The sequence below is a fragment of the Pagrus major genome, chromosome 6 (assembly GCF_040436345.1).
Source record: "Pagrus major chromosome 6, Pma_NU_1.0".
Lineage (NCBI taxonomy): Eukaryota > Metazoa > Chordata > Actinopteri > Spariformes > Sparidae > Pagrus > Pagrus major.
Window position 1 is genome coordinate 32375470 of NC_133220.1, and position 144179 is coordinate 32519648.

Sequence of the window (144179 nt, forward strand, 5' to 3'; positions counted from 1 at the left end):
TAGCACTGTAAACTCAATTCAAGTGACACCTGTCCTGTAATGCCTGTGGTTAGCATGAGACTGTCAGAGTCCATGAAAACAGCTGTCTCACTTAACTTGTCACTGCTAGCTAGCTAGCTGTAATGGACAAGAGAGGACGGGCCTTCAGTTTTAGCTTTGATGAGTCAGAGGCATTACTCATGTCAGTAGCAATTTAAAGCTAATAGGCTAACATACTGTAAGCATTAGTATCTCCAACAGACTAACTTCAGTGTTAGCTGCTCCAACGGGCTAACATCAATGCTAGTTTCTCCAACAGGCGAACGTCGATGATAGCTTTTCCAACAGGCTAATGTTGATGTTAGCTTCTCATATCGATGTTAGCTCCTCCAGCAGACTAACATCAGTGTCAGTTTCTCCAATAGTCTGTAGACTTTCAATCATAATATATCAGTGTTCATGTTGTTTCCCCGCTTCATTGTCATTGCCATGTAGACCTTACAACAGAGGTGATGCTATTCTTTTTTTTTTGTAAATTTAGGACAGGGTCTGTGCCATTCTAACTTAGCGAATACTTTTTTCCTCAAATGCAGTTAGGAAACATGTTTATATTAGGGAAAAGAAATCTTAAACTCATCTTAAACTGAGATAAGAAAGGATTTACAGTGTTTGTCACAGCCAATGAAGTAAATGTTTTAGTTCAGGGATTTGCTCATTGTGCCTAATAGTTTTAAATCACACCATCAATTCAATTATCTGTAAGAAGCTGCGTCTCAAATAGCATCCAGTAAATTAACAATCAAGCCCTCCTCTTCCTCGCCCTCCCACGTCTCACTGTTGAGTTGAGCTGTGCTGTATATGCTGTAGCTGTGTGTCTATCACTTCCCTCAGTAGCTTGGTGGGTTGACCTCAGCCTCGCCTGTTCTTTTATACCTCTGTGTTTGCTTCTTTGAGTGTTAATTGATTGTCGTGTTGAGGACCTCCTATCTGTGTACCCCGATGTCTGCTGTTTTTTTATTTTAACTTTTATTTTTTTGCTGCTTTTCGAGATACAGCCTACCACAGCACCCAGAAAATATCCATCTTAACATCGTACAGGTTTTCTAACCTTAACTGTTGACCGCAGAATGACTGTTAGGATCTTTCAGGAATCGTCATTTTCTTGTTGACATTCTGCGGTTTTTTCTTGAATTTCCTGAAGCTGCACTTAAATTAGTTTCAGATGTGAAGACTGAAAATGAAACTATATTACATTTTTGCAGTGACACATCAACTGTCCTTATATTAGAGTTAAGGTAAAGTTCCATCTAGATGGGCTAATGTTGTCTTCTTATCGCATCTTTTTATTTTCCTGTTCCACAGAGACGCAAATCAATTCCCAAGCCACATCTCACATGGGCGCAAAAGCTGCCATTCATTGGTAGGATGTACTTGTAAACCCATTCTCTGACAGTGGAGACAGAAATGGAGAAAAAAGGTCAATTAATGTTTATGAACTGCTCACAGTGACAGAAATATACAAAAGTCTTGAGTGACCGAGTCGTGACTGAACCACTGGTCGACTTGATGAGGACCCTGACACCAAAATCATCCACGAGTCCTCAGTTTGTTATCAGCTGTGGTGCTCAATACTTACAATCAGCTAGCTCGGCGGTATTAGCCCCCAGGTTAGCACTTAGCATAAGCCTCAACTATGTTCTTTGATAGTAAGGCTGCGTTCACTGACGTTGGAGTTGTGATTGCTTTAGAGATAGGCTGAAAGGTATGGTATGTTTAATAGGAATAGGAAATCCTGAGTTCTTAAAGCTAAGCTCTATGCTAGTTATGCTACTGCTTAGCATTCAACGACTTCAGCAGCTGTACGTTCAAGAATTGATTTTGAGTAAGTTAAATAATGCTAAGTAAATACATGCAAAGTATTTTTAAATGGCTAGCTTTAGTAGCTTAATTTGTAGTCTCATGTAATGAGTACAGTTTATACAAATTGTAAGACAAAAAAGTGTTAAAGTGCTGCAGGACTGACATGTTTTTGTAGGCTAACCCTGAAGTTAGCATCACCCTGGTGCCCTCGACACAGAGCCTACGGGATGTTTGAATTGGATTTTGGATTATTGAAGAAAATAAGATCTGTGGCAAACACAAGTTTATGACACTTAGACGTTTTATTTAAAAAGATAATCTTCACAGAGGAACGACACTTAATGATTTTTAAAGTGTAAATGCAACTGCCAGAAGTAAAACGCTAAAGTCATGACCACTAGGCTTCTTACTACACTACACTATACACACTTAAGGTAAGAATACTTGCAACTTGCAATAGTTTGCAACTAAAGTCGGACTGTAAAGACGGACTAATGAGTGTTCACCATAATGATGTTTAATGTCCCAGTAAAACTCATTTTACTCATTTACTCATTCATCCACTTGTTAGCAGCCGTCTTTCAAAGACACATCAACCCTTTAAAATTCACAAGTCAATCACTTATGCATTTTATGCTGAAAAACCTCTTAAAGCTGTTAACCACAGACCTTATTTCAGGCATTTAACTCAAAACCCATTGACTTCAAGAGAAGAGAACCAGTATTGCAAAAATGCTAACTTATGTTCAGGTGTAAGGTCTCGTTCCTGTGGCGCTCTGAGTCGTAAACTAGCCTGCATACCTTTCTCCATCTCAAGTATAGATGATGCTGGGGTTTATGACACTGTATGCATCTCAAAATATCTGCCCAGCTGATGGACATGTGGTTGCATCGGATAATACAGCGCCAGAAATAAACCTGTTACATCCTCCTCAGTATGGTAAGCTAATAGCATGTTGCTGTTAGCCTGTAGGAATCTGCGGCTAACGCTTCTAAGCAGCACATGGATAGTTTTGGTGTCTTTGTCCTCAACACTCAACGACTACTAAAATACAAAGTGTAGCTAACAACACTGGGGTCAATCCACCTGTAGCTAACTGTCAGGTTGACAAATCAAAATGGCGGGAAAAGACTCATTTCAGACCTCGGGGTGGGGGGGGTTGGGGCTTCTATACAATCATGGTCAGGGCTGTGTAGAGATAACATGCTGGCTTTCGTGCACACAGATGGATATCAGAGGAAAATGTTTATCTTATTTTAGTGGAGACACGCTGAGGAGTCACCTGTCGTTACCCCTGCTGATGTAAATATAGAAAGAGACTTTATTTTGTTTATAAGAGCCTGTGTAATTTAAAGGTGTACGTTTCTCTATGTTTTCAGAGTTTTGTGTTGTTGTTCTTTTTGTTTTTCTTGAAAGACAATAAATTGGTTGTGTTAATTGTGTTTGTTTTATTATTTATTTAGTAAGTGTGCGTGTGTGAATCTCTCCCCGCAGGCCCTGGCAGGTTCAGTATAATTACTGCTCCATGAGTCACTTCTCCCAGAGGTCGTTCCCAGGGTTACTCACCACCTCAGCTCTTTACCTGTTCTATCAGCATATTCTTCCATGTTTTCCCTTATATACATTTTTGCCTTATATATCTCAGCCGGTAAAATAAAAGAACAAGAAAAAATACCCATTGCAAGTTAGCATGTCATTCACACTGATTAATCACACTGGAAACGTCTTCAACATGTAATAATTTCCCTTCACTCATCACAGGGGACTTTAAAAATAAGATATTTAAGTTGTCAAGCACAGCTGTAACTTGCAACACTAATTAGAGCTGCGCTCCATTCAGATGGTCCAGTTCCAGGTGCCTAGTAATGTGCATGACAGCTGTCGTTAGCGTTATGAGTCGTACTTGTGACAAATTCGCCTGTCAGCCTTGAACAAGTTGAGGGAGCTTAAAAAATTGTTCAAGGGAAGCTTTCTCTTGAGTCATAGCTGTTGTAGAAAATGAAACAAAAACGAACGAAGTTATCAAAACTTCTATAGTCTACATTTGGTTTAGCTCAACTCAGGCCTAGCCCACACGTACACAGGTATTGTGTAAACAGGGTCCAGACGAGTGTTTTAGCACCGTTTCAGAAATAATCTCCGTCCATATAACACACCTGCAAATGCATATTCCATGGTCATAGAGTGGTGTAGTAATGAGTCCTTGAACCCAGAAATTGATAGTATTTTTGCACTTCCGGTTCCTCTGTCTCAAAGTCAACGAGTTGTTTGAATGGGTTTTTGGTTTAATGTCTGAAATAAGGTCTGTGGTTACCACACCATTTACAAGGCTTATTTTGGGCTATAATCCAAAATCTAATTCAAAAATCCCACTGGCTTTGGTCGAGGGAACCAGCGGTTAACATCCGGGTTAGCAAACAAAAATGTCATCTCTACAGAACTCTGTTCACGTACAATGTGCGTGCGTGTGCCGCTGTAAACAGGAAGCAGATTGTATACGATGGCCGTTTGCTTAGTCACGGAACATACTATGAACGAGGCAGGCACGCGTGACGGCTCTTCACAGGGCAACAATAAAATGAAGTGAACTAACAGGGATAATGTGAGTGTGGCTTAATCTGATTTGATCGTCATTATCTTGACACTAATGTCATCAATTCTGATTCAAATGCTGCTAAAATTCTGATTGGCACACTGAAAAAGGTGAATCCTTCACACCAGGAAGGAAAAGATGTGTGTGTGTGATCCCATCGTTGATAGTGAGACAGTTTGTTGATAGCTCTGAACTTGTCACTATAAAACCTTATGCATCAATTCAACTTACTTTATTTCACTTGGATAAAACATCACATAAATTAAAAGCTAACAATAAACCAACTGAAACAGACACTATCAAATAGTAGTAAGTGCCTTTCAGTTTAGTTACATTTCAGGGTAACACTGAAGACTCATGACAGCAGTGTTTCTGGCTGCAGGGATCTGAACATACAGTCAATACTGGCCATCTGCAGACGTCTGTCAGTCTCTCAGGGTCTGTCCTGTAGTGACATCTGCAGCTCTGCTGATCACTCCTTGGATGTAGTGCTCAGGAAGTGATCTAGCATCAATGCCACCATCATCTGTGAGACGAAGGTTTCTGCTTCACTCTTGTACTTTTAGCCACATGTAGCACGGTTCGAGGGATGGCAATGCCGGTCTGCCAGTTGTTCATCCCTTTGGTCCAGAGTGAAATATGTGTTCATGGTCCCCAGAGGACAAACCCATATTGAATTCGATGAGACCTTAACTCTTTGCAATGATCAATGTTTTGACTTTTATCTTGAAATAGTATGTGATACTGACATATCTCAGAATATACAGCAGACAGACGTGGTTCCCAGATGTATCCAACTGACTTTGGCGACTCCTTTATTTTTTTTATTATTTTTTTTGCCACCATGATGCTAAATGAAGTGTCTTGACAATTACTGGATGGATTGCCATTACACTTGGTACAACAACTCAGGATAATGACCTTGGTGATCCTTGAACATATCATCTAGCATCTTAATCAGGTCCAGTTTTTCCTTTTTCAGTACATTACTTCATGACCACATACCTGCATTCATGGTAAATATTATACCTGCTTAACATCAGCATGTTAGCATTCTCATTGTGACAATGTTAGCATGCTGATGTTAGGGCACAGCACTGCTTTGAGCTAAATACTAAGCACAGGCTCACAGAGCATCTCTGAGTCAGTCTGTCAGTTCATGGGGTATTGTTCTTATGTTTTTGATTTTTTTTTTGCCGACTTGAATGCAGGGAATCAGGTGCTTTATGCCACATCTCACCCCTGGATGAAAACACATTTCTCCCTCTTTGAAATTATTGGTTGTTTGAAATTTAATGGCAGCTTCCTCAGTTTGGACTGGAGAAGAGACATAAAAAGCTCCATGCTGAGGATGTTAGGTGTTATCACCATGATCTGTTTCAGTGTGTGGTTTGTGTGTGTGTGTTGGCAGGATGTCCCACATCCTTCCTCCTGTCAGGGCCGAGGCACCTGGTCAGCTGGCACGCAGTTTCACAGATTTTCAAAGCTTTTGAGAGCAGACAAATCAAAAGCACACAGACATTTGTAATATTTTATACATTTTAATGGAAATATTTACTGACGACTGTTAAATAATTCTTCTTGCCACTCCTACAGAGGTGTGAAGGATCACTGTACAGTAAGCTTTTTCACAGTATTTCTTACAGTATTTACATCCTCCATCTCCGCTGGCCAACGCAGCATCTCCTTTAGCAGTGGATGAGTACATTTACAAAGTCACATCTGCAAGCCAATTGCTGGCTCCTTTTACACAGCGCTCATAGCATTTACAAAAAGTAAATATCAGCGTACAAAGAAAAAAAAAACAGTTATCTGTACAGTGTTTCTTAAAATTAAGTTAGTACATTCACACACAAAAATAGTTATTGTCAAATGAACTGCAATGCAAACCCTCTGAAGCGAACCATTTTGGTATGATTAGAAAACAACAAAAGAAAAGGTGTGAACTATAATGTTAAATTCACTCAATAAATAAACCCTGTTTGAAATGTAGAGACAGTGAAGTATTTGACAACCAGCATGAAACAGGAAATTCAGACGGCCTGTCTGGGATACTAGTCGTGGCCACAGAAACAAATCAAATGTATGTATTGGTCGTCAAACAGGGAACATGTTCAATAACTTTATTGAATCTCCACAACAACTTCTTGTTTGGCTTATTTTCACCTTACCCAGTGTGGAATGTAATGAGAAAGTTACCAACAGTATCATCTTTGATCTGTACACTCACAACAAGTCCATTGTCAGTTCAGTCAACAGTGAAAAAACCTTTGGCTAATTTGAGCTAACTTTTTGGTAAACAAAATAAGTTAAAACTAAGACGTTTAGAAAGAGATGTGTTGACAAAGTGATCCTAACAGATCCAACTGAGCAAACTCCATCTGCTGAAGAACACATGATGCAGCTGAAAGCTCCTGAAAAAGCTAGTAAGTGAACCTGAGATGAAATCTCTCCCCAATCCGTAGCATAGTTTAAGTTCTTGTCCAATGCTAGTTTTGGTTTGGTTCACCTTCTCACCTTGCTGCAGTAATGTAGATGTGTACTCCAGGGTGTGTCAGTACACTGTGAAGATGATGGAGTTGAAAACACCGCTTTTCAGCATGGTATTCAGTTACTCTTTAGAGGTGCAATGCAATAAGAATTTTAGTTGACGACATTCAAATAATTCAAATGGTCAACAGAATGTGAATAAATAACAGTTTTAAAGACATGGCGTTGCAGAGATATCTACTGAAGTTAGCATGCTAACCAGCTAACCCTGGCCCGTCACCCTAGCGGTGTTGACGCCAACACTCCCAGTCTGGACTGTCTGTCATATTTAGCGTTACAGTGGGTTCCAAGCTTAGGTGTTGATTTTTGATGGTGGGGTCCACATTTGATCGTGGACTATGCCTTTAATAAACTGTACAGTTGAGTGTCAGACTTGTTTTCAGGAGGATGTTTTTCCCTGAGACACAGCAGGGATAACTTTACTTCAGTGGTGCATAAAGCATGATGAAGCCTTTGCTCTACACACTGGACTGGAGTGACACCGAGATGATTTTGGTGATTTCTGATGCCATACAACCGGTGGGTAAGGTGACCAACAGACCAAACGACTGATAAAACATGAGCACGCTCCTGAGTGGGTGCAGAGTTTTTAGTGTTTTCAGTTAAAGCCTACATTTATCTCTAGACTTCAACATCAGTGATTGCTGGAGTGTTAGATTTAATCTCAGAAGAAACTAAATAAACCTGACTATGACTTTATCTTTAAAAATCAAACTGTGTCTCTGCTGTAGATGAGGTCAACTCGGGCTCAGTGTCCTCTAACGAGTGAATGGAGACATTAATTCAGTGCTCATTGAGTGCAAATGCCCTTTTTATCCAGGCTGAATTCCTACCAGGGCATTAGGATTGTGCGTTCAAGCAGCAAGCTCACTAATTTGGTCTTTGTCTGCAAATCTACTAAGCAGATTACTCCACCATTAGTTGCCTAAAGTAAGGGCGTCTTGATTATTCATTAATTAAAATGCACTACTGACATGGCTGATTCAAGCTTTTTCAAGACCATGTCATCGTTGAGTTTCTGCTCCTAGATATGTGCCATCTTATGAGTACTCTTCCATTAAGTTGCTTTTGAACTCAATTAGCCTCACACAGCCCCTGAGTTAAAATAAAAATTCAGAAGGCTCTGATCATCACTGCTAAGAACCACTCACACATTTCTAATATAAATGTGATCCCTCTGAGAGCACTTGTGTCATTCCTCGGGTTAACTGTCTTCACTGGAAACCATTAATATCAGTCAGTCAGTCTCTGTCCGATGTGCTGCTCACTTGGTAAATTATTAAGCCCGTCAGTTACATGAGACCTGCAGTGGAGGACAAAGGTCAGAGCTCAGTGTCTCCCCCTGCTGGGCCTATGAGGGGCTAATTATCCTGAAGTTTGTGCAGGACAGAGGACATATCTCTTCTCTGGAGCCAAGTTTAAATAAACAGCTTCAGAATATATCATCTGAAGCTCAGTGAATCCTGTTCATCATGTGAAGGTGTCAAAGTATCTGCAGGGTTCTTAAAGCCAAATACAGAAGTATGTAAGACTGTATTAAAGTGTTTGCTGAGTTTAATTTAAGGCCAATGAATCAAAGTAAGAAAGCTGCCAATGTTTGACTAAATCTAAGTTGGTGAAGAAGGTTCTTACACTACGAATGTCCAGAACGAGAGAAAAGGACCATGGGAAATGAATGAATGAAGAGTCATTAAGAACAGCTGTCTTATTAAATGGGCAATCTGCTGATTTGACACATTAAGATCAGTTTACTGGTCATGGTTTATACAGCTCAACAACTATTTTTTATAATTACTTAATCATTGGAGTGTTGTTCAAGCAAAATTTACAAAATGATGAAAATGACATCACTTGAGTCATTTCAGCTTATCCTTAGAGCCTCAAGGCTGTTGAGTTGCATTGTGGTAAGTGTAGGAACGTTCTTTTTTAAAATGTGTCTCTCACAAGTCCCCCATTTATGGAAATGCAATACCAAACTGCTGGGGTCAAAGACAGACAACACACGTAGGTACCAAACAACTGACCCACGATGCAACTCAACCAAAACAGTTTGTTGGAAGTTCAGGTGTGTTATGCTAGTAGCGGCTAATACAGATGTGAGGAGCACCAGAGCACCTCACTTCACACCTCCAGATTGTTTTCATTTAAAAAAAAAACTTGTCTTCTTCAGCCCCAACTGATGCTGACTCAAGTGACATCACTTGAGGCCATATATTGTGCCATCGCCCCCTCTGGAGTCACTAAGTCACTAACTTTTTCCACATATGCAGCAGTACTTCTCAACACTTGTAAACAGACCTTGATGTGTGAAATTGCTGGAATTCCCCATTAAGAGTAAGTTAACATTCACAGATACTGTGCGTGCCTGTGGGTTTCCTTCTAGAACTGACTGTGTCAAACGCCATCTTTTTCCATCTAAGTGCGAGCTGATCTCATGACAGCAACACAGCCCCAGATAACCCATTCCTGCCTCTTTTCACAGCTACACTTGATTTGACCCCACCCATAACTTATGCAATGTCTGCTGATGTAACAGAATTTTTGCTCCAAATCTAGGATGTGAATGGGTATGGATTACAGTGTGGGGCTGAGAGCAGTCTCTGGTGTTAGGATGGCTTGTGGAACAGGTGCTACCGCCTCAGTTTGAAACAAAACTGGGGTGGGAGGAGATCAAAGTTGGTAATGTGAGGAGGGAGCAGACACAGGAGGGCATTAAAGAGGGGAGGGGGGGGTGACCTGGGTTGTGATTTTCCGAGAGGTCTGGAGAGTTTAAATGGAAAGTCTAACGGAGCGATTCGCTGTAACCATAAAAGTCAAAAAGGTGGAAAAGGTTTGAGGACAGAAATGCACACAGAGTTTAAAGTGACATTTACTGAGGTCCCCTCTATTCTCCCCTCCTCCTTTAGCATCACTTCCCAATTCCACACAAAGCAACACGTTTCACCTGAGATGTTAAATAATCCACAAATTTCTTCACATAAATAAATTAATGCACATTTAGCTACTTTCTATCACTGATTGCTATAACACAATAGTGATTAAACCTACAGCCAGTCCATGAAAAGCTTTTCCATTTGCTCTTCCACACACTCAGTGTCTGGTAGGTCCTTCCAGGGGAAAAGTCCACTAGCACACAGAAAAGTGTATTTTACTTTCTAGCAGCAGCAGCAGCAGCAGCAGTTTTCTTGGAATAACTAGAAGAGAAACTGACAGAAGCTCAAACTGCAACAGAAAAAAGATCAGAGGGAAGAGAGGAGACACAGTACCGCCCAGTGTTTGCTGCACAGGTGATCTCTGGGAAGTGCAGAGCAGAAATACCGCATCTACGAGCATTTAGCACCAAAGATGGGGATAAAAGAGGAAGAGCGCACGGATTAAAGTTTAAGTGTTAAAATATCTGCAGACAGAAGGAGGAATGGTCTCACCGTGCACACCACATGCAAAATCTGAGGAACCCAGGTGAAATGCCTCTGTAGTCAGTTTCTAACTATAATGAGGCTATGGCATTGAGGCATTGATACAGCGCAGAGAACTGGACAAACTATCTGACAAACCTTCCTCAGCAGTCTTGTCCCTCTTTTGACCTTCATCACTAGTGTTGTGGAACATTTCAGCTCCGGTGTGACAACAAAGCAGGTTTTAACTCACGATATCTACTTTAAACTCTGTGACTGCTGTGCTTACTACGCCTTGTTCAGCTGCCCTAAGAGGGAAAGCAAGACGTTGGGTTTCAAGATAAATTAAGAACACACGCAAGCACACTTTCGCATACATACACACAGAACTCGTGGAAGTTTTAGAATTCTTGAGCTAGAGTTGTGACAGGCGTGGAGCTAGGCTGGAGGAATGAAAGAGTAATTGCGCTTGTTGCAGAAAAGGATGTCATGTAGACCAAGCACTGGTCCATCGACAGCTGACTCACAGAGAAGAGCTCCCACCCTACAGGAAGTCCCAGCATTAAACCTGCCCCCACTTCCTCCGGTCTTCTCTCTGCATTCTGTCTTCCTTTCTCCGCTCATTCTGGGACCTGCAGGGCCATCACTGCAGGTTTGGTCTTGAAGTACTGGTTGAAACGCAGCACAGCGTACCTGCAAGACAAAAGAGTAAAAAGGTGGTGATGGCACAGAAGGAGGAACTTACTTTTTGTGTAAGGGGACATATAGTAAACTGTATGGCAGGGTGCATTGTCCTGCTGGAGGGGGCCACTGCCATCAGGGAGTGCAGTGGCCATGAGGGGATGTACTCGATCCACAACAGTGTTTGGATTGGTGGTGTGTGTCAAGTGACATAGATGTCAGGACCCAAGGATTCTCAGCAGAACATGGCATTTTAAGGAGATGATCAATGTTGTGTCTGATCGGTGTATATATTGATATTTTAAAATCTTCTCAAAAGCACTTCATTAATGATAGGACCGGGCGACAAAATAGATATTTGTGACCAAATACCTCCATATCGATATTCAATATCGATTCAATATAATGTTGTAGGGTTGACTATTGGTACTTTCCCCAAATATTAAAGCAATATTATGTAACTATTTTACCTCAAAATAAAAGCTTCAAAAATCATTTTGATGGTACAGTGTATATTGATAGGGTAAATGTAGGGTATGTTTGTCTCAGCCACTCCACCTTGTTTTGCTTGTTTCTGCACTATGCAACTTTGGTGAGTCGGTAAATGAGCCGACTGACCAACACACACTACAGCACTTTACAAAACTTTCAGCCACCTCTGATCAGATGAAGAAAATAAGTCTGTCCACAGTCTGCTTCATTTCAACAGGCCTGTTTCTGTACAGTGTGTTGGATCATGATGAAGTTCACTGGTACTAGTGTTACAGCAAAGAAGGCTGTTCTCCACTGCTGGACACTGAACTTCAGTTACAGCGCAGTGGAGCACCTCTTCACTACAGACGAACGTCTGTTTTACAGAACATTAAAACAGTGATGTTGGTCAGTTAATGACATTTTATATACATTCTCATACAGATAGAAGGTGCAGTTATTTTACATAAAACAACTCTATACTCACACTGTCCTCTGTATTTTCCTGTTCGGTCAGACAGTCACACTCATTAAGGCCAGTTAGCTTGACTGCCAGTTATGTTGCATAGTGCATTTACGTGGAGTGCGAGTCTAATTAGCAGACAGAATCTTTTTACAGTCAAACATGCAAAGTAGGGAGATATTCACTATAGCACTGCCTTCCTGTGAGTGAGGCAGGAGAGATTAGGTTGCCATCCATTAACCTCCTTAGGTCTACTTCCTCCATGTGCAACACTATGGGAGCCAAACCTGGTGTCCGTGTGTGTCACAGGTGTGTGGGCAGGAAGTGTCAAGTGGTATGGATGTTCACAAAAGAAACGAAAGACATGCTGGGTTTTGGGTTTTTGGTTTCAGTCTTTCATAATGTTCCGTTTAACCCACGCTGACAGATTGTCTTGACACACACGCATGGTCTGAGTGGTCACTTATGCAATACATACCCAGGGGGTCACCACACACTGCTCTGAACCTTTCACACACTCACATAGCAACTTACCCGAGGAAGTCAAAGTCGATAGAGGAGTATTTGGCCTGGATGAGTGCCCAGAAACCCCAAAAGAAGTGAGAAGCCTTAAGAGAAACAAATAAGATATCAGATTAAAGTAATATGAGACAATGTGGGTGTGAGTGTGTGATTGTCTGCGTGTGTGTGTGTGTGTGTGTGCCAACAAATCCCTCCTCACCAGTGCAAACTTGTTGACCTGTACATAGAGTGTCTCCAGCTCTCGCGGGCTGACCTCCCCTGTTTTCTTGGTGAAGAGCTTGTATGCCTGCAGGTACACTCTGAGCCAGTCCATCTGCATCTCCCGACTGGGGTACAGCCCGTAGTCCAGCTCAGCCATTCCTGATACCACACACATGGACACATGGTTGTATAATGAGCCATACTGTACGATACAGGATGAACATTAACTCCAAAATACAAATCACACTGTGGTTCAACAAACCTGCAAACTCATTGAAGTGGTTGCCGATGTCAAAGGCCTGGTAGTTGTAGCTGGAGTATTCATAGTCTATGAAGCGAACATGACCTGACAGACAACAAGAGAACACAATGAGAATATAACATGTATCTTAGCAGAGTGCAGCTCTTGCTGCCTGTTACAGTGTTTGCATCTTGAGATTTTGGAATGCTCTGGGAAATTGTGTTTCTATTTTCTATTTTTTTTCTATTTTCTGACATTTTATGCACCAATGATTAGGTAACAAATAAATTAATAGTTGCAGCCACGGTCTAAAAATATGTAATACACCACATCACATATATCTGTCAATATAAAGCATTCAGCAATCAGGTGACTAAGATCAGCCACTGGACGGTCAAAGTGTGTGAGACTGGTCATTCAGACAGAGGATGACAACCAAACTGACCATGTATGTCAAAGGTACTGACCCTCTTTGCTGTTGTGGATGATGTTCTTGCAGAGCAGGTCGTTGTGGCAGAGAACCACAGGGGAGCCCAGTGTGGAGAGATGCTCCTTCATCCACACCATCTCCTGCTCCAACACCGCCTTGCTGGGAACCTCCTGCTGGATTCTGGACAGAGACACAGAGAGAGAGAGACATAAGGAAAGTTCTGACTGTAGTGACAACTATGCTTACTTGTACTAATTGTTATTGGCCAAAACAAAGAGCTTTTCCTTGTTTTTGTATCATCACAAAATGGGACCATATGTGCAGGGAAAACAACTGAGAGCAACATGCACAGACAGCACACAGGCTCTGTGGAGCTGGCGCCTGCCGGCTCCTGGGAGCAAAGTTACACAGAAACAAGCTCTCAGTGGAAACTCGTGGTGCTGCAGTCCCTATGGCTACGCCACTCTGTCTCTTCTGAAATGAGATCTGATTCTGAACATTTGGGAGTTATTTAATCACTGTGTGTACATACTATGCTTAAAAACTCATGCATCACCTGCAGCTGAAATTATTTTAACGTCTTCCCTTTTCAATCTCTGTGAATATGACGCAGGCCTTTTCAACATCGTGCATCCAACCTGTGTTCAGCCACACATGACATACGCAGACTGCTTCAGAGTGTCCGTCTCATAGTGGTATTCTTTGCTTGTGGGGAAAGGGTTAAGTCGTAAGTTAGCGTCTCAGCCAAGCAGACTGGTGTGCTGAGCAGACCCCTGTGACAACCGTAATGGGCTTATGGGTGCTTAATCCACAGTCAGCCTGATAGCGAGCTGGGAGGGAGGGAGGGAGGCACACACACACACACACACACCCTCTCCTTGGAGGTTTCTACCTGGTTTGCTGCCTCTCTCTCCTGCGGCCTGAGTCCCGACTGTTCCTTCCCTGCCTTGTGTATAGCACACATATCCCACTGCTCATCTAGAGGAAGTGGCCTGTATTCTTCGTCATCTCTACTGAAATTATCTGTATATGTTAACATCTGACCTTCTATATCGTGTGCTTGAGACCTAAGAGCAACAAGTGTCTGCTGTCCAGGACCAGGACACTCCAGCTGTCTGCGTAACCAAGGAAGAGAGTAAAGTAACCTGATACACTGAGCTGAGCAAACATCTGCTGGCCGTCTACATGCCTCAGACTCCCTAATCCAGTTGGCTATTATTGTTACAGTTATATAAGCCACATGCTGGACTTAATCTAACAGCCATCAGAACAGAGATATCAGCTGGGACTGAGCAGCTGGCCTGGTTATGAAACCTTTGTCATCCCTGCAGGTCCAGTGTCAAGATGCAAACCGAGCCATCTTCAGTCTGACCCCTTGGTTGTTCCTTCCTCTTTCCCAGAGATGAAAATGCAATTCTGTTAATAGTGTAAATGCATTTCTCAACGTAAAATTTTCCAGCTGGATGTGTGTGTAGGCCCAGGAGTCAAGAGTTGTCTGGACAAGCTCTCAGTCACAATCGCTCTGGTTTTACAGTATCTTTATCTGCCATAATGAACATTTTTTCAACAAGGCATTCGTATGCCTGTAATCTCTGAAATGAGTGTTAAATCTTATGCTTAGCCATACAGGAATAATTTTGTTGTAACTAATATTCATATCACGTTTGAACACCTTTCTAAATAACAAACTTGTGGGTCCACAGCCATGCTAGCAGCTCTTTTAGGGTGAATGTAGACATCTTCATAATAAATTCCAACTAATGCTGGTCAGGTAATATTCACCATGTTCATGATGTAAAGGGGTGTCCACATGGAGCTGGTTAAATTTAATAACTTTCTGTTTCAGCCATCAGTCCAGACTTACACTGTTCTTTGCCTTTCAAAAATGGTGTGTATGAATCGTAAAATGCTGGCTTGGTGTTTACGGGTAAGCAAGTTGCCCAGTGATGTCAAGGGCTGTGTGCCACTAAATATCATTATTTTAAATGTTGTTAAATGTAGCTAAATACACATTAAATTTTCCAACCAAAATAAGGTTAAAGTGATTCCAGTATGTTTTAATTAATTTCATTTTTTTTTTGTTTCAAGTTACAAATATGTTGATGATTATTGGGATAACTTTGTGAATTGCAATTATGTTGGACAGGATGATCAGATAATCATAACATGAAATTTTAATGTTATTGCATGCCCAGTGGCAGGAAAGATAAGAAGACAATTTTCATCTCTAACTTCCTTCGTGATCACTCAGTTGTTTTCTGACTGAAAACAGGGCAAAAAGGAAAGACATTTATTTTAATTTTTTTATTCAAACCAAAATATTTGACAAACTTAAATGTTGACTTGATGATGCTCATCTGGGACCATGAAAGTTTGTGAAAAATTGAATGGCAATCTGGCAAAAAGTTGTAGAGACATTTCAGTGGTGGACAGACTGACTGACAGTCAGAGACTAAAAATGTTTTATCACTAAAGAGTATAGTATAGTAAGACTCCAATGTAAGCTTTATAATATCATGTGACAGATACCTATGCTACTTAGAATATTAAACGGGGTCAATTGTTGCTTCCTGGTGCATAAACGTTTGATAAAACTACTTCATTAAGTGCTCTCAGATGATATCAGGCTCAGGGAAATTGCCCCTGTTCATAACTAATGTTACAGGCAAATCAGGCAGTTTCAAGAGCTATTTGCATCAATATTGCTGCACGTGTGCTGAGCCATGAGTCAGGGAACCAGCTAAAAACTACTGAGAAGGTAGATCTCACCTGATGTTGGATGCTTGGTCGGTGAACTCTGTGGCTACAAGGGAAAAGTATTTCCGCATCTTGATCCAGAGGTTAGGTTTGGGGATGCAGCCATTGTGTGCATGGATGGCATGGATACGAGCCATCTCCCCGGCTATCAGTCTATGAAACACACACAAAAAGATAAAGTTAACATCGTGACTAGATTTCAACATGAAGCACATTTCTAACTTTACTGTATTCATCTCCTGCTATGACAGAATCCAACGGTCCAATGCCCTGCTACAGGATTAACATACTTAGAACAATAGGAGGACAAGTGTCTATTGCAGAGTTCCTAGAAAAGGCCCATTGAAAACATCCGAAGATATCGTGTGACCCCACTGAGGTGATGTAGACAAATAGTGTTTAAAAGCCACTTAGGACAATGTGCATTACCTGATTATTAAGTATAATCACTGACTGGTTTGAGCAAAGACTTTGGAATTGGCCATTGTTCCATTGTTGAGGCAGTATGGATTGTCCGCCAGCTATCATTTGCATGTGACTCAAATGTGCCTGCTTCATTTGCCTTTGCGTGTGTCATCGAGGGTTTTCTGCATTGTTACTAGTTGTGTATGCTGTGTAGGGTAAGGGACCCACCAATTATAAAATTCTGAAACAGAAACCGATACCAATGTTTAAAATAACTATTTGGACAACAGCTGATGCCAATACAAATGTGTTTTTGTTGTTGTTGTTAAGCTGGGTCCATTTTTATTTACACCCCTTTTGTGGTAGAGAAACAAAGGAATCTTCACTGTAAAAAAAATAACAAGATGCTTTTAAAGTCATTCAGGCTTTCATTTGAAAGAACACAAATGCAATCATTAACATCTATGAAACAACCTTTAAAAGTTATCCTTCTTTCATATGAAAAAGATTATTAAAACAAATAGCTTCAAAAGCCTTTAAAGACCTACTCACAGATAATAATTTTAAGTAGGATTCCACAAGTCAGTAGCTCATGAATGTGCCAGCGTTAAATGGATGTGACACATCAGATAAAGATTGGCCACTGGCATCACTCAATGTCATCTCATCAGCCAATAGGCTCAACGAGGCAAATATCGACTGATACTGATATTTGACCAATATATCAGTCCATCTCTAGTACACACAACCGCTCAAACGTTTGGGGTCACTTAAAAAAATTTATATTTTCCATGAAAACATGCATTTTAAAGGGGCTCAATGTAACAATTACTAGGGATTTGTTTATGTTGTTTAATGCTGCTGGACTGGGGATTTCTTTGTGAAAGACTTGGAGCAGATTTTCATCGACAATCCCAAGGATGTTAATTTATGCAGCACGTTCTCAACTGCCTCGTCTCAGTGCCTCTCTCCACTCTACTAACAGAGCAACAGCAGCTAACATTAGTTTAGAAATGGACTCTGCTAACATAAACTAAGGACCAGCCTCCAGCACAACACAGACAACACAGAGCCCCATCAATTCATCAAATGAGTTGTCAAACGAAAGAAAAAAAAAATAGTCAAGACACTGATAAGGTCGGAAATAATGATTTTTACTTAAATTTATTTTTTGACTTTGCTTTTTCTTTCATTCGTTGTATGAGATCTTTAGTTTTTTGGCAATTTCTCACATAGAAGAGCCTTATTTATTAATCTATTTGTTTCAGAACAAGAGCACACTGATGAGTTTCAATAGAAAAAGGTTTTATTTTCTGACCATTTGAGACTAAAAAATGAACCCACAAATGCTGATGTGCCACATAATTAACTTTAATCAGCACAAATGGAAAGGAAATTTTAAAGTGACCCAAAACTTTTGAGCAGTAGGTTACATAGAACAAACCTGAGAATATTATGAGCACAATACAATGCTACTTCAAACATCTCTGAATTAAGTCAGTAAGGATTCCTAGAGGTCCCATGACTCTACCATGCCCTGACCTGAGTAAGGATGGATCCCTGACATCCTGCGTTCCAAGAGCGTCCCCCTGCATGAATTCATAGCAGATGCCATTCTGAAAGGTGCAGTAGAGGCGAGGAGCGCAACCATTAGCATGTAGCACCTAGAGTAGAGACACAATAATACAAAACATAAGAATTAAACAGAAGAAACTATTCTATAGCACTTATTGATTTATTGGGATATGACTGAAAAATTCATTTGCTTTTGACACACACCTGAAAGCTTTTGAGCTCATTGTCCCTGTCCACAATCAGCTCTGTCTTGTTCCCGTATACTCGGACCAGGACCACATCCTCTGGACTGTCGTCCACATAGCAGCCCACTAATTTGTTGGTGGTTCCATCGGTGAAGAGCTGGAAGAGAAGAAATGATATAACCTCTCACGGAGATACAGATAAATACCTCCAACCTGCTGACTCTAGAGCATCTACTGTTCCAAAACAAAATCTCAAATTTCAGTCTTCTCTAGTGATTTTATGAGGCTTTCAGCTGTCCTCAGGTCAGGATCAACAGTGCAGGCACCATGCAGCTCTGACCTACACATCATAAATGCATCACAGATCATCTTCCCCAACTGAATCACAGTCACATATGCATTCACATGTATACCATGCAACAGCAGAAATGTGTCTGCCTGTAGAGATTTGGCAGTACTGGTTCCCAGGGTGCTATCAGGGCTGGAATTTTGCATGATCTTGGGAACCTTGCTGCCTCACAAGGTCACATGATGTGGCCAGCAGGGCAAAAGATATGAAACAGGACTGCTTACCACATTGGGTAAATTATGATAGTTTTAATTAGAAACTTTGAAGATGTAAGCGTTGGGGTTAATTCGTGCTTATGGGTCACATTATGATGGCAGTCTGAAACAGGATATCCGTCCCCTTTTTTCTTTGAGGAAGTTTATGTTAGTTAAAAAATAAAGCACATCAAAAAAACACATCAAAACAAAAAGAAAGTCTGTTCAAAGTGTCTAATGCTGGTCTTTCAACTAGGGATGTCAATGTCAATACTTTTGAATGGTTTTGTATATTAATTTGCATACAGGCACAAATCACTTGTACTTGCCGCTTCAAAACAGCTGTTTGTACCAGGAGCTCTTGCATCAGACCTGATGACTCTTCTGCAGGGTGGTGATGGTGTTGCATCAGTACGTCAAACTCTTCTAAAGTAAAGAGTAAGCAAAAAAGTCTTCCGTGTCTGAGGCTAGGCCTTTAATATCTGAGTGACATCACTCCACTGGAAACCAGTGGGCCAGTCCATCCCACTGCAGTGAACACAATAACAACATACACACTGCCTGCATCTCCCCCGGCCCAGACGCTCACTCATACATATCTGGCATTCCACACGTGGCTGGCCACAAAGATGGGCGTGCAGGCATCCCTGTTATGACGGTACATACACAAGCATACACGCCTTTGCTACCACATGACTGATCCCTTCTACCCACCACACAATACACCGCTAAGACCGGCGATCAATACATCGACAGACAGCGATAAGCTTGGACCCAGACAGAGGTAAACATTCAGCCATATACTGCCTGACGTTTCATTTTTTTTCCACGAATGTGAGTCCACGTTCTGTGGTGTGACTGAATGGCCTCTGGGGCAGTCCTTCTTATGCAAAGCCATCTCCAGCCTGAGTAAGATGTAAGAGGACACTGTTGCTCTGTTGCTGTTGGCTCGCTCTGCTGTTTGCAGGAACTCAGCGTGTGTGTGGGATGTTTGGAAGTGGACAGTGTGTATTTACAGTAAAAGTCTTCCTGTCCAGGTGGCAGGGCTAATCAGGTGTTTCTGTCAACAGTGTTGCCCTGCTGCTCTTTGCCACATTTAGTGCTTCCCGCTCTCATCAAAACAATGGCCCTGCTGTTGAGAACATCCTCCCCGACTTGACAGAATAACATTTTTTTAGACATTAATCTCAACCTCTTCATTCTCCCATTTTCGGCTGTGACCTGGTTCATATGTACACTTGCCAGTCGTACGGCTGTGCCACTCCATATGAGTCCAATGGAACAAAAGGCCTGTTTTGGTAGTGGTCAATGAGAAAAGCTCAGCTGGTCTGGACTGTAGTGATTGAGGTAAACACTGTCATGGTCTCGGCTACAGGTGTGTGAACAAATAGGGTATTAGATTCAGAGAGATTAACCAGCAGGAAGCAAACACATGGCTGTCAAAGCTAGAGTAGGAGCATTAAATGGTGTTATGGTGCCCACTTTCAGAGCTACTCCACATAATCTGACCTCGCCATGACACATCAGCCACCTGATCCTTTTACAATTAATCAATTATGCATTTTCTCTCAAGGCAGGTCTCTAAAAAGGATCGCTCAACAACACACTCGTGTGTGTTAAGTTGTGGTGAAAACATACTGCACATAGACTGTATGTATACTAGGCATGGATACAATAATGGATTCATTAATAATCATTAATAATAAACTCTGTTTGGGATTACCAAATTACCTTATCTGTTTCCTGAAAAAAGTGCATTCATACAGGTTGGTGGACTGTGAGAACAGCTGGGACAATGATGGAATAAGTTTAGGACTTTTTACCAGCTGTGACAACATCGGCTGGTTTTCACCTTCTGTGTGTGTGTGTGTGTGTGTGTGTGTGTGTGTGTGTGTGTGTGTGTGTGAGTATGGGTGATCATGGCAAAATGTGGTCCTGGAGACACCTTTAGGGGCGGGGACTACGACAGAGTCAGTCTTGAGTATTTTGCCAGGTGTCTGTCAGATGTTTAAGACAGTGCTATAACGTCCTATCCACGCAAGATACTGTCATAAAACTTTACAGGTGTTTAGCTGATATAAAAATGAAGGCCACGTTCGACGATGGGTGCGACCGACCCATGAGTATTGAGTACACAAGTAACAATGTAGAAATGACTACCAAGCAGTCATGGTTTGGAACATAAACATGTTGACGGGCTGGTGTGATTCCCATTGCAATGTGCTCACAATATTGCCGAAGCCGAACCAAACATGAACTTAACTATGTTCCACTATTAAGCATTACATCAGACTAGACCCTTCACATCTGTCAAACAAAAGCCTTGTTCTGTTGGGTTTTTTCACTTTAGAAACATTCATTTGGAGAACTGACAGAATGACTCAAAGAGCCAAATAAAGCTATGGGTGCTCCAATAGATCAGCCATTATTGGCTAATATCCTAAATAGTTTGATTGGTGGTCTCTATAAAAGGCATTATACCCATTTTTTTTTTAAATAGGAAAAGATACTATCTCTAGAGTGCTGTGTCAATTTACTGTTAATGCAAACCGAACATTTCATCCAGCTGTAGCTTCACTTTCAAAGCATTTAACTGGTAAAACACAGAACTTTTATTTTGAAGTAGGCTAGTCAGAGGAAATGTGTTCAGCTAGCACCACCATTGTTCATCAAAAATGCGTCTACAGAGCAAAACAACGGTTATTTTTGGCATTTGTTGACAGCAGATCAATTTGAAATACATCAGGGAGCGGTTTTATACAGTCTGTGGCAGTCATGGAACAAGAGGGTAGGAGTGTGAATCTTTGGCAATCTCATGATTCAATTGTGATTCAATTCAGAATGTTTTTTTCGACTCAAAACGATTATCGATTTTATATCGAGAATCAAATGAATAAAAAAGGGGGCACAATTTTCAGTCTTTTGTTCCAGTATACTGTGTGCCAAACCATTCACTGATGTCTTTAATCTGCTGAAATACAATATGAAACACAATGACTGTATGTGGCTAACAAAATAAGAGGTCCGGCAGTGAGAGCAGCCTCACTGCTGCACTGTTAGCTCTAGGGGGTTCATCTCACAAAGGTTATTATTCAGTTATTAAATAAAAGTACTGCTTGCAACACAGGGACCAATCTGCTCCAGCCCCATCTTTTTTATTTTATTTTATTTTTTTACAAAGTTTGCCTTTGATAACCATCAATAAAAATGATGATGTGATTTTCCTTTACCCCCCATTGAAAGAGCAAGAATGCCAGAGGGAGACAGAGATGGAGGGAGGGAGAGAAGGAAAAATAGAGTGCACAGCAAAAACACTGCCCTACACCTGTTGAGTGTATTCTCTTTATGTCTGTGACATATTCTACAGATAGAGACATTAAAACTGGAGTGAAACACTGGAATGATGTCGATATGACTGTCTACAGGTCGTTTTCAGGTCTATTTTTGCCGAGAACCGTGAGTGTGCCACAATATAAAGGAGGCAGGACTCCAAATCTCTATATGATGCGACACTGCTGCCTCCATCGACACATGCGTGAGAAGCACTTCATTGCAAAATTTAACCATCACAGTGTGAAACAAAGTTTTTCTACTGCGTTACTTTTTACAGTAGTAATTGCCTAAATCCCAATGTAGAGTTGCAGTGAAAAGACAAGGCCGACGCGTGCTGTGCTTTACTTCCAAGTGTAACGTTTGTCATCACAGAAGTAAATCATCATCATCATCATCAAGGGAGTTCAGCAATATCTGCAGCCTTCCCTTTGACACACAGCTCTGCTCTCATCAGAGCGGCTCCAGTCGCTCTCGGCCGGTCAGGCACAGTGGCCTACAGTGTTGAGGCCATTACTTGTGATGTGTAACCAATCAGGTAGTGCTGTGGGTGGGACATTGAGTGAGGCTACAGAATGGTGGCCATGGATGTATTATAAGAGCTTAACATATAATACTTGAATATTAATAAATGAATAAATAATAAAAATAATAATACTTATAAAACATCTATGGTTGAGACTCCAGCCAGAGAGACAGCTACATCAGAGCCAGAGTAGTGTACTTTTAAATATCTTCTTTTTCTCTTTGCTAATCTGGGACTCAGTACTGTGATGTGATCTGAACCATGACTTTTGTGATCCATGGCATCCCGACACTTCATAGATTTAAAGTGGCTCTTTCATATTAGATAAACGGACTAAAATATTTAACAGGAGTGCTGAGGGCTACAAACCTGGATTAATATACTGCCGTAGAAAGAATATTGTATATTATTGAATCTTACTTTTTACATTTTTAATCATACTCTTTTCTTTCTAAAAGGCTGTATTTAAAACCTTTTTATTTATCTGTTTAAACACTTTAAAGTAATTTGTATCCAATTTTATGTAACAATTAGTCAATTATGTCTTTCTTTTGTAAAATATTCTCATGTTTAAGCCCCTCAAAAGGTAAAAATTAGCTTCTTTTCATTATCTAATCATTATATTAAATATCTCTGGGGTGTGGCCTTTTGGACAACAGACGGTTGAACGCTTGTAATCCAGGAAATTGTAAAGTGCATTTATAAATGTTCTCTAATGTGAAAGAGGCCAAATGATTAGTCCAGAGAATAATAAGCAGATAAATCATTCATATAATTGTTAGTTGCAGCCACAATTTTATGCAAAGTACACTGAGTTACCATTTTTCATGCATAATAACATAGAAATTAAGTTTATCAGGGTATTATCATGGTTATTATCATCCGCAGTGAAATTTTGAACGTCAATAGCCACAATCACATACAGATTAGACTATGAACTCCATCTGATTAGAGCTGCACCAGTTACATTAAATTAATTGCCAACCGTTCTGATAACTGATTATTCGATTTGGGTCATTTTTTAAAGAAAAAGAAAGTAAAAATGATCTGATTCCAGCCCTATGACAGTAAAGTGAGTATCTTTGGGTTGTGGAGAAAACAAGACAAAAACGGATGTCATCTTAGGCTTTGGAAACCATATTATGACTTTTTAATAGATCAAACAATTAATTGATTAATCAAGAAAATAACTGACAGATTAATTGACAATGAAACTAAACGTTGGTTGCAGCCCTACATCTGATACAATTTCAACATGGATATAAGGGTGTAACTACACACTGTGTCACAGTATCTTACTATTTGAACAGTGCCAGCTCAGACTGGTAGTGATCTCTTTGAAACTGTGTTGCGAGACTCATTCTGCAGTTTATCTTTGAACCCCAAGCAACAAAACAGTTGAATGACCCTTTGAGGCATTTTTCAGTGACAACAAGCAAACATCCTGGAGATGTGACCTAACAAGAAAGTTCTGTTTCCATTGTTTTCCTCTAAAAACCTGTCCTTCTGCTCCTGGCACTGAGAAGTCATGACTAATACAACTCGACATAGTCTCAATTTTTAGACCAAGTTAAAAGGTTTTAAACTTTGGCAGACACACCTTCATTTGTAGACACAGATCTGTGTGTGTATTTGACCCGTAGGTTTGTCTTTTCTTTGTGTCTTTCCATTGACCTATTTGTAATAATGTCATCTCTGTATATTATTTTGCCACTAGCCACATTTATTATGGAAATTAGGGTTTTTTGTGGACAACAGTCATTTAGAGAAATTTTGCCAATCCAACTTAGGCCATTTGCTCTTAATCTAAATGGGAACATTCTCATGTAGGCATTTTTGTAGTCACTAATTTGCCATAGATGAATTAAAATGTTTTTATTCAAGCATGTATTATTTGCATTACGTACTGTACTAAGGTGTATAAAAAAGCAAGTCTGAAAAACTGAACAGTATAGCTGTATGTCCATTTTTTGTTGAAAACACTGAATGCACTGAAGTTTATACTTGACATTGTTTTACATGATCACCACACCCCTACCATCTATTAGTACATGCATCAGCAGTGGAAGTAAAAACCAAGTGTTATCCTGGAAATGTCTCTCAGCATCAGTGCCGTCCTCTACAGCTAATGTTTCTGCTCCCATTCACCATCAGTCACACAGGATTTAAAACATCTGACAAGGGAGCAAACAGATATTTTAAGACTGAACATCAGGTCAAAACCATAACCATAAGGTGTGTTTGCTTCCTTGAGCAAGCTCTTAATTACCATCATACAACTGGCCATCACGTCACTGACTAAATGACTTCCCTCTCATGCTGTATTTGGCTACGTGTTGTGTACTTTGAACAGCTGTGCGTCACTTCAATATTATCCTTCTAGCTTTTTAATTTAACTTACTTGCTGACGTTCGTTTGCTAGCTTAACTTTAGTTAGAGTTTGGGAGCGTCTTGCTAGCTTCGTGAACGTTATTATTTCCATACAAAGACTACAACAGAGTAGCAAACATAAGACGTCTTCATTCATCAGTTATGAAGAGAATGGAGCCAGCTGTGTTGTCATTTGCTAAAAGAAAATTTGACTTAGCCGGTAGATAATGTTTCCTCGGCCCTCATCCTAGCTGGCTGGTAGTGCTTGGTGATGCTGCAGAGCTGCCTATCGTAGCCTAGCCTAGCATACTCTGGACAGCTAGCTTAGCGGCTAACGTTACCTTCGTCTTGACATGGCTCGTGTCCCACGCCGGTCTCAGCTCTTTGATGAGCTTCATCGCGCCCTCCGTCACGTTGTGTTCGTCCACGAAAATGGGTATTTTTCTAATTACCGGCGACCCGACGGGCACATGTATCTGCGTCTCCATCCTACAGCCGTGTATCTGTAACGCTAATCTCCGAGCCCTTCACAGATATTTCTGGAAAATGCAGCATACAAGGTGTTGCTTGGTTTGTAAGCAGATAAACGTTGACGTGTTCTGGTGAATGACTGAAGTTTTGCCTGAGAGAGTTATCTTGCCTGGCTTGCTGTAGCAGTGGTGATGGGCTGAAAGCAGTGAAGATGTACGGTCAAACTACCGGGTGCTGATGCTCGTCGCCGGTTTTCTTGGGAGCAGTCAGCCAACGGTACCATTTCCTCGTACTTGGCTCCGCCCGCCCGGGATCATCCGATTGTACCGCCGGTTGAGACGCACCACAAACGAGCACGCCCATTTAAACCGAGTGTGTCCGAGTGGAGGCCGAGGTGAGCCGGGTGAGGAGACGCGCGACAAGCTGCCGGCTGAGCGAGACTCAAACATCTCTTTTAACAAGCACGGCTGATTAAGAGGTCGCCTATATCGTCAGTATGCCAGGTTGTATTTCATGTAGACAGACTAAACTCCGATTTACTGGACACATTTGACTTCTTTTCCGTTTCTTAGAGGGTTTTTTTCTATTTAACTGCAGTCTAAAGTTACTGTACATGTTAACTGCGAGGACAGGGCCAATAGTATGAAACCTGCACCTGATGAAATAAGAAGTTGTCTTTCGGTCGTAATGTGTTTTAAGAAAATAATAATTCAAAGTTAATGTACTGCTATTAATATACAGTGCCCATAAAAAAAGTGTTCACCCCCGTGGATGTTTTCCCCTTTTATTGCTTTTATAAATGGAATCATGGTCAATATACAAAAAATATACAAACGACACTGTTTCTACAAAGTAATGTCAATTAATTAGAAATATATAATGTAAAATTAGTGATTGCATAAGCATTCACCCCCTTCAAGTCAGTATTTAGTAGATGCACCTTTGGCTGCAACCACAGCACTGAACTCACTGAGTCTGTGTGGATAGGTCTCAGTCAGGCCTGCACATCTGGACACTGCAATTTTACTTCATTCTTCTTTGCAGAACTGCTCAAGCTCTGTCAGGCTGCACAGGGATTGGGCGTGAACAGCCCTTTTTCAAGGTCTGGAATTGGACTGAGGTCTGGGCTTTGACTCAGCCACTCCAGAACATTCACCTTGTTGTCTTTAAACCATTTCTGTGTAGCTTTCACTGTACGCTCCGGGGTCATTGTCTTGCTGGAAAATAAATCTTCTCCCAAGTCGTACTTCTCTTGCAGACTGAATCAGGTTGTCCTCCAGGATTTCCCTATATTTTGCTGCATTCATTTTACCCTCTACCTTTACAAGCCTTCCAGAGCCTGCTGCTGAGAAGCATCCCCACAGCATGACGCTGCCACCACCATGCTTCACGGTGGGGATGGTGTGTTTGTGGTGATGTGCAGTGTTTGGTGTCTGCCGAACACAGCGTCTAGTCTGATGGCCAAAAAGGTGAATGAAGGTGAAGAAAGGAATGCATAATTTGCTAATTTACTAAACAGCAGAAAACAAAATGACCACCAGTCAGTTTCTGTATCTTTTATCTTTATTTTAATTTCAAAGGAAAACTAGCAGATGTAGTGCTTCATGCAACATTAATAAGGGTTTGGGGTTAAATTTGGCTATCAGTAATAATTAATGATTATCAGAGATAATTATTAATTATGATAAATAATAAGATCCAATTTATATTAGATCACCTCGGCGCACCACCCTTAAAGAAGGGAAAAGATAACCAATTCACCAAATCAGTCTCAGGAAAAGGTACTAAACTGTCAGTTTGTAACTCTGATTAATAATTAATTTAAAAACTACAACCAATATTACCATAACAGCTAGTAATGGTCGAAGGATTTCAGACCCCCTGACAGAGTAGAGGTTGGCAACATTCACTCTTGTACAATATTAAATAGACAGCATGAAGGTTTAAAAATATTTTAATTGATTAATCAAGAAAATAACTGACAGATTAATCGACAATGAAACTAAACGTTGGTTGCAGCCCTACATCTGATACAATTTCAACATGGATATAAGGGTGTAACTACACACTGTGTCACAGTATCTTACTATTTGAACAGTGCCAGCTCAGACTGGTAGTGATCTTTTTTGAAACTGTGTTGCGAGACTCATTCTGCAGTTTATCTTTGAACCCCAAGCAACAAAACAGTTGAATGACCCTGGAGATGTGACCTAACAAGAAAGTTCTGTTTCCATTGTTTTCCTCTAAAAACCTGTCGTTCTGCAAACTTTGGCAGACACACCTTCATTTGTAGACACAGATCTCTGTGTGTTGTATTAGTGTCATCCACTAGCCACATTTATTATGGAAATTAGGGTTTTTTTTGTGGACAACAGTCATTTAGAGCATTTTTGCCAATCTTATATAGGCCATTTGCCAGAAAGGAATAGCATAATAAATGCAAATTTACTACACAGCAGAAAACATTGGCTATGTCTGGGATTGGTTCCATTGGCAAAATGACCACCAGTCAAGTTTCTGTATCTTTTAACTTTATTTTAATGTCAAAGGACAACTAGCAGATGTAGTGCTTCATGCATTTTTTCATGTATTTTATTTAACACAAAGATAAAAACACACAATTTAATTAACATGTACTATATACAGGTGTGTGTGTGGCACAGATATTACAGATATTACTCTAATAATTATAATTTTTCACATCTTTTACAAAAAATATCACATTGAAAAAATAGTTAGGCCCATTATAAGCTCTGTGAATGTAATATAATGCATGTCATGCTTTAAATCAAAAAGTCTTGAACTAATGATTTGAATCAAGTTTAGAAGTGACAGCAGTGTCCTATAAATAAGATTAGATAAGATGTGATAAGATCACATGTATGCATTCCCATGGGAATGAATGGTGTTACAGCAGCACGAGAAAGAGCAGGCTAAATTACACAAGATCAAAACAGAAACATACAGCAATGGAAACAAAACATTATGTGGGTTACACAATAAAGATACATTGAATCAAAGCTATAACATATGAACAGGAAATGATGCATTCAGTACAACTAATTTTAGATTAAATTGAAATAAGAAAGTATGTGTACATCAATGTGCTTTATGTGGATTGATGTAATATATGCACACCAGGAGGACCTGACTTTAAACACTTTATCAAAAGAGAAAGTAGAGATTTATGATTGTTTAAATATTTAATATTGCAGCTGGTCTAAATGTTTGGTCTCACTACTGTTGTGTAACGTCTGCATGGAAATATTTACCAGCACAGAAGAAGTACAGCCAGCAGATACATGCAATGATTACAAACTACAAGACCATCTCTATAGCAGTACCAACTCTCAGCCAAATGGTGGCAGTATAGTAATAAAAATGTGCCGAGTGATGCAAACAGAGGGACATGAATTTCAGTGAATTCTAGGAGTACATGAGGTAATACTGACTCTATCACTGTCTCCTCTTAAAAGATGTTGTTGTCAGAGTCTCACACTCCTTCACATCTTATAAGGACACACTTAGACTGACGATCCATGTTTATTACAGGTTACATCTCAGGTGCTCCTCTGTGGACTCTTTGGTTGTCGGTGATGATGGTCTCATATATGATTATAACTTCAAATGAGTTTATAAGGGCTGAACATAAATCAACCCTGTTAAGTAAAGCCTATGGGTCCAACACAGCTCTGAACATACTGTACACTGTGTCATATTGTGATCTTGGGATTATGGAGGGCCAAATATTTAATGCTCAAGTTGTCAGAATCTTACTTAGTGCACAGCAAGAGCTTTTACTGTGCTGTGGATCTAACTTCTTCTGGCGTCCATGCTCTGACTCTGCTGTCTGTCACTGAAGAGTCAAACAGCCAGTGAACGTTTGATCAATGAGACAAACAACCAGCCGGACGTCCGGCCGCCAAGTTTGTTGCCTACAGTATACTGCTAGAGGCAACCACTTCATGTCACTGGTGTGTGTATGTGTGCGTGTGTACGTGTTAAACCAGAAAGCATAAACAAGTCTACAGGAAGTTTGGGGGATTTTCATTTTGTGGTGTTTACTGCTTTGGGAGCAGAGTTGGGGCTACAAAGCTGAAAAATCTGTTTAATCGTCCAATGCTAAACATATTACAACTGCACTCAAATACCTTCCTTGGCTCCCAGTGTGCTTCATGGTTAGGGCCTCCCTGTACATTTCCAACCTGCTCTCTGACAATCCAGTCAGACCTCTGGTGGTGGTAACTGGACCTACATTAAGATCCAGCTCCAGGATTCATCATTCCATTTTCATGGTTGTTTTTTCATGAAACTCTTCTCATTGAATTGACACATTAATTGGGTACATTTGATATATGGAATTCTACCCTACATGTTCCTTGCTGTTTGCATTGTAATATAAAGGCTATAAAGTTAACTTGTAGTAAAATGTGCTATATAAATACAATTGACCTGTCTGCCTCTGTACCCTTGATTCCCAAAGTGTGGGCCGCCATGAAGGTGCTGCAGGAGGGCAGTGAGAGTTTCTAATTGTTTAATTTGTCATTAAGTTTGAAATGACCATAAAATAAATAATATTTGCATTTAAAAAAGTAATCAGAACTGATTAAACAAGAGGTTTAAATTACATGCTATCTTCATTTATCTGACCTATTTTTACCAGGTGGGGATGTTAAACTCTGTTTCCACTGGGTGGCATTGCAGGAAACACAATTGTAACAGGAGGGCAATATTATCTGACTGGGGAACAGACATTGGATCATATCCTACATTGCGTCAATGACAGGGAATTGTAACTACATGTGTTTGCATGTGTTGAAAGTTAAGTTTACAAATCGTTACACGTATCGGGATGGATAATTAATTTACACTGCATTGCCTAAGCCTTCTGTTCACATAAAGTTGTTCTGTTTGATCAGAGGTGTAATTGAAAGTTTGGGTGGGCCCCAGAAGATTTCCAATAACACATAGGGCTTCATCTTTCTTAAGTTCGGGAATGGCTACTCTATACAATGTAATAAAATCTGATGTCTTATTTTAATGAGAGGATTTTTATGACATACAGTAGGAAAAATTAGATAATCTTATAATAACAATACTATTATCAGCAATGGCCATTGGTTTATACGTTTGTTGTATTCTATTATTGTTTCATGATGTCAGACAGTCATGAATTTGATGTCAAGTTTTAGCAGAGAGAATAAGGTCAGCTATCAGTACTTCATAATTGCTGGTTGCTCACTATTTAGGCCAAGATCATAGTGTATATAAAATTGTCATAGTTGTAATACATTCTGAACATTTTCGAGCACATTATAATAACTATAAAAATGCATTATAATGTGATTGTAAGTTACTGGAAGTGGCCATTGGGGACTTTAAGTAAAGTAATGAAATCGTTGTGTTGTGGGCGGATGTAATACATTACAAGCTGGTTATAATTCACTGTGTGTGATCATTGTTTGCTTAAATGTAGAGAACAGCACACAAAATGCTGTTTATAATGCATTATAGACATTGGTGTGTTAAAAAGTTATGAATATTGTTATACAGATTTATGAATATTCATGAGTCATAAAAACTATGACAATACAGCACTATAGGTGCATTACACCACATAAGTATGCTCATAATCCATTATAATCCATTATAGACATCATCAAAGACCCATTTAAAACTAGAAAGTAATTGTACGTATGTGATGTGTGTTTGTGTCAGTGTGTGTGTGAGACGAGGGAGCAGTGCATTGTGGGTGTCAGGGATTACAACAAAGGAACAGCAAGAATTACATCATTTTGTATGTGTGGGAGCATCTTAACTTTGCACATGTTTACAAATGACTAATGACTACTTTTAGTTTTACAGGCCACAGTGGGATGTGTTGGTGTGTGTACTCACACCCAGACAGTGTGTTTGATTGGAGCAGCTCAGAGCCGAGCTCGACCTGTAGCCACACGCCTCATCTGCTCTCTTGATCCAGACTCTTCACTGGCTCTCAGGAATGCATAAAAGGTGTGCGTAGTGTGGGTGTGGATGTGTCAGTGAGTAGGTGGCTCAGTGTGAATGCGCGTGCGTGCGTCTCGGCCATGAACTTGTCCACAGGTGGGACAGCTCAAAGGTAGACCGGTGCTCCTTCGATATCTCAGGAATGAGGAAATGTTTACATTGTCACGCTGTGGAGTGCTGTTTACAATCTGACATGCACACACACACACACACACAGAGAGAGAGAGAGAGACAGAGAGAGAGAGAGAGAGAGAGAGAGAGATCATAAATCACATCTCCACTGAAAGAGTGAACCCTGGGCCTGCTTCTTGTCTAACTTAATTACTCATGTCGGGGCTCATGTTGACACGCTCACACTCATCTATCACAGATTGCATGATTAGAATGAATTGGGGTGTTTGCGAAGCGAGACCGTTCCATGTGAGGAGTGTTTACTTTCACACACAACTACATAACATTTACACAAACCCACAGAGGAAATGGATTGGTTTGAAAGTTGACAGATGTCCTTTGAGTGCCTGAACAATGTGCACAGTTTATGATCTACAACAAAATAAGTTAATGGAAGGTCATTGAAGGACGTCATCAGACCATCTGGACAGTTTAGAGGTCCCTAGAATGAGGGCTCTTATAAACTCTAACGTTTGACTGCTGTGATGTCCTTGTGATTGTTCTCATTGTCACCTTTTACCACTGTTTAAAGTGCCAGTTGTCAAACTAAGGCTACATGTGATACCGTCGCAGGCCCTTCAATGTTAAAAACATTGTAAATAATGACTGATTTTCACTTTCACTTTGATTAAAATTATTATAAACTGAAAACAATTGAACAAACCTTCCAATTCTCTCTTTTAATGTACAAATCCTGCTGCTACAGGTTGACACACAGCCCTGCCATAAGTTAGCTAACGATTGGTAACTAGCTATTTACTCATAACCAACATAGGGATAACGTAGCCTCTTTTTGTAGGCTTTTCCTCGACAAAAAGCCCATGGCATTTTTCAACTAGATTTTAGATTATTACTGACAATAAGCTGATACTTAGATGGTTTGTTCAACAAGATAATCTTCACAAATGAACACAACTTTCTAATGTCTAACGCTTTTGTTAACCACCAACCTTATTTCAGCTCATTAAACCGATTCAAAGAACCTATTGACTTCAAGATGAGGGAACCAGAACCAAAAAATGCTAACTACTTTCAGGTTTTTAGGACTCATTGCTGGGGCACTCTTGGGGTTATGTTTCCAGCCACCAAACAAATGTAAACCAGATATTTACTTTCCTATTGGCTCTGTTTCAGTGTCCATAAAGTCTTGAAAAATGCTTGGGTCTTTAGCTTGCTGTAGGTCCTCACTAGCTAGTGAAGTCTTCTTTCAGCCATTTGGTGCTGGATTGGTACTGAAGTGTTGTGGGTTTAGCAGAGGTTCTTTTTTGCTAAAAGCATCTGCCTGCCGCAGCTGATGACAGGGTTGATAAGAATTGTTTGACTCCACCAACAGTAGGCTAGTAGGCTACATGTGCCATATCCAAAACTAGTTAGCGAGCTTAAGGAGGGAAAAGGTCAGTGGCAGTGAGTTTCTCACTGTGAGAGACCATTTTCACTTTATATGAAGTCATTTGTTTCAGTGAAAATATAAACAATGTGAATTGTTGGATAATTCACCCATTTTTCATCATATTTTATATCTTTTTACAGTATTTCTCTCTTACAGGACAAGCAAAAGATTGCAATCCTGTGTGGCTGTTTGTTTCTTCAAACAAAGATTAAAAGCTGCTTTACTGTCAGGCTCTTTTTCAATCACAGTGGGTCAGAAACCCACACAGCTTAAAACCTGTAGTGTAAAATTGTTGTTTCCTCCAAACTTGTTATGTTGTAAACTCCTCTGCCTCCGGTGTTTCTTTTGTCATCACAGCCTTTCCCCTTCTCTGCACTATTTCCTTAAATCTTCCCCTTCACTTTCTCTTTTCATCCAAAACCGCTCCCCCCGTGTTAGCTGCCTTGAAGCCTCCATGACATTTCAGAGTTTTTGTCAGAGATTTAGGTCAGTGATTGTCCCACTCCAGATACTTTAGATAGCCACACCTGAGCACACAAAGTAGTGACATCACTAAAGCACTCAAAGCTGACAAAGGATTGTTTGTTCTATCACAACATAAAGCTGGATTAAGCTCTGAAAAATGGCTGCTGACTTCCCTGTACAAAGTACAAAGTAACTTCTGAAATACAGTAAATACAGTGAAGACAAAGGTCATCATTGTTCAAAGACTATACTCTGGAATTAATCTTTCAAACCCAGTGGTAAACTCCATGACACAAGATGTAGAACAACTGAGGAAGTTTACAGTAATTAAGTGTCATTTTGCATGTCAAGGTAGCACTACTTAAAGGGTCTATAAGCAATATTTTTATATTAACAACGGATCGCATGACTACTTGTACGTGAAAGGGCTCGCTTATAGTGATGAATCCCCAAAAACATATCAACCGACTCTGTAATACTACACTCAGCTCAATTCTACAGAGCATATTAGCGACTTTCAGCTAATTGCTGTGTTTTTTCAGCCTGCAACTTTACTGTCTTGGTTCACTTCACCACTCTCATCAGTAGACAGGCAAAGCTAGTGACAAGCTGGTGCATAGTGGACCATCAGCAGCTTAAGAGCCTGTTATGTCCCTCAGGAGATGGAGATGAAACAGCTAAAGGAAAGTGAATATTGGACTTATATTTGTCCTGTGGACAGAAAGATTAATTGGAATGTCAGGGCCTTTGAACTGGGCCCTTCATGTGAGGAGAGCCACACAGGTACTACAATGGGTCATAGTGGATTTGGGGAGGGGCCCATAGTGAATGCCCAATGATCAGGGTCCCCAATTTTGTGCTACGCCCCTGGCTAGTCTTGCTCTGTATCTGCTTGATGTTTAAACTGTTTAACAAACTTGTTATTACTCCAGTAGATTTATCTGATGAATATTATTTTCCCTTTCTTTCTTTCTTTTTTTTCTTTCGTTCTTTCTTTCTTTCTTTCTTTCTTTCTTTCTTTCTTTCTTTCTTTCGTTCTTTCTTTCTTTCTTTCTTTCTTTCTTTCTTTCTTTCTTTCTTTCTATAACTAATCTGAAAGTATTAAAACATTCCACAAATTAGAATTAGGAAGTTTATCACATGCCTACATTTTTTGGTGACTTGGTGCAACCCTCATTCTGTCCTTGACATGTGGCTCAGTCCTGACACACGCACGCTGCCACAGGAAATGGTCACGGATCAATAAAGAAGTGAGTGAACAACCAAAAGCTGGAGAATAGGTGAACATGTGTGACCTCATGTTTAGAGACCTTCACATCCCTGCAGGGTTTGACCGGGACGGGCCCTCGGTGAACTGACACAGCATATCGGTCAGTGTCACCACTTCAAAGAAGCGCTGCATGTGTGAGTGTGTGTGCGTGTTGTCTTTTTGTTGACCCTCAGAGGAGCATATGGCAGCCAACACAAAGCCTCAACCCATCGCCTATCAATACTGATACTGCCTCTCTCCTCCTCTCAAAGGTGAACAACAGGACACTCGGGCATGAGCAGACACACACACACACACACACACACACACACACACACACACACACACACACACACACACACACACACACAGCTCCAGACCCTCCACCCCTTTTTATTTACAGCCCCCTCTTCTTCCTACCCATCCTTTCATTTTCAGATCAGGTCCTTTCACTCAGAGCAGGCAGCAGCTGGAGGAGACAGCAGGACTGAGGGCACTAGTGCCGAGCCACACATTAACTACTAGTTACCCCACACAAACAGACACAAACACACACATACTACATATATAGGAAGAAGAGATAAAGTGAGCATTTACCTTCACCAAAACACCTATTATGTGATTTATGTAAGCCTGTGCTCCTTTTGGATGCATCTTGATGAAGAAACAAAAGCTTTAATTCTGAGGAAATAGCAGGCAGGACGGGAGGGTCTCTGAAACTGCTACTGGAATGATCTTTATGAAAAGCCTGAAGTGATGAGTGATCTGCACAACCTATATTTTTGGTGTTTGCGGCTGCAGGGTATGGATGTGTGGCTGCAGGTTTCACTGTCCCTCTGACAGCTGACACCTATCTAACAGCATCAGAGTTTGTACTTACTCCCTGTGGGTGGGCAATGTATGTGTGTGCAGGTTTTTAGTGCATTCTGTGGTAAAATGATAAAATCTTGTCTTTGAAATTACCCCCACTTACCACAATAATGACCTGAAAACGCATTGAAATGTTGTTTTCTTTGATACATTTCCAGGAAACTTCCGACTGGTTTCTGCTTAACTTCTGCTGATCGTGTCATTTTAATTTTCTGCTACTTCCTGTCCTATTTCCCCTCAGCAGGCCGTTTGATTGAAGTGAGTTGTTGCAGCTTAATTTCCAACCAGGTCAGTACATTAAAGTACAAATGTATTCATTTTCACCCATTGAAATAATTTCAGCTGATCAGCACAACTTTGGAACAATTTGAATTTTTTTTCTTTCCTTTTAACAACTCACTTCAGTTTAGTTGCCTGATGAGAGGAAGTTAACCAGAAATTACTCGGAAATTATTATATTATATTATTATTATATAATTGGCATGATCAGCAACTATTTGGAAATTTCCTGGAAAGGTATTTAAGAAATTACCAGCTATGTATTAACTGCTTTTTTGGAAATAGCAGCACATTGTGATTAGGGGTAATTTTCAATACATTTTGATGGAATTATTGTGATAATTTGTGAATAATGTCAAAGGAATGTATAACATGTTACTTGATAATTACCTCCTAATTACCATGAAATTTGCAGACCTGTAAAATGAAGTGAAGTTTTTTTTAAATCTATAAACATTTACATAAAAATGAAGTTGAATGCTTGTGTTTGCTGTGATGGACACACACTATGTGGTATACAGTTAATTTATTTACCCGTACATTGATGTTTTGAATAAAAAATAATGCGTGAGTGTATTTGCAGAGTAAACCTTGACCTTGACCGTGATCTCACAGATCTTTCCTTGGAAGAAGCCTGGAAGGAAAAACATAGTTTCCATGAGAATCCAGACGACCTGAACTGATTGCCATCACAAGCTCTGCCTGCCTCCACATGTCCAACCACAGGTGATTGGTGTCTTTTTCTGTCCTCAGGACAATGTGTATGTGTTTTAAAAGAAATATATTTGCTTTACAATATTTATAGCCTTAAGTAGCACTGACTGAAACAGTACACTCACACACCTTTCCAAAGGTAAAAGCCCAACATGAGTCACCGCCAGCGCTGCAGTTCAGCCATATTCAGATCAGTGCTGGAAACCAAAATAAAGACTAAACAATACCAGTTTTCTTCTGTGAGCTCAAGGTGGCTTAGATGACTCATCTGCTAGCCGCTGGCCCGCTGCTGTACATTAGTGTGTGGTATGCAAAGGTAAAAAAGCTTACCACCAAAAATGTCTGTAAAACTATTTGTTTTCCAGATTTTGGGTATTTACAAAAGTATGTACACAAGTTTTGCACACCCAAATCTGTCAGGAAGCTTTTATTGGTTTCCATGTTCAGCAGTGGAGTAAAATGGACATTCCAGCTCCGCCTTCTTCAGCATACAACTAGAGACAATGGGATTAAAAAGAGCTCTTCTAAAATATATGAGTGTGCACATCCTTTTTGTGCTTTGATGGACTTAAGACTATAGTTCAAATCTGGTACAGCTCTCTTTTTGTCTTTGGTTAAATGTCATGTTTGGACATTAAGTGTTAAAATACTTTTTTTTTTTTTTTTTAAATATCTCAAATTCCCAGAGACAAAGAGAACATCTGTGTGGGTAACAATCCAAAACCCAAAGATACTGAGTTAGTGCATAGTCACGTTAAACCAGCAAATCGCCACAGTGGAGAGGCAGAAACCAGCAAAAGGAACTTAGAGTTTTTACTTCAGTGTTCAATTGACTACTTTTCTGTCTTGTGTTTGCATTGGTGCTGATGTACTTAAATGATTTCCGGTGTGTAATGCTAGTTAAGTGCTGCAGTGGAGTGTAATTCATGTGTAACTCATGTGGTATGTCTACTCATGCCTGGGTGAGTGTAATCAAGGCGCCCTCTTTGTTTTGGCTGTCAGGTGTGTGACAAGTGGCGGTCAGGGTGGGGAAAGGTATTTGCTAAGTTCCCTGGAAACAAACCCACAGTTGGCTTCCAAGTGAAGGCATGTGTGGCCGGTGTTAGAGAATATCGGGAGTCATTTGACTTGTTGTGTTGTTGCTGCCACACACGCAGTGAGTCAGATCCACTTAAGATTCATTCAGGTGCAATTTGAAACCCGAGCAGAGCTTTTCTCTGGATTGTTGTGGTTTGGTCTTGTCACTGGATGATAGATGCCACAAATTACCCGAGTCTCTGCAAAATGATATCATTTACCTTGAAAACATCGGCGATACTTGATATGTGATTCACATTTGTAATGGGGACTTAACAACCAAATCTGATCTCACTGTCTTGCCAACTTAACTGTAAGCGCTGAAAAGCACCTTTCTGGCACAGTCACAGACACACGCGGTCAGTGTGCACACAGGAGGGTGGAGTCGGAACACTGGGACTTCTTTTTTCTCGCCAGAGGGGATCATCTTTTGACTTGATGCGCCAGGAAGGAATCCAAGGTGAGGTTTCGAGGGAATTACGCAGCGTCAAACCACAACGTAATGTGTTTACGCCTATTTCTGGTTTGGAATCGCATCCGATTCTAATTCCGTGGTCTGACTTTCATTTGGTAACATCCAGACACAAAGTTTAGTTTATGTGCAGTCATGGAGCGAACCGCATTGGCCCGGCCGCGCGTCCAGCCCTCGCCTCGAGCAGCGCGTAAAAGCGAGTGGCTCCGGAGCGCCCTGGCCCATCATCACTGTCCTGATCCGGGCGTGGATAACGAAATCGTCGTCCTGGCCACTGGGATAGACCAATACATGCAGGAGGTCTTCCACCACCTTACCTACTCCAACAGGAATGATACGATGTCGGCGGAGGATTTCACTGCGCTGTGCTCCGTGCTGGGACTCACAGAGAAAAGTAAGAAGGCGACCAAAGGAGGAACTGGAGATGGAGAAAACGATGAGGAGGATGAAGAGTTTGGGGATATATGTTCTGGGCTGCCCGGCCAGATCTCCTTTAAAGACTTCCACTCGCGGCTCTGTGGGTATTTCCGAGTGCGCAGTGCGCGTCGAGGCACCGGGGACTGTGCCGGGCGCCTGCCCGTCACTGAGGACACCGAGCTGGTGGAGCGGCAGATCCGGGTCCGGTGGCCGCGTGTCAGACGGAGGAAATGTGTGAGTTTTGATCTGACGAGGGATCAGAATGGAGCCGGAAAAATTAAAACTCGAACCGCAGAGGAACGTGAGCCAGGTACTGTGACAGGATGTCTCTGTTCCTTGTGTCATTACATTTGATGCCCCCTGTGATCACTGAGGGCTTCCAGAGGATTTTAAAACTTTACTTCATTACTGTTGCACGTACGTCACATTAATGCACTTTATAGGAACATATTCAACAATAGCTAACTTAGAACTAGATATAGTTGTGCACACATCTGTCCCCTCATTCTCATTCCCCCACAGTGGGTGAGAGTCAATGTGAAGTACTCAGACAGTACAGTGAGCAAAAGTACCAGTTCAAGAATGTAAAAATACTGCATGACAAGTAAAAGTCCTGCTTTCAAGACTAAAAGTCCAGAGGTATTATCAGCTAAATGTACTTCAAGTATCAAAGTAAAGGTAGGCTGCCCACTCTACGCCCTGAGACTGATGTATTATCATACTGTATATGACATTATTAGATTGTTATACTAATGCATAAATATGCAACAGTATTTTCACTTCTGTGGCAGCTCGAAGTAAAGTTTAGTCCAGTGGTTCCCAACAAAAAACAAAGTTCTGATAGTGATGTTTTTAGGCTTTTCTCTGGTCTACAGAGGAGAGATCTCCTCCTTATGTCCTGATCCTGTTATTTAAATGAAACCTGTGAGAGTCAGAGGGGATTGTGAACAACTCACAGATCTGCACCATGGCAGAGTAATAAGCATCAGCAATGTTGTATTTAATGTGAATTCTTAATGTGTTTAGTGACTATTAGAGGATACGTGTAGTGGAGTAAAGGTATAGAGTAGCATATAGCATGAAAAAACTAGTACCTCAGAATTGTACTTAAGCCTAGTACTTGAGTGACTGTACTTAGTTACTTAGTTACAAAAAGTGGCAATACCACACTGAACACATTTCAAAGGGTTAATTAAAGGTCCAGTTTAGGATGAAGTGGCATCTTGCTGATAAAGTGCTGCAGGACTGACGTATCTTTGTAGTCTAACAAACAATTTAGCATCGCCCCGATTCTCCCTGCCAGAAGCCTGTGGAGTTTTCTAATTGGATTTGGGAATATTGCGTAAAAAGTGTATGATACTTATACGTTTTGTTCAGCGAGAAGTGTAAATAAAGTCGCCAGAACTAAAAGGCTAATGGCTATAAACGAACTACATTACGGTCCCATGACTTAAACGTCACCACCAGGCGTCTTGCTACACTATACTACACACACTTGACTATAAATTGATCAATCTACTACGTGAAGTCAGAGTTAGAATAGCTTGTAACTAAAGTCGGCTTGTAAAGACGGACTAGTGAGCAGATGAGTCTCTTCTGCATGTAGATGTTTAATCCCGACAGCCTGTAGTCTCATTTAGCTACTTGTTAGCCATTTTTAAGACATGTAAACGCTTTATAACTCAAATGTGGAGTGTTTGATGACGTATTTTATGTCATTGAACAAAACATTAAAATATCTTAAGCTCGTGTTTACCACAGATATATAACCACAAACCCATTCAAAAAACCCATTGACCTCCAGGTTGAAGGACTCGGTCTTGCTGCACTCTATGGGGCTACTGTAGAAACATGGCTGTACATTGTGTTGGACTTCATGAAAGAGGACCCACTCACTGTGTAGATATAAAAAGGCTCGTTCTGAGGTAACGAATACACAACGATTCTTAGTTTCAGGTGATTGTACACTAATGAAAACATAATTTTGAATATTTTCCATTTCTGCCAATAGATCATCCTAAATCCTACACACTGGACCTTTAAGTAAAGTATGTATGTGTTAGCTCTAGTATTGCATGTTATGTTATCGGATTATTATAGTTAATGTCAGAGTGTAAGCTGCACTCTACTGTTGTAGGTGGTACAGGTGGAGATCACTTCAACTGTTATACACTGACGAGTAGTTTCAGTTTAGTTTATCAGATTTATGAGCTCATGATTTTGTGTGAAATATCTAAATTTATATAGTAACTAGTATCTATAGTGTTGTATGAGTATAAAGTAGAATAAAGTGGAAATACTCAAGTAAAGTACATGAACTTCAAATTTACAATACAATTCTTGAGTAAATGTACAATAGTTTCCCTGAATATACAGTTTAAACAGTGTGAAACGTGATATGACAGAAACAAGACGATCCCAGTGAAGACAGAGGTACTGGTCAGAGAACTGATTCAGATTTTAATTAAAACACTGTTCTGTGTTCCTGTAATTAGATCAATATTTAACCAAGACACAAACGAGCCATAAATCCTCAGAATGAACGGGAATATAATTTCTCTTTTACAAGTTTAACAGTTTTCTCCTTCTTCTCCAGATGAGGTAGCAGCTCTGAGGGAGCTGGTGGAGGACCTCCGCTCGGCGCTGCAGGGGAGCGACGCTCGCTGCCTGGCCCTGGAGGTGGCACTCAGACGAGAGAGGAGCCGCACCCTCCCTTCCCCGTCAAGCTTCAACTCCACAGTTCCAACTCAACCCACGACCTCCATCACCCTCAAACAGGGAAAACTGGTACCAACCCTGAGAATTAAAGGACAGAGCAGTGTTGCTGGAGGAGAAGGGGCGAGGAGGGCGGCGAGGAGACGGGACATCAGGGACCCCCTTCTGAGGGAGCTGAAGCTGATACGCTCCTCACGTGATGGGCAGCTGGAGGAGGCCATCAAATTTAATGAGCGTCTGGAGGAGGAGCTGCGGTGGGCGTACCAGGAGGTGCGCAAGCTCCAGGGGGTGGAGTCTACACTGAGGAAGGAGAACGCCCACATCAGGTTGGAGTTTTTTGAAGGGTCGATACGTAGGATATGGCCACTTTATAGTTTAAATCATTCTGAAATTTTAACATTATCAACAGCGTGAAGACACTGTTGATGTTATGTCAAAGTAGTGCATTGCAGACGTGTCTGCTTAAAACATAGAAACAAACCACTATTAGTTTATCTGAGCTGGGCTCCTGACAGCGCTAGCAGGGCTGGTGCTGCACATCAGCTAACCTCCATCACATGTTGTCAGTTAGATTTTCTTTTAACTAATGTGGCAGCTAATATAAAAGTATATATTTTATATATAACCCCTCATTGAGATGTTAACATATCAATGATCTTGGATTTTCTCCATCAGGAGGCGAGCCGAGGAGGCCAGAGAGGCTCTGAGCTTGGGACTTCAGAGGGTTCGGATGATCCAGGAGCAGGCTCAGTCTGTGCCACAGCTCCAGTCCAGGATCACCCAGCTGGAGACAGAACTACAGCAGTACAGGTACGAACACTGTGTGTGGTCGTGAGTGAGCGGAGAAGAGTGCACGGGCATGTTCGTGCATCCATTTACACATCATTTCCCTGTGCGCTCTGCTGATTTGAAATTCAATGAATGCACTAAAGCCAACAGCTTAAGTTACGCTCACTCTGAATTAGTGTTGGACCAAAGTAGAAGAGTTAACTTCCAACAGAAACCACAGCATTAATGTTTAACAAAGACTCTTTCTCTAACCCTCCACAGGGACCAGATTGTTGTCAGATTCATTTCATTCACACCCACAATGCATCAGAGATAGTTCAAACCTGCTCTGATGGCTCTCTCAAGAAACATTTGACATGTTTTTGTATCATAAATGAATCAACTGATTATGTTTAATGTGAAAGGGATCACTTGATTTGTTAAATTTTAAATCCCAAATGAATGCTAACCCTAATCCACAGTAAAAGTACTAGTTCTCATATCTGTCGTCATGTCTTCTCTACAAAACACTACAAGGTAAATTACAAGGTACAAAGTGTTTGTGTTTGAAAAATGAACCAGTTTTAATCACCTGCTGTAGAGCCTTCCTGTCCTGGGCTGTGATGAACCATGCCAGCTTTTCATGTTTCCAGTCAGAATTCTTTCTAATGCTCTTCTGTAAAAGTTGACAAGAACCTGGCTCCATGTTAGCTTTCCTTCTCCTTAGTTTCCTAAGTTGTCTGTGCCTTAGTAACCAGGGTGTTGCTGTGTGTTGACCAAGATAGGTTCTCAGTGATGTAATCCCAAGGAATTGTTCACTTGCTCCACCTCAGCTCCACTGATGTAGACGGGGGTGTGTGTCTTTGCCTCTTTTTTTTTTTGGTTTTGCTGACGTTGAGCAGTAGATTGTTCTCTCTACTGAAACATCATAGGAATATTATAGGAATACTACAAGCAGCAGTGTGTCTATATGATCCTCTCGCTCTTCCTCAACTACACATTGCTACTTTCACTTTGATCATGAGGGTGACACTACTCTATAGAGTATATAGGCTATATACAATATAAGATAGTATAGTAGTAGCAGTATCAGAGTCAGACAGACTAGACTAACAACTAAACAACCCCTCTGCCCTTGTACTCTCCTTTCTCTGCATCTAGGGGAGGGAGAGGCTAACAGGGGGGATGCATTTAGGGTCATTCTGCTCATAAGAGGGGTGGCATCCCCCCTCATCCCCCTCCACATACACCTACTGTAGTGATGAACCCTCAGAGAATCCTCCTTTAGTTCCCCTCATCTCTACAGCTCAGTAGAGGCTTTACTGTTTTGCTGCAGCCTTGCCACTTTCATCAACCTCCTGGTTTAACAGTGTCCAGGACCTCCTCATCTCAGGCACCATGCTGCTGACTTACTTGTTGACTTACGAGTCTCTCTATGACCTCAGAGCCTGCACAGGAGCCTGATGACATTTTCACATCATGCAAACCGTAAAACACTGCGAGCTATAACCAGTCAGGGTTTCACATGTAGTCTGACATGTCTCCCAGTCATAGTGACAGGATAATCTGAATCTCAAAAGACATACATGCCTTGTAGTCAGATGCTGGCATGGCTCTCTGTGACCGGCTATAGATGTGTGCAGGCAGTAGGTGGCACCCAGCAGAAAGTTGGGATGTATAAAATAAAAAGCTTTAGTCTGTGCTCACTGATTGGAATTGGAAAGCCAGTGAAGAAACATAGCAAGTTCAATAACCCACTTTCAAATGTACAAATGTCAGAGCTTCTGTCCACAGTATTGGCTCATTGGATGTATATTTGAGATACACTCTTTACCTTTATCACCCTCAGATCCCACTGCACCTGCATCCCTGACCCCACCCATCAACAAACTGACCCAGTCACAGCAGAAGACGCCTGCAGCAAGACAGGTGAGTGACTGGAAATGTAATGAATCATTAAGCCATCAGCAGTGTGTTCTTACCAAACTATAGGCCCAATCCCAATCGGTCCCCTACCATTTATCCCTATCCCTCCGTTTTGCATGTTAATGTTTAAGGGTAGGGTGTTCTGATTTTTGTTGGGATTGAAGGGTAGGGTGAGGTTTTTCAGAGGCACACCGAGCACAAACTGAGGGTTATGGGTACTCTCATTCTCAAAAACAAGGGATAAAGTAAAAAATTGGAAATAGAACTGAGGCATAGTTTTCCCTCTAATGGTTACCAACATTTTGTGTGGCATCTTTGTCAGTGGGTATTGATATATTTAAAGCTTTGCAACTGACCTTTATCATGGCAGACATTTTGACCTGTCATAACAGAAAAGAAACACTCTGACACTCAAATATCATAAACGATGGCTCAGTTCCATCAGTGTCTATTTAGGGCAGACAGAACACTATTCATTAGATTTTTAAAAAACAAACTCGGATGCAAATGAACATCTCCTGTCTGCAGGTGCAGAGTGTCTGCAGAGAGCTGTGGAGGGTAGAGCTGCCTCTGATGAAGAGGAGGAGGACAGGGAGACGAGGGAGGAAGGACAATGCAGCCTGACGGAGGTGAAGAAGCACATCAGCCGACTGCACGGCTGTGGCAAAGGGTTAGCTTCCATCCAACACACACACAACACCACTGTGCACAAGTTTCTCCACCGCAAAGACTGATCAGATGTGACTCTTTTTTCCTCCAGATGTCAGACGCGTGCAGTCCACCAACTTCCCTCTCAGAGCCACCTGCATGAGAAAAACATCATCAGCACTTTAAAGGACAGCAGGGGGCGCTGCAGCTGGAAGGGACAAAACCAAGAGCAGCCAGAGGGAAGCAGAGAAAAGGTAGAAGAGACACATGATTTCAGAAACTTACTTAAAATGACTAGTTCAATGGATTGAAGTGCAGACTAAAGAGTTTGAAAGCTCTGGAGGCATAATGTCAGATTATATATCACCATTATTTAGAAAGGAGACCTCATCTTAAGGTCAAAGTCCAAAACTACAGAAGCTCCTCTCTCCCACAGAAAACACTGCTCCTGAAACGCCTCGTCAGTAGTCTCGCCGCTAATTCTGTTACATTGTGACATCACACAACATCACCATGTCACACAGTTGCATACAGTCTCTGTAGTTGTCAGCAGTGCTGGGTCAGGCATGTGTGAGCTGACCAATCAGAGGAGACTGGGTATTTGGGAGGGGCGGACCCTTAAAGAGACAGGAGCTAAGACAGCATTTCAGACTGAGGGGGAACACAGAGCTGCAGCACTGGATAGTATGAGAAAAGTGATGTGTTTTGAGACTAAAGCATGTAAAACCTGTTCTAGTAGTAACAAAATAGAATTATGAACCTGAAAAAGGAGCATATCTCCTTTAATGATATATCACATTGAATTTCGCTGGAAAACTTCAAGTTAGACTTTTGCCCAAAGAGAAGAACATTATGTTTCTGCCTCCAGAGCAGTTCTGACACACAGAAATGGTTATTGAATGAAACTCATTCTAATTCTTTTGATTATATTTTATTTTCAACAGAAAACATTGGAATTGTACTGTAATTCCCTTGCACTTTATTTGAGGTTCAACTGATCAAGTCAAACGAGGAGAGAACCGACCATTAACCTACAGTATATGTGTCAAAATAGAAAAACCTTCTTTTATTTGAATCAAATCTTAATTGCTGGGGTAACATACACCAGCTTCCTGCCTCTGTGTATAAGTATCCTCCTTCAGAAACTCCAGAAACTCAACTTTCTAGAAAATCTTAGGGAGTGATTTCATCTGATCTATCTGACATACTGTAGAAGTAGTTCAGGGACTTGTTTGAATGAATTTGTTCCTCTTCCTGTTTTCCAGAGACCTGAGGACGAGGAGGACAAGACAAGGCTGGAGGAGAAAGAAAAGACACGTCTGTCTTTGATGGAGGAGAAGCTCACAGACGCCCTCACACTGCTGCTGCAGCTACGCAACAAGGTTCACATACAATACACACATCAGGGACTTCACCTCAGGCGTACACACACACACACACACACACACACACACACACACACCTCTTCAGTGCCATCTAGTGTTCATTCAGTCCTGCTGTTCCTCCAATCCTGCAGAATGCAGTTTTTTTGTATGGGTTTTTATGTTTGTACGTGTCAATGTTTAACTTAAAAAATAAATGAAAAGTAGAATAAAACATGATCCCTCTCTTTGCAGAACGTGTCCCGCAGGGCCCTGGAGAAGCTCGTGATGGACACTCTGGATGTGTGCAGTAGGAGTGGGGATGGTAGGTCATTCTACATCTTCCTGTTGTGCAGCTATTCATGTGTAAGTGTTGCTCATCGCTGATATTTTTCCTTGGTCCTGCAATTTCCCTATCCAGGCCCGTCTCATGTCCTGCAGGTGGCCAATGCCCTCTGTGTCCGGCTGTCCTCCAGGGATCTCCTCGGAGGCGGTGGTGATGATGAAGCAGGAGAGAGCAGAGAGAAACTCCTGGTTCCATCTTCAGGGCGTCAGACCAGCAGCGTGAACCCTCTGCTCATCTCCTGTTAATTAAGCTTCTACCGTGGTACTTATCCTTTAATGAATCCTGTTTATATTTGACTTGTTTGCAGCCATGTACGTTTTCCACTAGTGTATCCCAGATTATGAAACTGATTCAGTGTATTTAAGATTAATTTTATTTACTTAATATCTCCTCGGTCCTTTTTTTAACTTAATTTTAATAATTAAATGTTTTTATCCAACCTTGTGTTCCCTGTGTAAGATTTATTACAGAGAGCTCTGACATGATGAAACACAGTCTTGTGTTTAGGGTCATTGTTGCAGGTCAGAGTTATATTTCACTTAATATTGCAACATATTCGGGATATAAAGTGATATACAATATATATCTCAATATTTTGATATCTCATCAAAAGCACTTTATAAATGCTCGGACTGAGCAACAAAATTTAATGTCACTATACTTCTGACTAAGACTACACAATATGATAAAAAAATCATATTGACATCATTCTGACGTGTTGCGATATGGGAATGATCACATCATTTGCATCATATTTTTTATTTTGGTGAAAAAGAACTCATGATGATGTGACATTTGTTGGGGTCTGTACTAAACAAATATGTTTTCTTAAATCTGGAGAACAAGATCTGTAGGCCAAGGCATCTCTGCAGCAGCACAGTACTTCAATATAATGCTGTTTGTTACACATTACTATCATATTATATTGTACTTAGTCATATTGCAGTTTCGATAATATTTCGATTAATTGTTCAGCCCTATTTTAGACCAAGTACCTCAATATTGATACTGTGACAATATTGTCGGGATGACTATTGGTACTTTAACAAAACATAAACACAATGAGATCTTTGATAAATAATGATCAGTTATGTGGATATAATGACTAAGTGGGTAAATACAACTATTAGAACAAGATGAACAAGCTGGTAAATTCAGAAAATGACATCACTTTACTGTAATGCAGCCTTTAAAACAAGGAAAAGACAACAAAAAAATAAAACGCTACAGTCTCACATCACGCTAACATTATAATATTGATATATCGCACGGCCCTATGCAGACTAAGCAATATCTCATGTTTACAAGGTCGCTTACCGCTGGATCTGAAAAACACTCATATTGTAATTAATAGAATCTATCGAAGTGAATCAACTTTAAGGTATAACATGAAGACTCGTCAGTGATTTAATAATGTCCAACTGCACTGCAACTGAGGAAGCTGCAGGTAACTCCAAGTTGTAACACATCGTCCGAGATTTTAATTTCTTTTAACTGTGCTTAAAACTTTTCTATTACAAATATTCCGATTGAAAGAAGGAGGAGTGAAACCGAGGTCAGGTAACAGCTGAGAGACAGGAAAACAAACCCTGAATTTGAATGGCTGATTTTGCCAGTAGTAAAATTTATTCAAATTTGTCAAAAACAGCTTGCACCAAGAAATGTTTGCTGACAAATGAAACTTACATTAACTGTTGCTTTCTACAGTAGATGTCATACTGACATTGTTTGACTGATATGGTGTTGAAGTTGTGGATGTGATGCAGGTGGATGACTGTTGTCCCCACTACCCTGACCCTGATCACAGTCGTCTATCTAAGATACGAATTTATGAGCTTTTCACACAAGGATCCATGAAGTATGTTTTATTAAAGAACTCTAAAAGGCAGAGTAGAATGTAGATGTGTAGATGTTCTCAATTAACTTTAGCTTCAGCTTCATCTCTGCTTCTGTCCAACAACATCTGTGCTGAGAAAGGACGAGCAGACTTGTGTGCATTGATCCTGATACATCTACAGTAAAAGCAGACATGAACAGACAGCAAGACGGAGGAATGGTATGAAATAATATAGTCCTTTATTTCCAGCAATTTACAAAGTCCTGCAGGGAGAAAGCCTTCCTCCAGCCTCACAGAGGGAGGGCTTTTACAAGAGGAACACACAGAGGACACAAAGATCTCAGCCCCAGTAAGACTGTACGTTTTCAGATCAGAGCTGACACAGACGGGTGGAAGTTTGATTTTAAAAGGCTCGATCTTGACGTGGATGCTTGCAGCCTGAGGATCAGTGTGGTTCCATGTGGGTTCAGGGGCTCGAGGGTTTGAAGCACTGAGGTTAACAAGGCAGTGGATGGGTGAAGGGTTTTAAAGGCCGGACATTTTACACACAGGGAGAAACATCTGGAATCAAAAGGAGAAGTAACACTGTGCATTTTGTCATGTCACTTGTTTTTTTCTGCTTTTCTGGTGTTCTTGGGTTCAAATCTCACTTCTGTTGGTGTTTAACTTAACTCCAGACTTTTTAGATGCCCTGTACAACCGGCCTGTTGGAGATTTTCAACCTCCAACTTCCTAATTTTTGCCGAATTCAAGTGACCAAGCCCTCCTCTCCACTGCTGCATCATATACACTCATTATTACATTACACATCATAATCAACTTACTGTACATCTTTTATTAATCCAAGCTAATTAAAGAGACGCTACTCTGTGGCGAACCGAGCTCCTGATTGGTTACTCTGAGTTGAGCTTGGCTCTGATAGGTTAAGGCCATTCTATGTCGTGTAAGTATGCTTTCCCCGTGTGGAGACAGGGTGTGTGCGCATGTGTGTGAGGTGTGTAAAGACTGGTATTAGGCACTGTGCTATTCGTTAGCCTCACCGCCCTCCTATTGCGGCATGCACCAAAAAAAAGCTCTACTGGCCTTTTGCGAAAAGAAGGGGAAAAAAAAAACAAAAGAAAGAAGAAAATAATGACATCAACATGGTGACAACGAAACGGAGCCAAAATGAAATGACAAAATAAACAACCTTATATATAGAATAAATATAGTATGTACAATTTGCTTTGTGTGCTTCTAAAAATAAATAGACAAAGCATTACTTGCCCCCTTATAGAAGTATTCACAACTTTCCATTGACACAGAGGCAGAACGCTGGCACCTGCTCAGTAAGAGAGTGGAGGATACAGACTGAAGGTGAACAGATGGAAGGATGCAAACTTTCACAACACTGTAGAAAAGAAGACAAAAGAAGTGTTCACTGTGGGTAGACATATGTGGGTTTGAATCCAGAGGACACAGAGATGATACAGTTAAGAGAATCCCTGCAGTGCCCTCTGCTGTCCATGTTGCAGATTACAGTACTTTGTGCAGCGTGGAGAAGTTGCTTCATCTTTACAGTGGTTGTTTGTTTGATTAAAATCCATGACACAAAACAATAATCGTGAAGAGTTAAAAAGATTAGGGAAAGGAGAAAAGGAATAGAAAAAAAAATCACAATTTTAACGTAATCAACACATTTAAAAAAAAAAATCAGTCAGACCAAAAAAAAAGAAAAAAAAAAGGTAACAATCAAAATAATCAAGTTTTGCACATTCACACTTTGTGCCCTGCACATGCATTCTGCTGGCCCCTTTGAAACAGCACAGAAGTCTGACAAGCGTCAGATAAGTCAAGCATCACATGCTAGTCTCTCCTAAGACACTGGTGCTTCGCCTCTGGGCCAACATCTGTACTCGGTACAGTCCGTCAGAATGGCTCACGACTTCCTTTACGCATTCTCCTCTTCACCTGTAAGCCCTCAGAGAGAGAGTCAGCTCAGGTCAGCTGAGTCTCAAAGTCAGGTGACGGACAGCTGTGTGTGTGAGCGTGTGTATGTGTGTGTGTGCTTATTAGTCACGTTGTGGGGACATAAATCTATTAACACACTCATTGTGGGGACCGCTTTCCTAATGGGGACAAATCGCAGGTCCCAATAAGGTTAATCATTAAATTTAAGGATGAAGTCTTGGTTTAAGGTTAAGGTTAGGGTGTGACCAGGCTATGGCTATGGTTATTGTAAATCTCCAGAAAACGAATGTAAGTCTATGTAATGTCCCCAAAAGCGATGGAAACACAAGTGAATGTGTGCGTCCACAATAAGGTTAACCATGTGACTAAGATTTTGCCCTCTGATTTAAATTTGACAGAATCTGACTTTAACACAAAATACAGAATCTGAAAAAAAAAAAACTGGGGACATCTTCCTCACAAACTCGTCAGTCACAACAGTGCTCTGAGTTTTGTTTCAAATTTTATGTACTGTGATTTAAACTGCCCCGGGCATTTTGTTCTCAAGATTGTACATCATTTCATTCAATAAAGAGTTACTCACGAGGAAAAAACTGTTCTCTCAGCTAATGACAGCAACCTTGTTAGCTTAGAGAACTTTTGATTTCTCATGGGACATTCAATTCATTCAAAACGTGTATTTCTACTAACAGCTTCTGTCTCGTTACTGTCCACAAATCATCTTCTGTGGAGCAGTTTATAGCCCGACAGAGGAGGGACAAATAAAAGCAGATGGCGCAACACAGCTCATAAGCACCTCCATTTTGGATTCTCCTGGTTGGTGAGGATCACTGATCACAGTGATTCCATTGAAGTGAGGCTAAATTTTGGTGTTTTATATACTAGTGTGTAAGAACTGTGCCGATCTTCTGGCCAGTCTGAACTTAAAAGCTACAGAATGATAACTAACAAAAAAATTAAAAAGGTTTGCCACAGCTTCCTGCAGCCATTGTGATCTAACTGTTGACCTAAAACTTAATTGGTCGGCCTTTCAGTGGTTCAGAGCTCCAGCAGTCCAAAGTCTAAACACTTTGCGGGAATCAACGCTGTCAATAAAAGATCTATAGATATCAAATATCCACACAGACAATCAGCAATCAGTACCTGTCATCTGTAAGCACATCCTGGCAAAAGCACCTTCACACACTTTCACACTCTGCACCAATGTCATTCAGTTGGACGAGCTCTGCAGGCTGTTTCCAGTGCGCTGCAGCATGATGAGCCTCTTGTCACTTACTGTAAGCCTGACTTGGGTAACAACAACAACTAGCCTGCTCCAGTAGAGAGTTGGCAGATGGTTTCAGACAGGGGGACTGGTGCTATTCTCACTGGAACAGCTCGCTGCACATTAAGACCTCTCTGACCTCTTGGCATCCACGAAAAGAAAAAAAAAAAAAAGAAAAAGAAACCCAAAAAACCCATCGTGAGCTGCAACAAACAGTGAGGTGTGTTTTTTTTTATGCTGCCGTTGTCCACATACTGTTTCCCACTGTTTCTGTGCGTTTGCTCAAACAAAAAAGATTCTTATTCAGGACGTTGCATAATGGCAGTTTTTAGTAGATTTGGCCCCAAAAAGGAATTAGTGTAACCTCTGAGGAATTAAACACAGGCTGCTGTGTGAATGAACACACAATAGGCATTAATTAGATGATTCTCAGAGTTAAAGGTAAATCAATTCTGGCTGTGACTGAGGGAAGTGTTTGTTGGACTGTGATCTGAATTCAGATCTTTATATCGCTAATTCTTGAGCCCAGAATTGAAGGGCAGTGAGTGCAGGAATTACAATCCTGCTCCTGTTCTGACTCAAATTACGCTGATGGGAGCGACACCAAAAGGGATTTATCTTGTTATGTTTGTGGTCCAGTCCCCTGTGGTAAAAATCTCTAACCCTGTTCCCTACTGTCACAAGGCCAAAGAAGAACATAGAAGACCTAGCCCTGTGCGCTCTACTAAATCAGAGAATAGACACATTAGATTTGCATTTCATACAATATTCATTCTGTTTATGACATAGCACTTGGTGATTAAGCATTCTAGGCTTGTTTGTATATATTTTTTGCTGTCTTTTGTTGGTTTCAAGTGTTAGAACTTGATCTTTAAAAACAGGAGGGCTAGCGTCCCCATTGAAAATAATGAGAACTGGCCCTGCACATAGAAGAGATATCGATTCATATCAAATGCATTATTTATCAACAATAACAATCATTGTCGATAGTCTAATAAAAGCAAAAGTAGTAGGACTCAGTTGTTAGGTGAAATAGAGCAGTAGTGTGGAGATCCATCAGGAGTTTGTTTGATGGCTGAGGTGGAGATATGTTTGTTTCCATTGTTTCTAAGGTGAAACACTGATACTGTCCAGATTCTGGGCTGCTGCTGGGGTGCGTCTGTGTCCTGATATCCCGAAGATCAAACTGCCCTGCAAGTGCACTATACCTTCAATCCAAGCCCTACAGGAGATTAGCCCTTTTATCGTAGACGACGTCCACTTCCAGATGTAGTTCAGGCATACGGGTGATGTTCGTCACTGTCCATGCGTGCAAGCGTACAGTATGTGACTGTTTTTTTTTTGCTGTGTGGGTCCGTGTATGCATTCAGTTGCCCTTGCTTGTGTCTCTGTCTCCGATGAACCAACGCATGTGGAAGCAGAGGGCGAGGAAGCCGGTCCCCAGCAGGTCACCCAGAGCTGTCAGGTAGGGGATGGAGAAGTTGTCGGGATCCATGCCTCGGCCCCACATCCAGTGGACCATCCAGTCTGCCAGGTAGAGAAGGATTATTACCTGGAGGAAGACAAAGCAGAGGCGATGATTATTTTTTTCTACTTTGCTCCTCTCAAAAATGCAACAGCAGGAAATCTGATTGACCGTGTCGACAGGTCAGTAACAGGATAACCTGTCACATGTTGTAAATATGTGAATGCAGTTCTTCCTTGGGTTCATAAATGCGGCTATATTTCCACATAAACTTGTCATACTGGAAGAATGATTTTTGGTTCGTGGAGCTTGTTAGCAGTCCTACATGGCACAGTAGGAAGCACTGAAGTCACCTTTTAGAGTCAATTCAGGGAGAAGAAAATGTAACAGCAATGAATGTCACTTTTCCACTAATACAAGCCAGAGGCTACTGGGGTTGTTTAGGTTTCTGGTTTTGACGGTTCTTTTTTAAACTGGTTTGATGTACATGAACCGACTGAACCGACAGGGCAGGTGTAGGTGGAGCGAGCAGCATGTGGCCCCAGCATAGCTGATTAGCTCCCTCAGTTTTGCTAGAGTTGAGAGTTTGCACACAGTGCTGCTGTACAACTTTGACCGGCGCCCACGAGCAAGAACTCTCAGTGACGAGGTGTTGCACGTTATGCTGTCGATGTCACCTGCTACAATACTTTAGTACAAAGCCTTGTTTTGATCTCCTTTGCCCTGTAAAACTTACTGCAGTTAATACAAACTCAACACTTCCTGTGTCTGTTTAAAATTAAAAGCCCTCAAGTGTTTAAGTGGACAGGAACTTATTAATACTTAACAAGGCTTTTATTGTGAAACATTTGCGGGAACTTGTGGAAAACTGATTGACTCAAGGTTCCCACATGCACTTGAAATGTAGCTACAGCCATCTGTTCCACTACACTCTCATTCATGGTCTCATTGTGTTTCACCCGGGAGGTGCTGACTGAAATTTTTTTTACTAGCTTCGTGGCTACTAGTGACATAATCGGCCCGAGCAGTCGACACTGTGGAGCAGCCATACCAGTACGAGATGCTACACGGATACAAAGTGATGCATCTGAAATGCATTTACGTTATTGACATTTCTAACCCCGTCTAAATAACATACCATGAGATACAGCTATCAAAATACAGAATGCAATGAAGATAAATGATAAAAATGTTTTCACTGCATTACAGCTGAAATTCCTAATCAGGTCACAGGATCTGCTGCAGCACAGAATACACTGTGTAATTATGAAACCCTGCTTTGTAATTAAAACATTTTCACCCATAATTATGGACATGTAATCTTCTGTTATGTAATTATATAATAAAGTAAGTCTTAATTATGAGATAAGGTCTCCAGTGATTCTCTACCTGGTGAATTCAGTGCACTTCTGTAAGATCACACAAATGCAGTTATACATTTTCACACTGCACACATACACACACATACACACAATGCATCTGGTTATATTTTTACAGATATTTCATGCTCCTCAGCAAAGAGAGTGTTTTTTTAATGTGCAGTTGAGTGTGTGTGTGTGTGTGTGTGTGTGTGTGTGTGTGTGTGTGTGTACCTGTAGTAGTGCAGCAGCCAGGTAGAAGGTAATAAAGATGGGTGTTAGGGTGGTATGTCCCGCCCTCAGGGAGTTGATGGTGTAGAGGAAGACAAGGTGACCCGGGGCAACCAAGAGGAAGAGCACACGGGCCGAACGAGAGTTCACAGCTGGAAGAGAGAGAGGAACTACTTTTAAACCTGTCAAATTTATATATAAAAAAACTAAGGTGCTCTTTTGGGACGGATGTTGGAACTAAAATGTAGGACACGGGCGGACCTCCACCAAACCCAATGACAAGCCGTCATGGAAAAATCTGTTTTCATGAGATAAAAACGTGGAACGTTCCACTAACGCCCGTCAACTTACAGGAGCCGAAGAAGGAGGTGCAGGGTGTGGGGCACTTCCTGGGGGTGGGGTTGGGATCCCCCATGGGTAAACCGTTCATGTGCAGATAGGTGGAGATTCGACTGGCCTGAACTGCGACCAGGTTACCTCCGACTCCTGATACACACACACACACACACACAAACACACACACACACACACACAAACACACACACACACACACACACACACAGGGTGGAAACGAAACACAGCTCAATATTAAGGTGAATATTTTCCATATGAAATAAAAGATTAATATGTTCTGGTATCATGGAGACAGAAGGTTTATCACCCAGTACGAGCAATATGCTGCCTCCATCTGTCAGTTTTAAAGGCTCGTCATATTTGCACATTGGTCTGTTATTAAAGCAGCCGGAGGTGGCGACATCAACGCCTTTAAATACACATTTTAATGCTCGAACAGGTTTTTCTATATTTGTTCTCCACCTCCGGGGCTGAAGCATTCATGTCACCCTCTATCTTTATCACCGTTTGCTCGTTATTTGACTTATTCAGTTATTGGCTGCTGTTATCTTCTCCACCCACTTGTCTTTGTCTTTCTCTATCTCATTCTCTGCTGCTGTGGCCACACACTTTCCCCAAAGAAGCCAGTAAAGTTTTTTGCTCTTAGGTTTTTATGACTCCTCACCGTTGATGACTGGGGTGAAGACGGCCATGCCAGCAAAGTTTGGGTTGGTCACAGTCTTGTCCAGGATCAAACCACCAACGCTGAAAGACAGACCGGAGGGATTCAATAAAAACATTGTTTTTCACTGCATGGCCACACAGTGTCCATCACACGATGAAGAATCTGAGACATCTGTAGGTGGTGATAAGTGGCCCACGGACCCCAAAACGTGCTGAATTTCCTAATAAAGTGAGGGATAACAATACAGCGTTCCAATGAAAAGTTATTATTTTAACTGTGATGTTTCAGAACAGGAGACTGCATGAATGAGGAGCAGTGGAATACGTTGTGAAAACCTTAAACCATAGCTACATTATGAGTATTCTGTTGTTAAATAACGCAACTTGATCCCTGTGTGCTCTACCTGCTGATGGCCATGGCGATGATGACCGGCTCCCAGCCGGAGTAGAGGAGTTCTCTGGTGGAGGGGATCCTTCTGGCTATCAGCACCCACAGGGGGCACATCGCCACAAACACCGCACACACCAGCGGATTGGCATAGTCATTGAACTCTGTGTGTGAGGAAGAGAAGGAGGAGTCACACATCAGGCACCACCAAATCTGTGGATCATTTCTTTAGCTGAGACCTCAGTGACTATTTTTTTCTTAAATTCTATGTTAATAATACTAAACTATGTGTAGAATCAGCTATATTTATATTTTATTATCTGGATTTGATTTTGATATTAAGATTGCTAATTCATCATTAGTAGGAGAGACCATTTTTTCATTACAATGTTCAATTTCACAAAGAGAAAATATTCAAATCATAATGATGAGACATCTGTACCAAACAAACATGTTCTCTTACATCTGGAGAACAACATGTGTAGGCTGGGATCTCTGTGGTTCAGGGGGGTGTAAGACAAAGTGTTATATATTCAACTTAGTGTAATGTATGACATTTGAGTATTGTTAAAAAACAACAGAGCTGATTCAATGTGGTTAAAGGTTAAAAGCAATAGTCTCATTTGTGTGCCGAACAAGCATGATTCTACTAAACGTTGATTAGAAATAATTGTTGTTGTTGTCATTTAAAGCACCTTGGACCTCATGAAAATGCAAATCACTTCAAAGAAACAAGAAAAAAATCATAGTTTTTGTAAGACTGCTTCAAGTTAAATCTATAAGCACCATGTACAACTTATTCAAGCTGGACGATAATAAAACAAAAAGTGAGTTTGACATTTAACTAAAACAGAGCTTGTGAGGACTACTGTAGATCTGGGCTGACAGTAGTTCCTGTTGTCGGCTCTAGGAGGCAGTGTTATGGCTAAATCGGCACTACTGGACACAACAACCACAATCACAACATTTAAGTAGACGGACCACTTATGTACACAGGACCCAGACTGTGTTTTTGTGTGACTGAGCCAAAACAACCCAAATAAGCTCAAAATAGTGGCTGACGTTGGTGTTTAAAGTGAGTTAGACTGTAAAGACTGTCAGACGAAGGAGGAGTTACGGGATTACTTCACACTGCGGTCAGGATGGGTTCATTGCTCCTGTGTGTGTCACTGTCTGTCTGTCTGTCTGTCTGTCTGTGTGTCTGTGGGGACGAGGGGTTTGTCCGTGGTGCAGACACCATCACAGAGCTAACAATAGAGCCAAACAGCTGCAGAGTTTCTTGCCCTAAAACACAGTGAGGTTGAGTGTGGGCGGCTTTCATCCTTATTTACCGTGCACAGCCGGAGTCAACACATTTCTACACACTGCAGTCTTTTCTTTAATTAGAAGCTTTGAAGTTGTATCTCGTGTGCAGCAACTGTGGTTTTTTTGCCATCAAGATTGGTTCTGCAGAAACAATCTTCTCATCATTAGAGAATGTGTTACATTCTTCTTTTCTTTCCAGCTACGAAGGAACAATTAAATTAATAAAATTGTATTTGCAATTAGCAAACAAGTGAGCGCTGTACAGCTGAATGATATGTGAAGCTAGCCGGATGTCAAACACAGACGTGAGCACTAAGAAGCATCATTAACTGACAATTACATTAAATATTAAATGTATCTGTGACCCATGTGTGTGTGTGTGTGTGTGTGTGTTTATTACCTAGTTCTTTGTACAGTCCTGTCGAGATGCCTGCCAGCAGGGACAGGGTGATCAGGTCTCCCAGGCTAGCAGCGATGGGCGTGGCCACGTTGTCAGGGTTGATGCCGACTTTCCTGGATGCGATGATTACGCCGATCATGACGAGGCCTGGGGGGGTTTATGTCAGAGATGTCACGACGTGGCAGACATGTCGCACTATCTAATATGAGTAATCAGTGTAACCATCTGTCATCAGGGCTCCCATTGGCTGTTAACTTTAAACGAGAGGAGCAAAAACACAGAGTCCAAGATGTTGACTTTCAGGGTGCAGCTGGCGAAAACCAACCTAAGGGCTGGGTTGAAAACAGTGAGAAGACCTTTTTTATGATATTTTAAAATGAATAGATTGGTTTGGAATGGAGTTAACAGAAGACATTACACACAATAAATGCTGAAGCTACATTATGTTTGGACTGTAAATGGTATTTTTCTCATCTGATTTTCACCTGAAAATTTGTAGGATCAATCTTTAACCTTGCTAGCATGGCTTTAGCATGTGGTAATGTAATACTGAAATATCTCAACTGGATAGCTACTGAATGGATTGGCATGCCAGTATATTTGGTACAGACATTCATGAATCCTCATGTTTTGGTGATCCCTGGAGTTTTTCTCGACCCACAATGAGGTTCACCTTTGTGTTTTTAGTTGGGGAGATTCCTATAGAAATTTGGTTTAAGGACATTTACGTGTCAGGATCAACAACAACTTTGAGGATACCATGATTACAATGTCTAACAATATCGTCAGGGACAATTTTTAAGTTGTTGGATCAAATAAGTGCAAAACTAATGACATTCCCATCAGCCACAGCTGTACTTTGTGTTTTGCGCTAATTAGCGAATGTCAGAATGCTAACATGCTAAACTATGATGGTGGACAATGATAAACATTACCTATCAACATCAGCATGTTAGCTTTGTCACTATGAACATGTTAGCCTGCTGACATTAGCATTTAGCTCGAGGCTCCACTGGGTGTATAGCCTGACAGCGCAGCTAGCATAGCCATACACTCTTGTTAAAACTGTTACATTCAAAAGGAACACTGAAACTAATGACAGGATATACACAGATAACGTGTGGTTGTGGCTATAACGTATCTATTTAACTCTACTTAACAGTAATGCAGCTATGCCATCAAGTCCTTCCGTCTGTGTAACTTGGCTAGTTGAATGCCACTACTCTAACCTAACTAGCTGTGTAACTAAACATTCATGAGTGCAGTCAGGTTCCTCAGCTAGCTTAGGTGGCATTCAGTTGAAACAGTAGCTGAGAACAGACCTTTAACACTGGCACAGAGAGTCGAATGTAACCCAGACATGATGAGTGGCTGTTTACACTGTGAATATGCCTCACATCCTGTGTGCTGGTCGTACCTAGCAGCAGAGAGGCGATGAAGGCAGTCGCCACACTGGAGGCGCACAGCAGCACCGCATGGCCCAGTCTGAAGTGTCCCTCTGGGATCCAGCCGAAGATCACAGCAGCTATGGAGGCCAGGAACCCTACCACTGTGGCCTGGACCTGAACACACACACACACACACACACACACACACACACACACACACACATTGGTTCACGTGGCTATCGATTGCAGTCTACATGTAAATCCAGACGTACAGCACCGGTGTAAAAGTGTTCCAGGAACTATGGACTCAAATATTACATAACCACGAGTCTTCAAATAGCAGACCATCAGGAGAGGTGACTGGCTCACCGACCAGAAGAGTTCAGTTTGGGGAATAAAATATTGGTTGAATGTTTAAAATAGAAGATCTAATATATAAATATATATCAATACATGTATAGTTTGACAAGGAGGGAGGGGGAATCCTCTCATTCTGTTTGTATATATCCTTGTTTTGACACAAACTCACACCTATATCACCCTCACCATTAGTGGAAACACACTGTGCTGGTGTAGCATGTGTGTAGAGGCTTTCATGATGTGCTTCCATTCAAATTGTGTGTAACAGTGGTGTGTAACTAAGGACATTTAGTTACAAGTACTCAACTCTAATTTTGAGGTACTTTCTCTTTAGTTGAGTTCCATTTTCTGTCACTTTATACTTCCACTCCACTGCATTTTGGAGGGAAACACTGTACTTTGTACTCACTACATTTATTTAGTTACTTTGCAGATTAATAAAACGCTGGTGACATCTGAATATCGGATCAACTGTACATACATGTAAATAAATGTATAATTTTACTTTGACTTTTGTTACTTAAGCACATACAATATCTGTGTGTGTCAGTATGGGATGTCTGTCACAGTAAGCATGTGTTATTTGTGTGTGCTGTAATCGTGTACTGTACACACAGCACACAGACTGGTCCAAGGTCTGAGAGTAATTTGATTCCTGGAATGTCATGCAAATCGGAAATGGCCGTTTCTTTATCAGTTTAGGGTTCTGGAGAAATCAGGTTTCACTTTCTGCTGAACAAAACGGTTTATTTGGTCACGTCGAATCAGGTTTTCAAAGCAGAGTCACATGAAAGGAAACATGGTAACTAGTAGCTGTGCATCTTCATTATCTAAAATAATAACAATGCCAATCACACTTTGAACTGGAAATAAAAGCAAAAGAAGTCTGTTCTCTCTGTGGCGTCAGTCCAAATAAAAATTAAAAAGCATAACTACTGTGTTGGAAAGAAATCTGATTACTGACTACCTGTATGTAAACTGAGTTTTAGAGCGATCTGCACGGCACATAAACTCATTACCTGTTTTCTTGCCTTAACCTAATTTCTCCCTGTAACCTGGTTTGTTAAGTGGATGTAGGTGCGGTCATTGATGCTCCATGATGCTGGAGCCCACTTCATCATCCTCCTCTACAGTGTTTCATTTACCTGGATGAGGGCCAAGTTCCCCATGATCATCTTCCACATGTCCTTGGCTGTGTCCATATGACCAATATTAGCCTGAAAGACAGACAAGAGCACACAAGGTCAACACATTATCATCTGTATGTGTGTGTGTGTGTGTGTGTCTGTGAGACAGTGTACAGAGCGTGTACATGCTGTTGCCTCTTGGTCCCATCAGAACAATCAGATGTCAGTTCTCTGGACAAAGACACTCTGATCCGATCTCCCCCACCCTGCGGCCGACTCCACTTATCTCATCTCCCCTCGTTCACACACACACACACACACACACATACACACACACACACACACACGCACTGATGGTCTCAAGTGTCAAGTGGCTGTGGCTACAGTGTGCTACTGTGTGCCCAGAGCAATGATCCTGATGCCCATCCACAGTGAGAGGACACAAACAGAGCGTCTCCTCTTCCTCTTTCTCTTCCAACATTTACATAATGCAGAGGGAAGGGAAACATCTGGACACATCAAAACACATACAAGTCTGGGTGTGAGAGAATCCGCCTCATGAAGCACTTTCATAAAGCAGCGTGAGGAGTGATACCAACGAGACAGAGGCGAGGTGTGTAAGTTTAAATGTGTAAATATGTATTAACACATTGGCTTTAAAGTTTCATGCATTATTCCAGTTCATTAAAATGTCGGTCTTATTTTCTTCGATTCATTTTTATCAGTTATGAAACACTGTACTCACCAATTTAAGACCGGGGGTCAGACACTTTGTAAACAAGCTGGTTAGCTTGTTTAGCCCAATAATCTAAATCCTTACCACAAAACTGCTCCACGACCAGCGAGAGACAGTGACTGGTCTTTAAAAACAACAATGGTGGCTCCTCAAGAGGTTAGCGTAGCTGCTGCTAGAACTTCAGTTATATCAGAACTGCAGAGTATATGTCATAGAAAGAAGAGCAGTGAACGGCACCGAAGGCTTTTCTCAAAGGAAAACATGTTTCGCTCTTCTCTCTACTGGCTTTGGTAAGAGTTTGATTTACCAACTGGTTCTGCTGCTGGTGGCGCTCTCCTACATTTAATCTGACTGGTTGAAGTTAGCCCGCGATAGACGGTGATGGACAGATGGTTTGTCCAATCACCTGCCAAGTATTTTTTTTGGTTCCTAACCATCCATGACGGTTCTGTGCCACAAACCCACATGGCTTTGCTTAAAGCAACATTATGTAGAAATTGGTAGAACATTGTAGAAAGTTACATAGTTCAGAAACAATGATAGTCTATTACAACACACTGAACCATCAGAACGATCTTGAAGCTGTTATTTTAAGGGAAAAAAAGGTACATAGTGTTGCTTTATGGAAACACTTATAACAGCAAAATCAATGCACATTAACACCCATCAGCTTAGCCTGTTTTTATACAGCTGTGAAGACACTACAACCCCAGCTGTTTAAATTTTTTTTTTAAAAGTACTCTGCACAGCACCAGACAGACAGAAGAAGTGAGCAATTAGCTGGGGAAGAACATCAGACATCCAGCAGATACAGAACACAGACCAAGGAAGTGAGTAAGGAAAGAGAATACTGAAGTGAAGCCAGAAACACATCTCTAAACAAGTGCTTCTGTTGCCCTGCGTCTGCGACATGGTACGGCTCCTGATTATAACGTTTTAGTGAATCTTTCATTTCATTTTTTCACATTAGTTATTCATTTTTTGTTCTTTATAATCCAAAATTACAAATGCAAATAATAAAAAAAAACACAAAAAACATAAAAAGGATCACTGACACTAAGACAGGACAAAACATAAAAGCGATTGATTGGTGAAAAAGCACAATTCAGGCTGAAACAGGAGCTTTTTTAAATTGCTGAAACAGATCGAGAATTAACTCCATCATCACTATTATAAATAATGATAAACCAATATAAAAATGAGGTTACTGAACTGATAAATAATGAAGAGCCATAGTGAGATGGTCCCACTGGCTCAGGGTTCATATCAGTGTTTCTCCGTGTGTGTGTGTGTGTGTGTGTGTGTGTGTGTGTGTGTGTTTGAGGCTTTTCTCTCCCTCTCAGGTTTCTCACGATCTCGCACCGTTCCCACTTGCTGAATATGTCTGGCAGCGTGACAGCACAAACTCGCAAGCCTGACTGACATGACGATTATGCGTGTAGGACCGTGCGTCATTATAACTTGTGTATCAGACAGATTACAGCCACGCAAAACACACTCCCTGCCCATCTGTTCCATGTGAACCTGTGTGTGGATGACAGTGATGCTGTCGCTCAGAGGCAGCAGACTGCCACAAATACTGCTAAGACGGTTTAAGGTGGAAAGAGAAGAGAGAGCCAAACATCTGAGCAGAGCACTGTGGGAATCACTGACAACTGCACATGCAACAAAACCTATATTGTTTCTTTCAGACAGAACTTTTATCTGCACAACCTCTCAGATAAGAAGCCTTAGTTTTATATAATTGTATGCAGTTAGAGTTGAAAAGCTTTCGAGACTCATAGCAAGACGTTCTTTTAGAACATCAGTATGCAAAGCGATTCAGTACACAGATGAAGCTCAGAAATTCGCAGAAGCATCGCCTGCTGTTATGTGATGATGTGTGACGATGCTGCCAAGTCTTCAGCTTTGGGTGTGTTTGTGTGTGGGTGGCTGGATTACTGGGGTTTGGATCATCAGAGATGGAGCGCAATGAATTCTGTGAAAGAGATTCATGGGTGACATAACATCCACGAGAAGCCGAAAAACTCTCCATTTCAAAAGCACCAGTTCAATAACGATCCCGTTCATTTTCGACTCGTTAACTGTGGAGAAAATCTGGTGTTTACAAGCTTGGAACACGATCATGCGTGAACGGAGTGTTGAAACATCTAATACACATAAAATGAGGACGAAGTCGGCTTTTGGAGTGGTTGTAATCTCTGATTAAAGTGTGATTTTGTTGCAATTCGGAAAAAGTTGCAACCCAGGTGCTGCCAAGTCCCAGTAATCCACAAAATATCATGATCCAAATACGTACAATCAATTAGGCTCAATAACACGAGAAGAGATGAGACAGAAGTGATAAAACAGCCGCTTAGCCAGATGAGTTATGGTGAGAAAGTAGAAAGCAAAGTCTCATTTCAGCGTAATACTTTAAGACAGAGAGGTTAAAAAGACAAAATGGAAAAAATCAAAAAGGAAACATGGTCATGTGAATTTGAAAACTCCAACAGCCAGCCAGTAGGAGGGATTACATTATTTTTTTCAGTAATAAGCGCATTAGGAAATTTACAGTGGTCTTAATCTGCTCATAATTAGCGGCGGCGTGGAAAGAAACGTGGTCCCCGCTGGGGCCAGCCAGCAGAGAGCTAACAGTAATGTCTCAGGACAGGCACCAGACTCTGGCCTACTTTGTCATGATGAATGTAAGAATCCTTTCATATCTAACTGAAAACTACGCAGATTGAAAAATGGGACCGATGTAAAATAAATTAATATAAGAGAATGAGAGAAAAGTCGTTCTATCTGCTAATAAGCCTCAAAATCTAATTTCCTTCAAACACAAGTTATTTCAAACAGTCTGATATAATTTGTGTAGCATGTGTTGTATGTTACAGAAGAGATATCGTCATTACTTTGAAAAGAGCCACACAATATTAGATGTAATATTGTAGCCACATATAAACAACCATTGAAACATTGTTGAATCGACTTTCCACTCTGACACTGATTCACCATCACATCTGCACTCTGATTGAATATTGAAACTACATGGAAAGTTAATCAAACACTAACAAAGAATCAATATTCCAGTCTCCTTAAATATTCAACTTTTCAGGAACTACTGTCACTACCTGTTCTGCTTCATCTACAGCCAGGATTTGGAGACAATTGTGAAAAACAAGTTAGAATTATACATTTGAGCTTCATGTATGTCTATCAGGTGCACCTTAAAGGAACATAATACTGGCAGGCTGAGTTGTGTCATGGCTGATATGCATGTTCTGTACTGCAAACACAATTAAATTCTCTTGTTGAATTTTTGAGTTTTTGCAGTATCTTCTATTGACCAATTTGTCGTAGCTTGTAGCCAAACAGATTAGCTTATGACAGAAAATTTGCGACAAATTTGGTATTACACGAATGTACAATATGTGCTCGCTTGAAAACTGTCAGACTAGTTCTAATTCTGTCTTGTTAGAAAAGATTATTTTTACAGCTTGACCGAGTTGAGCTCTCCATGCTGGGTGGGTCGCTGCTAGCTATGCTAATCAGCTTCGTCACGATTCCCACATTGTAGTGGAAAGAATGTGAGGATTGGTGTGCTTAAGAGCAATACTGGGCTAAGTCTTTGCCTTCATAACTCAGGGGTGTTCTGCTAACCTCTGGTTATCAAACAATAAAATTGAACTGTCTAAAATGTGGATTTTGATAGACAGCAGGATAGCTAGCTAAAATGATGCACCATAATCGACACTTTTTACTAGCTGTGACCCTGTTAGCAATGTAATGTTTTCAACTTGTGAGTCTGTGTGTGTCATCGTGGCAAAATGTGGTCCTGGAGAAACGTACTGTAGCAGGAACTCACACAGAAGCACTCTTATTGTATGTCAGTTGTCTATATATACTCTTGGTACACCACCATGGTCTTTGGCTTGAAGGAAATAACATGCTAATTCCTGTAGTCACAAGTTTAAATGACTATATGCAACATACATTTTTACACTCTGGATGTTTAAAAAGTTTTATAAACAAAAAGTTTTGGACATATCCTTTACATTCAGCTATAAACAGCAAACCAACCTGTGCTCAGGTAAACAGACTGGGCAGGGTCAGTGGGACAGGAATGTTACTATCAGTTTGTCTGATACTCAGGTCACATTTAGCAATTTGACCTCTGACTCCAAGAACAATCAGTTTTAATGGGTTTGACAGGGGTTGCCAGGCAATGAGATAGATTGGGAAGTTGTGAGGGAGAAACACTTTTCATAACCATCATCAACTTTGCTAAATCACTTCTCCAGGCTTTGTTGTACAAAGACAAAGAGCCCCACACATCCCTAGAGGTGGCTGCTTTATTGATAAGGTGATTGTTTTATAGAATAATGGAATAGCATACAACCTATGGTACTTCAGGATCAACACTCAGACTCACATTCTCACACAAACACACAAATTTCTTACCGCTGTGGAAAGTCGAGAGGCCAGCGTCATCTCCAGGTTGCCTTTAAGCCCCAACAGTGCTGGAACCAGGATGAACACCTCTGACACCTCCGTGAACACCGTCCAGTGCTGCAACGACCACCACGTAATATCAGTAACACAACATTAACATAATGAACACACTGCCGGGACACACACTTACAGAGACATGGCACAGTGTCACCTATAGATATAATTTATTCTTGTTTGGGAGCAGAATGTCTCTGTGACCTTGTTCTTTAAAATTGATTTATTGGTGAAACCAGACCCGTAGGACCAGATATTCTGTCTGTACAGACCCCTGACACTCTGTATCATATCAGCTCTCTGCTCTCCTTTACAGGAACAAGGTCACTGGGACTTCATGCTGAAATGATTTATCATCGTCCTCTTTTGGCTTCCACTTTCCCCTTTCCCTTGTGATTCCTCTTTCACCTTTACTGCAGCTTAAACACAAGAAGACCGGGCTGCCTCATATCTTAATATCATTACAAAACTACATTACAAATTAGCAATTGGGGCAGGCACCCACACATAATGTTATTATTTAAGAAAATACTCATACTTATGATGTGAAAATCTATCTTCACAATTAAAACTTAAATTTATACAGGATGGCATTTTAGAGTTGTGTAGAGTGTCCAGACAGGTGCCTACACATTTGATTTGCTCAGTGATTCAAAGGTCTGCTGTACAAGATATTGTCCGGCTGTTTCTCCCAACCAATCAGAGACAAACAAAAGAATGGGAACATCATCTTCCTTCCATGACATCAGAAGAAAAATGGAATAAAGCTTGGATGAGACAGGCCGAACTGCACATTTAGTTGGTAGGTATTTTTTTCTCGCTACTGTCGCCAAGTACTTACCAACTTGGGAAAGAGTATGGTCGAGATCTGCTCCAATTGGAAAGTGTCATGAGACAGTATTTGTTGTGAATTGGCGCTATACAAATAAAGATCGGTCGATCGATTGATTTAAGTCAACTTAAAGGTGTGACCAGAATTCAAAGGTGGCTCCAAAACTATACGGGGCAGCGCAACAACTAACTGCTGCTCACTATACAGGACTTTGGCTGTAGCAGCTAGCTACCAATAGCAAGTAGCTCAGTTAGCTGTGGAGCTAAGTGGCCCTATTAGCTAAATTGAGTCTGCCAGCACCGTAACCTCGGATGATGGTGGGGGTCATCATGGTCAACAGGCTTAGCTCGACCGGCCTTCCAGTGAACAAGGCTGGAGTATGCAGTATGGAGGTGATTTACAGAAACCGCTACCGTGTAGACTGAAAATGACCCCCTCTCCAAAACTGAAATTGGCTAACATACAGTAACAAAATGTCAGGCTGAATGAATGAAGTGAGACAAAGTGGCAATATGGTACCATGACGGCAGAGAACCCGGTATTATACCACCACCCATCATTAGATACTTTATTAGCAAGTCATTTAAAACATAAAGAGTGATTCAACAACAATCATCGCCCTGCATGGCCTTGCTACACAGCTCCTACATTAGCATATAAAAGCTACATTTCGCAGTAAGCATTACCCACAGACCCAAAGACATAGTGTGAAACAAAGTCAGCCAGGAGCTAGGCCGGCTAAATCTAAAGGACAACTTGAGCAGGTGGTGTGCTGGCTTAGCACGTGCAAAACAACGTGTCTGCTCAGCTGTGCATCCACATCCTGGTGGATGGCCTGTAATGAAATTTATAGTCGGAGTCATTAGAGCTGACCCACGATAACCTCCTCCCTGGCTGCCAGCCAGCCCTTGAGAGGTGGGTTCCCTGTGAGTCCCTGGGCTTGTCACTGTGGTGAAGTGCCTCTCTCTGCTGTGCCTCCATTACAGTTCATGCAGTGATAGCAGGTTTGTGGTTTGCTGTGGCCAGATTCAAAGCTATTGCTGAGGCTGAGGCCATCAATCTATCTCCAGTAAAAGTGCTTATCTTCAGAGCTGGCCCCAAAGGCCCCTCAGCACTTACAGTCCAGTCTGCCCAGAGCTGGATCAATATTCACTGAGGCTGAGACAGAAAAGAAAAGAGGAGAGTAGAAAATAGACAAGTGGAGGAAAATAGAGGAGTAGCTGACGTTGAAGCTATGTACAAACAGTGTTGGCCCACATTTCTCACACTACGCAATAAACGTTTCTGTTTCAGTATGCTGCTCCCACTGTGCATCCAGATGTAAGGAGCTGATATGTGTTGTCATCTTCGGTACACTTTGTATCAGTAGGTGTGGCACTAAAACCGCAGTGTGGGTTAAACTCCCTGTCTATCCCCTCGCTGTCATCGAGCCAAGCCGAGCTCCTTTCCAACAGCCAGCCCCTTAGCTTGGCTCACTGCCTTCTGCCAACCCAGCAGCCTTGTGAGCACCTCTGTGAGCACTCCTCTCTTCTTTCACTGCTGCATGTTTTCAAGCTTTCTCCCTCTCCTTCTCTACTTCTGTCTCACTCCCCTATCTCCCTCTTTGCCTCCCCTGTGGTGATATATGTTGTTGTCTCCATGGAACACTGGCTCGGAGCCAAACAAGCCCTCCCTCCTCATGGCCACCTCCTCGGTTCTAGGAACTCTACTGGACAACCCCAGTACCTCTGTATACAGACCTATAGGAGCTCTGGTATGCATGCAAGCCCCACATGGGTCGGGTTGCCCAGTTGAGTAACATGGCCCCATTTTATTTGTGATCACTGTACTTGCTGTACTAAGTGGGGACGCTGAACCTGATGGAATGCAATGTCAACACAACTCCGGCCGCATCACGAAAACTACATCAGGTGGGGTCTGTTTCATGGAGGGTATAGTTTCCATCACATGTGCAAACACATGACATGGATGATAACATGTTGGGCATATTGGAGTCAACTTAAAAGATGAACATGAGCTATACCTCGAGGCCTTATTGCAGGGCTGCAGGGGCAACTGATTTGGTCACACATGCGGCCAAAAATCTATCAAATCTATCTAACATTTTTATCGGCTGATTATCGATACTGGATACGCCAAAAATATTATAAAAAATAATTTTTGGACCTATATCCCTGTTCGCAATCATTTACATAATGAGCTTGTCACTTTAAACATCAGCACTTTGTAACTTTATTTTTAAAACAAGTGAGGTTATTGCAATTTTTTTTGCGTGTGTTGTGATTTAAATGAAGAAAAACATTTATCTGCACATTTATTCCTATTACAATCATTTACATATTGTGTTAAGAAATGAAATTAAAATGTATTATTGGGTGCATCTGAATTATGTAATGGTGCACCTCAATGAAAAAGTGAGGCGCACCAGTGCAACCAGTGTACAATGTTAGCGTGGAGCCCTGTATTGACATTAAATAACCAGATTCACTGACTTTCAGTTGGGTTATTTTATGGTCGGGAGAGTAAGAGGGAAATGAAAGATGAAATTTTTCTAGTATCACAAATGCAAAAGAGTTTTCAGGCTCAAAGTTGTCATAAGAAGCTACGGAGCTACCACACACGTTCAAAAAAGAATGATCCGGCTTTAAGTCCTGAAGTTGTCTGAGATGGGTCGTCCAAAGACCAGACTAAGGTGGATAAAGCCTGCACTATCTGACCAAAGGGAGTGCAAATAAGCAGCCTGGGACCAGGATTCCTGAGGATCCTGGACAAAGTGAAAGATTAGCCAGGGTTTGTGGCAACACAAAGGCATTCTCACCTACTAATCCTTTCAATCTCTATCACTTAGATCCTGATAAAGTAACTGTCTGGGACACTGTCAGGTGTTAATAGCTGTGAGCTGATACGTTGTTAATAATTCTCAGGACATAATGTCTTTGGCTGTCTGAGAGCACTGACCAATATAAATAGAAGGTCTAAAACAAGCAGTCAATCAGTGCGATAAGAAATAGTCAACAGCATTTAAAGTTTTTAAAAACATGCTTGGTTTGGCACTTTGGTCATTTTTTGCCGGCATTATTCAAGCAAAACCTGGAGGGAACAGAATACTAATGACAAGCATCAACTCTGTCCAGCAAACAGAGCCAGAGCTGGGAGCCACTAGTTGGAATGACGATTCAGTCTGAAGGAATAAGCCCACGCTCTGGTTTCCCAGTGGCTCCTGTGTGAAAACCAAGGCAAGTGGATGTGGTCGGACCAAAATGGTGTCTGGTGGGCAGCGAGAGCCTGGCTGGTGTTAAACCATTGTGTTGACTACGATTTCCTGTTTACTGATGCCTGTATTTTTAGACTGTTTTTGAGGCTCAAGCTGTGTCCCACTTCTTTGCTTTATTTTGTTGTATAAGTCTACGGACACCACAGCGCAGGACAGACAGCTAGACAGTGGCAGACATAAACATAGATCATAATGGCAATTTAGTGAACAAACAAGTTTTCTTTTTATTCTTGGTTTGTAATTTGACCGCGCAGAGGAAGGAAAGAGTTTAGATTATGAAACTGTCTTATGACAGCAAATCACCCATTTGGCCTTTGACACTGGCATTCTCAGGAAAACTAGCACTACATGACCTTTATAAAGCATGTGTAACCTTTAGTCCGAGCGAGCTTGTCACCCTCCTGATTTCCTGAGTCCTGATTTTCTGGCCCCGGCTGTGAGAGAGTGACGGTTTTGGGTCATTCTGCTGCCAAGTCACTCAGGAAAACTATGCAGACGTCTCACTCCTCTATACCAGCCTGGACAGTCCTTTCTGGGCCAACCTCGAGTGGGAATGAGGCCATAAGCTTTCTGTGGGTGTGCATTACATACTCAAAGTGACCAACCTTAAAGGAGGTCAGATTTCAAAGAAGTCTTATAGAGAGTGGAGCATAAAGCCAAGTCAAGCCGCAACTTCTAACCTCGGTCCAGGCTGCACCACTTTACAATTGTCAAGCTTACTTTTAGCAGAGAACTCTTTCAGTCCGACCAAACCAGAGAGAGCAAGAGGGAGAGGCCGAGAGAGAGTTAGACAATTACCTTCCTGCAAGGACAGGAGGGATTAGCTGAGTTATCATTTCACGGTGTCATGGAGTGGGAATTAGGCAGCCAGACAACCTGCTAGGTGCTCAGACAAACTCAGTGGAACGGACAGTTAAGACTGAGCGTCAAGCCTCACCTGCGAGGTTTGCCTGCAGGTGAGCAAGCATGGCTGACTATAAGGGGAAAGACAGGGCCCTGTACCTTCTATGTGTCCTCTCTCTCAGCCTCACCTCTGAAGGAATGGTGCTCAGAGTGTTTTGGAAACTGGAGAGACTGCAGCAGCATGGTGCCTAAGTTGAGGCAGCATGAAAACTTTTCGACCTCAGACTTCTGCATTCCTGGTTTAGTGAGGATACCTAACCGCACGGTAATGAAGGCTTTGACACCGCATTGTGTTTTGATTCTGACTCCGGCCCGACTAAAGCGTGCTGCCATTTCAGGTGCTCAAAGAAAGCACACTGTTCCCCCTTCCCCTCCTCTCTGCGCTGGCTTCCTGGGGTCCACCATGTTTGCATCAGTATGCGTGTACACAGTGTGCCCGGACTGGTCTCCTGGCAGCCTGACGCCTCCAGCTTTATCTGCATCACAAGCTGACTTTAAAGAAATATGTGACCTGTCAGCATGACTTTGGCCTGCATTTCTACACTGCACATGCACACTTTGATATACTCAGAGAGAGTGAGACAGCAAGTTCAGCAGGCCAACAGGAAAAGAAGAAGAGGGAAGGAGAGGAATTACAAATTGAGTTATATCTTTGGAGGCAGAGGCTCTGTGGATACACACTGTACAACAATAAACACCTTCTATTCTTGGTCTCTACTGTCAAGTGTGTCCGATTTCAAATAGAAGGCTGTGTGACAGGTCATTAGAAGCCTACCAGTATGTACCAGCCCTGGGGACAGACAGGCAGGCCTTAGAGGAGTACAAGGTTATGTAAATACCCCCATGGAGTGTCACAACTGTCCCATCCACCCATCCTCAAAGGCATCACATAGGCCAGCCGCACAATGACGGACACATGCCAAGGCAAACAGGGCTCGCTAAACCAGTTTATTCTAATGATCCGGGGGCAAACCCACCCCGTAGTGTGACTCTGAGCACATGTTCTGCCCTGAGCACCGGCTCTGCTCAGAAACACAACTGAATGAACTTTACTGGATGTTTGAATAAGACGGAGATCCTGATCCACAGGTAACTGGATTGTAAGAAAAAGAGTCTGAATGAGTCATTTTGTTTTCCAAAAATAAAGATTAAAGTAAATTTGTTTTGTTCCACACTTAACCCCAACCCTTCCATTAGAGCTACGTCAAGGGATTAGCTGTTAACTATACTGTTCTGATATATACTGATCTATTACAGTAAACTGAGTATCTTTGGGTCCTGGAGAAAACAGGACATTTGAAGACATCTTCTTTGGTTTTGGGAACCATTGATCAACATTTCTCCACATTTTCTGACATTTTATGGACCATACTACAAATAATAAGATCAACAGACAAATGAAATAATGGTGAGATGCAGCCCTACTTTCCATTAGGTGTTCCAAAGAACTTGTTGTGAGTGATATATTAAAACACACTTAATGAGTTTCTAATTACAATGTTGAAAAAAATCCATATCAAGCATCCCTAACATTTTTAATAAATAAATGTAGTGTGTACGTGTACAGTGTAGAACATGTGGGGATCACTGACCTGGACAATGTCTAGCACCATTCCCGCTGCCACTGTCCCGAACCCGGCCAGCAGGAAGGGGAAGACCACCTGCAGGCCAATGGAGAAGGAGGTCTCCTTGAGGGGCGCTGGTGGTTCTGGGCTCTGGTTGGTGCTGGTGTCGTCACTCTCGTTGCTCTGGCTCGCGTTCTCCAGGAGAGCGTCCTCCTCTCGCTGACCTTTGGCATTGGCCCGGCAGTCCAACGCCACCACAATTTCCGACCTCTCCTCATCCTCACCGGTCTCACCGGGCCTCTCCGTGAAGGATGTGACCTCTGTGAGCTCGAGCTCGCCCCCGGTCCCTGGAGGCACCTCCTCGGGCCCCTTGGTGAGGATCACCGGGGGGACGGAGCAGTTGGAGTTGAGGAAGGCCGGGGTCGGGGGACCTCCCTCCTTCTTCATCTCAATGGCCCCGGAGGACATGTCGATGTCGGGGAGTTTGTCTTGTTCTTTCGACCAAAGTACCATGCGGAAGCCTTTGGAAGACAGTGGGCTTGACAAGAAAAGATCAGGTTGCCTTGGCCTAACAGTTTTGGGGAACTCAGAATGGAATTAGCCACCTGATCTGGCTTTAAACCTGATCAGTCCGATTGATTTATCCCATTAAAGAGGCTTACAGGGAGTGGGGGTCGCTATTAAAGACCAGGAGAAAACTGCTCTGTAGGAGAAAACCTGCAGCAAGGCACATGCAGCCGTGCGTCTGCAGAGCCCGTGTTCCTGTCGGTGCTTCGGGAGCAGAACCAGTATGTTCTCCATTCACTGCAAGGTGCTCAGGGTGGGCAGGCAAAAAAAAGAAGAAAGCATACTAGTGCAAAACAGTAGAGAAGGGAAAACAAGAGGCTTGGGGACTCACCACAGAAACCCCCTGCAGTCACTTGTAAAACTGTCCCTTAAAGTTCAGTGTAAGCTACAGAAGAATCAGAGGTCTGAAGTGGGCAGATTGCAGCACAGACTGGTCTTGCTCTCAGTCCACTGATCATGTGAAACTGGTCGGTGTACCGGGTGGAGAATGTCTCACCTTACACCACGTGGCTGCCGGCAGGAGATATTTAAAGGTCTGCAGTGTGAGGATTGAATTACCGGCTGCAGAAAAGTAGCTCCAAGCAGAGCGGACAGTCACCTGGGAAAAGAACAGATTAATTGATTGTATATTCAGTCAGAAATGTAAACATTCTCCCGCCCCATGCTAGGTTTATTTCCAAATATGAGAAGCTGGTAGACCGAGGCTGTTTCCATATCATCTATCTAACAACAAAATTAATATCTTTCCATTCAGCTCTGAATGCTTAGCTGAGGGCAACATGTAAGAGCTGACAAGTACAGCTGTGTTCAGACTTTCATTTCTGGGAAAATACTTTTTTATGAGGTATTGAAGATATGAGCCAGTTTCATTGTTCTTATTACAACACCAACCGTAGATGACTATAGAACTGTCACCACAATCACACCTTATTAACAGGCTACAATACAATACATTAATTACAGAATATTGAAAATAAATATTCAATGGAGGATAAAAACTAGTCAACTTCTAACTTGAGTTTGAGTATAATGCTGTCCCATGTAAAGGACCATTACTAGTCCATATCTCAGTCCAGCAAACACACCTCACTCCCCCTGCACTGACACTATGGCAGAAGTAACAGTAAGTAAGTAAGTAGTAAGTAGTAAGTAGTAAGTAAACAGTTTCATCCAGCGCCAAATTTCCTCCCGGAGGCTAAAAATATTCTAGTATTACCAGAGGTGCTGCGTACATCCTCTGGAACCCAGTGTCACCCAGCGTCAGCTCCACCTCAAGGCAGAGACAGCGTTTCCTGTCACACCTTTCAAAGTAAACGCCCCCACACCCGACCAGGAGAACAGCAGACATTTTACTGAGTTAAACCTTTCTGTTAGCCACAGACTTTCACTGAAACGATTCCAAGGCTTTGAACCGCACTGTGACTTCTATTCTTTAGTCTCGTCTCTTTTAAACCTCCTCTATTTTACCCTACTTTCCTGTTTCTTGTTTTAATGTTTTGTTTCTTGATGTTGTCCTACTTGTTTTTAATGTATTTTAAATGCATTTTTTAAAGGGTTTCAATGTCATTTTTATGCCCCCATAAAGCACTTTGAGTTGCCTTGTATCTGAAGTGTGCTGTACAAATAAACTTGCCTTGCCTTGGGTAGAACACAACAGGAAGCATAAAAAGGTTCATCCAAAGAGGCAACATGTCAGAATTTTAGTTCAAAGCATTTTAAAGCTAACTAGTATCAACAGAATGTGAGGAAGTTTCAGTCTCTGATGTTGCGATGTGTGTGTGTGTTGTGTTGCAGAGCTGTCTACTGAAGTTTGGGACGCTGACCGGCTTACCCCGTACCCGTCCTGGTCCGAACGCTAACTGCATGGCTAACTGAGCTAACTTGCTAACAGCGGCTAGCAGCAGTTAGCGGCTACTCTGGTGAAATGCTGCAAACCATTCGCTTTTGAGTCGCCCTGCAACCCTTCACAGGATGAGCAGTTAGGGATTAATGGTTTAATGTAAGAATCTGACAGGTGGCTGATTCTTACATTATGCAAATTATGTACATTTCTTTACTAATTTTAGTAGCCTAATAAAAAGGCCCAACAATAGAAACCTCATTACATTTAGAGAGCCATTTTTAACCACAAAGCAGCAGAAGTGTCAAACGAAGGAAAATGTTTCACCTTGTTATGGAAACACATGTGGGAAAATATTATTTTAACGGCCCAGAGAGAGCCAGCGGGGAGTCCAGCACGTGTCTTCCCTTGTTTTCATTCATAAGCTACAGAAAAGAAAAACACGGCACATCACCACTAAACCCATGAATCTTCCACAGCTTGGAGATGAAGGCAGCGACCACAGACAAAATAAGTGAATGAAGGCCTTTTTTAGAGATTGTAATAAGCCTTGATGATCTCCGGTGTGGTCTACATGGTGAGCACAGTTACAAGATCAAATTAAAGATCAATGTATCCACAGTATGAGAGGTTCCCCATGTATCCAACCCGACAACACACAGCCGACACAGACAACATGACACAACATTTGGCCAAAACTTACACTGTAGCCCACATAACCAAATAAATAAACACTTTTATTTTGAAGGCCAGTCTGTTTGCTTCCAGTCTGATTGTTGCGGACTTGACGCAGCTTTCCTCCGCCTGCATGTTGCGACATCCGCACACAGACTTTGGCTTTCCCCGCTGAAACAATCCTCTGTTTAGTAGTCAGGACCAATACCACCCGAACCCAACATGGCAAAGGCGTAAATTAGTGCTCCCCTGGTCAGGACTGAATAGACTAGCCCTCCTTTTCTATTCTGCTGCTCACTTAAACAAGGGCAGAGGGCTCTCTGTTCCAACACCGGGCTGGAGCCCCATGTCACTGCCACTATCACCACGAGTATTTAACTCATGAACATGAATGCAAAGGCGCATCAATTTTCCCCATTCTCTATCATCACCGTGCATGTACACCTAGGGTACAAGCTGGGGGGGTTTGCAGCTCGAGTCGCCAAAGTGGCACATTCCGTTAGATAAAGGCGCTGCGTGACTCTCAGCCGGTCGCTCGTTCTGTTTTATGAAATAGAGGCTAAAGTGTCCAGCAGGTAGTCAGATACAAAGCTCCACGGCGGTGGTTACCTTTCAGAGAGCGGTCCGGAGAGGAGAAGCGGACAGAGCCGGGTGATGAGCAGTAACAGCACAAGGATCGGTGCGGCTTGCCGGCCGGATGAATCCTCCACCTCTTGGTAACGCGCTCAGGCTGAGGCGTGGACGCCGGTGCGCACGCCTTATGTATGGTACCGGCTCTGCACAGCTGCCTTAATGGTTAATGGTGGTTAATGGTTAAACCCTCCCTCCCGCGCGGTTAAGGCTGTGTCCCAGTCTCTCCCTGCCCCGTCACATTGCACCCGTCCAGTGGCCCCCGCCGCCCGGCTGCTTGGATGCGCATCTATAATACACCCGTCCGGTGCAGGGGGCCAGGAAGCCACAAGGCGGGCCCTCCCTCCACACTCAGAGCTAACGATACAGACCCCCCCCCCCCCCCCCCCCCCCCTTCCCCTCCCCTCCCCTCCAGAGAGCACAGGCTCGTCCCCTCCCTCCACCACCGTGTGTGGAAATTCGTGCCCGATTGGTGCCAGTCTCCTCCACAAGCCTACTAATTTACTACCAGGGGGCTGAGATACAAGTTTTAATTTAACAATAGACCAGGCTCCCCGAATGAATGGGTACACACGCATATCAGTACAGTGTAACTGAGCTGTGGGGGGTTTAGTGACTGATCCACAGACACTGAAAATGGATGAACGGGAGTCTGACATAAGGAAAAGTTTTGAAATGACCTGAAAACACAAGAGAGAGACATGGATTCTGAATAAAAAAATAAAATAAAAAGAATAAATAATCATGCTTTCATATCTCATTAAAACAACACTTAAAGGAGCAATATGTAAGAATTGACAACCTGTCAAATTCATACTGAAAACAAATAAGGAGCAGTGTACAGTATCACCTGAGCAACCGCCAACTGCCTCTAACTGCAGCTGCCATTAGCTAGTTAGCTCAGTTGGCTATGCAGCTAGCGGTCCAGACTGGGAGCTCGGGGACCAGATGTGTGTTTGTGTTTACACCGCTAGCACAGGGGCTTCAGACCAGGACGGGCTGGGGCTAGCTGGTTAGCATGCTAACTTCCTTGCAACACAATAAATACATGTCATAACAGCAAAACTTTATCTCTTCACATTCTGTTGATGGCCTTTAGTACATTTTTGAATGTTTTTTAACTAAATCCTTACATATCGCCCCTTTGACGTGAGGTTGAAGACCTAATTGGTCTGTTCAGCCACAGACTGAAAATGAAAATGAAAATGACAGACGTATCAGCCATCAGGCCTTCATCAAGATCAAGATACACTGAAACACAGGCACTCATTTTATAGGCCAAGCCCTAGTGACACGTGCAAGTGCTCAGATACTTAACTTGAGTTTGAGTCTACCCAAAATTAGCAGTCAGTCCGAGATGTCACTGTTGGGTCGATATCAAAGACACTAGCAAAGCAGCACAATACATACAATAACAGCAGAAACACCACATATAGTTCAGACCACTTTGCCTAACTGTATATCTTTAAATGTTACAATGACGGCAGAAATAAACAAATTTTCTCACTAACCCTAACCCTTACCCAACTGCCAGTTGTGTACATGGAAGTTGTGTACATCGTCGTGATTTGCATTATCATATGAGGACTCTTTGTTGTGTCATGTACTTTAGGTGGGTTTATAGACCTACCGGTGGAGTGCTTTTTCTTGATCTTAAGTTCAAAACCGAAGTGGGCATGTCATATTCTGTTTCACGTGCAATATCCTCTGTTGATAACGTTTCCTTCATTACAATGGTTGTACTCAAAACTGGTGGAACTAAGGGCTGGTGAGCTAGTTGGCATCATGGTTTGAACCGGTTCAACCACTAGAGTTAATTTGGTGGAAAAGAGGCATATGTCTGCGTTGCAGTGTAGGTGTACAGTGGATATTGTCAGAGCTGTTTTTTCCAGAAAACAGCTGCCAACTGCTAATGGAAACTGATTAATGAGCTTCAAGTCAAGGCAAATTTTATTTATACAGCCCAATATCACAAAACACAAATTGTCTTCAATGGGCTTCACTATCTGCACAACATGTAACACCCTTTTTCCTTATGGCGCATTCAGACCAAACATGAGGTGAACTATTCAGCGTCTAGATTACATACAAAGTCAATGAAAAGACGTAAATTGTGTGTATTGGCACCGGGCGGCACGAATGACGTGAACATGCGAAACTCACATCATTTGCGCATTCCGTGAGTTGAAAATATTAAACTCAAGCAAGGCTGACATGTCACGAAGGCCTGTTGGTGTTGACATTCACACTGATGTCATGACGTTAGCATCGCTAATGTCCAGACATACATGAACAGCAATAGAGGAGAGGAAAACCGTGGCTGTATGAAAATACCCAGAGCTGTACGATATCACATCTACTTGTACGTAGACAGGACAAAGAAGGTGAGAGTGAGCAAGAAAGTCGGACTACCTGGTAAGTCATGGAAATATGTCTCAGCACAGCATAGCCCTGATAGATCCAAACTCAGGGAACAAGCATTTTAAGTTGTTCGCTTGCTGTCTAGCCAACAGACCTGACAAAGCAATAATTCAGGCTTTTTACAAGGTAGTATTATGATGTTGTTATTTCGGCGTCATTATTATTATCGATTAATTGGTCGATCAAGACTCAGCGGTGCAGGCGCAGCTCCAGACGGTGAAAGTCACTGAGCTGGGTGCTGCGTGAGTAATGCGAATAACAATTAACAATCCCGCAATCAAACTCGAAAGTGTAATGTGAGGCAAATATCACGTTTGGTCTGAAGGCACCATTAGAGAGCATCGAGATTGAAGCAAAACAGAGAAGCTGCAGCCCCTGAAAGATGCTAAAGCGCTCCATCGAGTTTTGTGTTAAATTTTCTTTGGGTTTGTTCGAGGCAATATATTTCACATTACACTCATTTGATCTATTGTTAACATTGCTAATTGTCGCAGCTTTAAGCCCTTATTATTGTCACCATACATCTTGACCTATCTCATATGTATTCCTCTCACAGTACATACAATTGGTCTTGCCTTGCCAACCCACTTTTTTAATTTTTTTATTATCATAATATGGTTTTATTGCTTTTTTACATCTCCTGTAGTCCCGACAATTATTTCTATAATGTTGCGGTGCTTGATGGGCTGTCATATTTGCATAATATTATGTACTACTGGAGCTGTTTTTCAGTAAGGGATTGCAGTGTGTATGTGTGTGTTGTGTGTTCCAGCCTCCGAGGCGAGCAGCAGCTCTAACAACGTCCCTGGAGAACCTGCAGCTTTGTTGTGCTGTTTGCCTGTTGCCATACAGCCGCTCGGCTCAGTATCAGCAGCACCGGCATCATTCAGAGAGCAGAGGGTCACAATCCATCCACATCCCCCTGAAGCTGGCAAATTGGTGAGCTGAGGCAGCTTGCACGCAGCGCAAACACCCAGTAATGACAGGGGAATGAGAGTCAGTCACACTGTGGTCTCTGGGTGGTTTTGTTGGGTACTTTTACCCAGAAGCGTAGGTGACTGGAGGTTGTGACTTGCTTCCAGTCTGTACCCATATAACTACACTGCAATTAAGCATTTGCATATTCCTCTGACTCACGCATACAAATATGTGTTGGACAAGAGGAGTGAAAGGGAGAGGATGTTCTTCTGGAGCAGGCTGGAGTGCAGTGTCTTTACTCAGGGACTTTTAGACATTAATGCATGTCTCTTGTTGCTAATGCAGGGAATGAGCACTGGTCCTTCCTGTTAGAGAATATTCTGAGTCACTAACAGGGATCGAATGATTTATATTGGCAATTCAATTTAAAGAAATGGTCCGACATTTTGGGAAATAATCACTTTCTTGCAGAGTTGCCTTTTCATATACCAGTTCCATATAGGCTACCTATAGCAGCAGACAGCTAACTTAGCATAGAACATGGCAGGTGGATTTTGTCGCCTTTGCACACAGCCAGGCTCGCTGTAGGTTCATTTCACTCTCAGCAAAAGAATCCACTTATTTCCCCTGAAACACTTAAAATTTGGTTTTAAACATGGTATATGCCCTGATAAATTATCAGCCGTCACAGATACACAGCTGAACCAAAGTTTGTAATTCATTTATTTTTTCTGCCCCACTCATTTCCACGTGTTGTACATTTCTTTTTCTCCAGAATTTACCAGGGCTTCTTTTCCTCTTGAAGATGTCTACATGCAGCTGCCTGTTCCATGAGGTAGGTTTATTCTCAGCTATCTGGTCAACTTGAGTGAGTAAAGTGAGTAAAAAGGAATATACATCTCCTGATAAACATCTGAGTGGGTTCTTGTGACGTCTTTCCAGATAACTTAGTGAAACCGCTTCCTCACACAGTCGCTGCAACAGGAAATAGTAAACCAGTGCATTTCACGTTCTGTCTGTCGCTGTCAATCAAGCAGTTACAGGCCATATAAAGTATAATAAGGACATCTTAAAGGACCATTTCTTCATCTTTCACTTTTTCTGATGAACAACACAGGAGCTGAGTCGAGACATGAGGGGCCGTCTTACTGCTGTTAATCTAAAATGGTCTCTTTCTTTTAACCTAAATATCTCATGGATACAGACAAAGACTGCAGACAGACCTGTGATCTCCTGTAAGTCAGCACATATCAATACGCAATGTTCCAACTAACTGTAAATTCAAATTCAAGTTAGATTTGACAAAGTGAAGGCTTTAAAGTGACATCCTGCTCTGTAATATTTGAGCAGCATTTAGTTTCAAATATTAGTTTAGCAAAATATCTGCAAACCGGCAGGCAATAGCAATTAACTGCAACATTTTTCCATTTCAGTTCAAAAACAGAGTCAAAATAGAATAATCCAACATCCAGGTAAAAATCGTATTATAATGAATGTGATCTAAGGATCAAAGAATAGCAAAGATGTTTCATCCGTCTGATAATGTTCCTGTGTCTCTATCTCTCTGTCACGCGCACAGACACCCCTCCACATTCACAATCATTGAACGAGTATAAATAAAAAGTCTAGACAAACTCTGTCATTCATTGATTGGACAGGATATGGTTCTGGCAGCATATCAGCTAAAACATGTATTATTTAACCAAAACGTACAGACATTTACTGGCAGCCGTCTAACTGAAGTTTTATGTCTTTCTTGTTTCCTTTCGAGTGCTGAATAAATGTGTAACTAAAACTGATGTGATCTACCAGACTGCATGTCTTACACGTAACCTTTACATAATATGTGCAGGGTGATCTGGGAAAAGTCTTTTAACTGCACTAATTAATGCTTTGTATACCTGTACGTGATAAACCAAAACACTTTCATACCGATGTGACTGAATGGGTTGATTGCCAGTTACTCCCAAAAATGACACACATCACTGTTCCCAAAACCACATTGCACTGGCTGTTGCAGCGTACCAGCAACAGGTGTACCAGACCTTCATCATACAGTGTCAGTTTGGTTAGGTTTAGGAGAACTTTATTTTATGCATTATTCATGTAACTTTAAGAGGCTCTATGTAATGTATCAATCTACATGTATAATCTTTTTAATTTGCCATGTGTGACCAGATTTAACGTGACAAGAAAAATAAGACCTTCCCCGTCTCTTTCCTGTGGACCATTTGTTGAAGTTGTTCAACGCTGCTGGATTTCTTTGTGAAAAACTCGGGTTAGATTCTCCTCGACATGTGACATATTCTCGAGTGCCTCGTCTCAGTGCCTCAGTGTCTCAGTCTCTGCTCTGTTAACAGAGAGCAACAATAGCTTCATTAGTTTAGAAATTGAGTCTATCATAAACTAACAACCGGCTTCCAGCACAACTCAGAAGTTTCGCAGAGTATGTATATACTTACTTTACATACGTAAGCTAAGTCATGTACGTGAAGTAAGTTAACCACGCTACTAGGTTAAAACAACTCACCGTTGTCAATCTACTATTTCACCTGACTTCCTCCTTTGCTGTGGTAATAATTACTACTGCCACTAGAGGTCGACGCTTAACAATAAATGTAAATTTATGTTGCAATAAGCTGCTTTCACAGTCAACCTCTACTGTCATTTTTCTGATGAGGACGGGCTAAATGAGCACAAAAATATTTTTCGCTTCTTAGTGTCTTTTAGCTTAAAGTCTAGATTAGACTAGGGTCCAGCTGGTGAACATAGTCTAGCATTTAGCAACTAAATAGCTATATATCTTTAATGGAAACCAAAACCGAACTTTAAAAAAAAAAAAATATTTGCCAGTGTTGCCCTTTGTCTGCTCAGTGTGTACGAAGCAACTCTGAAGCAACTAAATGGAATTCAGCCATCATTCATTTTATTATTTAGACCTCTGCTTTTCCCCCTGTGACATGTGAAAATGCCCTATTTACTTTGATGATGTCATGGCATGATTTCTGGGAAATGGCGCCCTCGAAATGTCAAAGAATAAGTTAAAAGTTTTCTCTTGGTGGTGGTTCTTGCTGTAAGTATGGAATTCCCCAGATTTTCTTGACTAAAAAACGGAATGAAATTACTACTTTAATCGAGTCATTATCTTACAGGAGCTGATTCATTGCAGTGCTGCACACGGTCGCACTCCTGCAGGAATGCAGGCAGGTTGAGTGGAAACTCACGGGTTGTCCTTAAGAGGATTCAGGAGCTAAGAGGATTCATTCTTGGATTCAGTACACATGATACCGTATTTAATAACTAAGGTGTCTCTAAATGAGTCCTATCACACTCATTGTGTTATTTCTTACAAAATATTCTTCATATCTATGTAATTGAAGTAAGATTGGATACTGGAGAGTGTAAAAGACGTGTCCTGGAATATGCTTAACTATAAATATAACAAGAGTTTTCAGGCTTGTACCAAGACGCTGTTCTTGTGCTTGCGTGTACACATGGATTCATGGCAGGCACACTTTGTTGTGGCTCTGGCGTCGTTCATGGAAGTTAAATAGTTTCCAAAACCACTAAAGAATCCTCGGACAATGCTCATTTCCAGTTGAAAGCATGAAAACTGGGCAGTTCAGTGTTTTCCACTGATTTCCTGGGACACCACTGGGACAGCTGCCTACAAACCTGGGCAAAATAAAACACTTTCAAGGGTTTAACAAAAAAAAAAACACATGATGTAATCAGTTGTATTTTAATGGTTCTCAGTCTTAATTTAGATTAAAAAAATATTGCGGCTATTAAGAAATACATACAAATTTGACACTTATTAGCCTCATGCGGCCCTCATGTGTTTGTCGTTTGTTTGCAGTTTTGTCTAACTACCAGTTGCTACTGCTGGCAAAAGTTGAAAACACACATCCACATTCATGAGGAGGTAATATGACCTGACAACACTCCATAAACCACAGATATCAGATTAAAAAAGACTGCCCCCAAACTTAGCTTACCACTAGCTCACTTTCTGTTGCAGCAGTTCATATTTTATTGAAAGTATTATTTTGAAAAACCAGCTGGTCACACGATAATACACTTACAGTATATTATAGAAAATGGATGGATTGTGAGTGATAGTGTACCTGATGAGCCTCTGCTGTAAATTCAATAAGAAAATGGATCGTATTAAGACACTAAACAGAAAAATACCAACACATTAAGACCAACCACCAGGACTATTAGAACAGTAACATAACTAGCTGATCCCAGAGCTGTGAAGGAGAACTGATCTAATTAATGGCACGATGTAATATCAGCTGGTGTCTGTCAGAGTAAAGGAAAGTTTCTCATTGGCCAAATCCCAATTTACATCACATCACACTCTACTGCTTTCCTTTTTTTGCCTTAAAGGTACTGTGTGAAATATGTAGTGGCATCTAGCAGAACAGACTTGGCAGAAATGGAATATAATATTCATAAGTATGTTTTATTTAGTGTATAATCATCTGAAAACAAGAGTTGTTGTGTTTTCATTACCGTAGAAAGAGCCGTCTCTAAATAGGGAGCGGGTCTCCATCCACAGAGGTCGGAGTGCCCAGAAGTGGCCGGGTTGGAAGATGAAGAAGAAGAGCGAGTGGCTGCTGTTTCCTGCCAAACAATTTGTATTGAGAGAAGTTTAAAACCAAATCTGATAAAGGCAATGACTTAGTGTGACAGATAAACTGGGAAATCTGCTCAGCTGCGGCGAATGTTGAAACAGACCCAACTTTTAGAGACACACGTCACGTTGCGGTGGTCAATCACATCACAAACCACAGTGGAGTGTAACGTAATGTATCATGTGTATTCACTCAGGTTGGCATTGTGCACCAGTTTATAACACCTTTGTTTTCATCTGTGCGTGCCGATGATCTCTAGGCCCGGCACACTTTACCTCCTCTGGCAGAGACCGCAGATCTCAGACAGAGCAGACGGGGTCAGTGCTGTTCAGCATGGATAAATGCTACAGAAGATACACAGCAGACATTTCTTTGTGTAGCATTATGTTTCACTTGTGATCAGTCGGTTTGGTCTTGTGCCCCAGTTTAAAACACGGAATGCTTTGCGTCTTGGTTGTTTACTATGATTTTTAATTTGTTCATGAGGACAAACAATCCCTGGTAGGACCAGCATGCTAGCAGCATAACAACATAGCAGCTTCGCCTTTCGGCAAACTGATCGGCGGGGATTTAAAGTTCACAACACATCATGGAGCGACACTCCCACACCGCCACACCACCCTTAGGCTAAACTCTGTGAACCCGGATTTGGTGTAAAGACAGCTGAACACTTCAACAGACTGGAATGGAATGGAATTGGGCAGGTGCTGTCCATTTACCATCAGGTCCATATGACAGTATCAATCCAGTTATAAGATATAATTTAACTTTTTTAAGGTACACTATAAGCTGTCGTGACAGGACATGGAACACTGTGACCCGACTCATTTGGCAGCCAGCCTGTGTAATCACTTCAGGTATGAATAATCCTTCCTTTAGGTGAAGAAACCTGCCTGACGACACACTGGATGGATGTTTGCTTCAGAGTGGAAAAGAAAGAAAGCCTGTGCCACTGAGTGAAGACAGAAATAGCTAACTGAATAAAGATATGTAAGCCTGTGCTGAGGCCTGGTTGCGTGTGGACATACAGTGTAGTATGGGGTCCTTCTGGTGGTTAATGATCAGCCAGCCTCCTTTTCCAAACCAGGAAGTGAGGTGAGAACGGAAGACAAAACAGCGTTGGGCCCCAGCAACGCCTCGGCAGAGTGGCTGTCCCTGGCAACGTCGGGGCGGTCTGTGCCAGTTTTGGGCCACTTCTGTCCCGGGGCTTCTTTGAGCCCAGAAGAATGTCAGGGGGGAGATTTGGAAACGTTCCCTTAGCTCAGGATGAATGGCTGTCCACCGAACACACTCCCCCACGCTCTCTCCCATCGCCTCCAACCTCTCTGGTCTACACACAGAGGAGAGGCAGAACACTGCGACAGGCCTGAGTTTGAGTTTTCACTTCTCCTCATTCTCCAGACGGTCATCACATCGCCCGGGGAGAGTGCTGTTACTAACATCATCCAGTCACTTCATGTATGAGATAAAGAAGCTTTTTGGGTCTTATTATTGTAGTTTTGATCTTCAGCTCACCAAGTTAATTACTGAGACAAAGCAAAATCACCAAAGAATAAGACTGAGCAGGAAACTCAAGAATTCAGACAGTCAAACACACAAGTTAGAAAAACTGAAGGCAAACTGTAAACTTATCACCCAAACTGTTGTAAGGGTGTAAATTATGTAAAACTCATGAGGGGCTGTTTTGACCTGCAAGCAAAGGATAACATGCCAAGCTAGCACTATCATTAGCAGGCTAATCTGCCAGCAAATTTACTGTCAGGCAACCACCAATGGCAGTGCTTATATGGTGTTAACTTATAGCCCATAATGGCGGTAGGGTTTTTAAAAGCACTGAGACCTTTTGAAGCTCAGATGTCATTAGCCTGGCACCGGGTTGGCAGTTGTCCTCGTTTGGCACCATTCATTTTGTAATAATGTAACCGTGATACAGATATAATTAGGTGATATATTTATGGAATGGATCCATAGATGTTTTATATACATACAGTATATATATACTGTGGAAACTCTTTGTTTGGTATTGGTACAACTTTGTCAAAACTAGGCTCAAATACAAATGAATGCCTTTTTACCTTTCCTGTAAACTTCCAATAGTGTCCTAAAACCTGGAAGTATTTTAGCATTTTTTGCTTCCAGTTCCCTCGTCTTGAAGTCAGTGGGTTTAATGGATGGGTTTTGGTTAAATGCCTGAAATAAGATCTGTGCCTAACACAAGCCTCTGAGAATTTCACACTTTGTTTTACGACATAAAATACGTCAGTAAACACACCATGTTTGAATTATAAAGCGTTTGCATGCCATAAAAGAGGATGCTAACATGAGGCTAGATTAGACTACGGAGGTTGTCAGGGACATTTAACATCAGGCATCATAAACTTGTGTTTGCCACAGAGGTTATTTTCTGCAATAATCCAAAATCCAATTAAAAAAATCCCTCTGGGCGGGGTATAGGGTGCCATAAGGTAGCGCACTGATGCCTTCATCTGTCATGTATGTCATGTGACCTTGTCATGGGAGACTCAACACACTGCTGTGAGAGTTACATGAGTGAAGGTGACAGCTGAAGGCATCAGGAGGCTTATGTTTTATAGCCTTGCTATAAAACTACTGTCTTCTTAATTACCTGTAGATGAACTCGAGCAGCGAAGAAGCCCATAACACAAAATTCCAAATATAAAAACAATCATTAAGCAATAAACACATGACTTGTAGCAAGCCAGCCTACCACCATTATGAATAATTATGCAAACAACATTTAAGGATCCCTTCAATATAAATTACTTTCTGATTTTTGATTTACAGCTCTATTAATAAAGGAAATTCATTAAGGCGTTTGTCTGTCACCTTGTATTTTAGCAGATCTGTTCAGATTGTCGGTCACAGCCAATAGCGGTCCGCTGGCAGTTAATGTGCTAACAGATTAGCTCAATAGCAGACGTGCTGTCTCGGCTATCCCCATGACCCTCACCTTGCGGATCATCACGGTCGGGTTTACAGACCGACGAAGCCGACTCACTGAGGTTATTTGTAGCTGTGTTTCTGTGCAATGGATCATTATCAACATCTAGGGTGTGCTAACTTTTGGTTTTACATCCATGTAAATTATTTAGCTAAACTTATTTATCACCTGTCACCAATGTGTCTGGAGAGTTGCATGTTCTTATTAAACAACATAAAATACAGTACCTCCATGACATAAATGCACAGACTGAACTCCTGAACACTGTTCAACGAGAGCAGATGAAAAACGGACGTCGTGACCTCTGACCCCGGGCTCTTGTGATGAATGAGCTGTGACCTTTCAAATGGCTGTACGAGCAAGTACAACACACTGCCAGTGTTCGTGGTGGAAGGTTTAAAACGTGGAAAAACAAGAATGGCGATTAAAAAAAGTTACTTATTCAAACAGGAACTCTGCAACATCGAGATCCGGTGTAAGTTGAAGAAAATTCAACCTGTGAGGTGTTAGAGAATAACCAACGGTCTTACCCATTAACTGCCTTGTCCTCATATGTTTGCTGGTATATGAGTGTGTGAGGGTATCTCTATGTGTGTGTGCATCTGTGTGTATCTGTGTATATCTGTGTGTATCTGTGCGTGTGTATATGGGTGGGTGAAGAGTAACCTCCTGCAGGCTGCACATGGTTCACCCATTAAAGAAAACATCCCATCATGGACGGATGGAAAATTGGACAATGGAGACAAAAATAATGAGTTTTAGGTCAGAGAGGAGTGTGAGGCTCAGCTGCTACAGATCTACTGTGTTTTCATTCACTCAGTTACAGCAGTTAAATCAATATGCAGGGACTTGCTTGAGTCACTGTAGGTTACAGTTGCTCTGTTGCAATGATTGTCCCACCTGCTTTAATGTGTCGGTATTTATAATTCTATATTCTCACATGGGCCATTATTTTTTAGAATGACTTTCACTTTGTTGAAAAATATTTCTCTACTTTTATTTGTTTATTTTTTTGGAATAGAGACTTTCTAGTTTCCTTTGACTTGAGTTAAGAGCCTGATTAGTTCTGTCACCAGTGTCCTGTGCACATATAAGGTTTGTTTGCTGTGTGTATCTTCAGTTCTTGCACGTGGGCAGGATGTTCTCTACTTGTTTGTCAAAAAAATTCCCTGAACTTAAGTTCAGACCTTCTACATAACATCTGTGATGGGTGGCACTCAGATGTATTAATGTTAGCAGTAGCCATTACCTCCGACTATTACAGTATTTTATAGGTTTGCTTTAGATTTTTAAACTATATTTTTTGCTTATTTCTTTATTATATATGATATGAGTGAAGTGAGGCAGGTTAGATAGCAGCATTCATCCTGTACTTTGACCAGACTACCTAACCCCATTACCCTTAAGCCCACCACCATGCACCCATCCTCTCTCTCTCTCTCTCTCTCTCACACACACACACTGGGACTTTCCTGCTAAAGAGAAAACATTTGAATGTGCAACAGCCACAGATTACGTAACGCGTTAGGAAACCCCATGTTCAGATCAAATATGACCTGTAAGCAGACAGCCACACTGTACCAGTGCAGGCCGTTTATTCATATTCCTCCTGCATGCTCAATATAATGCACACAGGTGTGTTAAAGATACTAAGAGCCGATAGGAAGCAGAGATTGCAGTACGCAGAGGCTGAAGTGTCCAATAAAACACACAAAGACGTGAATTAAAACAATACTCAGAGTATTAGTTACTTTTTGAACATCAACATTTAATGCATTACCAATAGCAGGCATTCAATCAAAAGGGGGTTTCTGTTCCTACACATCTTCGGTCTGAATTACTCCCAGCTCCTGCTCTGTGCTGCTCAGAGGTCATGGCCTGCTGCAGAGTTCAGTGCTTTCTGTCCGTATGTCAGGGTTTTCATTGGCCCCTTTGTGATTGGATAGCCTCAGTGGCGACAAAAATGCAGATGAAATGTTTAGATATTATTTAAAATTATACTAATTACTCAAGTATGTAGTAACTAAGTAGATTATATGGTGTAACGCATGCTTGCATATGAGTTAAGTTACAGACTTGAAAAAATACTCATAAATGTACCCAAAAAATGACTCAATGACTCAATGAGAGTAATTTGAGTAGCTGTAATCAGTTACTTCCAACCCTGGATACAAACAATGAACAGTGAGAGTTAACTTAATTAAAGATATTTTGAATGACCTGATTACCCCAATTCCAAGTGACAGCAGGTGAGACGAGCCCTTTCATGTATAAATTATTAACTCAAAGTAATAATGTTTTACTCTTAAACAAGTGAAAAAACAAATACAGTTTTTTTTCAATATATGTTTTTTGAGTGTGGACACCATGCATCAGTGGTATAAACAGTGATTGAGAAATCCAGGCAGGTTTGATAGAATGATAGAAACACTTTCAACCAGATTTTAATATTTTTCTCATATATCTTTTTTCTGTAACTGAAAATACATCTGTGCACTCCAGTGGGCATAAAGACAACTCAAGACTGTTTAATATTGCTAATAATACATAATAATAAATCTATTAAAATGTAAATTAAACCATAATTTTAAATAAAACACACGAAAGGGCAAAAAAAAAAAAAAAAAAAAAAATAGGATTCTTTCTTTCTTTCTTCCTAGGCAGCACGGTGGCACAGTGGTTAGTGCTGTTGCCTTGTATCACCTGGAGGAGGCCCTGAGATCGAGACCCTGCAGTTTGCATGTTCTCCCAGTGTGCTTGCTCCAACACTCCAAAAACATGCACGTTAGGTAAATTGGTAATTCTTAATTGCCCGTAGGAGCAAATGTGAGTGTGAATGGGTGTTTGTCCCTGTATGTCAGCCCTGTGATGAACTGGTGACTTGTACCCCGCCGCTCGCCCAATGTCAGCTGGGAACGACGCCAGCCCCCCGCAACCCTGCAAAGGATGAGTAGTTTCGGATAATGAATGAATTTCTGGTTTTCTGAAAACTAAACAGTTATTCCAGAGGTAGTCTGGTGATCAGGGCATGATACTCCAACTTAAAAAGATAAAAAATGACCATCATGCTAAGGGATCACACCAGTCGCAACAGCAACGATCAGCATCAGATGTATTCCTTATGCCTAACCATCATCTTGAGTTGCATTATGTCTTGCCATTCCATTTGTTTCCATTGGACACATAAAAGATGAGTTTATTTTCTTTGTTTAACAGTTAAGGTCATGATCTGTACTGTTAATTCTGAGGGTTACTAGTTGGAGCTAATATCCGTCCCTGTTGTGTCTCTCTGCTGCTCTGTCAGGACCATTACTTTGGTAATGTGGAAAAAACCCAGAGTGGAATACAGCGGCCACAGAGAGCAGTCACAAACATGCAGCCAGCCTCACCTGAATGCAATCAACCCATTTTAGTCCGGCCGATGTCTAAAATGGGTTTGTGTGTGGGGGCTTGAGTCATTTATGGAGCAAATGTCGATCTTAGTGGGCAGAGAGGCTCACAGAGGAAATCAACAGAGATGTTGAGTAAGCAGTACCTAACGAGCCTAGCGACCATTAGCTTGGCAGCTGGCTGTACGTTGTGAGTGCAGGGATATTGCTTTACTACATTATATAAAATATTAGTCAGCCTATCAATCACTTCGACCTTTTAGTGCCAATTAACCTGCAGCTTTTAAGCATTTACAGATATTTATCACTGGAGGAGATTTGACACATTAAATTTCAAGATACAATTCTTAATATATATATAAAAGATTTTCAGTGAACGGTAGGGGTGGAAATTCAAAATGACTGATCATCATTTGGACCAGTTGTTCCTGACTGTCTTGAGATCAGCAGTAGGTTCTGTATGTTGCGAGTTCAAGCTGTAAAGTTGGGCTCTGTATGAGACTACACATCATCAAGCATTATACGTTTATGGCTCAGCTACAGTGGATGACTTCATGATTGTGTCACTGATATCGACATCTGACGCCCTCACTAACATGAATCATGAAATTCCAGTAAAACTGTGGTAATGCTTTATGTTAAGGTGTTAGAGTAAGAGTTAATAGGTAATTAGGGCCTTATAAGTCTTCCAGGGGAACATGGTGGGGAGGACGTTGTGTGGCTCAGGCATCACTTGCCGGTGCCTCGGCCTGCTCAGTTGTCCTCCTGGACAATCTATTGTCTGTCGGTCCTGGGAGAGGGATCCCTTCTCTGAGGTTTCTTCCATTTCTTTTCCAGCTTCAAGGGTTTTTTGGGGGGTCTGAGGACAGAGGACGTTGTTTGTTTTTTTGATTGTGATTTTGGGCTATGTACATAAAATTGACTTGACTTAATTTGGCCCCCAATGGCCCCCCCACTTTACAGCCCTGGCCCATGTCGTTTGTAAGTTGCCGATCACTGTATCACAGCTCCAATCATTCCTGTCCTTTCTAGTGCAGCTGGTATGTTGTCAGCTTGTCTGTTTGTGGACAGATTCTGTCAGTGGGGTAGCATCACACCTGTGCGAAATACAGCCAGGAAACTTTTCAGGTGTGTAGTTGAATGTGAATGTGAACGTGATGAGGGCATGTGGCTGGTGTCATCCCATCTCAAGATGGTATTGAGTTTAAAATGTATGGTTAACAGTTGCAGGGCTTATAAAAGGAGACTATGATCTTTTAAAAATAATGAATAAAAGCGATGCCATCAGTCTGCACCTCTGTCACCAAGTCCCACAATAAATTCTAAACACAAAAGCATTAATCAGAAAGCTGGATGTTTGTAATTTAAAAGCCACAAACACACAGTGTGAGCTGTTTAAACATATAACAGGCATTTTATTTCTTTACTGACGTTAGTGTGCAAAACTACAACCTAATCCACGGCTGTGACCAGATTAACGTGTGCTACTTATGCAGTCTAAAATAGCCGAACAGACTGCACATTTGGCTTGTGATACTGAATATTTCCATGCATTACTTTTGCGGTTTGTGCACTTTATGGCACAGAAACAGCTTGTTTAGTTGATAACCACAGAAATCAATCTAATGAAAAGAAAAGAAAACACACTTATCTATGGTATGTGATAGTAAAGTAAGGACAGTAACCTAACCAATGATGACCACTGTCAGCAATCATCATAACAGCTGCATGCATGAACAAAAGTACAACAATATAATTATTCTGTCTCCCTTATCGCTGCATTAATTATCAAGCCCTATTCAAGTTTATGAATACTTAGATTTAACTTGAGAAAGTGTCATCTCCTCACTTTATACTGTTTCACTCTAGAGAATCTCACAATACCGTGTGATGAGTCAGTGAAGGTATGACAGGCTCTTGTTTGGATTCATATGTGCAATCACTGCCATCTAGTGGACAAGAAGTGCAATACAAACCACAAATCCAATTTATTCCACTGAATATGACTACGCATATCCTCAGCATCACATGACATGATTGACTGTAGGGCAGCTCAGATATTGATCATGTTGCAGCATGAAATAAAATCTTTAGAGGAGAAATTTCATACAATGAAATATTTCACAGCTTGGTGCCTGTTGAACAACAGCAGACAAGAGATTGCCTTGACTATAATGAAAGCAAACATAATGGTCAGTCAGCATCTCTGAAGTCACAACAACAAGTCAAGTACCATCACAACCTGAGTGCGGTGTCATTAACTGATGATTACTACAGCACTACACATGTTGCACAAATGAAACACTCACATAAAGAGGTTGTATTGCTGCAGGAATAAAGTGTAGTCGCTTAAAGTCAATCTGGATCCACTTCTTTGTCTTCAACAGAAGTCTGCTAATTACTTCAACAAACACCATATCGTCATTTAACAGTTTCTTTTCATATATGCAATGTATTAAATAATATGTATGATCATACCCACAAATATGCACTGTAACAGCACAGATGAGTGATAGTACAGCATTCTCAGTGTAATTACTGCAATACAATACACTAGAAATTATTGATGTTTAAGTCAACTCCCACTCAGTGTTAATTGCTTTAGTGCAAATCTTGTTACAGTACAGTTTAACATACATTACAGCCCAGTCGCCAAAATAAAATGTTGGCAGCAAACCTTTCTGCAAACCACTGATGCGTTCATATTTGTATGTGTCACAGGCTCGTAGCATACTGACATTTCCACAAAATGTGTAATATCATGTTCAGAAGATGTTTATGATCTGACTGTCATATCAGCAGGTGGAGGGGCTGGTGATGGAGTTACAGGCGAGAGGGCTGTGAAGCCAGTGACCACAGTTTGAGACTGTTTCAACATTTGTCAGTGTGAAACCACCGGGTATTTTTAAGTAGACCTCAGGAGAATTTCCAGCCATGTCTGCGGCGACAAAACCGGGTGTGTTTAACAACACTCTGTGACGTCTCCAAACATGTTTGTGGTGTCTAAACCATGATCTTTTCCTAACCTTACCAAGTGGTTTTTGTGGCTAAACCTAACCAGAGCACAAGCACAGCGGTGTCCCAACAAGAAAATGAAAATGGAACCTAAAGAAATGTTTCAACATATCTGTGTTTTGCAGAAACATACATTGTCATTGTCATTTACTCTGGCAAGTGGGTTAAATATTACACACCTCCGAGTGGGTTTTTGTATATTTTTGCTAAATGATATTAAATAATATACAATTATTGCACTCATGTCGTTAAATTAAAATCCCACTACCTACAAATGCTCACTTGTTAGCAAGCTGCACACAAATAAACATATGCACAAAGACATAAAACCAAACATGAAATGCATATATGCCATAAAATAGGTCATCAATATATTTTCTGTCTACATTACTAGACATAGAAGCTACAAAAGTTCTTCTCCATGTATGCACGACAACATACAACGCAGAAGTGTCACATACTAAAAGTATCAAGAAACAGAACTCGGTAGAAAGAAAGAAAGAGCCAGCTCCTCCATTGTGCATGTGTGTGCTTACATGTGGGTCTCAGTGTCAGTAAAGCCCAGCAGGGGGCACTGTTATCTGTAACATTACATCACAAAAACAGGCCCTTTCACTCTGACTCCATTTCTCTGGTGTTTCTACATATTGCACCGCAGTCAGATTCAGGAGGGTTGTACAGAGAAGAGGAAGTGGAATCACTGATGTGCTGCATTCACCTGGTGTCAGTTACTACAGGCTACAGATACTCTTCTTCTTTTACATACAGGATCTCATGGGCAGAGCTGGGAACCTGAGACACAGAGACAGACAGGGAGAAATAAAGAAAAGACTGTTGGTCAAAAGTTGGTAGTATTTCCCGACTTTAATTCTATACTGATACCTTAGACACACAATACTGGATTCATGCTGCTAGGGGTCTCTCTGTCAATACAAAACAGAAGACATAAGTGGCATGGGATCATGGGAGTTGCTACGTGACTGGCAGAAATGTTCACAGGTGAGGTAATGTATTAAAATTGATCACATTATGTTTCCTTCCTCGCTCTCTGACTCTCTCCTGGAAGTTAAAGTGAAACTCACTGTGACCTTGAGTTAGCTTGTGGATTTCTCTGAGTTTGAACATTGTGGGAAACATTTGGGATAACGCAAGTACACAACTAAATATATAACTAAGGTCTAGTTGGTTTTAGATATTTGATGCAGAAATCTTCCATATCATCTCTGTAAGTAAATGAAAATTCTTGTGTCTAATTGGCTGGGAGGTGTTTATTAAAACTACATTTCAGGACACATCATATCTCATACTGTCTACTACTGTATTAAATACTACTGTTTCAAATCAGTGTGTCAGGTATTCAATTTTAAACTGTTGACCATAGAACCCAGTGCTTAAGCATGCACACGTTATGCTGGTACTGACCGGCACGCAGTACCGACGCTTTTACATTTTACTCTTACACTTATTGTGACTTCTTCTTGCGTACCGGCACTTCTCAGCACTTCTCACAAGCTGCAAGTAATTCTTTTCCGCCCTGTCTATATCACGGCAGGCAGACACACGAGGCAGAAACGCCACGAAGCACACCTAATGCTTCCTTTTGGCGCCCGTGTAAATCAACTGGCCCGTTCAGACAGAGCACGCTGTAACCCAACGCAGTGCTCTATCTCTGGCTCACAATCTGCAGCAATAGTTTCAGCATCTGTTCTATTTACCCTGAAAACACTGATGAGCTATTAGAAACAGTATCACTGCTATTTGTGATTGTGTTTTTACATATTTATTCCTGAGATGAGCAGACACACACACAGACATACAGACAGAGAAACCCTCCACACAGATCATCCCACAAGTGTATAGTGTGTTTGCTATTCATTCATTCTCTGATCAGTTTTATTAATTTTGTTGCCACCAGGTGAGAAATGTTCAACACTGCAGGATCATTTTTATTTGTTCTGGCTGTTGTTTTCTTTGTGTGTATGTTTCAGGGTTTAACATTGTTGTGTTACACTGAGCTTCAATAAATATTAAAGGCCATGGGGTGCTGTAAAACAAACAGTTTAATGCTAAAGTTGGATTAATATTGATTATTTCACTGGTTTGAAGTGGGTGGGGCTCGGTTAGAAAAAGCTGATATCACATACTTATGTACCCCAAACAGGATTTGGCAATATTGCATAAACAGAATCAAAATGTGATGACAGTTATGTGGTGTTGCCAGTCTCATTAAAGAGAAATAATTAACATTCAAAATCAAGTTTTCAGGGGCTTTAAATAGTCACATGTGAGTAGAATTTTGTTTGAGCGTGTAAAGTAAAAAAAAAACCTTTAATGTCTCTTTAAAAACACTTGTTCTTGATTGACTTAGGAAGTTTGAACATCTGCAGTTTCTTGGCAACTGAGCCAACTCAATTTCCTGATGAGCTTCAAATGATATGTGATTGATCTCAGCAACAGCCAATTTATGGCTCAAATGTTCAAAACAGAAACATTGAAACAGACACAGATTTTCTTTAAATTTTTCCTTTTCATGGCACAAATCCGATCTCCTACTTCTGCACTTCTGCTGCTGTTGCCTTTGTTGCCCACAGGTGGTGCAGGTTGGACTGAAACATTAGGTCCAGAACTGCAGGTCTGAAACTGCTGACACTGTGGCTCTGTCACTGGATGATGTTGTTTGGGCCTGGTTTCAGCTGCTTTGCATTAATGACAGTGTGTCCTTGTTTTCTTCTCTTGAGACACAGCGTCCAACAGTACCACTTGCTTAATGTACACATTAGGCAACTTTATTTCTATCAGTCGCTCTCAGCTTTCAGTGCACGAATGTCCAAATACTTTTTCTCTCATACAACATGGAAATAAATTGGTTGAAACAACATAGAAATTGATTTCAAAGGGAAATTTTCCAATTCTGATCGATTCCTTACAATCACACTGATATACAGATCTAAAACTGGTACGATTCCAGCAAGAATTTTCTGATACCAAGCTCTACATATCAGGCAGTATATGACAGCTGATACTCGACTGATATCGACATCTCTCAGAGAGACTTTAAGATTAGAAATAAAAAAATACTTCTTTACCTTAAATTAATACAGTTACAGCTGGAGAAGGATATGATATTACATTTTAAAACTAAACTAAAACTGAACCCAAATTTATATTTCACTTATTATCATAAATAATTACAGTATGTGTAAAATGCTGGTATTCTGAATCCTTGTCCTGTAAAATATCAGGGCTAATTATGATGACAACCAATTGTGGAGGTGGGTGAAGCCTTGAGATAATTCATGTTGAATCATATTTAATAGTTATGATAATGAAAGCTGTGTCTTGCTTTTATGTTTAGTGGAGGAGATAGCTCCACCGATCCATCCATGTCCTGCTGCTTATCATGGGCCTCCGTGGCAGCAGCCTAAGCAAAGTGGTCCAGACATCCTTCTCCCCTGCAACATTTTCCAGCACCCTATGATAAGCTCTTCCAGGGAGGCTGAACAGTGTGATATCACGATAATTGGAGCACACCCTCCGGTCCTCCTGTGTAGAAATGGGAACCATCACCACGGTCTGCAATTCCACAGGCATTTTCATTGACCTCTGCGTGAAATTTAAGAGGTGTGTCAGCCAAGACAGCCCAGCAATATCCCGAGGCTTCAGCATCTGAGGGTGAATCTAGTCCATACCTGGTGCTCAAAAGGCCTCTGCCAGGGATATGGGTGAGGATTCCCCCGAGTCTTCAAACTCTGCGTCTGCCACAGAGGATGTGGTGGCTTTCAGGAGTTCCACAAAGTACTTTTTCTATTGCTCAACAATATCCCCAGTCAGGGTCAGTAGTTCCCCTCCCCTGCTGAACACTGCCTGCCTGCCTGAGCCAAGCCCTGCTTTCCCTTCCTGGGTCAACCAACTGTTGCCAACAGAACTTGCTGTAGGCCAACCGAAACCTAACCTCTCATATCCCAAACACAGGTATATGCGACCGCTGAAGCTGCAACCCGTCTGGCCTCCTGGTACCTGTCTGCGGCTTCAGGAGACCCTTGTAACAACCAAGCTGCCCTTCTACTGCTTGATGGCCTCCCTCACATTGGTGTCCACTGGTGGGACCTCAGGTTTTCGCCATGAAAAGCATAGAAAACCTTCTTACCACAACTGGACCAGCCACTCCACAATGGTGGCTTTGAAGACGACCAACTTGGATTCTGTGTGATCAGCCTCCTCTGGGATGCATTAGAAATTCTTCTTGAGGTGGGAGTGGACAGGGGCCTCCACCAGACATTCCCAGTTCACCCATTTCACAACAGGTTTGTGTTTACCAGTTATGCTCAGTAGTGTCCCCCACCACTGATCCACCTCCTTACCAGGTAGTGATTAACATTGTCCAAGATACACGGCTGTGGATCTGATGATACAACCACAAAGTCAACCATTGATCAAAGGTGTTCTGGTACGAAGTGTACTTATGAATCACCGTATGCTTGAATATGGTGTTTGTTCTGGCCAAACCCTGACTAGCAAAGAGGTCCAATAACAAAGCACCATTCAGGTTCAGATCAGGTAGACCATTGTTCCTAATCAATTGCCTGCTTCTCACCTGACAATGCACTACGAGTGGTAGGCCCATGAAGGGTTCTTTTGGGCTGGCCCCACCCAGGATCATGGGTCAAGTCCTGGCCACCAGACACTGGCCAGAAAACTCCCCTGCCAAGTCTGGAACCAGGAAGGAGCCCCTGTGTCAGTCTTCTGGGTGAGTTGCTGCAGCTCCTTCTGGACATATTACTCACTGTGAATTACACATAGTCTGACACCTACCTTGAGCCAAAGTTGGCTTAGGTCACCCTACCAGGAGCCCCAGTAACACAGGGTCACAGGGACACACGAACCCCTCCACAATGATAAGATAATTATTCTCGGAGGAGGAGGAATCTGATCTGAGAGTGTGACTGTCTGTAGGATGTTCATTACTGGGAAAGTGTGCTACACATGTCTGCTATTCAACTGTCCAACAGTGTCATGTGCTGTGAGTAAGGTAGGGACGGATCTGCTTCGGCATAGTCCTGATGAGCAGGTAGTCACGACAGATAAAGACCTTTTTTCCAAATGCGATCCTATTTACCAGTTCTTCACTGCAGAGTAAAATCACACTCACAGCTGTGAAGCGGTGCACTCCACATTGAGGCGAAGGTATAAATAATCAAGTAAACTGCTGGACACACTTGTTTACATATATGTAAATGTACAACATGTAGCACAAGTGTACCTGGTTGACTCCTCCCACCACCAGGAGGCGATCTCTGATGATGATGGAAGAGGTGGAGCATCGGGGGAAGGTCATGGGAGCCAACCTCTCCCACTTCTTTCTCTGAGGATGAAAAGCCTCCACTGTGTCCAGGGCCGAGGGCTCATGACCTGGAGAACAAACACACACCCAAAGATATCAGACATATCAAAGGCTGTGAATATTCCCTCATGTTTTACTTCTGTATACTGATTGGCAAACAGGGTATTTCTCATATTTTACAGGAAATCTAACAACATGAATGCATCAGGTTTGAATTGACATTGCAGCCAAAGTAATGTATCCCTCTCACCAAGTCCTCCAGCTACCACCATCCGGCCACGCAGGAAAGCAGCAGCAAAGTCAGCTCTCTTTGTTTTCATCGCCACTGTCTCCTCCGACTTCAGCCAGACTCCTAAAGAAGACAAGGAAACGCCAGCTGAAGTGAGGAGATGTGTGTGCTTGTGTGTGCACAAGCTTATGAACGAGCTGAAGGTGAAGTCAGAGGCACTGTAGTCACCCTTTGGCTGGACAGGATGCTGCTGAGCTTGTTTTCAGACTGTGACCCGCACAAACAGGTCACACACAAACCAGCTGTGGCCAGGACATGTACAGCACATACACACACATACACCTGGCAAGGACACTGAAAGGTTATAATAAACACAGACTACAAACAGAGACAGAGATGGGACAGGAGTGTTGCAGTTAGGGTCAGACTGCTACTAGGGAGAGAAATTGAGGATACTGTTGTTAGCCTCTGGGCAGATTCTTTTCATGAAAGCTTTGAATCGTTTGCTGGGATTGCTTTCTATGTAGGAAAGCAAAGGGGTAAGGAGTGGGCTCTGGGTCCAACATGGTTATTCTGACCTCTGAAGTTTGACAAAGTCCCCCAACAAAGTCAGCTAGCCACCTGCAAGCTACAGTTAATCTGAAAACCTTCAGGGACACCAGGTTATAGTCAAACTGTGAGTGTGATACTGCACTACATGAAGAACATGGCATTGTTGCAAATCCTGTGTGGGATTTGGATGTATTTCCATAAGAGTAAAAGGTTGTAATTTAGAATTTATACAATGTCCGATCAAAAGGTGTTATGCATTATACAGGAAGTTCAGAGCTTCTGCTAGCTTTACTTCCTCTTTTCCTTCTGGACTTTACCTGGGAAAGTATACATTTCATTTTCTCACTTTTGCTTTTGGATGTTTTTGCCATATATGTGACACTAAATTACTTCAATAGAGGATAACGTGAATGTATGGATATTTTTACTTTGTGTTATTCATTTTCATTTTCATTATGCTGTTAATTAGAAGAGTAGTCTGTGGCAATATCTGGTGTCTTGCAATTAGGTAGTAAGAGACCAGGGAAGTGTGGTCCTTGCTCGCTATACGACAACGCAGATTCAGTACATAAGGATGGTTGCACCCATAACACAGCTACTGCCAAAATGGAAGCCCCGTTGCAGGGAATTGAACCCTGGCGCATGCAGGTGCATCTGTGAGCAAGTGCTTCTTTTAATCCACCACTGAGACATTTATTGGGACCGTTAATACCAAAATATTTGAAAGGACAATAAAGAAGTCAAAAAGTCAATTCACAAGTGTGGAAGTCATTAAAACTTGAATTTAATCTATCCAACACTTACAACTGACAATGAAGACAGTTTTTCTACAACCCTTATGTGGACTGAGAAGAGGTGACATTTCCTCCACACTCAAAGCTGAAGCACTCCAGATGATAAAAAGTGAACTTGAGAGGGGAGGAAATGAAAACATAGCCATCAAAATAATCTTTCTCCTTTCCCCAGCAGAGTCTGCAGAAGTTTTCTTTTTTTACTTTTAGGTTTTGTTGCTGCCAAGACTTGTTTATCTGAAGGAAACCCAGACTGGAGAGAATCGTGACAGAGGAAGAAAGATAACTTCATTAGGGAGTGAGGGAGGGTGAGGATAGAGAGGTATAAAGAAAGATAGCAACAGAACAAGGGAAAAAGAAACAACAAATGCCGTGCTCTTTATCTTTGTGTCTCTGCTATTTCTTTTTCTGGATTTCTCTTTCTCTTATCTTCTCTCATACTTATTTTTCCATTATCTTCCTTCTATCTTCCTTATCTTCCTCTTCCTCATTCTCTCTCTCTGTGTCTTCCTATTCTCTTTTCATTCTCTTCCTCCCTTTTCTTTTGCCTTGCTATTTCTCCCTCTCGTTTTTATTTATCATCAATCTTTTGCTTAAACAAGAGGCAGGAACAACAAGGTGGAGAGAAACAAATAGAGGCAGAGAGAATGAAAGGGAGATAAGTAGCCAGATGGTGAGGCTTCCTGCATGTTGCAGCAGTGTGTAATGAAGAGCTGTGTTTTCCTTTCCAGCCTGGCTAAATTACAGAAGAGAACAGAATAGAGATCACAGCTGGCTGTCCACTCTGTTCTCTCAGAGGAAAATCCTCCTGACAGATATTTCACACTAGAGTGTAATACAAACCTGAGATGTTGAATAGATTCCAGCATTTATGTTGTGGTCAGGCATAAGGCTAATCTGTGTCTGTATCGAAAACTATAATGTACCAAAAGTTGACATTGAATGTTTGCTTTTTTGTTAAAAATTGAATATGTAAGAAGTCATCAGTTATATGTCTAAAAACCATTAGATCTTTGTTATATATCTTGTTAAATTGTGTACTAAAATTGTAAATGTTCAAACCCACAGAAATCCACAAATTACCCAAGGTAACAGTCTGTTTACTGAAGCAATAACTTCAGGTACAGAGTGAGAGAGGAAGTTGGCGAATGAGGCTAATGTAACGTTAATAAAACTTTAAAACATTACTTCGTCCACGAACATTTGTGTCTGAGTCACATCAGATCGATATACGTCATCAGTGGTGGTTGTTTGATGGTGTGTTGACCACCAGGGGAGGACAGTTCAGAGATTACTTTAAACTTTTGGGATCAAAAATGGATTTATCTTTCCACCCGTTTATCAACCTGACTACAGCAGCAATCTCTAGAGGTGACCTCCACTGTTAGGTGTTTAGGTACTGCAGTGATGGCTGCCAACTGTAACTGGAGGGAAAATGTTTTTTGGCTTCATGAATCTAACATTAAAGAGAGGACAGGGATAAGAAGAGTGTCTGGTGAGTGCTGAGATCAGTGCGAGACATTACTCGGATGAGTTTGACTGCAGGATCCTTTGTATTATTCACGTTAATGACGCAAGCGTTTAATATCCCCAAGCAGCCAAATTACTGTACCTTAGTCATAAAGTAGTGAGTGACAGCAGGCAATGAGCGTTTGAATTCAGGTCATCCTCTCACTTCACTCAGCACTCACCAGAGACTCCAGTTATCTTTCTTCTTTCCCCCGATCCTCTCTTTAACTGACATGACCTTTTTGCATTATCATTATTTCATCCATTGGGTCCAATAAAATGTTGAATGTTTCGAATAACTGTAGCATTAAATCATTTTATGCCATTCATGTATGCAGGTAATCTCATGTGTCAGATGGTTTGTTACACTAACCATCTGGAAAGGACTTGCTAGAAACTGTTTGGGAAAGGGCATTTACTTTCAAAAATTAACTTGCCATTTAATTGGATGAACCATCTGTCTATCACCATATATCACAGGTTACAGGTTACAGTTGGGAGAACGCTACCACTAGCGGAGCCCCATAATCACATGGTTATGTGATCCTGCAAATCCAACTGCCTGTCTAAAACTAGTAACTGGATGGATTGCCATGAAATTTGGTGCACAGATTCATGTTCCCTTCAGGCTGAATTATACCAGCTTTGGTGATCCCTAGTATTTTTATCTAGCGCCATCATCAGGTCAGGATTTAAATTTGATTCATACTTTTGTTTATGACCAAATACTTGCATTCTGGTAATTTGAGGGTACTACTGATTGAGACATTAGAATAACTTCCTTTACATTAATGGATTTGTCTGTTAATGTTTGTTAGATGTTAATGCAAAATGGTGGATTTACAAGAAATCTTGCACTTTAATTTTGAAACCACTATTTTATTCTTTCTGATATTTGACTGTACTGGACACGGGAAATATACTGTGATATCATCTAGTTTTTCCATTTATGAACTAATGGAATATAAGATACAACATCCATCACAAAGTCGATGCAGAATGCCTGCTACAACACTTGTAATTCTTTTTTAAACAGTGCTTAAAGTGTTACAGGCTGGATTTTCCTCTTTAAATTACAGTTGTGTCAACACATCACACTACAGACTTACGATCCAATCCTCTGAGACTTTCAACTGCAGACCTTATTCTTAGTTGCTTTGGAGGGATTACACAAGCCTTCGTGCCAAGATTTCCTTTGTAGGATGCAGGGAAAACACCAGCATGCATTATTCTGCTCTGGAGGGAGACGGCAGAGGAGAATAAAAAGATGGAGAGACAGAGAAAATACAGAGAGGAAGGATACAGACAGAGAGAGAGAGAGAGAGAGAGTGACAATAGAATGAGGGGAGATGAGGCGATTCTCTGAAGACTGGGCTTTGTAGTCTGTGTGGGAGTAATTTCGTCCACAGCTCTCCTCTGTAATTGTCCGTCGTGATTAAAACTAGAAAAGGATGTTGATTGGTTCTCGGCCTTTGATGGATTCCTTCTGTCTGTCACGTGTGAAATCTCAGATGCGGCTGACCTTTGGGACAGAATCTCTCCATTATGTTGTGGCTGTTTTAATACGGTAATTACATCTCGACCCAGAGTCATGGCTTTACTGTCATTTCTGCTTCACTCTAACTGCTTTGTAGTCTTTTTGGTAGTTTTGCCATCTCAAGCAGGACATAAATCGAATATAGACAACATGGAATACATTTGTCAGTAGTTGGCCCTTCGGAGGTCTGCATCATGTATGTTTTTTGTTACTGTAGCTTAAGTGCTACATGCGTCACAGACGCTTATGATCAAAGCATTTCTTTGTTTGATAAAGTACAAGAAGTAGAATTCATAGTTTAAGTTGAGCATCTTTAACATTAAAACAAATTAAATAGAAACTTTAAAGGTTCAGTTCACCCAATTCACAAAAGATTTTTCTTTTTTTTTTAAGGCTTTTTCAAATAGTTCCAGATACTAAGGAGCCACAGGATATAAAGTCAGGAACTAAGTGAGGAGCTAGAGGTGCTCTTTGTGAATTCCAGTTTTCACAGCATCTGAAAAACCATGAATATGAGGCAAATTATTCCAACAACAGATGAAAAATCAAATGCAGTGAGATGCAATTTTCACACATGGATACTATTTCTGCCTTAGTGGGCAGGGGGATAATTCCTACGTTCCAGATGAGAGAATACAGAAGTTGATAAACATACAAACACATCTGAGTTGCCTTCAGTTATTAGCATACAGTCAGCAATGAACATTTATGAGCAGCAGGGAGTGATTTGTTTTATTTTTGCCCCAGATTTTGCCTCTCAGGCAACATAGAGTGTGCCCTGTCTTATTGTTAGAGGCTGTTGAGGCTCTATACAGCCTGTGAGGAAGGATGCAGGTATTAGTAGAGGGCATATTTTTCAGTCAAAATAAAAATAATATCATCCATGATTTTATTTACAATACATATTCTCCTAAAAAGACGCTAGAATGATTATCAATCAAGGATAAGGCAGTAATGCACAGGGCCCCATGCAGTAAAGATGGAAATATAACATTATTTATCATATTGTATCAGATCTTCATCAGAGAGTTAAAAGAGAATATAAAGTTAGCACATTAATAATGCTGCAATTTACAGAACATTTCTAATTATTATTATATTACCATTATTATGAATTTTCCTCATAATTCTTAGGAAACACACCAGTCAGTAATAAGTTAATACGTGGTCAAACTGAATCAAAAAGCTAATTAATCTTTATTTTTTTATATTTTTTTAAACTCTTGTTTTCTTGATCCAGACGGTGATATTTGTCTCTCGCTCATGCTTTCTCCTGATGTAATATTCCTCTGAACAGAAAGTCTCGGTTCTTCTGTAGGTTTATCTCAATTAACTGTTTTAAAAACCTACCAGTTTACACCAATGAGACTAGACGAGATGATGAATTATCTCAACTGTAATGACTCAATTTGCTTTGTTGCTGACTTGTCCAGCTTTTTGATAGCTGAATGTTATTTGTAGCTTTGTAAAAGTATGAATGAGCATAGTGATTACTTATTACAGTTGCATCTCTAGTGTTGATGAAACAGGTAAAATAAAGGTGTGCGCTGTAGTGAGTGTGTGGTTGAGTGAGTGAGAGAGAGTGAGTGGCAGAGAGTGAAGAGTTATATGAGCAAAGCAGAGGAAAAACAGTGAATTCACCCGTTTAGCAGTACATTCAAATTTCACAAGTCACATAGTAACAATGGTTACTGCCTCCCTGTTTACCCTAATGTACGGTGTAGATTACAGTGAAAATGCACTGTTCTAGGCACATAGATACAAAATGAAAAAAAATATACATATATTCATACATATAATTTATATTTTTGATGTGAGCGAATTTGACCCAACACAGACATTATTTCAAATTCTTTGTCCAAACCCAGCCAGGCCCAACTCTATTCTTCCCAAACATATTTTCTATCGTCCCCAGGATGACAGGAAGCCATCAATCTCAAGCCCTGTCACAGACGCTTTCTCTGGTTAACCTGCTTTTAGACCTGTCAGAAAGTAAAACTATATGTTTTCAGTTCCATCAAGCATTCCAAGAAATGTCCTCCTAATATTGGTAGTAGTGGCACCCAGCGCTGCAAACCCTGCTTTATGTCCTGGTTCACAGGTATCCATCGCTAAGACTTCACCACAGTATAATGGTGGTAAATGGAATTTTGCTTGTGGTGCTCACAGCATTGAAACCTGCATCGTATTGTGTTGGAGGCAGAAATTTCAGGGACTGTCATCCTAAAAGTATCTGCATGGCTGGACACCAAAAGAGGCAACTGAGGAAATATATTTTTCGGAATCTGGGTGAACTGACCCCCCTTGGTTTTTTCATTCTCTGTGTAAATTTTCTTTCACAACTTCACTCTTTGTGTTTTGCATCGTACTTGTTGCAGCTTGCCTACAATGGCGAAACATCACCTAACAGGCATGTGTCTTAATACTGGCGATATGGAATGGAACAGTAATAGAATATCACTGTGTGACAGCAGATTGCATGAGCGTGTGTGTGTGCAGAGATATTGCTGCAGATGGATAATAAAGCAATCTGTTTCTGAATCTTGTAATTTAAAGCGCTCCTCACCCCCAGCCCTCCCCCCACAGCTCATCTCCCATCTCATCTCCACCAAAATTAGATTGGAGAAACGGGGTACGGCTGCCTCTCCAGTATGTGTGTGCATGAGCACGTGGATAGCCATCAGCACATGCACATGAACACTTGTGTTTTTGTGTGAAGGCGTTTTCTTTCCTTCTTTCTTTCCCTATCTCTCACACACAAGGTAAACTTTCTCTCCATTATCATACATGAACATTATCACTCCCATGTTCTGCTTTACTTGGCTTTCATTCGACCAATCCCGATGTGTGACCGTATATCCAGCTGTCTAAAATGACTTATCGATTTTTGCTCTCCCATTTCTCCTTCCGGTCCCTCCTCAATTTGTTCACCTGTTACTCTGGGGTGTCCTTGCTGGATAGAAGGATAAGTCATTTCATTGTGTTAAGGGATACAGAGTGTGCACAGAATGAAGAGAGGAATGAGCCTGTTTGAAAGGAAAACTGTTTCTCCTCATGGTGAGGTTGATGATAATGGATGCTTTGAATGACATTTAAGTCAAAATTTGATATGGATGTTGTTATGAACATTATTGAATTGTGAATGAATTGTTATTTATGATAGTGAGATGAGAAAATAGATATATATCTTATGTCTGTGCATTAAATATGGAGCTGAAGTCAGGAGGTATTTAGCCTAGCTTAGCATGGAGACTACAAGCAGAGAGAAACATCTTGCCTTGCTCTTACTGCTACTCCACCATTTCAGCATTGCACTCAGCTCTGTAACATTAGCTGCAGTTACACAGACAATATTAATTCAGTCCTATTGAAATCCTTCCTATTAGAGATTCCAACTGAACTGTTTATATGGATGCTGAATAAAGTGATTCGATTAAGATCTGCTGTTACATGGCCAGAAGCGTTTAATCAGAATATAACTTTTTTTGACATGCTTACAGTGGTTCCACCTGAATATAACAAAAGAGGAAGAGGAAGATTTTTTTCCAACTTTATTGAGAAAATTTAACTCATTTATTTAGTCGTCCACTCTACCTGTTAATACAAAATAAGATGGATCCAATATTTCTGGTTTAAGGTAGATTCTGGCTTTGTTCATCTTTTCAAACACTTAAAAACTGTTTCATGCCTTTCGATCATCAAGGTGTCCAACAAACCTTAAATCATTTTTAAGGTTTTGCTACCGTCATTTTTCTGTCCCTCCTGGAAGCAACGTCACCTCATCATATATTTTATATGGAGTGTTTACAAGGTTATTAGGTGCTAATATTTTCCTACTGAATATGATTAGAATTATGTTAAAATGTGGAACTATTCCTTTAAAATCCGATATACAATACAGACTTCACCTTCCCAACAAGGCAACAAAACTGATTGTTTATAGTTTTGGATACTGAGCTGCATATAAAGCCGTATTACGTATACTCCTCTTTCTAACTTTTCACTGAAGCTACATCTTTTCCTAAAATAAGTGAATTATTCAAAGTCAAGATGGCATTCTGTGCATCTGCAGTTTTAACTGGATTCTTTTATACACATTTCTGTGCAATTATTTCTGACATATTTGGAAACTTAGAATTCAAAATGAAGTTCAGAGGGTTTGAATAACCCTTTAACTCATAGCATGTGGTGCGTGTGCATGTGTTCTAAAAGGAGTGGCAGGGTTTAAACTTCTGTCTGTGTCGTAACTCCATTTAAAACCTTTAAGTTTATAATACAAAAAGGAACTACTGATAAATTACCCCCCCAAAAAATTAATGTGATTTGATACCTTGGTTGGAGTCAAAAATGTTGACATTCTTGGTGAATTTGGAGCTCTGGTGTCCTCCTCCCTGCCGCAGCCCTCCAAGTAGACACAACCTCCCAGTTGGATCCCATATCACGCCCCCATACGAACGTTTACACGGCATCATGGGTAGAGTAGTCCAAGTACGTGTCTCTGTGTCATACACCTCAAATGCCTTCACTGGTCGCTTACACTGACGACCGCCTAAAAGGATGCACAAAAGAGTAATAATAACTCTAATTGCGTGTGTGTGTGTGTATATATATCTATATATATATCTATATATATATATATATATATATATATATATATATATATATATATATATATATATATATATATATATATATATATACAGTGAGGAAAATAAGTATTTGAACACCCTGCTATTTTGCTGTTTCTCCCACTTAGAAATCATGGAGGGGTCTGAAATTTTCATCGTAGGTGCATGTCCACTGTGAGAGAGATAAACTAAAAAGAAAAATCCAGAAATCACAATGCATGATTTTTTAACAATTTATTTGTGAGATATAGCTGCAAATAAGTATTTGAACACCTGAGAAAATGAATGTTAATATTTGGTACAGTAGCCTTTGTTTGCTATTACAGAGGTCAAACGTTTCCTGTAGTTTTTCACCAGGTTTGCACACACTGCAGGAGGGATCTTGGCCCACTCCTCCACACAGATCTTCTCTAGATCAGTCAGGTTTCTGGGCTGTCGCTGAGAAACACGGAGTTTGAGCTCCCTCCAAAGATTTTCGATTGGGTTCAGGTCTGGAGACTGGCTGGGCCATGCTAGAACCTTGATATGCTTCTTACGGAGCCACTCCTTGGTTTTCCTGGCTGTGTGCTTCGGGTCGTTGTCGTGTTGGAAGACCCAGCCACGACCCATCTTCAATGCTCTGACTGAGGGAAGGAGGTTGTTCCCCAAAATCTCACAATACACGGCCCCAGTCATCCTCTCTTTAATGCAGTGCACTCGTCCTGTCCCATGTGCAGAAAAACACCCCCAAAGCATGATGCTACCACCCCCATGCTTCACAGTAGGGATGGTGTTCTTCGGATTGTACTCTTCATTCTTCTTCCTCCAAACACGCTTAGTGGAATTATGACCAAAAAGTTCTATTTTGGTCTCATCTGACCACAAAACTTTCTCCCATGACTCCTCTGTATCATCCAAATGGTCATATGCAAACTTAAGACGGGCCTTGACATGTGCTGGTTTAAGCAGGGGAACCTTTCGTGCCATGCATGATTTCAAATCATGACGTCTTAGTGTATTACCTACAGTAACCTTGGAAACGGTGGTCCCAGCTCTTTTCAGGTCATTGACCAACGCCTGTCGTGTAGTTCCGGGCTGATTCCTCACCTTTCTTAGAATCATTGAGACCCCACGAGGTGATATCTTGCATGGGGCTCCACTCCGATTGAGATTGACCGTCATGTTTAGCTTCTTCCATTTTCTAATGATTGCTCCAACAGTGGACCTTTTTTCACCAAGCTGCTTGGCAATTGCTCCGTAGCCCTTTCCAGCCTTGTGGAGGTGTACAATTTTGTCTCTGGTGTCTTTGGACAGCTCTTTGGTCTTCGCCATGTTACAAGTTAAAGTCTTACTGATTGTATGGGGTGGACAGGTGTCTTTATGCAGCTAATGACCTCAAACAGGTGCATCTGATTCAGGATGATACATGGAGTGCAGGTGGACTTCTAATGGGCGGACTAACAGGTCTTTCAGGGTCAGAATTCTAGATGATACACAGGTGTTCAAATACTTATTTGCAGCTATATCTCACAAATAAATTGTTAAAAAATCATGCATTGTGATTTCTGGATTTTTCTTTTTAGTTTATCTCTCTCACAGTGGACATGCACCTACGATGAAAATTTCAGACCCCTCCATGATTTCTAAGTGGGAGAAATAGCAAAATAGCAGGGTGTTCAAATACTTATTTTCCTCACTGTATATATATGTATATATGTATGTATATATTAGAGTTATTATTACACTATATATATATATGTATATGAAATTGTGAGAAAAAATGTGTGTTGCTTAACACAAAAGGTGAAAGTGCTGAAGTCTAAAAACACCCACACTGTCTGTTTGTACCTGCAACATAGAGTTTGTTGGCAAGCAGATGTGTGTTGGCATCGTAGCGAGGGGTCGGCATGGGAGGAAGTAGCGCCCACACGTCCTTTCGAAGGTCATACTGCTGAAGGATGTTACGAGGGAGCAGGTCAGCACCCATTCCCCCCACAGCCAGAGCCCGGCCATCTGCAGACGCACACACACACACACACACACACACACACACACACACACACACACACACACACACACACACAAAGCCATAGCTTTCATGTATTTATAATGTACGGTATGTACAGTAGGTCCAAAGTCTGAGACCACTTGTCAAGATACTTCTGTTTTGCATCTGTTTTGAATGTAATACTATTATTTTCATTGCGAATGATAATATCAGCAGTTTGAATGGGAAGTTTAATCTTGTCCACCTTTGCTTAAATGACAGCTTTTTCGTCTCCTTGCATACACCCCTCTGTTGCTGCCATAAATCTCTCTAAAACAGGACTTTGTTCCAGTCATCTATTGTGAAATTCTGGTGTTTCTTAGCCCACATCAAGAGTTTGGACTTGTTCCACCTCGTGAGAAGGGGTTTAGAAACTGCTACTCATCCTATGAGACCATCACATGACAGCCTTCTGTTGACAGGACTTTTGTTGATAAGAGTCCTTTATTTAGTAAATTTTCTATCTGTGAGGAAGTTGCTTTTCTATCTCTAGGGGAACTAAGGTTGATGTATTGATTTTCTGATGGTGTGTTCACTCTGGGTCTGCCTGATTGTGCTTTGGACACAACTGATCTGTAAGGTGTTTTAGAGTCCCGCTCACTGCCCCCTTAGAAACCTTGAGTCTAGCCATGATTTGATGCTAAGAAAGTCCCTCTTTGCTTAGAATAACAACAAAAGACCAACAATAATCACTTACTTTCCGAATCCTTAAACTTTCTGATTTTTTCCAGGTTTACATGACAATATAAGAGATTTTCTATGCCGTCTCAGACTTTGGATCCTGCTGTAATGGTGTGATACTTCAATTTTCATCAAATGCATGAATATCTGTACATCACAACCTTCCCAAAACATTTGTGAATTTGTGAATCATGAACAACATGCTCAATAATAATCAGCTTTTGAAGGACTGATCCCAGCCGACAGAAACACCTCATTGGCACTTCATTTTATGAAGTGCTAAAAATCTGCAAAGCCAGAGAGTTGGATGAGAAGTTTGTGATGAGGCAGGAGACTGTGACAGACATGGGGAGGACAGGGAGTACAGCAGCTGAATAAAAAGAGAGTCCACGTCTGGCACTTTGGCATGACACCTCCAGCATAAGAATGGAAGTGGGTGAGAGTGTTACTGTTGACACAAGGAAAAAAATACAGCCTTAGCTGTAAGAGAAAGAGAGCTGCTTTTATTGTGTTTTCTTTAATTCATTTCTCAAGTTTTTGTATATAAAGCCATTTACTTCCAATTCTAACCTCATAAATAACAAAAGGTGTAAGTTTCACAAACACTTTATATTCATTTCAGGGAATAGAAAAGCTCATTACCTGAGGCTCATTATCTAATATCTGGAAAATAATGATTCTGCAAATGTCAATAGAAATGGCATCATTTAGTCAATTCTGTGATGGACTGTCCATTTATAATAGCATATTTGTTTTGATTGGCCCTATCGATCATTTTGCCAGACTATTTGTCTTTTGTTCTGCTGCATGGGATGAGTTTGAGGATGAAACAGCAGGATTGAAGATTGGTCAGAGAGATGGAGAGGGCAGCACCATGAAGCCTACACGTAGCCAATAAGTCTGTGTGCATACTGCATCTATCTATGTTCCAGCAGACACTGACGGATGCACTGCTGGACTGAACACAAACTCGTTCATCCAAGGCTGAAGAGACGCTCTCTAAAAAGGCTGTGTATTCATGTCTACTGCTGAACTCCCCCAAAAGTGTGTGGATAGATCTGAGTGCCAGAACCCCAAAATTGCTCCACTGACATCAAAAGGAAAAACGTACCTTAGATTTGATGGTTAAAATGAATTGTGTGTGTTGAACTGCTATTTGAGGTGTTGTTCATACAGTGTGTTCAAAGTAATCTGAACTTCCCTGCAGAGTGCTGTTACACCAATCACCTTAGCTACACTTTACACACAGATACTGATTGATGAAAGTATATTTGATATCTAAATATATGTTTGAATGAAGACAGCATTTCATCATAATATCATTATTATTATCATTATTATTATTATTATTGTTGGTGGTTTCCTTTGTTCTTTACCTTTTACTTCTTATGTGTTTGTCCTGTCCTTTGATGATATTTTGAAGCACAGCATCACCAGATTATGTGATTTTGGAAATGATGTGTACTTGTTATATGTATAGTCTGTACCTTTCACAGTGATGGAGACACCCATCAAGGCCTCCCGCAGAGTGCTCCTCTTTCTCCACCTCCCTTCCTCTGTGTTGTACATCTCCACCACCTTCAGGGGGCTCTGGTCCTCCCCCACTCCTCCCACTACCAGGATTTGCTTTCCCAGCACTGCCACAGCTGCACCAGCGCGAGGGGTGGGCATGGGGGCCAAGCTTATCCAGCGGTCTCCCTGCGAACAGGGACAAGCCGCTACATTCAGGCAAAGCAGTTGCAGACAATGCACGAATGATGCAGAACAGCTCAGCTGTCCAAATATCTGCTGATGTTTCATGTTTCAAATAAGTAAGTCTTTGTTAAAGGGATAGTTCCAGTCTTTTCATGCTGGGTTGTATGAGGTACTTATCCTTAGTCAGTGTATTACCTGCAGTAGATGACCATCAGCTCTCACTTTGTGTGGAGAAGCAGCACGTAGCACCGACGGGGAAGCAGAGCATTGTACTGCTAAACGCTACCAATGCAAGACATATTTTAGCCACCTAAAAGAAGGCACACCTAAAAAATATACATCTGGTACGTTAAGTGTACGCTATATCTTGAACATTTTGGTTGCTTTACGTTGCCATCAGACAGCCCTTTCCTTTGGCACTACATTCCCTCAACCGTACAGCTTCCGTATTCCTACGCACAAGCGCAGCTGTGCCTGCCGTACCTCAAGTACCTCATACAACCCCACATCAAAAGACCCAAACTATCACTGTACAAACAATGTGTTACAGTTATATTACCAAGTACGGGACATCTCTATCTCATATGTGACAAACTTCAATAAATCGGTGGCGCACAGGACAGATCATAACTTTTCAAAGATCAATATGTCAGGGAACATTTCAGCTTCTGTTGCAGCCACCAAAGTTCTCTGTGTTTTGGACAAACTTTTCTTGGGTTTCACTTTTACTTTTCATATTTGGTTCACCTCCTCAGTGCAGGGATTCATTTCTCATATACAGTCAGTTTATTTCAAAATTTAAATCAACTGATTTGTGACAATATCTTCAGGGGGATTTAAATAAATCATGATACATTTACACTGTGGGAACGGCAGCTTCTGTGCAGATAGTACTTAGCTGTTGATTTGCCAAGAAATTATGAGCTTAATATGTCAGCTTTATCTCCCTCCTCAGTTTATTCAGTGCACGTGGGAGATGTAACATTTCACACGTACACATTTGAGCATATGTGTGATTGTGTGTATCACTATGAAAAAATAGAAATTGTTGCTTAATCTTTTTTTTGTGGTTTTACATGTACTGTCATGTACTGCTGTTCTTTACCGGGGAAAAAAAAAATGAAACATCAGATAGTTTTGTACCTCGGGGGAGTAGAGTTCCACGGTCGGGCAGGGCCTCCCTGCGGCGTCACATCCCCCTAGCATGTACATCTGCCCCCCCACCTCAGACAGAGTGTGGTAGACGCGTCCGCTGGGCAGTCGTGCTAGGCTCTGCCAGTGAAATTCGTGGGCTGAAGGTACCGCCATGTCTCACAGAGAGAGAGAGAGATGAGGCAGGATGAGGACCAGAGTCAAGGAAGATTTTATGGAGGATTGATCAGGAGGAGCTGAGATGAGCTGAAGATGGAGGTGTAGGGGAGCGGGAGACTGGAGTTAAGGCCCCGGGGTGAGTGGGAGGTCCGTTATTGGTGAGGTGAAGCAGAGTTGAGCGGTGGGAGTGTTGGATTAGTTAAAGGCCAGGCTGAACTCTCCTTTCCTGGGGATGCTCTGCCGCCTCACGCAGGGCCTACAGAAGATATGAAATGAAAATGGGTTGAGCAGCGCAACATACAGCAGAGCAGCATCAATACATTCTTCATCGAAGAGCAGTGTGGCAATTATCTGCTTGAGTTACAAGAGTGGACTTTTACAGTAGCCTACAAGATGTTTACACAGTAAAGCAAAGATTAGGATGCTTTAGAGTACATTAGTCAGAGGAAACACCAATACCAGCAGTACTTTGTACAAAGTAACAAAGAACAATTTCTCAAGTACTTAAGAACAGGTCTGAGGTAAGGGTACTTGAGTATTTCTGTTTAATGCTACTTTAGACTTCTGCTTAACTACATTTCACAGGAAAATAGTTCTGAGAATGATGCTGCAATCATTACTTGATTAACCAAAAAGTCAATCCCCTCCCTGCAGTTAATTGATTTTTTCTGGGTTTTTGAAAATGTACTGGATAAAACAAGAAATTTGAAAACAACACCTTAGACTCTGCAGAAAATATGATCTGCATTCTCTTACAGTTAATAGACTAAATAATTAATCAATACATCGAGAAAATATTTGGTAGATAATTGCCATATAAATAAAACATGATGAGTATATAACATTATGGCTAAAATGTTTATTTCTATAGATTGCGGGTATATGGCATGGATCAATGCCACATACCACAGCCTAACGCTCTGTCCACACTGGCTATTTGTGTAGTGTGTGACGGCTGCATTGCTGAGCTGCTGTAGCTCACTCGCGCGTGTGTGTTCACATAGGCAGCGCTGCTCCCGTCTGCCTTATCTTTTCACATGGAGTTTGCCTTTGATAATTATCAATAAATAAGATGACGTGATTTTCCTTTAACCCCGGTGAATAAGCGGAAAAAAGGGGAAAGGGGGAAAGAGTGGGAGAGAGAGAGAGAAAGAAAAAAGAGAGTGCACAGGAAAAAGACTGCACCTGTATGATGTCGAGATGACTGTCCACAGGTCTATTTTTGCCGAGAACCATGCGTGTGTCGCGGTAAAAATAGGCGAGACTCCGAACCTCTAGATGATGCACCGTTGCAGCCTCGCTTGGCACGCACATGAGAAGCACGACTCACGCCGGCAGTGTGGCTGCTCTAACCCGTTAACATGGATGCCAAAATGAAGAGCAAAATGTTCTACCATGCACCCGTGCTGCTCACGGCCTGTAAGCTAGTTTGAAAATGCCCATCAATAGATGATATACATACAATTCAACAAGAAAATATATACAAAACAGCACAAAACCCAAGCAATGACAAAAAGAAATGACCAAAAACCTCAATAACAACCACTGCATCATTCATAAATGCATGATTGTTCCCTCTTTATAAACTGTTTCAACTTAAGCTTAAAATAATCCTTTTTGAGTTTTGAGGAGTTGCACAAATTGATCCCTCAAACAGAAATTGTTGCTGTCCAAATGAAAATTTACAAAAGGGCGCCAGAAATGACCGAAACACTACAAAAGGTATCACAATGTCACTGAGCACCACAGGAGGATGGTTATAATCAAAACTTAACATAATTTATTTGTTAAGAGTATGACAGTGATGTTATCTTCTTCGCATTTGCATTGTATGATTATACATCATCTTCAGAGGCTTAATTGTTGTAGAAGCTACTTGTGAACAAGAAATAACACGGGAGCTTCAATATGAAAAATTTATGTTGTGGATGACACTACCCAGCAGTTCAGTAATTACAATCAACTCCACTGATCAGACAGAGCAGTAAAACACTATTTTCATAATTACAATTTGTAGATAATGCTCCCATACTTATACTTAAAAAAAACATCTTGATAATTGACAAGATAGATGAGGAGAAAAGGAGAAGACATGCAACAAAAGAAGCCCGAATGAAATCAGGAACATCGGATTGCATGGTACACATCCAAGACTTATAGGCCACAGAGACAAGTACTTTAAAGACTCTGAATACTTCCTCCACAACAACACATAGACAGGAATAAAAATGAGTGTTAACTGCAAACACATCACCAGTTGTTTTGCATCATCTTTAATTAAACTCAGAGCTCACATCGTTCAGGTATCAATCTGCTGTACGTATCCATCTATGCAGGAGAAGGCTGTATGAAGACATACGACCATTTGGTTTCATTCATTCTGTGGTCTAAAGATTTATTAATTCTAAGAAGAAAATTTGAATCATCATGGTTATTGAAGTCCAACACAAGTCAGAAATTTTAGCTTACAATTCCAACGCCCTGTGTTAAACAACCAACACCAAACTCAATAAAAAAATTCCATTGTTATGTCGCTGGGTTCATTTTTTGTACAGATTTTTTTAACCAGACATGCGTCTCATTAAAATGAACCATCCAGCCTTGGAGCTGCTCCAAGGTCTCATCTTCCTAGTTAAAGACTAATACTAAATGCTTAGTGAAGTTACTGGATTGTCTTGTCATATAATGTACAAGTCCAATGAGTGCCATGCACCTATGAAATAGTTTTGCAGTATGCTGATCACTGACGACAACTTCCAGTCTACCCACCTTTCCCTTTAACACTACATCACTTTGCCTGTGTGTAACTGTGAATCAAAACATCCTCCTCTTCCACGCTCTGCTCAGATGAGTAACAGCTGTTATCTAGTGGAACTGAACTGACGCGGCGTCTCTCATGTTTAAGTTTCCTTCCCTGACGTTGTGATGTCGGGCGCCGCTGTTGTTTTTTCCTATGTCATCCCTCAGGAGCTTTCTGTTTCCTGCGTGTAACCCACTTCTCCTGCCTACGTACTGTTTCCAGGGTAGGACGGGGGAGGAAGTCTGTCATCGATGTGGGAGGAAGCATCTAGAATAAACCCACCATGCACTGCAAACCTAATTCTGACCACTTCACCTTAAACGCACCCTGTATCACAGCCTCATCTGTCATACAAGGAGGAGTAACACCAGCCATTAATGCCAAAGTCAGGTATGTTTCGAGGAGGTCAAAGGGATGAGATTTAAGTGAAAATATAGCTGCTGTTAAATGACCCAGCTGTGATTTAACACAGTATCTCAGCAGTTTATCCTTTAAAGCTTCACATCTCTTTTTAACACCCCCCCCAAACCTCCAACCGCTCCCCTTTTTCTCCCCCTCTTTGGCCATCTCCCTCTGCTGCGCTTTATCTACCTGCCGTACCTTTGATCATCTCACAGACAGAGGAATAAAGGACGAAGCGGGGAGATAAAGAGAGGACTGTCCTTCAAAATAAAATCTCCCCCATTTAAGTGTGTGCGGGTAGGTTGTCATAGCAACAGTTAGGCTTTTCCCAAGGGCCCCAGCTTTTGTTTTTTCATTTCTTTTGCACATGATTGCTTATCGCTTGGTTTGCTGTTAATAATGGCTTATGAAAAAAGATGAAAAACAAATAAAAGCGCTTGCTTTCCTATAGGCTGACCCTGGCAGGCGTGCGGTAGCTAACGAGGCAGGGTAGATCTCTCCCGTCCCGACACACAGAGTGCATTAATTGCAATCTGTAACCGATTTGGTTCGCCACGTCGTTTTTTTTAATTAACTGCTTGAACAGCTTGAGATCAACAGTAAGCCCACCAGCATCATCTGAAGTCATTTACAATCAGCGTGCCTCCAACTTGAAACTTTTAATTAGGTAGCATAGTCACTCTCCCTCAGCTCCTTCTGTGAAGGGACCGTCTCTAAATGTATGGCCATGGAAAGCTTCATTCAATGAATGAAGCTTAATGAAGTGCATTTTAATTTCATATCATGTCTTATCAACCTTCCATCCAAGTTTGAATGACAATAAACATCACTTATGATAAACAGGTCGTAGTGGAGAAGCAACATCTGAACTCAGTCTGCTGGTCGTTCTGCTCATGGACTTGAGACACATCAGTATGCAAGTAGTGAGATTGAAAAAGCTAACCTGAAGCCAAGGCACAAATCCAGTTAGTAATAACATTTGATATGACAAATTGGAATATTTGAGATGACTAAACTGGATCCAACTGCACCGCCATGTGAGTTAATCCCTTATTAATCAGACCTGGAAGGAAGAAATCCAGCATTACTCGTCCCCAAGAAAGAATCAGATTAAATTAACTTCCACATTTATAGTCTCATATCATTCATTTTTCATGATGTTGTTTTCAAATGTATCATAAATAACAGTTTCCAAATTAATATTCCTCAGTTAAAATGTAATTTAATTAGTTGAAATTAAAGAATTATAAAGGAAAACTGTTAACCGGTTTTCTATTTCAAATGCTACAAACTCTCTTCACTGGATGGATTTCAGTCATTGTTTTGCAAATGGAGCAGGGTGCCAAATTAACTTTTTTGTCCACTGGCCAAAAGGCTAGTCAATGTTTAAATTTAACCAGCCACACAATATATTATCATTGGAGGTTTTTTTGCCGAAGCACCACTTTCACTTTCAGCCACTTGCTTATTTTACCAGCATTTGGCTGGTGAATGGGTCTGTGCCCTGAATAGGAGCCAATCAGTACACAAGTCTAGTTTTCGTGAGTTCTATGGCATATATGAGAAAAATGATCTTAAGTCTTTTGTGACTCCAGAGGGAGCTGTTTAAAGTCTGCTAAATCGCCTCAAGTGATGTGACTTGGAGGGAAAAAAGAGACAATATTTCTGGTTCTGCTGAATCAATATTTAACTTTTTCTTTAAAAAAACTGCCCGTTGTGAACTTATCATGCTATTGGAGTGAGAGTATTTAACACATAGATACACATTACAATTCCAATACCAAAACTAGCTGTGGCAGCAAACAGTGTTGGTTTGGGCTTACCAGCAGAGTTAAAGTGTCACGTTATTATGGCCATGCAGTTCACCTATGTAAATATAATTGGGGTGTTATAAGTCAGGTGGTAGCCAATCAGCTTATGAGTGAGCCAGTGATTGTGAAGCATGAATGAAGCAGCTAACAGCAACAGGCTTAATGCGTGCTCCACAGTGTTCTGTCTGAACTAAAGCTTTTAAAGGGCTGTCAGACAGTGAGCCTTTGCTGCTGTGGCTGCCATCCGGCAACATCAAAGTTCTGCATTTTGAATCAGAAGGGCACCACTCTGCCACCTCCAATCCCACTAGCCTTTACACCACAGTCTGCTGCTATCCACCTATCTCATCATGCAGTTAAATAGAGCAGACTGTACAGAAACAGGGGGAATGGGTTGTAATATGACATAATTAATAAAGCACAATTTATGAAGTAGTACATTATCATGAGCATTGTTTCAATATACTTTGAAGCTAACTCCTATGCATATATCTTTCAAGAATTCCCCTGCTTGATATTAGGCTACAATCAGTAATACTTCCCACTTGGTTACAGTTCTGTAAATAGGACATAAACTTGGTGCAATTATGAGCTTCCCAGAAATGTGACAGTCATTACATTTAAACCCCATTAATGTAATATATTGATAATATTTCATAAACAATAATGATGAATATCAAAAGATGATTTCTAGAGATGTGTCTCAGCCTGGGCAGTCAATCTCATTCACAGCTTTCATTGCATAACTTGCGAAAGTCAATGAGAAGAGTGCTAGTAGTCCAAGTACTGGTCAGTTGGTTGCAGAAAAGATAAAAACTCAAACTCTATGGTGGCTCGTTTTGTGTGTGCACTTTTAAAATTAGTACTTTAAAGGCTCATTCTTATGATTTTGTAGTTCTCTGTAATTCAGTGTTATCAATGTTACATATGCTCTACAGTACATATTATTACAATAATATCCTTTCTCAGCCCAGGAATTCAAACTATGCTCTGCTTCCCCAAAAATATATATTTTAACAACTGAATTCATATCATAAACATGTGAGAACTGTTCAAGTAATAGCTCGAACTAACGACTACCAGTGGACTAGAAAAATCTTTAGTTGGGGGCAGTACCAGTCTTCAGTGATCTTCTGCGGAAGATTGTACTGTGCAACATATTGCTGTGAGTGTGACATAGACTGAGGACACATTTCCACTGAGATGGCAGCTTGTTGTTTTCGTTCTATGTTGGAGTATCACACCACTGGTTAGCATACATACACACATCTAGGTCGTTACCACAGCAACCATTGCAGATAGTTAAAAGATGCCTGAAAGACGAGCTCAAGCGCAACACCCTGGGAAGACAGTCCTTACATTGGAATTGGAAAACATGATGTGCCTACAGTGTGAACACAGTCTGGAGCCTATCATTTCCTCAAACTGTGAGAAGGCATAATTACCACTGATCAAGTAAATTGACCTTAACTGGAGGCATGATCAACTAATTTTTGCAAAAAAACACAAAAAACAAAAAACTGTTGATGTTGGCGTGGGCTTGGAGACTACAAATATAAAAGGAAAAGCCTATGTTAGAACCTGGGGGAGTAGAGTCTTAAAGACATCAGTGTTAAATGAAAGAGGTGCATTATAGGAAATAAAGGATCCAGCATTTCAAAGACTTAAAGTCAGGATATATTGGCCACTGCTGGGTAATCTGTCCCTTGTGAGTCACCCCAACTTCATGAATGTGAAAAACTAAAACACTGGCATACAATTTAAATATGGACTACTCACATACAAAATGTTTGTTAAAGACGAAAGAAGTACTGATCAAAACTGGTAAGAGATGCAACCCACTCAGTACCCACTATTTTTAATCAGCCACACATTTTTGGTCTCATTATTGTCAGCTTTGCACACACAACCATACCACAGTATAGAGAAACTAGAGGTCTATATGTATAATGTACGTATTTGTGTGCGATGAGGACACATCTTGTACACCCTGGGTCTAAGCAGCAAGTGTTACTACTTATAATTTTATAGTTTATACTATAGATGTACTAATAAAATTATTTATTTCCTGATACCAATTTCAATACCTGAGTTTGTACATTGGCTGATACCAGGTACTGATCCGAAACAGAAGGGGTTAACATGACAAAGATGCTCAAATACAGAGCACTTTTGGAGCGCTTTGGGGGGATTTTGGAAAGGTCTGTGAATGCACTACTGCCAACTGAAGCCAAAACACTGCTGTTTGCACTTTCATGTGTGGTAAGAAGTGGTCTGAGTATGTGAAAACCCAATCTGATGCTGTAACCAGAGCCAAAACTGTGCCGCTCCTGTGCCTGATCTGCATATTTGTTTCAGCTTGTTTTTACAGGATAATCTGCGAGTGAAAATCATGAACCATTCGAGAAAAAAAAAACTCAATTGATGGACATCACAATAAAATGAGGTTTTGAAATAAAGAACCATCATCCTGGCAACTGCTTTGAACACCACATTGTAGCTTGAAATACAGCAGCAATCTTTTTAATCTGCTGAATGGTTTGAATTTTTTAAAAACAACCTCCTTTCCTGAGCCTCGTTTAATCTTCCTTTCAAGTGTGTCTTACAGGTTGGCCTGTGATTCGGGAAAAAAAGCACCTCCTATATCAGGTTGTTTTTAGAGCCGTAACCTATTTTTCATTATTTAGAGGTCAGATAAAACGCTTGGTGTGATTTATTCTGGTCTACAGCTGATCCTCTCTGTGCCCTTTCTCTCCCTCTCTCTCTGTGGGCGCAGGCTGTTCAGCAAGGGATCATTTATTGACTTGTATTTAATTAGTCTGCAGTATTCAAATAGCGCATCTGTGCTGCAGTCTGTAGCTGACCTCAGTACACCGACAAAGTTGCCAAAATTTGTTAGCGCGTGCATGCGTGAATGGAAATGTGTGTGCACTTATCTAGATGTGTGTGTGTATAAAAATGCCAGAGAAGGTGCCTGAGCTTTATCAGGCTAACAGCTTTTCACACTGGCCTGGTTTTAACAATGCTGAATTCGTCCCCTAGCGCTCCAATAGCAGTTCCACCTCCCCGCGTCTGATACGATCAGCACTGTTTTGGCTCGTACAAGCCTTATCTGGTAAAGTTCAGCACAGGCCAGCTACTTCATGGTGACAACCTGCTATTGATACAGATCCATTTAACTTTAGCAATGAGAAAAAGTCTTTGCAAAGTACAGATAGACACAGGAAAGTGAAGACACAGCATTTCTTGTTTATTACTACAGACCTCTGAATAAATAATCTGAGACATTCTCATATCCATGTGTTTTGTTACTTTCCTCTGTTCACTGATGCAGCTGAGGTTCAGTCTGTTGAGGTGCTGCGGTGAGCTCCAATGAGCTCTGAGTTGGTGACACATGTATGTGATGCTAAACATTTTAAAACTACATGGCTGAATAAGTCCAAAATCAACCAATAACAATTTTCCCTAACCAATATCACTGTTGCAGTGTACCAGCACCAGGCCTACCAGACCTTCGTCATACGCTCATTGTTTGGTTGCATTTAGGCAATAAAACTACTTGGTTTGATTTAGGAAAACATTGTGGTTTGGCTTAAAATAACTAATGTAACTTCAGATACATTATATTAGTGATGTCATTTAACAACATTGCTAAGTTAAGAAACCTTAACATGAAAATATCCTGTGTTAAAGCCTGTACTTGTCTGACTCAACCATCCATCCCCAGCCTCCTCCATATGCAGACTTCTAGCTCTTTATATAATTCACCTTATTCCTCTTTTGCTGATGTAATAATAACTACGGCAACTAGAGGCCGCCGCCTCACAAGAAACCTAGATATGGGTCTTAATAGCCTGCTTTTACTGTCGACCTGCTTTCACAGCGGACCACAAACCCTGCTGGATTTTCCAATGAGGACAGCCTGATGCTGTGCTGACACTGCTCAGTTGATAACAACAATGAATATATCATGTTTCCACTCGCAACCTCTGCAAAACTTTGGTGACATCTTGATCTGACAACCTGGTGAACAGTCCCCTATCAGTACACTGCCACGGTACTGAAAAAATGAAAAACGAAGCCATGCAGTAAATATGACTAGCAGCTGTGTGGCAGATATGAGAACAGGTTCAACCCACACAACGAGCCCTGTTTCTTAATAAGCCAGTGTCACTGACTTTATATCAAAAAGACCTTTTTCACAGCAGACATTTTCACATGTCACAGCAGGACAAGCACAGTGGCCTTTAACAACATTAATAATGGCTGCATTGTACATGCTGGCTCACTTAAATGGCTGACTAGGACATATCGTTTATTTGAGCCATTATTGATGTTATCATTCCACCTGCTTTGTGAAGTCAAGTTATAAAAAAGCTCTATACCGTGTCCTGCTGCTAATTTCATAAGCACATGACATAGCTGCAGTGACGGTCATCGGTCAAACACAGTTTTGTAGGATCACACTTGAATAAGGATCAGCTTGTGATATAAAAAAAAAATTCATTGGTTGTAAGGGTAAGGTTGTTATTCTCCTGCAGTAGTCTGTCCCACCATGGTGCTTATAATTGCTGATATTCATAAATCTCTGTGATGTTAATAAAAAAATTAAATTTAAAAGAATTCTGGGTTTGATTCGTCTTTTGTGTGTGTAGATTTTCTTACAAAACATGTAGGAAATTTACTTTAGTAAGACTAAGACTCATGAAGCTAGCTAATGATTAAATCTGCTTTAGATACACGTCTTTACATACTGTAAGTGTGATATAAATTTCACATTTGGGTCTCATGTCTAATAGGAGTCTGAGTCTTTCGTACGTGAAAGACACAACGGCACTCTTACTAAGTCCAATCTTGTATCATATCTCTATCACTTTCAACGCAGCACAAATGAATGCTGTCAGATTAAAATAAAGGGCTGCAGCAACACCAGGTTATAAATTCTCGCACTAAGACATTAAGCGCACGTTGTTCACCCTATTTCTATGATTATTCAGTCATTGTCGTCTTTGCATAACAAGTCAAATCATTCAATAAAAAAGAGAAGAAAAACATATTTTTCTCACAGTGTGGGGACAAAGAGGTAAAAAAAAAACACCCTTGTTCAACAGCAGCTCCTATGAAACCAGCTTTCTCTTCATATTTTCATTTTTAATCAAGTAAGATGAATGGATGAATGAATTAATATCCAGCAAAACGCTTCACGTACAGAACATGAGCATGATGGTAATTAAACCCAGCTTCACATCATGTTATTCTGTGTATTCACTGTCTGAAAGTAAGCAGCAGAATGCTCTGCCTAATAAGTGATGAAACTGATAAGGGAATGTATTCAGGGATTCACTGTGAAAAGCAGGAATCGCAATTGTGCCCAATGTTCATGAAGTAAGGCTTTAATGACAAATAAATTTTTCAGATTGATCACTGACAGCCTGTGAGATAACAGAAAACACTCCTTCATATAATTATTTTCCACTATTTCCTCAGCCTTTGTTCTTTTTTCTCCCTCTCACGCACACAACAGGGCTGCAGACTAACTTTTCTCACCACCATCCCGGAATCGTGCCATTGATAGTTGTTAATTAAAAGGATTAGCATTTAAAGTACTTGTAGCTCCAAACTGTTCTTAGCTTAAGTATTTCAGTACATGTGTTCACTGTAAACTTTACAGTTTAAACACTCCATACAATAGGCAAGCATCCTAGTGGACTGCGCACACACTGTGATGAATCAGAAATTATCAAGCACGCATTGATTGCAACAGAAATTATGAAGAAATATGGGAATTTATATCATATACTAAATGATGAAAAACACAATAAGACACTGTGGAATCTGCTAGGAAAGACATCATGGAAAGAACACAAACTTCTAATTGATTAGGCTACTTAAGAGTAACAGGAATCAGAGAGAATCTTGTTTGGTTTCTTCTGTCAATCTACTGCTACAATCCAGTCCAATAGGAGGCAGTAATGCACCTATAAGCTGGTTTGCCAGCCACCATTGAAAATGAAAGAATTAAAACTCAAAGAAGAAGTGAAGTTGTTGTATTGTCACATTACAGTTCACTGTTTAAAGCTTCATGTTCTGCACAGAAACTCACTGTGTGGTTAGCTGCTAGCTTTATTAGCCAAACATACAGCAGGCCAGTGCGGCCAACTGACTGCTGACAGCTAACCAGCTCCCCTCCTGCTGACTACAATACAGATTTGTTGTTCAAAGAAAGGTAGGTTGTGTCCCCAGTCTTTTTGGATTTTGTTAGGTCTTGTTACTACTAGTCATGCATACTGTATACATACACAACCACTTTTGTCCTGGAGAGGTCCTGGGCAAGATCTCCATTCATACCATTCTATTGTTAGGGGGATGACAGGACCTTGAACCCTGCACAAGATGCCATGTAATGGCGGGTTGGATAAGTCATAAAACAAACAATTTTTATAGTGGAATGCTCAGGATGAAATGAAAATTTACTTTGTTTCACTATTGTCATGTTTTGACCAAAGGGGCTGCTAGAATCAACTACTACAAGTTCAAGTTCCTTGTAGTAGTTTTAAGTCGTTACAAAAAAAGATCATATGACGCATCTGCATTTGCTTGGTGCTTTATTTAATCAAATGAATCACTTTATTGAAGAAAAAAACTAAAACAATATCGCCCTAATCTGAATAAAGTTGTATGTAACATTTACAATCAGTAACAGCTTGATAAAGCCAGCAATGTTGGGTGTCATTCAACTGCATCATTTTAGCCAGTCTAAAAGCTTCTACACATGAAGTATTATTCCAAAGATTCAGTCTCAGGTCGGGCTTTCCCAAAGAACAGAAACTCCTGTTTCTGTCAGTAAGAGCGACCATGGATGAACAAAGTAACCCAAAGAATCTCAAACTTTATGTAAAGACAATGGAAAAAAGTACTGCCCACTCAGTTTCATTGACAGGTGGTGTCTGGAGAGTGCAGAGCAGAAACACTCCAGCAAAGAGAGTTGAACACTAAAAATGGAGCCAAAGTAAAAGGAGGACCTTGTAGATTACTTTTGGATGGGATATGCAGGACAGTAGGCCTCATTTTCTCTGCTTTGCCTTCGACAACACAGTATACTCTACATGACATTTACACAGCCTCTTAGCTGTAATAGCTCAGGGCACAAGAGCTCCTCTCCTCACCATGTGAACGTACAGCACATTCCAGCATGAACACATTCAGCCTCTCTGGCTGACAGATCCACAACTCGGCTCCTCTCAGCCAACTGAATCACCACCTTGTTTCAAGCAGCAGCTGCAGACATCCTGCCGCCGGTCAGCTACGAGATTAGATGAAACTCTGTGTTACCTGGCTGCCCAGCTCCGACTGATCTAATGGCCCGGATGGGATTAGGTGAGTGTGCTGCCTGAACAGAGTGGGGCAAAAAGCTAAAGTCTGAAGGTTTGTGGGCTGCAGAGAGTTGCTCAACCAAGACTCTCCTCCTCTGAGTCTGAGCTGACCTCTGGATCAATAGGCCAGAGGGAGAGATGGCATCCCTCAGCCCCCAGAGAGCAAATGGAGCCGGTGGCTGCTCTCTCTGCTAATCTTATCTCTACTGTGCACACATAAATATACTGTGTGCTATCTGTAATAAATCACACTCAACAGAGAGAGGCTCTATGGTGAGAGAAGTAACAATGCAGCATAATAATGTTGCCAAAACCCAGAGCAGGAAAATTACCTGCTGCTGTCATGAGAGCTTCTTTCAGCTCTGCTGCTGTGCCTGGCCACCTCACTGTGAATGTTGTCATTTACATATTTTACACAAGATTGAAATGGCAAAACGCTCCAGCCCAGCTGTTCCTGTGTCCATATTGGTACTGATGAAGTGAATTAACAGGCTGAATCTGGCAGCGCAGGCTCCAGGTCCTGTAATGAGAGAGCTGAGACTAAATCAGTTGTGGCTGATTGTTGGCCGAGGCTGTTGTGGAGCAGTTGGCGTTTCTCTTATCTGCCTTTAAAAGGCAAACAACTCGCTCTGTTTCTCCCCGCCTGGCTTGGTGTTGCTGTCCTTTTTATTTGCGAGTGTATGTGTCTGCATTTAGCTGACAGATGCTTTGAAAGTAAGCATGCTGTCACCGTAGCAACTCAAGTGCGCCATCATGTTTAAGAGGATAGAATAGAGCACCTGTTTCTTTCTCATTCTCTGGTTTTCACGTCACTCTATCAGCCCAGGACATGAATGCACAGACCATCTATAAATATATAAAAAGAGAAGAAACTGGGAAACACACATAAAAGGACAAGAACATGATGGAGGGAAAATACACCTAATCTAAGACTGCCAATTTTGCGAATTTTATGTAAGGTTAAAAGTCTAATCCTTACTTTAAAAATCCTTCAAGAGGTGAATTTGTAGATGAATTTGTACAACAGTATTGTTAATGACTGTATGTAAGCAGAGGGTCTTTTAAAGCTGCATTAATAGAAGTTTTCACACTTTTATTTTTACTTTTTCACGCATGCTATCCAATGATTCATCTTAATGAATCCTTTGCATCCTGTTTTCACTCCCTCAAACCTCATAGTCACGTGTCTCTGGCTAGGCATACCACACATTATAATATTCAATTTGACATAGTTGTGGTTTTGCATGAAGACAAATCTGGCTGCAAGGTGGACGTAAACAGGCCACTATTACTTGGCGGCACCTTACTTGTAAACCTATGTTTAACAATATATGCAAATAATTCAACTTCTAAGCACTTCTATCAAGAACTCTGTTGAAGAGATCCTGTCTAACCTGTGTGTGCAATTACATGAACCTTAGTATCCTGGTTCTGATTGTTTGGGGTATATATCAGATATATGTCATACATGTAAACGCCTTGTCCAGGTTTCTAAACATAGTGGGAACCTGATGTGCCAGATGGTTTGTGACACATCCGGAAAGGTGCTGCTAGAAACTGTTTGAAAAAAGGCAGGTGATTGGACGAACCATCTGTCTAAGTCCAATCAATCAGATCATCAGTAGGAGAGCGCCACTACCAGCAGAGCCAGTTGGTAAATCAGACATTTACCTAAGTGAGTCAAGGGAAGAGTGAAATCTGTTTTCAAATGAACAGTCGTTTTTCTCACTGGTTGACACGCTATGAACCACGTCAGTGGTTCCTCATATGCTGATTATTTCAATGCTTGTGTTTTCTGCCACAGGCAAAATATGGATTTGCACAAATCCAGCTGCATCTTAAGGTAAGAGATGATGAGAGAGATGGTGAGAATTCAAGTCATAAATACAGATCAGCAACCTGGATACTGATCAATCATATAAAGTAAGATGAATAACCAGGTTTTATGATAGTTTTTAAAGGCATTTCTTCCATATATAAATGGCACTTTAGAGTGCAAAACATGTTTCAACACTAGGGTTGTCATATGCCGACTTGGCATATGACGATGTCTACAGTGAAACATCGTGATGGACGATGACATCGTTGTTTACGAATTTGAGGCAGCGTGTCCCCTGAGTGTTGTCCTAAGGCAGCAGTTGCGTATTAGCTCACCACTGTAGCCGCCACTGTTTCCCACCATTGCTCTGAAATTAATCTCCAACTGTCTCACCCTGCAGAGGAAACTATCTCCCATTCCCACAGACATACATCCCTGTGCCAGGTTTAAAAGCGTCCTCTACTCCACACCACATGTCCATAACTTAGCATTGTTCAGTCTCATATGCATAAAACAACGTTGGCCGACTAGAACTGAGCTGGTTTGATAAGAAAATAATAAACAGGACATGAAGACGTAATGTTAGTGCACTGAGCAGCAACATACGTCTATCATTTCCTCTCCCCACATATCACACACACAACAACTCTTGCCCTGCTGCCTGCTGCAGCCGAAAGCAATGCTACGGGAGTGGTGAGAGGGAAACAAAGACCAACCGAAACATCAAAGTTCCGATAGGACAGCTAACCAATGAGCTGAAACTCATTATAAACATCATGTGCAACATCAGAGTGGATAACTACACTGGTGAGGCGATAGGGACCCTACATAAGAAACTTAACACTGGTAACAAACAACATCAGCTTTCTTTAAACACCAGACCAAAGCAGTTCATAGTATCCTCATGGAGGGGGGCAAAGGTCAACGCACAGGAGCTTATGGATGGCCAGAGAGGGCAACATTCAAACCAGCCACCACAGACCATCTTTGAACAGAGGCAGCGGTTATCATTTCCCCTGCCACCAACTGTTCACATGACCAAAACCCCATACTACACATTTATATACACAACACACATTCTTGCTCTTCGATGCACAAACATCACAATGAGTTTTCATGTGAGAGTTGGAAGCACTAGAACCCGTAGAGAAGCTGATCAGGAGACAAGGCTGCGTTTTGCATGTTTCTGTGCCAGGAGCCATGGAGACGAGACGGAAATAGATACAGGCGCTTAGGAAAAAGAACACATTAGCAGAGCTGAGAAAACTAAGCTTGATGTATGCACGGACATGACGTGCCTGCGACAAAGAACATGCTTGGTTACATAAAGACAACGTATATTCAGTTTTTCACCGTACTGTATTCTGTCCCTGTAGCACAGCTCAACCACTCGTATATTCAGGGCATAGTGGTTCTGCTCCCTTTCACTGACGGCTGTGTAGGAGTCAAATTAGAGTGAGCTGATCCAGTGTGGCAGTGCTGTGAAGGCTTGAGTGGAGAAAAGAGCAGAGGAGGAAGAAGTGTACGGAAAGGGAGGAAAGATGGAGGAGAGGCAGAAAGAGGAGGGGGAGTTATGGTGAGGAGTGGGAGAAGTGGGCTAAGTTAATGGATGGAGGATATTACATGGAGCCGATAATGAGAGGGAGGGACAGCTTAATGAGGGGGGTGATAGAGACCGGGTAGTAAAGCTAACGGGTTATATGGAGCACAAGCTCTATTACAGAGGGGAGTTGGGGACATCATAATCCCTGTGGCCTTATAAGTAATTACTATGTGATAGAGAGAAATAATGGTGAGACCTATCTACTGTCAGCAGAATTGGAATTAACTCCCCAACGGTTCTTCCACTGCATCGCGCTTTCATGCATGTGTGTGTGTGAGAGAGTGTGTGTGTGTAAGCCATTTTTCCACCCTTTTAAGATTTGAGTGGTTGACTCTCAGAGAGAGAGCATTTGTGCATAGTGAGGGTGTTAGATCAGGGTGAGGAGGTGTGTTTATAGAAAACATAAAGTGTGTGTTTACCTCCTCGGTGTGTGTGGATCATACTGTAAGATAGCAGGAGGTCTGGACAGTGTATCCTTCAGGCTGGCTGGCTTTTATCTACCTACTCTGCAGGAACCAGGATGCTCACATTCAGTTTGCTGTGAACATAAACGCTAGCGTTATGTGTCCCTGTAGATCACTGGCTCCACTACTGCATGCTAACACTTTAGCATGCAATGTGTTAGTCCAAGCAGCTCACTAGGACTATCCAAACTAAGTTGACTGACCTGAGGCAATTAAAGTTCGCTATTATTTTGTTATTAGCTATAGCTGATGTTGCCAGATCTATTTTTGGACCTGCTGAGCAAACAAGAATTCATAAGCCATGCAGTGATCTTTAGCCTGCACATAGTCTCCAAACATTCACTTTAGATCTCTGTATATACACAAGGAAATTAGACTCTGCTAGAAAGAAAACATTGTATCTGTATCATATTTTCAACACATTTGTACTAATCTCTAAAAAAATTCAAGCTCAGGTTCACGTTTTTTGTCATCTGCAGGAATTCATTCATTGAAATTCCTGTACAAAATATCCAAAGTTTTCCCTACCATCACAAGGCTTAGGTGCAGCACCACCTGAGCAAAACCACTGTGGAGAGGTTTAAAACTGAATAAGTGACAGATCCAATGGTTGTACGTGTGTCCAGTGGACATCTTCTGCAATTTTAATCATTAAGCTTTTCATTTTTTATATCTGTTCTAGCTTTCCAACTTTTGTGCACATATATGGTAATAATAATGCTCAATTTTCTCGGGGAAGGAGCTCCAAACCCCTTGCCAAATTTGTGCACCTAAGCCTTTCACAAACGCAGGGAAAAACAATAATATCATCACAAATCATTTAAGGACATTCACTCTGAGAGCTGCTGTGAGTTTTAAATTTTTCATTAGCTACACTGTTAGCATAGACCTCACTATCACTTAAAGTGGAATTGACAACTTTTCAACTTTCCCTCCTCCTAGTGTTTCCCTGTGGTTTTACTGCTCAAGCCGCTGATTCAAAGACAGCGTTAGCAACATAGCTACCACTAGCAGCCTGGCTAATGTCCAAAGCAAAAATAACCTTAAGAATCCCAATTTGACCTAGAAACCCTGGTGTCAGTGCTCTGAGAAGACAGAGTAAAACACTTGGTTGTATTAATAAGTAGGGAGGTTTTGTTACTGAATGATCTCGTAGAAAGAATGCCTGTTTTGAATCATCTCAAATAGCTGTAAGGGAAAACACTTATAAGCAGGGGAACAGACTTTGACACAACACGGTGCTCTCCCTCGAGTGAATGCCTGTTACCTGGGGATAGCAACCAGGGAAAACAATGCCTCTTCCTGTTTTGGTTGCACAATGGCAGACGGATGGAGTCATTTTCCTACAGCCATTACACTGTGCAATCGGTATTTGCTTCAGATATTAGCATAGTGTATGTTTTTAGGGTAACACAAGCTGTGTCCCAATTCCAAACTTTGGTATCAATAATATAAAGTATACATTTTCTACATTTTCTGACTTTGCTCAGTCAGTATGAGATACATGAATGTCATCTACTGTTTTGTCCTATGACGAAATGTAACAAAGTCTGTGTCACCAGTTGTCAATCAAACTGTGACTTCGGAGCACTGCTGCCACTTCAAAATTTAAAAATGTCACTCACCTTGTCAGGAGGAGATGGCCCATCATCCCCCCAGCACAGGGCTGACAGACATACGCTATCTCACTTTTTAATTTCCTCCTAACTTTGACAGAATGGAGATCCATCCTGTGCTTCTGAAGAGCCAATGAGCAAGCTAATGTTACTGAGGCCGGCATCGAACCGCATTGATTTAAGATAACTGTTCCACACCATGCATAGCAATTGACTGAAATTGTATTTATGAGTGTGAAAGGAAGAAAGTAATCAATGCTAGTGGAAACAAGAAAGGATGAGGACAGGAAGTATAGACAATGAGGGGAGTGGAAAGGATGGTGTGGGGGGGAGGAGTTGAGGCTCTTCAACCAAGAAAAAATCAATGACACTACTTACTGTACCCCCAGGTTGGAATCCCAGGCAGGAAACCCTTGGATGATTTCTCAGCACTATGATTCAGTTACCTGTGAAGTTAAAAGATGACACCATAAACCCTAAGGCACAGAGAATTATGAGCCAAGTGCATCTCTACAGACCTTTTAGCAGTATTTCCACAGTATATAATATCAATCTATCGAGTAAAGCGGCTATTGAATGTTTCTCTAGATTTTTTATTATTTACTTATTCTTTGATCTGTTGTATAGCTTGTACAGCTGCTCGTGTTAAGACATCAATGAAAAGTAGTTTTGTCGAAAAACATGTGATTCTCATATCAACAGCCATGTTTTGGTATTGTGCTGAAACTAAGGTGTCACATTGGCACTAATGTTGAAAATTTCAAACGATGCTCAGCCCACTTCCAACCCCATGAATGCTGTTCACCCTTGCAAGCAATACAGAAGTATCTGCTGCCGTAACACCAGGAAGATAGGATTACAGATAACGGGAGGACGGTCATAAAGGAACTACAACACTCCTGTACAAAACTGTGTTGTATGAAAATAAATGAATTGAATCTTGAATATAATTAAGCTGTTTGGTGTAAAATGTCAAACATGTTTGACATATCAAGGGACTGTGTTTTCTGTGGTCTTGTTTTGGCATTCTTCTGCTTCCTAGTGGGTAGACCTTAATTGATGCAGCTTTTAAATTTAACACTTCACTTAGCTTCTCATATTCTGTAATTAAAAAGTTAGCTAACTTTACTTAATATCACTGATATACTGTTTTCATTGTACAGTTGAAACATAGCTTCATAATGAGGAAAGTTGGGATCCATGTCTGTCCCCTGGACTTTCTGATTGGCACCAGTGGGGTACAAAGGCTAACTTGTATTGTTATGCAATTGTAAGTTAAGCCGAAAATGTCCAACTTCGAAGCCAAGTGTGAAAGTAGAAGAGAGAGTGACATCTCCCTCGGGGAGAAAGGAAGAGAAAGAAATGTCATTCTTCCTCCTGTACATCTGTGCCTAGACGGACAGAAGACAGAAGTGTGGTGAATATTGAGTAAGTGACCTTTCAGATAAGGCCCGGATGGTCTTTATATTCACTGTCTTCATTGTCATGAGGACTGCAACAACAGATCCATCATCATCAATCATCATTTCATGGGCTGAGGAAGGAGCTATAAAAAATACTGAACTATGACAAATGATGTAAACAATCCAGTGATATTCAAATAGGGACTTTAACTCAGCTCCCCGCTTATGAGGTAGACACAGCTTAAACTAATGCAATGTAATACAACAGTCCTGCAAAAAATCCTGAATAAATGAAGGTTATAATGATCAGTTTATGTTAAAACAGTATTAGAGAGGTGTTGATTGAACTTTATGGAAGCTCTTTATATCGGTGTGAGACGTGCTCCTAATATAGCCACCAAGCTTTATCAGAAAACTGACATTAGAACCTTCATGAGGATTAGCATTTATTGGCTCTTGTATCAGACTTTATAAGTTTTAGTTTAGTGTGCTTAACTGGCAACTGAGTTTGTATTGTGTTATGGATCCTCAGAGACCATATAGCACTATGTTTTTTGTTTTTTTTAGCCTGACTGGTATTCAATTTTTGGGGCTGATGCTGATACCGATACATGGGAGAAAACAATACCGATGTGGATATATCGGCCGATATACACACCTTTTTTTTTTTACCTTAATCCATCAATGTGGCTAAACAAACAAATATATGAAGTGAAACAGTAGACTTTACTGGGAATTTAATAATTATAAATCAACCCAAGCATCTTTTTCTGCAAAAACTTTTCATATCGGCCAATACTACATATACGCTGATATATCTGTGATAGGCCAATATCGGCTGATAATATCGGCCAAATGATATATTGGACAGTTCTCTATGTTTGTATTGCTCTGAATGTTATGACCACATTATTGCTTACTCACTGGTGTGTGTCACTTTGTGGTCACACTGAAATTCTTCAAGTATTTATCTCCATTCCTCTAAAACGTGTTTTCATTACCACAGGTCCCTGCTCTCCACTATGGTGAGAACCGTTCAGACAGCATGTTGTTGTTTACAGTAATGGAGGCTTTTAGGCGGGTTAATTATCACAGTGTCACCCACAAAGCCAATTACAAGAGCAGCATTTACATTGTATTAGCCTAACTATATCCCTTCTGAAGTGGCTGTCCTCATGAAGGTTTAGTGTAATGAATTACTGTACTCTAATTAAAAACCTCAGCTAGCGATAAGGCAAAGTGGGGAGTCAGCACTTTTAACATTAGCCTACAATAACCTCGTCGCGACGCTAGCTTAACTTAACGTCCACAGCATCAAACCGTAACTTTCTCCAGGTTTCCTGAAGCTACGTGTAACGAGTAACGAGATACTGCTAGCTAAAGTACGAGCACTACTTTTCAACTGAGCCGGGAGTCATGCAAACCCTGCTCAAGTTGACTCTCCTCTCAGGAAGAGCCACTTCATTTCCATTCATTTCACCCCCTCTCGAGCCACTTACTTTTTCCGCTTCCGTCGCCCCTCTCTCGGTGTGCCGCCTGCTTCTCCTTCTCCCTCCTCTCCTCTTCCTGGAAGCGAGATGGAGAGAGGAGTCGGATACAGGCGGAGGAAGACGGGAGGTGAGGCGAGGCGAGGCGAGGCGAGGCGCGCCGCTGACAGCTCCCACCGCACCGGGAGCGCTCAGCGGAGGAGCGGGCTGTAACACGACAGAGCTTCCCCTTACCGAGCCTGATATATCGCCATTATGTGGGTCAGAGATGAAGTATTCATCTCCAGCTTTCATCGCACAAGTTAAAATTCATCCGTGCGATGGTACAATCCGGAGAGAGAGGGAGAGAGTGTGTGTTGTGATAACCTATATTCGGTACAGGGGAGCCCACTGACACTGTTTTACCTATTTGAATTAAAAGAGCTGCTGTTAAAGTCTGTCAGTCTGTTTGAGGTTAAAGAATTAACATGTTGAGGATTAAATAAATCCTATGGGTTATAAGGAGCTGGGAGTGACATAGCCTACTTTATATTAATCTTTAAACTGGTGACTAGCAGGCTCTCTATTTCCAGATCATCCTCACACTGTAATTTAGTACAAAGACACACATTTGATTATTTCGATGCCCTAGGCCTGACATAACCACACACTGAGACACACAAGGGAAAGATTTTTTTATTGCAACCTCTGGTCTGTCAGCTATAACACTGCCTGTCTAGACCTGGCAGACATTTTGACACGTCAAAGCAGGAAAAGCACAGGTGTGATTAATTGCATTAATTAAGACTAGCTGAGCCAGGTCCATGGATTTGTGTCATACATGCTGAGTCACTGGAAAGGCTTCCTTGGACACTTGACAGGACTGATCCATTGTTAATGCGGTATGTTCATCTAACATTCAACAGTTGTTCTGCCTGTTTTTCTCCAGCTGGCGGCGTGTCTATGCCTAAAATGTCCAAGCAAATGAAAAAAGCCTCCACACTGGCTCCATGTAACAAGAGTTTAATAACGACTACGTCTGGATCCAGCTCGGGTTTTCGTCACCTCAGTAGGCCAAGTTTGAAAAATGGAAATTACACCCATATTTACATCATGCACACCAACAGGCACATAACACTCCAACACTTGCTGGATTCGTGAGATCATGTGGTCTCGTGAATCCATCCTGCCAGGTTTCAGGCTATGAGTTTGTGTCTGAACACACAGTGGTTGAGTGTCCTATGTTGCAGAGGCTGTTTCTAAGTAATATTTCTATAATTCCTATAATAATCTATATAATCTATAATATGTAATATATAATATATCAAATAAGTTCAGTCAACATTGGTGAGTCCAACATTCATGTCTGCTTTTTGACACAGGATATCACTCTTTATTTCCAACTTTCTATGATTTCCTCAGGGTTCGCATACATATGCACAGACAGCATATGAAAGCAGTGAGGAAGAGGAACTAGAACTCGTTGAAACAAGCTGGTTGGGTCTTTATTAAAGGGGCTCTGTGAAACAACTTGTGTTGTGCCGGAAGGCAGTTGTTTATGTAAGCAGACTCAATTTTTCAGGTTAATTTTAGCAACTGTTCTCTGTGAGCGGAGAGAGGCACTGTGATGAGGCACTCGAGGGCGAGCATAAAGTCACATCCTTTGAACTGTCGAGGAAAATCCGACCTGAGTCCTTTACAAACCCACGCAGGCACGGGGAGAACATTCAAACGCCACACAGAAAAGCCACTGCCTCAGCCGGGTTTTGAACCCAGCCTGCTGCGAGGCAACACTGCTAACCACTACACCCCCCGTATTGGTCAGGCCTCCCCTTAGCACCGTCAGAATTTTTTTTTGGTGCAGGCCATGACCATTAGCATTAAACAACTTAACCAAATCATCCACAGGCAGCCAAGGCAACCGAGAGAGACGGGTAAGGTCTCATTTTTCACATCACGTTACAATCAGCTCACATATGGCCAATAAACAAGTGATTAATGCATGTAAATTACTACAAATTGTTACATAGAGTCCTTTTATGAATTAATCTGATTTGATTACAAACTTTACATATTGTGCTATGTTCAGTTACAACCCACCACCACTGATCAAATTACTCATACGCCAAAATGCAGCAGCTTCATATTTTGCCAAAACTGAATAAAAGGGTAACTCCACCAATTTTACACATTAAAGTGTGTTTACGGGTCTCGGGGAGTAGTAGTATAAAGCCTTTTGTGTCACAAGAGGAGGCTGCATGTACTGTAATAAATTGCCTCCAGGGATGTTATTCAGTGTTTAGGTTGCAGTGTGGGTAATGTAGGCAGCAGCTTTTGAAAAGGAAGAAGAATGCATGGAATAAAAAGGGCGATATCTCTGCTACTGCTGTACCGATTTTGATTATTTGTTTGTCCAACAGTGCTGTAGAAGTGCAATGCTAGACCAGTGGTCCTTTTCAAAACCTTAAACTCATCAGATTACATGCAGCTTCCTCTGTAGCCACAAAAGCATTTTACTAGTTGTTCACATATGTGGTAATACTTCCAAAGAACTTTAAACACATTTTTATGTTTAAAATTGGTGAAGTTACCCTTTAAGACCAAAATCTGGTATCTTCTGACATGTTTCACCATTATAAAACATGAAGCAATGTTCATTGTTCCCCTTTGAAATGTCCTTTTAGGTTTTGTGTTAAGTCTGTGACTGATTAATGATCAGCCATAAAAAAGTCATGAAGTTAAACAATTTATAGTCAGTATGTTACACAGTTTGTCTTTGGTGAGCCTCCAAACTTCAAACCCTTTTTCTCAACTTCATTGTTTCACTGATTACTGCTGCTCCCTGCCTTTGTAAGAAGAAGTAATGGTCTCTATCATCCCCATACACATCATTCCAAGTCCAGATTCTACACTGTGTCAATTAGGCTGTGTGATTTAGTCTGATAGACATCAGGCTTTTGTGCTATTGTCATTGCCTCTAGAAAATCAAGCCCCCCTTATTTTCTCTGCCCGGGTCATTTTTTTTTTGCCTCCTGTCTGTGCCTCCACATCCTCTTCCCCCCCTGCTATTTTTTAAAAGCCAGACAGAGGGACTGTGGCCCAGAAATCCTGCTCTGAAGATGGGTACCAACTCGCTGTCAGCACTGCTGTCTGCCCTCCTGGGACCTAGCCTGATTACAGCACCATCATTCTCTCTCTTATTTAGTTCTGGACACACACATACACACACATAAAGAGACACACACACACACAGTTGTGGCACTGCTCCCGATGCACATCTGTACTTTGCAGCTCATTGAATATGCCTTTTCAACTGCATTATTATTTTCTACATGCCTTGAATCTGTGTGGCCTTCTGTCAGTGTGTTTTCAGGCTCTCTGAAGTCTCCGAATCTGAGACAGAGATGACTGTGGAGATATTGTTGCCGATGACAGCTGGCCAGACACATAATTGGCTTGTCGACATGTCACTCTCTATCACTGATGTTTCCATTGGTGCAGAACACTGGTCTGGGGAAAATCCACGGCTACATCTATAATTCAACTGAGACTCTCAAAATGTCTACAGCCAGCAGTTTTTACTTGGCAAAACTTAACAGCTTATAGTACTTGGCGCAGGTGGAAGATGTTTGCCGGGGACTGTTACTGCAGGGTTTGTTTCATACTGGCTCTACAGGAGCAGTAATTGGGCCATGGTGTTTTTTGGACTGTGAAAACCAATTGCACCTTACTCAGAGGAATATTCACAGTTAACACTCACGGTCAACTTCCCTGATAAATGATCAATCAGTCCCGGGCATGTCCCGAGGTCCTGTGCTGTTGCTTCAGCAAATACTAGACTGAGACAGTCAGTTCCAGAGGAACTGCCCACACCAGCATTTCCAGTCCCATCTTCAGATACTCTCTGTTGATGGATCAAACCTGTTCCGGCATTTCAACTGGCGTCATTAGCTGAATGCTTCTGATTTAGTTGCATTTTATATGTTGCAAAAAACAAAACAAAGAAAAACTCAAAGAAAAAGACATGCAGGTCAGAGTACTGATGTATTTTGATAAAGCAGGGAGGTGACTTTCCCGTGGTATATTTATACAGGCTGAGTGCAGCCAGGTCATATAGCCAACCGTGTTGTATGAATAATACAATCAGATCAGCATGTGGCCATGCAATTCATACACTATGTGCTTTTTTTATTTTTTAAGGCTTCATAGCATTTTCCCACACGTAGAAGAACCTGTTTAAAACTAGGGTTAGTATTTTCTTTTACAAGCATTTTTTGTTATATTTGTAGAAAATCTCTTAACATCCCGACAGCCACCAATAAATCAAATGCTCGGACTAAATCCAAAAGCAAAAAATCTGGTGCTGTCCTGGGGCTCTGATCATTATGAAATTCGTGTTAGAGTTTGTTTAGCCCTCGCATGGACAAAGGTTTTCCCAATTTGCTGTGAAAGACCTTGACTGGCCTGCGCAGAGCCACGACCTCAACCCCATCAAAGACCTGGGATGAACTGGAGTGCTGCCCATGATTTTGGAGTGAGATGCTAAACTATTCCATGTGGGTGTCGATAAGCATTTGGCCTTGCAGTTTAACTTAAGAGAACAGAGTGAAGGTCTAGCAACATTGAAAATAATCCACTTAATTCAGCAAAGGTCACTTGCGACTGTAAATAAGAAGACATAACCATGTTTTAAACTGTTGCAGAAAACTGATATCAAGCTTTAAAAGATTTTACAGACATGTTTCATGTCTCAGATTGGAACCTTGCTGCCACTTTCTGCAGTTGAAATACTTCTAATAATGTTTTCACTTCAGACATGTATAATCTGTATGGTCAACATTTAAACACTAATAAAAGTTGAGCCACGCTCGTCCCAGCAACCAGTCAAATTAAAGCTGGAGGGAGCTGTGGCAGTCGATGTGCATGCTCCAGACAATACATATTCTGCAGAGTGAAGGCTACAAGGCAGAGAAGTCTTTCCCCATGCACAGTACAGAGTGAGCCCCAGGCAGAGCTTCACTTCTGGGCCCGTCTTGCTAACCGCCTGCCTTCATCCACTTTGATCACGGAGGCGAGCTGAGGAAATTCAGGAGAGCTCGACTTCAATCATCCAGCGGAGCTCCGTCTGTGAAGAGATTCAGTGTAGTGTGGCGTCGTGTGCTGGGAGACTTTTGTATGGTAATTTGTTATGGAGGCAGGGGGCGAGGGAGGGTTGTTTTTCAAAGGAACTCTTTGAAGCTTGCCAGAAGTGTACATGGATGCATAGTGAGATTAGAATATACAGGAGTAATTGTTCTGTCCCAGGCAGAGATGAAACAATGAATAAATTCCTCAGTTATGACCTTCAAGTTTTGAGTCAAACAGCTTTTGTTCCGATCTGACTTGCGAAAAGTAATTTGACAGTTGAGACTCCTCTGCCTTTCCCTGTGAGAACTGACAGACACGGCAGGCCGGGAGCTGATGTCCTCCATTACACAGCAGCCATCTGAGTGTTTACACCACTTTCAGCTACCATACGTAGAGATTCCAGCTGTTCGTACAGGGCATTACGAGCTATAAGCACAATGTGAAGCCTTGATAATTGTTATAATTTTACCAACCACATCATTCAAGCTGTAGGTTTAGCACATAATGAGGCAGATTTGTAGGTAATTACACTTCAGTTTCTTGCACGTCTTATCATGAAATATCATTATTTTTTTGCAAATTGTAGCAACTAAACATCTAACTGTGAAGCAAGGAATCTCTGTCCGTCTGTCCTTCTGTGATTCGCATATCTCAAGAACTGTTCATGTGATCTAACTCAAACTTGGCAGGTTTGTTGCTTAGGACCCACGGAAGTGCAGTGTTGATTGCCGGAATTTGGACATGCAACAATATTAATTAATTTAGATCAAGCTGGGCTCACAAGTGATCTCTCTCACGCAATCTCATGGGTAAGCGGACTTAAACAAAATGGAGATTCATTCAACAACTTGCTTTAATAACGTTTTGCAGTGAGAAACAAAAAAACAAAAACAGAGCTTATACGAGTCTTGATGAGTGGTGAAACATGGTCAGCAGAGGTTTTCTATTCTTCAGCGAGAACTGGAGTGTAGATTTTAAATGTGTGTTAACAGTAGTATGCTAGCTTACAGCTCAAGGGCTAGAATTTTAAGTGTTGTTTGGCAGCATCGTCACCTGTTCTGAGATGCCTCTCTCATTGGTTGGTGTGGTCTGGCTTGGAAAATACCGATTTTATCATCCAGATTTTAATTTGTTAATATCAAACATATTATCAGGGTGTCTCCGATGAGTCTGTAAGGAGTTGAAGAGGCTTGAGACTGGATCTGTAAACCCCTCACATAACCAGATAATCTGTGTCAAACAACTTGTTTAGAACAGGCGCTGCAAGAGTAGCATTTAAATGAGACTGTCCTCAGAAAAAAACAGTGATACTGATTGTTGTTCAAACGCCATTATACTTACATCCACTTGGACCTCTTATGGCCTTGTGAATTATGACTTTTATGTGTTTTATAGTCAAAATGTGACTATGACGCAGATGACCACTGCACAGTCAGTGTTGGTTTCTTTTAACTGTGACCATGAACAGCCAAACAATTGAGGTGCCACACCAGAAAACAGTCATATTCATTATTTTTTTCAATGGTTTTTGGGGGGCACTGAATGGCGATGAAAGAGCTGCCAATTGATGTCATCCTGCCAGTTTGGGCAATTATGAAACACTCACATGGGCTGTTTGGAGGGCAGTAACAAACATTTTATTTGTTGTTTAGTTTGGAGGATTTAATAGTATGTTTATTTCTACCATCTCAATATGCACTGATGCTTCCATGCCAATTTGCCAGCCATGCTACAGCCACCCTCTGTGAATGTAAGGGCTCACCCTAGCCCCATTTATGATCTTGATGCTTTGTACATCACTCTATGACTTGGCCACTTCTCAGTGACTTCTCAGCACAAACCCCAGGGCAGAAAAATACAAACCTTGTTTTTTACCTGTTATCCAGCAGGGTTTGCATCTTTAGTGGTACTTTGGTTATCTCACAGTCTGCCCGGGATGAACCATGCCCAGGGCAAAAGCAACAGCATACAGCTCGTACAGGGAAGAAGAGAACAGCAGGGCCATGCTTGTAATGCTTTTGCTGAAAGGTTTGAGGAGATGCTGGATTTAAATGCAGGTTTCGCCCCGGGTTTCAGCCATGTTCTTATCCTGAGAAGACCACAAACACTTGTGAGAGCTCATAAATACCTTTAAAAATGCAAAGCACTGCCGGGTACTAGGCAAAAAATAACATTTATATATCCCCCTAAGGTTTATGCTGAGAAGTCTCTATGACTAAGTAAAGATCGAGGGCACAAATGGAGCTATGCCTGACCCGTGCCAATGTTGTCATGTGGCGTTTAAGACCAGGTTATGCTGCTGTGTTGTTCAGCCAAGTGTGAAGGCAAAAGATTTGTGGCTGTGGCTCAATAGGGGCGGCTGAAGCTCAGGAGGTAGGGCAGTCGTCCACTAATCGGAAGGTCGATCCCTGGCCCCTGGAGTCCAAGTTTCCATGGGCAAAATCTGAACCTCAGTTTTTGCACCCAATTGCTCCTGGTGTGTGAGCGTGCGTATGAGTGGTTATTGCTGATGCGCAGGTCAGAGCCCTGCACGGTAGCCTCTGCCAGCAGCATATGAACGTGTGTGTGTGAATGTGGCATGTGTTGTAAAGCGCTTTGAGCGGTCAGTAAGGCTAGAAAAGTGCTATATAAACGCAGTTCATTTACCATTCCTAACAGACACACTCAAAGGTAGTGTCAAAAGCTTGCAGTCACAGAAGGAAGCATGGTGGATAATTGTTCAAATGAGGTTAAAGGTGCACAGTTTTGGAGAGTCTTTCCTCGAGGGTGTTGCATTGCAATGGATTGTAGCCATTAAAAGTGTCGTGTAAAAATTGAAAAATTGAGAGAGTTTCTCACCTCAGCCTGCAAAATGCTGCATAAAGTAGGGAATTAATGTTGAAATGTCTGTTTCAGGAAGTTGGAATATGTTCTGACATCATAAAGGTGTGGGAAGAGAGAGCTGATGCCGTTTGCCCATCTGAAAAGTACTTCAGTTGAAGCATACAGTTCTGACACCTCTACATGGCTCTTGTATCTGCTCAGGTTTTGAGGACAGATGAATCTGTAGCTAGCTGTACTTATACAGTACATTTAAGTAATATAACAAATCACTTCTTAGTGATATTTTATCAAACCCCTGTATATAATCTATTATTTCCTTGTTGTTTATGGTTTTATGGTGCTATGGGGATGTAAATCACTGTAAAAATAAAAGAAAAAGACATAATCTTGGCAGACTTCTACAACCTTAATCACAAGGAATCACAATTAGGGATTTTGGGGCTTCTGAACACTTGGATTAGGCTGGACAAGCTTTATGGAGCCATTTTTATGTTTTTTATTTTCTTTTATTTTCTGGTTGTCCCCATCTGCCTCAGTAGTTTAGGAGAATGCTATTTTGCCGTGAAGCCTCAGAAATGCTTTTGGACTACAACTACTACTTTCTATCAGCGTGGAAGAGCATTAACTTATCCTTTAACAGTTAAAAATCTGGCAAAGCATGGTCATGCATTCATCTGTCTTATTTGTGTCTTATAAGTGTCTGCAACCACTTTTCCTGTGATTTAGGTTGGCAGCAGTATGCCAAGATTACGTCTTCTTCTTTTATTTTTTACAGTGATTAACATCCTCATTGCACCATACAACCATAAACCACACGGAAACAATACATTATACAACGGGGTTTGATAGAAGATCACTAAGAAATGGTATGTAATATATTACTTAAATGTATAAGTATAGCCAGCTACAGATTCTTCTGTCTGCAATGGTTATCCAACCTAACGTGATAGATGCCGCAACTTGTGATAATTACATGTCTTTTCAATGCAACAGTAAGCATCTGATCACATTAATGGTCTGCTTCATGATCTGGTCTGGCTTATTTTAAAGATGACCTTCCCTGGCAACCCAACCTGACAATGTATGTTTCTGCTAACAATGGATATGTTGCAACTTTACTTTATGTTCAGGTTTAAGTTTTATATTGTGCTTATGGTCTGGTTAGGTTTAGGCACGTAAACCACATGGTTAGGGTCAGGAAAACATTAGGTTTGGCTTACCCGCTTCTGTCGCTGCAAACATGGCTGTGTCTCGTTATAAATATCCAAATGGTACTAAATGTCCCCACATGTCGTTAAATATATCAATACAATGCTGTATGGTGTCACACTTACAGAAGTCTGACATGAAAGTCTGCTCATATACATTTAAGCTGAATGTGATATGACATGTATTGTACACATTTTTGAAATGATACATATAAAACATACCAATTGAACATATCCATTGTTTGAAGAACTGGGCTCTCCATGGTTGGTCTATACTTGTTTTTAAAATTTGTGCTTTGTGTGGGATCGAAGCCTGTACTAAATTCACAAAGCATAAAACTGTCAAAACGTATTTTCAGACTGTCGGTGTCTAAAAGTTCAGTTTCTTGTGCTCGTGGGAAGGTTGGCAGAGCTTCAGATTCATCCCAGCAGTGTGCAGTGTCCAAACCATTAGCTTTCTGAGAGATAGAGGATAAAAACTAAATAAAAGTAGTTAAATCTACTTTACAAGAAATAATTGCACTAGATGTGGCTTTAAATTTAAATTACTCAGTGTTGTCTTTGATACAACTTGTGGAAAATCTTCACAG

General features: G+C 41.2%; 4 protein-coding genes across 4 annotated transcripts; 1 reads left to right on the plus strand and 3 right to left on the minus strand.

Moving 5' to 3' along the window:
- Positions 1–5954: 5954 nt before the first annotated feature.
- On the minus strand, positions 5955–25813 carry etnk2 (ethanolamine kinase 2). Its single transcript, XM_073468853.1, has 9 exons — positions 25420–25813; positions 18329–18466; positions 18092–18213; positions 16157–16297; positions 13425–13567; positions 12979–13062; positions 12715–12875; positions 12528–12601; positions 5955–11071 (listed from the first exon to the last, which is right to left on the minus strand). The coding sequence occupies exons 1-9, from the start codon at positions 25564–25566 to the stop codon at positions 10999–11001; spliced, it is 1083 nt and encodes a 360-aa protein (XP_073324954.1). The 5' UTR covers positions 25567–25813; the 3' UTR covers positions 5955–10998.
- Positions 25814–38255: 12442 nt separating this feature from the next.
- LOC140998447 (EF-hand and coiled-coil domain-containing protein 1) lies at positions 38256–46814 on the plus strand. Its single transcript, XM_073468741.1, has 9 exons — positions 38256–38969; positions 41256–41700; positions 42050–42184; positions 43992–44071; positions 44597–44738; positions 44829–44970; positions 45982–46098; positions 46333–46402; positions 46499–46814. Exons 1-9 carry the CDS (start codon positions 38378–38380, stop codon positions 46666–46668), a joined length of 1893 nt encoding a protein of 630 aa, XP_073324842.1. The 5' UTR covers positions 38256–38377; the 3' UTR covers positions 46669–46814.
- Positions 46815–52239: 5425 nt separating this feature from the next.
- Positions 52240–76160, minus strand: slc41a1 (solute carrier family 41 member 1). Its single transcript, XM_073468133.1, has 11 exons — positions 76006–76160; positions 72342–73479; positions 65696–65803; positions 60532–60603; positions 59056–59200; positions 57639–57785; positions 55950–56097; positions 55547–55626; positions 54880–55014; positions 54532–54680; positions 52240–53026 (listed from the first exon to the last, which is right to left on the minus strand). Exons 2-11 carry the CDS (start codon positions 72825–72827, stop codon positions 52841–52843), a joined length of 1656 nt encoding a protein of 551 aa, XP_073324234.1. The 5' UTR covers positions 72828–73479; positions 76006–76160; the 3' UTR covers positions 52240–52840.
- A 17952-nt stretch (positions 76161–94112) lies between these two features.
- On the minus strand, positions 94113–113671 carry klhdc8a (kelch domain containing 8A). The gene is made up of 7 exons (XM_073468718.1): positions 113507–113671; positions 112156–112366; positions 109789–109953; positions 107664–107882; positions 98966–99067; positions 98635–98783; positions 94113–94166 (listed from the first exon to the last, which is right to left on the minus strand). The coding sequence occupies exons 1-7, from the start codon at positions 113669–113671 to the stop codon at positions 94113–94115; spliced, it is 1065 nt and encodes a 354-aa protein (XP_073324819.1).
- Between the last annotated feature and the right edge of the window lie 30508 nt (positions 113672–144179).

Excerpts from the sequence above, each read along its gene's own strand:
- slc41a1 (XM_073468133.1), bottom strand. The coding sequence starts at position 72,827 with ATGGTACTTTGGTCGAAAGAACAAGACAAACTCCCCGACATCGACATG. Across the intron at positions 59,201-60,531 it reads GGAACTTGGCCCTCATCCAG|GTCCAGGCCACAGTGGTAGG; the intron begins GTAAATGAAACA and ends GTGTGTGTTCAG. Across the intron at positions 55,015-55,546 it reads CTTCACCCCAGTCATCAACG|GAGTCGGAGGTAACCTGGTC; the intron begins GTGAGGAGTCAT and ends TGTGTGTATCAG.
- klhdc8a (XM_073468718.1), bottom strand. The coding sequence starts at position 113,671 with ATGGCGGTACCTTCAGCCCACGAATTTCACTGGCAGAGCCTAGCACGA. Across the intron at positions 99,068-107,663 it reads CATTTTTGACTCCAACCAAG|GAGTCTGGCTGAAGTCGGAG; the intron begins GTATCAAATCAC and ends TGTCTTCTTTAG. Across the intron at positions 94,167-98,634 it reads TGGTGGGAGGAGTCAACCAG|GTTCCCAGCTCTGCCCATGA; the intron begins GTACACTTGTGC and ends TCTGTGTCTCAG.
- LOC140998447 (XM_073468741.1), top strand. The coding sequence starts at position 38,378 with ATGGAGCGAACCGCATTGGCCCGGCCGCGCGTCCAGCCCTCGCCTCGA. Across the intron at positions 44,971-45,981 it reads CAGAGGGAAGCAGAGAAAAG|AGACCTGAGGACGAGGAGGA; the intron begins GTAGAAGAGACA and ends CCTGTTTTCCAG. Across the intron at positions 46,403-46,498 it reads GTGCAGTAGGAGTGGGGATG|GCCCGTCTCATGTCCTGCAG; the intron begins GTAGGTCATTCT and ends TTCCCTATCCAG.
- etnk2 (XM_073468853.1), bottom strand. The coding sequence starts at position 25,566 with ATGGAGACGCAGATACATGTGCCCGTCGGGTCGCCGGTAATTAGAAAA. Across the intron at positions 18,467-25,419 it reads CGAGCCATGTCAAGACGAAG|CTCTTCACCGATGGAACCAC; the intron begins GTAACGTTAGCC and ends CTTCTCTTCCAG. Across the intron at positions 16,298-18,091 it reads AGGGATCCATCCTTACTCAG|ACTGATAGCCGGGGAGATGG; the intron begins GTCAGGGCATGG and ends TGTGTTTCATAG.